This window comes from Cyprinus carpio, chromosome B15 (assembly GCF_018340385.1).
Source record: "Cyprinus carpio isolate SPL01 chromosome B15, ASM1834038v1, whole genome shotgun sequence".
NCBI classification, from domain to species: domain Eukaryota; kingdom Metazoa; phylum Chordata; class Actinopteri; order Cypriniformes; family Cyprinidae; genus Cyprinus; species Cyprinus carpio.
In genome coordinates, this window is record NC_056611.1 from 2,402,239 (window position 1) to 2,546,417 (window position 144,179).

The following is a 144,179-nucleotide window of genomic DNA, read 5'->3' on the forward strand; positions in this document are numbered from 1 at the left end:
CCATGAACAATTTCTTACTGTAAATATTTCAAACAAGAAAAGCAAAGTTGGCACACCACAGCTCCAAAAGTAGAAAATATTAATGTTCTCATGGCAGGTGATGTTTCGAGCCTGAAAACTCTTCATCAGACAATCATATTTTCTCATTTTGGAGCTGTGACGCAGCAACTTTTATGGTTTTTATGGATGAGCTTTTGGCCTGTTGAATGTGTGTGCTTTGATCTACCGTAAATATTTGAAAACTTAATTTCTGATTAGTAATATGTATTGCCAAGGACTTCATTTGAACAACTTCAAAGGCAATTTTCTCAGTATTTTGAATTATTATTATTATTTTTTTTTTTTTGCACCCTCAGATTCCACATTTTCAAATCTCGGCCAAATATTGTCCGATCCTAACAAACCATACATTAGTGGAAAGCTTATTTATTCAGCTTTCACATGATGTATGACTCTCAAGTTTTAAAAAAAAATTACCCTTACGACTGGTTTTGTGGTCACATATTATTAATATATTTTAGACATATACATTTATGTTGTATTTTATAGCCTGCATATTTTTTTCAAATAGTGGCGATACACTTTTAAATAATAATAATTCTTAGTTATTTTTTAATTACATTTAAAGTAGAAACTAAATGCTTTTCCAGCTACTTTTAATAAAGGCTAATTCTTCAGAAAACTAGTGATGCTCCACAATCCAATACGCTGATCTGAAGAACGGTGTAACGTCAAGACGTTCCTCTCGAAAGAACCATAAGGCAGCTCAAGAACTATAGATTTTTAATAGCACATGAAGAGGGAGGGTATAGCGCTCATCATCCCACTTGATGCCCAGGACAGAGTCCACAGAGCGCGCCTTCAATCACGGACACGGAGCGAAGGGGCGGGGGAATGAGAGAGAGAGAGAGAGAGCACAGGCTGATCTCTATCTATGTCCCTCAGACGTCTTTCTGTGTTGTAACACACAGAGCAGAGGACGTGCTGGTCGTTGGCGGTGGCACATCAACGCAGCATGAAAACGTCCAGCGGTAGGCTTTAACGCATCGCGTCTGTCAGTCTGTTTCAGTGTTTGCAGATGGAAAACTGCGGCTGCGAGTGGATGAAGGCTGGTTTTAACACTCGTTGCTCATGTGTGTTGCAGGCGCAGGGATGGCTTAGTCGCGTGCGGAGCGCCGATGCTGCACGATGAGTGTAGCGCTGCAAGATTTACGGAATAACGTGAGTCGCACTGATGCTTTCCATTACACCAAAAACATCTGCGAGCCGTCTCACGCGCAGAACACGGGCTGAACGGAGCCAAGCTGCTTTCAATTGATTCCTGGCACGGAATGAGGCGAATTCTGCACATTTGGACAGACTGTAGATCGCATCGGTGGTTATCGCGCGTCTGTTTTTAATGTTTAACGTTACTCTTCGATTGCGCAAGGACTGATGTAACGAAACTCACGACAAATCATTTCATCCTCGCGTACAACGCAGCTGTATTTATTTGAACAACTGCTTTAATTATATTCGGGTTTCCCACAGTCGTTTCCGCGTCATTTTTGGGAATGTATGTTTGTTACAAAAAAAAAACCTTTTTAACTAAATTAAACAGTCATAATGCTCTCGAACGAGGATGAGTCGTTAGTGCTGCTTTTTATTGTTTTTATTTATTGTAACGCTGTTCCTGACCGAATAGCACAGATTCTGTGGAGCTGTTTCCGACACAAGACCGACTGGTTTTTATTCGTTGACTCTTTGTCCGAGGTTTCGCTCGTTTGTTTACAGGGAGTGGCTACGAGAGCATCTCGAGTTGCACGACGCTTTACGGACTGGCGTACGTTACCATGGCAACTAGAGCTCTGGTGGGTCGCGCGAGGATATTGTTGTAATGTAACAGGTAGCCTATATTCCGTTTTCCCGCGAAATCTTACTTTTGCTTATGGTTACTTTTTAAAATATTAATATCATCTCATGAGTGTTTGTTGATTCTAGGTTTGAGATAAACCTGAACATTAGAAGGGTTATTCTTAAAATCGCGAGTAGTGTCAATGCAAAATACAATGTTTTGATAGATAACATATTTTATGTAGGCCAGGCCTATTATGAGTGGAAACATTTAATTTAATTGAACAAACAAAACAAACAAATGAAAATTACTACTTTGGGGTACACAAAAGAAATGTATCAGCTCAGGGTTTTTTGAAAAAAAAAAAAAAAAAAAAAAAAAAAAAAAACCAAACAAACAAAACAATGCAGTGTATAATTCAAAAATACAGGTGAAACATTTACATTTAGTCATTTAGCAGACGCTTTTATCCAAAGCAACTTACAAATGAGGACCAAAATTAACAAAGCAACCAAAAATTACAAAAGAGTAATAATATGTGCACTGTAAAAAGTGATACTCTATATTTACTCAATAAAATTGTGGCAACAGATTACAAGCAATATTATTAATTAAATTTAACACATTAGAATTAATTAGAATTAATCAAATGAGATGCTTACAAGCAATCATTCAAAATGAGTAAAATAACATGAAAAAAATAAGTAAAATGTATACAAAAATATTGGTTTTGTTGGACAAAAACGAGAAGCACCTGGCTGCAGCCTGCATATAGAGGCGGGGTTGCACATGTTAACCCGCCCCATACCTACTCTGATTGGTTCGATCGTCTTTCATAGGCATACATGATAGGAAATGTGTGTGTGTAGCTGGTGTACACTGTTAAAAATAATACACTATATTTACTTAATAAAATTGTGGCAACAGATTACAAGCAATATTATTAATTAAATTTAACACATAAGAATTCATTAGAATTAATCAAATGAGATGCTTAGAAATTAACCATTCAAAATGAGTCAAATAGCACAAAAAAAGTAAAGTTTAAACAAAACAAAACAAAACAAAAAACATTTCTTTGAGAAAGAAAAACAAAACACTATGCTAATGAATACTATGTTATGCATACCAGGCCAGTAGTTGGCGATTAAGAAACACAGCGCAAAAATGTAATTCACAAATTCAACAGGCGTTCTTTGGCTGTACAGTATAAGTTCTGGTATTTTCAGCATAAGCAGAGAGATTCTAAGAAGCATTTTTGATCAAAACATTTAAAAAAAAAATACTTTTTTTTCATTTAGGCAACAGACATCAAGAATCAGGCTGAGAACCTCAACAATGGTGACCATCAAAAAGCATGTTGCACTGCATTCTGGGTGCCACCAATCAAAACTCATTTATGGCTCCCATCATGCTTTGCGGCATGAATAAATTATGAGATTAATTGTCTTAGATTTATTCTTAATATTTTCTTTTATTTTTACTTTTTTATGCATTTTTTAGTAGCTTGTTTTGTGATGCTTACAGTTAACTTTTAGTATTCTTTTGTGTAAATTTTACTTAATTTTTTCATGTTCTTCTAATCATTTTGAATGGTTGCTTGTAAGCATCTAATTTGATTATTTCTAATTAATTCTAATGTGTTAAATTTAATTAATAATATTGGATATAAAATTTTAAACAATTTTATTGAGTAAATAAAGTGAATCATTTTTTACAGTGTGAGTGCGGTGACAAGTCTTGATTAGTCTAATGCAGTACGCAAGGGTTTTTATATAATAAAGTAAAAGTAAACAAGTACACAGAATAGAGAAAAAAAGAATAGGGAACGCTAGTGTAAGAGGATATTTTTTTTATAAATAAAAGAATAGAATAGAAAAAGAATAGGGAATGTTAGTGTTAGAGGGCCATTTTTTAATAATGAACAAAAATAAAACAAGTAGTTAGAAAAGAGGTAGAGCAGAGAGTGCAAGTGTTAGGGGTCAAGTGTTTTTTATTTATTATTTTTTTTTTTATATATATATATATAAATAAAACCAGAGGGTCAAATGAAGATGGAATAGTTGTCTTTAGCTGTTTGTTGTCTTTAGATGACTCCGATTGAGTTGGGAAGGTCATTCCACCAGGAGGGAACACTTAATGAAAAAGTGAAATACTTGAAAAAAAAAAAAAAATACATGGCCTATTTTTCAGATTTTTTTTAAGAGTGTATCTGCCAGATATCATGTCTGTATGAAACATAGCATAAGGGGGTTTTGAAGAACCCATCACCCAGCCTTAGCAATCACCACTAATAACTCAGACGTAATGTAGCCAGAGCGGATGTGCATGCACTCATGAACACACGCAGGGTTTCAGTCGTTTGGGAGGAGCGCTCAGAGGTCAGGAGCTGCTCTGATTAGCCGTCCAAGATGCTGTAAATCAATTACTGCTAGCTGAGCGAGAGCCATTTCCACAACTTTGTTATCTGGATCAGCAAGATCATTTATTTGCAGACTGATACATGTCATCATACACTGTGTTCCAGGGCGGTGTACTCATGTTATATGTTCACCATAAAAAATGATGAATGATCATCACAGTTCCTGCAAAGAGAAGACACTGCTTCAGTCTTACCACAACACACTCTCATAGAAATATATTTTACATTTTGCCAAATTGGTGGCAGATTTGTATGAATTCATATGACTTCATGAACTGCTTATGTCCCACTAGGGATTAGGTTTAGGGATGGGCCTTTTTTTTCTAAAACTTGAAGAACTGAAATCATACAAATTAATATGAAATCACTGCCCTTTCGCTATAAATAGCTATGTTTTTTTCATTAAATAGGGAGGGATAGTTCACCCCAAAATAAGAAATTCTGTCATCATTTCCTCACAGTCATGTAGTTTCAAACTCATTTGACTTTATTTCTTCTGTGGAACCCAAAATAAGTTATTTGGAAGCATGTTTCCACTGTGTTGTTTTTTTTTTTTTTTTTTTTGAGGACTTTGTTTGGAACTATTTTCATTGATGATAATAAAATAATAATAATAATAATATAATAATACCAGACAATATTGTGCCTAAAATCGAACTCACTTGATAATAACTATTTGTTTTTTTAAGGAGCTGTATATAAGTATTTCATTAGCACTAATTTTCAGGAAAATGGCACTCTTGCTTGTATCATAGTACTTAACTATATCATATCTGATATGACATAGTTAGAACCAAAACCCATACAGGGATATTTTTTGCCCTCATAATTCGTATTATAGGTGCATCTAATCATGCAGTGAACTCTCAAGATGTGTTTTTGTTTGTTTGTGAGTGAGTGACATACTCGATAAGATCTGCTCGCACACTGTTAAAACAACAATTACGACATTATCATAGATGATAAATATCTCACATCCCTAGATGACAGGCTTTTCGTTTTGGGTAAACAATCCCTTTAACTCTTTCCCCGACATTGACAGAATTTTCCGGCTTTCCATGTTTTCACTGGTAACAAGTAGGAGGTGCTATTATGCATCTTTTGAAAGAATATTGAATGACTGGATCGAACCACAGTGAAGAAGCAGCATTAACAAGCAATCGTGTATGTATGCATATGTAAAATAACACAATCATCAAACATTAATCATTAAATTTATCAAAACTGTGTGGTGTAACCCAATGAAATGATGACCCATGCAGTGGTTTAGGACTGTGCAAGCTTTGGATGTGTTGATGGAAGCGATCTGTTTTGAGCATTGTTCTGAATCTGATCTTTTGTTCAAAATGCTCTCTCTGACATTCAGATTGGGTGCTGCTACAGTACATTGGAGTCTGTTGCATCAAACTTTTTGCTACATTTGTTTCTCTGATTCAGAATGATCTCTAGTGCGTAAAGCCACTGACAGATCTTATCTTTTACTTCCTCTTTGTTTCTGCACTTTCTGCATCATGCAAACTGTACCAGTATTCATTTAGTGCAGGTTTTCACACATTTATATAGTGATGCTATTGTTTAGCAGTGTTTTTTCAGGGTCTTGCTGTAAACTTTCGGCCAGGCTTTGCTGATGTTTGCTTTGGCCAGAGACACACTGGCTTGTGTCTACAGTTACTGGATTATGTGGTCCTGAAGATAAAGATGTTATGTAACCAGCATCATCCTGTTTGCATAATTATCCTTCATGCGTACTATCTCAATCAATGTTTGCTCAAAATTAACCCATCATTTTCTGGAATAGTGTTGTCTTTAGCCCAGCGTTTTTAGGCATAGCAGTGCATACTGTGGTATGGAGGTAGTAATAACATGATTTTTGAGAAATCCTGATCCAAACCGTAACCATCGTTGGAGAGAGTGCAAAACTGGCTCCAGATCAGAAAGACAGGGAGACTCCAGGGTGTGGTTTGCTGTGGGAAAGGCTGGTCGTTAAGCTCTCTGGAGGTGGAGTGCACTCTCTAGTCATCCCCTGTGTGACCCCTGAAGCACTGCTAGGGCTCGGGAGCACTGGTACATCCTGCTGTTGGGTGTGTGAGAGCAGGGAGATGGCCACACTTTCCTGTCTACACCAAGACTCCATCTGTACCGGTGTGTGTGTAAGTGTGTGTGTTCAGAGTCCAAGTTAAGGTCAGTGATCTAGCAATCCACCTTCTCAGTCGCCAGCTGATGTGTCTTAGAGAAGGCCTTTTTGACTAATGTTTCATTGGACCAGAGTTTTTAGGGGCATTTAGTTTTTCTAGATATCTAGGCTTGTGGTTGATCAGTATGTGTTTTAAATAGCAGATACCTGAATAGCCAATGTACATTATAATAAAAACAGTATAATTTAATGCCACAGAATGAGACACACAGACACAAATTTGGAATTTATCTACTATACATCTCTGTAAAACTCCCCAAATGTACTTTTATATCCAATTCACTGCAGTTTTCAGCTGGAATTAATGGCAAACACCAACAACTTTCATTCCTCTTCACACAAATTATGATTACAGAAGCAGATTATCAATTAATAAAGACATATTTGTGTGCAGTTCCTTGTGCAGTACTATGGTATGATGTCAAAAAATTTTTTATCAGGATTTCTAAGCTAACTTTTTCATATTTGCTTTACTTTACCAGCTGCATGTATGGATTTTCTGACCTGGTAAACTTGCTTGGTAGCGCACCTGGTACAGCACTGCACTTGTGATGCGGAGCACTTGGGTACGAGGCCTGTGAAACATGAGTCATGATACTCGATAAATGAGCTCATGGTCTTGCAGAATGAAGCTAAAATGGCTAAAATTGTTTTCAAACCTTAGGTCCTCTCACTAAACATTTGTCTGGACATTTAACATTTAATTTCACGTGCTATCATTCTGATGAAATTTCACCGGGGGCACGTTTTTATAGTGAGTCTGGGTTCCATTTAACACAGTGTATTTGTGAAATTTACAGCGGGGGAAGGGGAAACCACTCAACAGGCAGGCACATTTAATGCTGGATGCTGATAAAAAAGACAAATAAATATAATTTATTTGCTATTGTGCGTTTTACTCATATTGAGCATTAACCAGCATTTACTTGAAATAGATCTTTAGAGATATTTCATGAAAAATCCTAGAAAATAATAATAATAATAATTCCTTACATTTATATAGCGCTTTTCTAGGCACTCAAAGCGCTTTACATTGTCAGGGGGTATCTCCTCATCCACCACCAGTGTGCAGCATCCACCTGGATGAAAAATTAGAACCTTTATTTTTAAGAATCTGGGGGATGTCAGTCAAAACTGGAAGCAGATTGTTCATTTCCTGAAATATTATTAAAACTTTTTTTTCTTATGAAAAACTGACAGATGAATCGGATAATAAGACCAGAAGTGTGCATTAACCTTCATGTTCTTTTAAGATTGACTTTCCTGTTGTTTTGCTTCCCAGAGGCTCTAGTGATGGATGTATGAAAATGATGAGAGTAATTTTGCAATTAACCTCTTATTTTCCCTTCGGATTCTTTTAATTTGTTCCTCTGACCTTATCAAAACCTGCTAGAGAGACATTACTGAAGCTTTAATCTTGTGTTGTTTCACAAAGTAGACAAACTTTTCATAAACGCAACTGTTATTTAATAAAAATAGTGAGGTCGCGTCTGCTTCTGTAGAGAAATAAATCAAAGTAAACTGTCAGGAGTGTCTCTTCAGTTTATATATCAGTCAGTCAGAGAGACTTCATTGCATTTATTTATGCTTATCTGCCGTCTCGGAGTCTCCAAACATAAGTAATGTAATATTTTTCATAGAGGATGTTTGAAGTGTGTTATCAAGTTGAAATTTTGTTTACAAACAGTTCTCATAAGATTATAAAAAATCATGAAATATTAACACCGATTCTTCAATGTTAATTATGTTTTTCAGCTATTAAAATGGATTTAAGGTTAAGGGAGTAAATGGGTCGATATGGATTTCTAGGGACCAGTCTGTCCTGTCTGTCATGTCATCCTTTCATCTTTTCAAGCCAGCTATACTTTATTCATCTGCCTCCGTCCTTCAGCACTGCACCCCGCTGTCTTTACCCTCCATGTACAATTTCATACCTTCCTTTGACTTTCTTTATTTCTCTGTGTTCCCATTATTCCTCCATGTTCCCATCATTTGCTTGTTTAACATTCTGCCAGCTCTGCACTGCAGTACCTGAGACCTGGCATAAAATTGACAGAAGAGAGAGAGAGAGAGAGAGAGCCCTGCAATCTCTCCTTCTTTTTGTTAGCAGCTTGGCGTCTGTGAAGAACTCAATTCCTCTTCATCTTAATCACATCCTCCCGCAGCAAAGTTACAGTTTAGATCACTTACAGATTGCTTATTAAGTCTGAACAATATTATTATGGTTTGTTCTCTTCATTTTAAGCTAATTATTTTACTCACAGACTGTAGTTTTTGTTTTGCAGTCTGTGTAAATTCAGGTTATTAATTACATTTTAAAATGTTTAAGAGCCTTAATCTAAACGAGATAAATTCACTTGAGAAGAAAAATTGCATAGGATATTAAGATTTGATTTCAGAAAATATATCTTTAGTTTATAATGTATAACTTCAGTAGTACTTTGAGCGGCATTTAATGTATGAAAGGTGCTATATGTATAAAAATCTATATTTTATTATTTACAATTTTACACATTTTTATCATTCTTTGAATGGAAGTTACTTCTTTCACATTATTTCTTCTCAAGTAAATTTTTCAGTTTTTTAGTGTGTTAAGTTATTTGTACTGGGCAACTGTACAAAATACTGATTAAGAAGATGCTTTTTGCAGTGTAAGGTTTCTGTGCACACACCTGTGTGAAAGCTTAGACAGCAGGAGGGAAGCTATTTGAAGTCTGTCATGGTGGCACAAGTGGAAATTCACAGGAAGACAGGAAGTAAGCAGTTCATAGATGACGATATGCTTTGAAGAACAGCTCTACAGTGTTTGGACGGCTCCTTACCATGATTCCTGTGGTGCATTTCCACTGTAGCTCTTATATGTGCACAGAGACCTAAATTTTCCTTTCAGATGTGTGTTGCTCAACAGTTTGTTTTTTTAAAAGAAAGAATAATGGTCTGGTGCTCAAGTTAAAGCGTATTTTAAACTGAATCTGTAGGTGATCTGATTTTTTTTAATCCTGTTTCATGCAAACCCATCAAAACTCTTTGCACTCTTCCCACTGTCTTTTCTCTTCCTTCCTTCCTTCTGTTTTTCCTCCGTTCCTCCCTTCTTCCTCTCGCGGTCTGCGTGTGGGGAGTGAGGTAACCTTGATGCCCAGATCGGTGACGTCATTCAGGCTCCCTGAGGAATATACTCTCTCTCTTTCTCAGAAACATACATACACACACACAGTGTTGTTCTGTTTAATCAATGACACACTCAAACCGAGGGTGGCATAACAAACGGAAAAGAGAATTTATATTCTCTAAGCAGATGCCTTTTTGTACCATTTTAACCTGAATGGCTACATTAACACTGCTGTTGAACATAGCTCAAATGCATTTTTTTTTCAGTGTAAACATTCAGACTGAAACTATAAACTGAAGATTTTGTATTAACTTCAGAATGTTTCGTTTAATTAGATATTTTAGTAAAACCTGCAGGAGATCCACACATTAATGCAATAATTTAGTCTTGAGGTCATGGATGCATGAATTTGTTTTTTTGCCATTTTCCATTGTAATTTAGATATATTTCTAATATGGAAAAACATTGTTTTACAAATGCTAGAAATGTGCCTTTTAAATGACAGATTTCTATCAAATAGTACACCCAGGTTCTTAACTGAAGACCATAACCTTAACCCTAACCATTCATCAAGAGACACATTGTATTCTTTGTTATTACATTTGGAGGTTTTTGGTCCAGTAATTAAGCAATAGTTAGTCATCTAGGTTTTAATATTATCTATGCAGTCCATAAGTTTAGAGAATTGGTAGGTTTGGTCTGACCTCAAGGATATATAGAGCTGATTGTATTGTTTAAAAAAAAAATGGTCCTAGTATTGAGCCTTGCAGCACACCATATCGAAATTGTGATTTATATGACACCTTTTCATTTCTTGCTACAAAGTGATAATGGTCAGATAAATAATTTGTAAACTATGCTAATGCATTCCATTAATGTTAACATCATTTTTTCAAGCTTATTTAAGACAATGTTGTGGTCAGTACTATAAGAATTACGCACCAGTAAGTCTAAGAAAGTGATGCAACCATGATCATGATACGAGCCCTCTGATGATTGCAGTAAGTGCAATGATATACTGTAGTCTTAATCCTGAATGAAATTCCTTAGAGATACTTCTCTCCAAATGTCTTAGTATTTGATTTTTCACAATTTCACTTGCAGCACTCGAGCTGCATGATTATGATAACAGGTTGTACAAAGGTGTTCACATGATCATTGTCACAAATGTGCTTAAATATTAAATACTAAATTATGCATTTGGCAGATGCTTTTATCTAAAACAGTTTAAATTACATTAAAGGTATGTGTTTTATCAGTTCATGCTTTCCCTAGAAATCAATCCAGTGACCTTGGTCTTTCCAGTGCTCTATTGTTTTAGCTACGGGAAATATAATCTACATCATTCCTTCACATTAAAAAAAAAAATAATAATAATTCAGTGTGGTCTTAGACTTTATGGACTAAATAAAAAATAAAAAACACTGGTGCATGTTATTTCAAAAATGTTTCAGTGCAATCAAAATGTAGTAACTTTCCTTATCAGTTGGTGTCACCAGTCTGCCTTAATTGTCTACACCTCCCTTCAACCACCTGCCTCCATTCTACTACAAAACACCAACTTTTCATGATCTAATCAGTTCCCTGCAAATAAAATCAAGTCCTGGAAGTCCTGCATTCTTCAACATTGACAGTTAGGTTACACTCACATTATGGAAGTAAAATGAGTTGCAGATGAAATTTTGCTTTAAATTTATTGCCAAAAACATAATTTCACAATGAGCAGCTATCAGCAGGTGTTCATACATTCTGCTTATTGGTTTTCAGGGAAAGGGGGGCTCGTGTGAAGTGCACTCAAGTGTCTAACTACATCAGGCCATGATGGGCCGCCGGCACAGAACAGAATGGCCTTTTCTTCCACAACAGTACGACTCTCTGTCCCTGTACCCTTTAACCGGCTACAATGGAAGCCCCTTCTAACATTGCAGAAGTGTTAGCATACTCTAAGCCGGCAGCCTGAATGAAGTCCCTATGAATGAGTGGCCAGAGGACTGTGGGAATAGGGGCTGGTGGGGCGATTTTGAATGGGAGTTTCTGTGGAGCGAATATTTACTGAGGAAAGGAAGGGTTGCGGTTTGTTTTTATCTAGTATGTCCCGGTGGATACTCTAAATAGCTTGACGTAAATGTACGTTATAAACTGTGAGATGGTCGAGCCCATGTTATTTCTGCTTGTATGTTCTGTTTTGCTTTACTCTTTTAAAACCTATATGACTCTCTTCTGTGAAATACAAATTAAGATGTTGAAACTAATGATTCAGAAATATAGTTTAAATTTAGATTTGGAATATATTGCATGAGTCATAGACTTTCGAGTGCATGCATTATGGTGTTATTTTTACCTTTTGGAGCTTGATAGCCACTAGTCACCATCCATTTAAAGGGGAAGCATGACAATTTTGATAAATATCTTATTTTGTGTTCCTCTTTAGAAAGGCTTTGAAATGACAATGTGAAATGTTAATGTTATGGAGAGTTTAGCTGATTTCTTTTTCTAAGCAGTCAGACCTGGGAAATGACCATTTTTGTGAGCAAGATTTGAATTTATGTTGCCCACATGATCACCATGTGTAAATAATTACAGAATTAACTTTTTGCCTAATTATCTCTATTTTGGGCAAACATCATTATTACTTTATCAAACTTGAGCAATTTGAACAAACCCCTAAGATTCCGCATTAAAGCGATAACAAAGCGATAAAGTAGTGGTCCTGCGAGAAACTATGCATTCTCTCGCAAAACATTTGTGTTCAATCACAAAAGTATTGCATTCCCCAGAAAAATTTTATGTTCACTCATAAAACAATGGCGTTCTCTCGCAAAACTATTGCGTTCCCACAATCACTTTTGTTTTTGTAGAACATCTGCATTTGCTTGCAGAACATTTGTGTTCAATTACAAGACCATCTCATATTATTTCCATCACAAACACAAAAGTTTCTCAGGTGAACTCAAATGTTTTGTGAGAGAATGTTAAATCAGTAAAATATATATTTTTACCATCTCCATGTCTTTTTACGGGCTCTGTAGACTTCATATCAGTAGATAAATTAATGTTGCGAGCAAGATTTGAACCTGCATTCCCCATATGAGCACCATGGATCAATGTGCCACTGATCAAACCACTTTTTAAAGCTCACTTTTTATCTTTCTCTGGTTGATACTTTAATTTATTAGGAACTGTCTTCTACTTTGTCATGATGCTGCACGAAGCAAGTAGCCGCCCCAGGCGTTTTTCTTTGGCGAAACTGTTTACTTTCCCGCTATCATCATCGCTTCAGAAAACTCCCCCGTTGAGTCTCTCTCATCCCTTTATTCGTGTCTCAAACTCCCTCCTACTCTCGCAGACCCTCCTGACTGTGGTTTTCAAACTCCCCTGCTTGTGTTGTTTTCTGTGCATTCATCTGCTCTCATTCGTCCCTCCCGCCTGTCTGAAAGCGTTCTGCTCGCTGTTTATGGTCTCTCTGTGACGGAGGCCACCACCACAGAGAGAGAAGAGAAAAGGAAATGAGAAGGGGAGGCAGTGTCTTTCTTGTCTTTGTGGCGTGTGAGGAACATACAGTACTTGTTCTCGGTTCTGTGTGGATGAGGGATTGATTTATTGTTTTGTTTTCCTGCTGTCCGGGTGCAAAAGCCGTTGCTGACTTAACAGACGGTGAGAATATATGCACAAGTATGTGTTTACTGCAGGCTATTTTAATTTGTTTATGGTGATGTTTCTGCCATTATTGCTCAGACAGTTTAGCTTTAGTACAGCATATTGCTTTCACGATGTGTGAATAGCATTTATCACTATTTGCAGTTAATGAAAACAAGATGCTATTTGTAGCTGTTTACATTTGGTGTAAACATTACTTATGCAGCATTTACATCCTATTATGTCTAGCCCCTAAAAATATCTAGTTTAAAAGAAAATATAGATTAAAACGGGTGGTAAGTTCTTAGAAACGTTATATCTGTCAATGTTTATGTAGTTATCTACTCTGGGGAAAAATGGTGTAGAAACAGTTTTCACTCAGAAATTATTTGGAAATATCGCAAATAATTAGAATAAACATCAAGCAACATTGAATTAAATTAGAATTTTTTAAGTAGAAAGACTGAAATAGTATTTTTTTTTTTTGTGGAACATACAGTACTCTAGTAATGTTTTATTTGCAACTTAGAAAAAATTATTTATTAAAGGATACCAACGTTTTGGTGTAATGACACTAAAATGTCAAGTGGTGTAACCATCAAATAAATACTTCTCAAACTTCTCAACTTCAAAAAGTATTCAAACATATATATTTTTTAAAAAATATATGTATTTTTAAATATCTCGACATATGGAGTCATGAATATAAAGAGATTTTCTTAGGGTTACTCCATTTGACCTGAACAAACAGCTAAAAATGTCTGAATATTTAATATTTATATCTTAAAACTTATTGATCAGGACTCATAAGGGTCTAAAGAGCATCTCTGTTTTATGATCTTCTCAAAATGGGTTCTTGCATGTTGGTTATACCACACTGACTTTGATTTAGTGGATATATATGATTGCAAACCACTTATGTCGTCATTTTGAATGAATTTCAGCATTGTATTAAGACTTTTTTTTACTTTATTACAGTCTAATATGAAAACATGTTTATCATAGAAGATGTGTTCAAGTAATTTTTTTGTATGAAGTGCTTTTTTAAATGTATTTTTAAACAACTTCATAGGTCCAGGCATGTCACTCAAGGTAGATGGGTGACATGTCTGGACCTATGAAGTTGTTTCTCAACTTCAGGAGTCTCAGTTTGCTCTCAATTTAATTTCCTTTTTAAGATATTAAAATAAGTTCTCATTTGTACGTTCTCTTTCCTAAGTGAAAGCTTGGTTTAGTGGTTTGAGCAGCTTTCTTTTCAGCCTAACAAGTCCCCCTTGTAGTTGTAGTCAATGCTTATGTTTGAGATTCATTCGAGACCTACAAAAGATTTTGGTCAGTCCAGCTAAGCAGAAACAGTCACTGTGTGGATGCAGTGCTGTGTGGATGTCTGAGAATATGTCTGAGAGATAATTAGTGGTTTGCTCCGTCTCCATGACAGGTGTGTGTTTGTGTGTGCATGTGCGAGTTATTGAGCGGGTCTCACTGTCGGAGTGTGGAGAGGTCATGAATTGAAGAAAAGAGGAAAAGGAGATTGCTGAACCCTGACTTCCGTTTTTTGTCACCACTGAGAGCTTGGGCCAGCAGTTTCTCTCTCACACCCTTGTTTCACTCGCTCACCCTTTTATATTCACTCTTTTTGTAGGATTACAGTCACTTTACCAAAAAGGAATGAACAAATCTAAATTAGGTGTAAGCTTAAAGCGTGCAATGTTTTTGTTAAAACTCTTTGGTTTATTTCAGTCTAATGCGTAGCGACTGAAAGCTGTTGGTAGCTTGACTTCCTGACAAGACTGTGACTCTCTGCTGCTTCCAAAACATGTCTCTGTTTTTTAGCAGTCTGACTGCCAATGGTGTGAGTTTGGGGCGGGAGCCAATCTGTTGATTGACTGAAGGGCTTTTTTTTAATTTATTTTTTTAAGATTTTAAATGTAATTTCACACATAGAGTCATACAGAATTGTTTTATTTTAGAGAATAACAACTGAATCACCACACCTTAAAATATCAAAAGATGAAGCAGAAAGTGCAGCGAACATATCAATGAAGAAAAAAAAAAACCCTTACTTTGCACTTCATTTAGATTAGTTTGAAATTTGATAAAAATGTAAAATTTGGTTTTTTATTTTATTACAGAGACAGTGAGAAAATAGAAATCAGGCATACATATTACAATAATGGCAACCAAAAATGAAAATTCTGTCCCTTACTGAATGAATGAATAAGAAATATGAAAAAGGAAATTATATTTACAGGTATAAATATACTTTAATATACCAAAATATATTTTCAGACTAAATGAGAATGTGGATGGAATAGTCAATTAGTGATCAAAACTAGATTCATAATGATTTATTAATGTTAATTTTTTTGTAATATATTGTAATTTTTTGGAATAATGTAAAGTATGTTCCTTACTAATTTTTTACTAAAATGTGTTATATGTGTTCTTTATATGCTCATGAATGGATTTAAATATATGGAGGGAAAATGTTTTTTAAAAGCCTTTAAAAATCTTCATTTTCATTTTTTTTTAAATATATACAGAAATGGCCAAAAATATATTAGTAGAAAATATATGTACGTAAATTTATTAACATATTTTAGCTAATTTTGTTGACTATTTTTAAACATTTTGAAATGTATCTTAAATATTTTTGAAAAAACAAAAAACAAAAACATAATAGAAATGAGATTTCTGTCTCTTCATTCTGTTTCTTTTCACCAAAAGTTTCAAAACATCCACAATGCACTTGATTCCATGATAATCCATACTGAGTGGTTTAATCCAAGTTTTCTGAATGAGATTTGTTTTTGTGCATTCAGAAAGTTAAGCTTCCATTTAACAAATTGAATGTGCTTTATGTATATGTGTTAATCTATGTTTTATATGTGAAAAAGACTCTCAGTTACACCTGTTCGTCATAAAAATAATTGTGTCTTTCTGAAGACTTTAACCAAGATTCATATGGATTATTTTTACAATGTCTTGAACTTTTTGAAGCTTAAAAGTTTTGGTGGATTGAATTTTCAGGGGAGGGACAGAAATCTCTAAGAGTTGATTCAGATAAACGTATGTGTTTCAAAGTTGAACGAAAGTCTTATGGGTTGTTTGTAATGACATGAAGGTGACTAAATGATGACATAGCATTCATTTTTGTTTTTAGTTAAAAGCTCTGGACTTCATGCAATTGATACAGAACCATAAAAGATTGCATGAAGTTAACGCTTGAGCAGAAAGACATTGGGTCGGTGATGTCGGTGAGTTGATGTCTCTGCAGAGCACTGGCCTAATTACAGATCTGGTGTCATCCAGTTTATCAGCGCTTTCCCAGCTGCTCAATATCCCCTTTCGGCGAGGCAATGTTTTTCCGTGCGTAAGTGTGTTTTGTTTGTGTAATCCACGCCCTGAGAGGAATTTCACTTCCTCAAATGATCAGGCAATGTCACTTAGGTCCTGACATTTGCTGTTAAGATTTTAAAGATTGTGTGTGTGTGTGTGGCCATACCTCAAAGCCTTGATCAAACTGGAAAATGCTCTCACTTCCTCTGAAATACAAGAGTGCAGTCAATGGGAGAATTTTTTATTTTTTTTTTATTACTGAGCCAACTGGCAAGTAGTTATTGCATGTTATCAGCATAAAACTCACTTTGTTAGATTCACGCTAAAATGTAAAAAAACAAAAACAAAAACAAGCACAAAGTTTCTCTGTAAACAAATTAAAATCTCATACAACATTTTTCCAGTAAATGTAAATCTTGATTTAAGGCTGTTTATATGTTTATATGTTACAGTTAAAATTAGACAAAAAATAATTATGTAATATTTAATAGATAAAAAAAGTATGATAAGATTTCTCCTTTCTAATGTTATTGATTATTGTGTAATGTCCTGTACTCTCAGGCTCTTCATTTTATTTTGTACAGTCTTATTATCTTTATCTTCATGTTTTTACTTTTTTTGTATTATACTTGTCTAAATTTTGCATATGGAGCAGACCCAGTGGTGGACGAAGTACACAAATCAAGTACTTGAGTAAAAGTACAGATAGGTACAATAAAATATTACTCCAGTAAAAGTAAAAGTACTTCTTTTTCAATTTTACTCGAGTGAAAGTACAAAAGTACTCAATTTTTTTATGTACTTAAGTAAAAAAGTACCGAAAGATAGATTTTGAAATTTTATATAGGCTACTTAATTTAATTTTATATTAGCACATATTTTTTTTATAATCCTATACTGCTCAAAATACCTTTTTTCCAAAATAACCACTATACGGAGACAAGATATATTTTTGTTGTTGATATGGACTACGTTGACTAGAGTAATGTTCACTGTGAAGTACCTGAAAGAAAACATCTGATTTTCACCAGTAAGAAAAAAGCGTTTTAAAGTTAGTTGTTTTGCAGAACATCACAGTTATATATGACATAAGAATAAGGCCTGAAGTTAGGAAGAACATTTTAAGGAAAATATAATTATATTTTCATAATGATTTTTTCCTTCTTAAACCTTGTCTGTGGTGTAAACACCCCTGGTCTAATACTCACAGAGGGCATCACTTCCCACTTTGATAATTACTGCAGTTACCATGTTCTGAACATCACAGCCTTTCTTTTTCGATGTAATCTATCTAGGTGGTTGAATAAAAATATTTGGACTTTATTTTTAAAAATGACCTCATCTTAGCACCAGCAAGCTTGGTAGCTCGACAGTAAGCATCAGCTAACAATATTTACTTTCTTCCAGTCTGGTTATGAATAAACATTCATATCTGTCTACTTGGCTAGTTAATCCAAACATTAAAACATTTATACTGTTGATAATCAATATAAAAACAGACGTCACATAGAATTTGAACATGCATGGGTTATTTTATTTAATCTGTGTTATTTTAATGTTTCGGTTTTTTGACCTAAAACAGAGAGACCTGATTGATGTGTCTGCATCGTCTGCATTCAAGCATTTCAGTGGGCTTAAATAGATCACTCTTTACAGCTGATTTAGTTCTCAAACAACTGACAATTTTGACCTAAATATGATTTTCAGCTAGAATAATTAATCCTAAATTTCGATATTAATAACTTACTTTTAACAGCATCAGACGCGCGTGCGCTCAATATCTCCCGGTTCTTACTTGTGAATTCAGTTCACTGGAGACTCGCACTAAATGGTTGATTTGATTCAGTGAGTTGTCGACTCGAGAACAGCTGCAATCGGATCATTATAATTCGTAAATGAATCGTTTGGTGCAATTTGCGATCCGATTTAAAAGGTTCATTGAAAAGAATCAGTTCGTTTATGAATCAGAAACCGCTTCTGCGTGTCCGAGCACATGATATATTATAAGGAGTAACAATATGTTTTATGAAATGTAGTGAAGTAAAAAGTACGATCTTATGCTTTGGAATGTAGTGAAGTAAAAGTAAAAGTTACTCAAAATAAAACTACTCCAGTAGAGTACAGATACTTGAAAAATGTACTTAAGTACAGCAACGAAGTAAAGCCACTCCGTTATTGACCACCACTGAGCAGACCTGACTTTTTTGCTGTGAAATATTACCACAGTAGTATTTCTTATTTAGTGCATATTGTTGCAAGTTTTAAATTTTTATTTAGTAGCAATAATAGTACTAATTCTAATAATAATTATTAGTATGATTATTTTGGAGCAATATTGGTACATAAAAACACCAAATTGTGCAGCCCTGCAAACAAGAACAGCTTAACCCCGCCCCCCCCACCCCAAATTAAACAGCACTATTGTTGCATGAAGAATATTTGTAGTAATCGCTCATCTGTAAATGCATATATATTTTAACAAGTCAGACAATGTAGATTGTGTAATTATGTACGTGTGTGTGATTATTTGTTCTCGGACCTCACCCACGTCTGCCGGCGACAGACTGTCTGAACCTTCGTTTGGGGGACTGCAGACCGATGACTCGCGGTGTTTCCCACCCTCTCTCTTCAGTATTCCTCTCGTGTGGATGGAGTAATGCTCATGCTGGCTGTGTAAAGCAGGCTTTGTTACCTCATCTTTCCCTCGGATGGTCTCTGAGGGTTGTGTAGCTCCCTCTCTCTCTCTTTCTCTCTCTCTCTCTTCAAGGTGGCTTTGGCTTTGGTGGGTTTCTCGGGCTGAAGTAAGAGGGTATTTCTAGCTCTCAGGGGCAGAGGTTGGACTATGCCAGCCTTACCCCAGAGAGCTGTTTCCTTTCAAAAACACTCGTCAGGAAACCACTTCAAACAAACACATTCCGCGCAGAGAAAGCGCCGCACCACTCCTGGAACTTGGGAGAACCTCTCCCTTCCCCTCGCAAGGCTGCTCTTTTTCTCCGTCTCGACATATGTTTCTCGTTGGCCTTTAACTGAAACACACGCGTGGCTGTTTGCTTTTAGAATTACATCAACCTTTATGGAACACTGTACCTTTAAGACTTCTGAATGTAAATGATAGGGGTTCAAATTCACGGATAACCTGCAAAATGTAACCTTCATACTGTAGATTTAAGGTCGGTCATTTGTATGTGCTTTGTCTTGCCAGTTTAAACAGTATTAGTATATTAGATCCGTGCATTAAAGGGATCCGGTTTTAAAGGGACAGCAGCCTTTAAATACCTGCTGCTGTCTGTCATTAATGTTAATCAAACAACAAAACACAGCTTTAACAAAGATTATTCTGTCTGATTTATACAGTGAACACTATACAGTGTTATTTTACACTCATTACATTTCTGTACCTGAATAATACTGTTAAACCTTAAAGGCTATTTAAATGTTACGTGATCTTTACCAAACATTCTAATATGTGAATGTTTAACTACATGAGCTGCTTAAAATGATTAAAGTTATCAACATTACTGATATTCAAAATGGTAAGCAAGCACTGCTTTGTTTACATTTCGTATATCTGCCTTTATCTCGTATATCTTTGTTTCGGTTTCTCCTTTTGAATGATGAATATATACTATCAATAGCTGCTGGTATGAACGGCTGTTCCTCTCACGCATGTGCAGAACGCACGTGTTAGTGTGTAGTTTCCAGCGCAGCTTTTTGGTCCGACGCTGCCAATGTGAGGCGACAACACCGTCGGCTTTCGTCGCCGCTAGTTCTTTGAAGTCGGCTTGGTGTGTCCCGGCCTTAAGTAATAAATGGAAAGCAAAGTAACACTAATGTAAAATATTTTTTTTTCTTGCTGATCTGAAAAATGATCCGATCCATGACTCAAAAATTGCAATATGATCTGGAACGTTAGTTTTGTGATCTGTTGAACCTCTAGTAAACGGCCTATGTTATGATTAGCTAACCTCCTTCACTTCATACAAAAAGAGTATTTTATGATTTTAATATTCACTGGCCATGGTTAGAACTTTTTTTAAAAAAAAATCAACTGCTTCAACAGTACGTTGGAAAAAAAAAATGCGTGGTCATGTTCCCTAAAATAAATTTACTGTCATCTAATGCTTACTTAAAATTAATATTTAAAAATGCTAATTAGTAGATTAATATTGATATTATTGTTATGTGTGTACAGATATACTGTATTATATCCACTTACATAAAGTATCCTCACGTAGGGTGATAGTATATAAATGACATAGTTACAAAACTGCTCGATTGGCCAGTATGTACATAAGCACTGGCACATCTGTATATTTCCCAAATTATCACTGTATTTTTTTTCATGATAGTTGTTTTAGTGGTATCTGAGCATATATGGAGATATTTTATGTGCAGTTTTTATGTTGGATTGAAATATTCAAGGACCTTGAAAATAAACAGCCTCTTTCCTAACGCTGGAATCGTACTCTTTGCTCCCTGTTTAGAGTATGTTTAGATAATAAATCATCTTTAAATATATCAAGGCTGATGGAGAGAGACCTTCCGTTTTTCTCCATTGCGTCAAGGCTTTTAAAAAGGCCTTCATAAATAACAATTATAGCTGCTTTCATAACCTCCATGTGCATGCTCTCTCTCTCTCTCTATTATTACCTCTATATTGCTGTTTATTTTTTGTGCGTCATTGTGTCGTGGTGCACTAAAGGTTGCTCGTGACCCCACACCACCTCACAGCTGTTCCTGCTGAGCGCTTCTGATTGGCCGCTTCTCTATCCAATCAAACAGCCTGTCAAAGGATACAGAACATATTGATTTAATTTGTGATAGTTCATTTGATGGAGGCTTGTTGCCATGGTGATGGGATGGGCAGTGAGAACGTGTATGATGGCCTGACCTTTAGCCATGGTTGTGTGTTTCACACATACACACACGGGCCGATGATTGGGCCTGCAAACTCAAGGCAGGATTTGGGTCCCTCAGTGGGATTTTGTTCACCCATGTATTTTTTTCTGAATCTGATAATTTATTAAAAAATGGATACAGTACACTTCATGTAAACACTGACTCCAGTACACCATTGTGACTAAAGATGCTAAAATACAAAAAAATATATATTTATTAATAAGAATGAAAATAAAGAAATAAAGTATTACAAATTGTTTTCTTTAATTTTAATAGATCTGAAATAAATTCAATATAAATATTAGATAAAAATCTTAAAATATGAAAAAAAGAAATAAAATAAGTACTAAAATGATTAAACCTAAAAAAATAAAAATCAGTTAAAGCTTAATAGAAATATTAAAAAGTAAAACTAATCAAAACGACAAAAGCACAAAAATGTGTTAAACAAAAACTGAAAACTTGAATTCAAAAAGAAAAAATAATAAAAATTATAATTTAAATTCTAAATATGAATGAATACTGTTATAGTATATAAAGAATACAAATTAATACTGATATATAATAAATTTTATATTTTTGGGAGAGGAAGCCAAAAACATGTCAGGGTGGTACAATTATTCTTCTTAAAAGCAAAACGTTTTATTTGTTAAAATATTATGTATATAAAAAAAAAACCATTACCACCAAATCACATTCATGTGGTGTGACCAAAAAAATCATGTAGTGTGACCCATATGCTAAAAACGTGTTATTATATAATAATGATATCATCCAGGTCAATACAGTATGTCTGTTAAAATATCTGGCAATTTGATATTTTTATTATGTGGTTGTAAAATGTCATGTGCTACAACTTCCCTAAAAACTTGTATGATATTATATTTATAAAGAAATAATTATTTATGATGAAAATACCTTTTAACCTTGCTATATATATATAATGATTAAAATCTATACACTAACATGTTTTCAAGGTGTAAGCAAAATATTACTTGATTGCAAAAATGCCTTTTCTGGTAAGCTTGTGAATTCAGTGGTTTTATAACCAATGTGAGGTCATGCTATGGTGAACTATGAATGCTTGAAAAGAAATATTTAATACGAGTATTTCAGAAATATTTACTAAACAGAAGCAGATTATTGAGTCATACAGACTGTTTCTCGAGAGGCTGGAATGAGGACGTTTATAGAAGATGCAGGATGATAAATGAACAAAAATGTAGAGAGGCAGCCTGGAGGTCTGTCGAGAGGGAGATGGAACATATGAAGATGAATATTTGGCAAGATTTTAACATTTCATTGTCAAAGCATAAATTCCGTTAATGAATGTGCATTATGCCATCTTCAAAACCTTCTGTAAAGTCGTAATTCTGATATGATGCGCATTCAAGTCATTTTGATTGGAATCAAATGGGATGTGTTGAGCACTTTTATTTTCGTCATGTCTTTTTAACTTTTTAGAAGTGCTAATACAGCAAAAATAATTGCAGAAGAGTGTTTGCCATGATCTGTTCCCGGTTTCACATGGTTAGCATCCCACATTATCCCATATCCCCAGACGTTCACCACTGGTTCAAGCCACAACGACTGTTTACTGTAACTTTAGTGACTTTTTTACAGCTTTCCCGTATGCATGTGTTTTTCTCTTACCCACGTAAGCGAGGTAGGAGTCTCCTTTTCAGAAGTGAGGTTTATCTGTTCTTCACTCCCAGCAACTTTCCCTCTCCCACAGTAGCGACCTGCCCTTTCTGGGTCATGTTAGCAAAGCATTGTCTGTCCTCCCCCTGTTCTCCAGTCGATGGTTTATTCCAGTCGCTCCACGGCAGTGGCAGCGTTTCACTTCTGCTTTTGGATTGCTGGTGTCTTACTGCACTGATGAATGGTGAGTCTCGGTCATCCGTCAATGGCTTTATCAGGTCTGCTGTGACCGTGGGTTAATGTGTTTGCTTGTTGAGCCGGACTGGAGTCTGTAATAACACTCTATATCTGTTATTATTTAAGACAATGGCTGTGTTCAAAATGCTGTGTGAAACTGCACACTGCATGCTGCATATGCTTTGCATTTTTAACGCCTCTTGCAGCCATGCATTTTGTGATTATTTTGCATTTTGACTCTAATTTTAACTTTTGTCAATCCAGTCAAAAGAGTTAAGGATGTAAAAATCATGGCTGATATCACGGATGAAAAAAGTCTGGTTTGTTGGCTGATTTTAGATGGATTTTATGCAGTTATCAGTTGGTCAAGATGGGAGACTAAACCGGCAAATTACCAGCTTGACCAAGCTGGCAGACCAAAATGTAACAAATTGAATAGTTTAAACTTGATGATCCATGTTACTCCAGCAAAACATAAGTAATCACAATTTTATTTTGTTATTATCATAAATAGTACAGAATCTTAAATATTCTGAAGCATTTTTTTCATAAAGTGGGCTTTAAACTTTCAAAAAAAGAAAAAAAAAAAGATTGTTTATTTTTCAGGTTTAAATAACAGATGTCTAATGTGACCCTACAGAAAGCCACAGTACAGTATGTATGTGTGAATGTTGTAGGGAGAAGCGATTAGTCAACAGAAGAGACGTTTTTTGCTTAATACTTGTTTGTAGATCTGTTATTTATATTAATACTTTTTCTACCTATTTCTACTTTGTTTTTTCACTGTTGTTTGTATTTTTGATTGCACTTACTGGTAATTATAATAATTGCCGTCGGCTAAGAAGAAGCCTTTATTATTTGTATTGCTCCCTTCCTGCACTTAAATGTGAACTGTAGTTTCAATTTGAGCAATTGTCCTGCTATAGGCTATTGGCTGTGCTAATTAGAAGGTGGCCACAACTGTTTTCACTTTAGTGTCTTAGACTGTGTATTTTTTTGATGTTTGAGTGTCTGCGTCAGCAGAAGCGTTCAGCCCTCGTGCTCAGCCTCCTCGGGTGAAGACTGACAAGTGTAAAGACCTGTGACTTTACCAGCACGACTTTAACTTGCAACGTTCACTTCTGCTTTTTCTTTACAATGTACACTCAGCATCTTGGGCTTGACTGAGACCTGGATTTGTCCCACCCCAGCTGCTCTAGCTAACAACTCCTCTTTCTCTCACACCCCTTATTAGGTTGGTAAGGGAGGGAGCACTGGTCTGCTCAATTCTGACAATTGGAAATACTCAACCCACTCTCCCCTATGCAATTATAACTCATTTGAATCTCATGTCATCACTGTAACAGCTCCTAAAAAACTCCTGGTAATTTATCGCCCTCACGGGCCAATTCTATCCACCTTCCTAGAGGAGCTGGATGGGCTGCTGTCCTCATTCCCGGAGCATGGCAGTCCACTTTTAGTCTTTGGTGATTTCAACATTCATCTGGACAAGCCTTATACTGCAGACTTCTATTCATTCCTTGCTTCATTTGATCCCAAATGCATTACCACTGCAAGCATGCACAAATCAGGCAACTGACTTGACTTAATTTACACACACAATTGTATTGCAGACAACATTTTCGTAGAACCCCTACATATCTCTGACCATATTTTCATTGCATTTAAACCACATCTTCCTACCTGTGTGCCACCAACCCCTCTACCTGTTACTTTTAGACGAAACCTGCGCTCCCTTTCACCCTCCTATCTTTCCTCTGTAGTATCCTTCTCAAGGCAGCAGAGAGAAATGGCGCAAATCAAAAGATCCGTCAGACCTGAGGATGTATCAGTCTTTGCTTTCATCTTTCTCTGCTGAAGTCCATACTGCCAAATCTTCATACTTCCAAAACAAGATCAACAGCGCCCCAGACACACATAATATCTTCAAAATACCCCATCCACCACCTCCTACCACTTCTATAACAGCTGATGATTTTGCCACATTCTTCACAGACAATCAGTAGTCAATTCTCAGCTCCACACACAGGACCTCAAACCAACCACACCCACTGCTAAACCATTTTCTCCTTTTGTCCCCTCACTGAGGCAGAAGTATCTTCTTCTGCTTCTCCTCTCCAGCCATCCTACTATACAGCCATCCTACAACATGCCTTCTAGACCAAATCCCCTCATCTCTCCTTCACTTTTACCAGCACTCACACACATTATCAACATGTCTCTCACAGGCACCTTCCCCACTCCATTCAAGCAGGCTCGGGTAACCCCACTGCTCAAAAAACCTACATTAAACACTTCACTTACAAATAGCATCAGACCTGTCTCTCTCCTTCCATTCATAGCAACAACACTCAAACTAGTTGTTTATAACCAGGTATCATTATTTATTACACAGAACAACCAACTGGATCCTAACCAGTCAGGCATCGGGAGTGGCAATTTAACTGAGACTGCGCTACTGTCAGTCACTGACGCCCTGCTGATTGGAAAAGCTGATTCTTAGTCATCAGTTCTTATTCTGCTGGATCTATCTGCTGCTTTTGACACTGTCAATCATCAGATCCTCCTGTCTGCCCTCTTATCACTGGGCATCACAGGGATTCCACTTCACTGGTTTGAATCCTATCTCACGGGTAGGTCTTTCAGGGTGGCCTGGACATCTCTGCATGGATGAAAGAACATCACCTACAGATCAGCCTGGCAAAGACTGAGCTTCTTGTCTTCCCTGCCACTCCAAATCTACAGCATGATTTCACCGTCCAGCTAGGTTCTTCTACAATTACCCCATCAACTTTGGTCTGAAATCTTGGTGTAATCTTTGATTACCAGCTGACCTTCAAAGACCACATTGCAAAGACTGCTCGATCTTGCAGGTTTGCATTGCATAACATCAGAAAGATCAGGCCCTTTCTAACGGAGCATGCGGCACAACTTCTTGTCCAGGCCCTTGTCATTTCTAGGCTGGACTACTGCAATGCTCTTGTTGTTGGACTTCCATCAAGCACAATCAAACCTCTACAAATGATTCAGTATGCAGCGGCACGACTGGTCTTCAACAAGCCCAAAAAAGCCCATGTTACACCTCTCTTTATCTCCTTGCACTGGCTACCGGTTACGGCATCAAGTTCAAGATACTGATGCTTGCATATAGAACAGTCACAGGCTCAGCACCTGCCTACTTCCACTCACTACTTGTACTTAACTCTAGCTTGTACTTATTTGAACTATACCTAAAACTTGGTATTATGAGCACTTCCTGTGTCTGTTTGCCTCTTTAAGAATAATTGCTTTATTTGTTCCCCAATTGTAAGTCGCTTTGGCTAAAAGCATCTGCAAAATGACTAAATGTAAATGTAGTTTGCACATCACCGTCATTGTGATTTGTGTGTGGAATCTGAAGAACCAATCTAAAAGACAAGTTGGAAAATCCAATATTAATAGTGGTATGTTCTTTTTTTCTGAAAGCTAAGAGCAACTAATAAAGCAGAACAAATTTTAAGTTGTTGTCACTTAAGTGAAGTGAAATGGAGAACGATGCTGCTGTCTTGATCTGTGTCGAGCTGTCAACGTTTCGTATGTGTAGCACTCATACAAATGTTTTATCAGAGTTGGTCACTCTTGTTAACTAGCGCAGAATAAAAGCACACACTTCAATGGTATTTATAGATCCAAACTTAACTTTCTAACTGTGTGATTATGCAAAATAACTACCTCTAATATATGTCGGTATGCAGATTTGAACGATTTCATTTAATACATACATTTCTCTCACTATCGCTCACATGATTCTCCATCTTGGCATAATTTGCTGACCCCTGTTCTGGGTTATTCATTACAATGGTCAAGAGTAATGTATTGCATTGTGGGATACAGTATATAGTAATACATTTTGGCAATTGTAGTAGATCATCTTAAGCATACATACAGTTTGTGTATTATGGACAGAAGAAATATTATATTCCAAAGAAGTGTTGAGCCATGATTTCACAATGGGAAATATGTACAGAATCATGGAATCTGGTCATAGAATTAGAATTTACAGTATATAATTTAATATATTTAATAATTTGATGTTAAATTCTATAAGGTTCATGATTTCAATTAATTAGATGCTTTCTTATGGCTAAAATTGCATTCAACCATTAAAGTGGAATCCATAATAATAATAATAATTATTATTAATAATAATAATAATAATAATAATAATAATAATAATAATAATAATAAAGAATCCAGAAGGATGGAAAAAAATGAAATAAATATATAAATAATTAAAAAATAATGAATAAATAAATCAGAATTTGGAGGGGGGGGTATGGGGGGGTGATTTCAGAGTATATTGTTTAGTAAGTGTAGTATGGTATGCTATTCCCAACATAAACTTTGAGACTAAAAATACTGAATTTCACATGATAGCATGTCATGAATGTGTCAGTTAGACATGAAAGAGGAACTTCAGTACTAGTAGTCATGTGTGGTTTTCACACCAAGTCATCCTACATTGTTTTTCCTTTTCCTGAGAAGCATCCATGACCTGCCACCCAGGAATCTGGTGAATCTTGTCCAGACCTCTGGAGGGAATTCTTGTGGCTCTGACCTCCTAAAACTACAGCCCCTTCTCAACCACGGCCATTGTATTGCAAAGACGCATGGGAAGCTATGACTAACAACTAAAGCGTTAACTGACTGCTTATGAGGAAACAATCAACTACAGGAAAATGTCAAGACAGTGATTAGCAATTGTTAAACTGCATGTTTGTGTGGGCTTAGCATGTGCATTTGTTTCACATCACCATGAGTCAGAGTTTTTGTCTTTGTAATCTCATTTACAGTTTCCTGTAAAAGCCCATTGAGGAATAGTGTACTGAAACTCCAAATCTGGCTGCAAAGATACAACATTTATTCAGCTGAGACACTAACAGCCGAGATGATTGAGTGTGGCGTTCCGCTTGAACTTTAAAGCATGTTGCAAAGGGCTCCCACCCAGTGCTTTCTTGTGTCTTGCTCTAAACAATATTGGCATGTGTGTGTGTGTGTGTGTGTGTGCGCGCGTGCAAAACCTTCAATAGAGTAATCTGTCTTTTATAGACGAGGGCTTAGATGAAAGTATTTAAAGTGTGTGTATTAAAACCCAACAAAAAATGTTTTCATTAGTAAGAAAGATTTTTTTCTCTCTCTCTGATTTCAGTTCTAATTCTGCTGACATCCTTAGATAAACATTTCATTTTTATATCGAATTTTGACTTAATATTGCATAAAATGCTCATTTATGCAAGTTTTGTGTATGTTTTTTGCAGTGAGTTTGTCATCTTGCTCTTTAGATATCTGCATTGTTATCGGTCACTTAAAAGGGGACATACTCACAGGAACAAAAAGTTACAAACAGGATCTCTTGAGTATCACCAATGAAACATAAAGAGATAAATAGAAAGCAAATGGAAACATTTTCCTCCTGAGAAAAACACTCTAGTCTCACATTGTTTCTTTTAAAGCTGACACATAAATGAAACAATTGAGATCTCCATTAAGTCTACAAAGATTTGAAAAAGCAAACTTTGAGCAGCAGAGTTCTCTTCTGGGTAGATATCTGTGTTTTATGTCTGTTGCATGTTTACTTTGGTAGAGTTTCTAGACAATTTGCCTTTAGAATTATGTAAATTTAACAAAACCTCCAGGGATGTTTTCAGTTGGAAAAACAACTGATAAAACAAACATTTTTGTTTTTTTATTTTAGGAATGGACAATATGTTAGTCAATACTATTTATGATTTTTTTTTTATATATATATATATATATATATATATATATATATATATATATATATATATATATATATATATACTATGGTCTCTGGGCTTTTCTGGACTCCTTTTTAATGGTTAAATTTGGTTTTATTAAAAATGTAAAAAAAAAAAAAAAAAAAAAAAAAGTCTAATTAATGAAATCAGGAAACCTAAACACTTTACATCAATTTATTAAAAGTTTGACACAAATGTGACCCTCTCTGTGAAAACCCAGCTAAAGTCTTTCTTTTTTTTTGTTGTTGTCGTTGTTATTTACTGTTTTATACATAAAATCATCTTTCATAAGGTAAAGAATATTCTGTGAAAATGTAACCTTTATATCTTTAATATTGACTAATGCAATGTCAAAGATTGAAGTTATAGTGAAACTTATGGTTGAAATCAAACTTTGATGCTTGTTATCTCATAATTCGATTTTTAGACTTTTTCACAGAGAGGGTCACAAACATGTTTAGGGCCCTATAGAATGTTTTATTTTTTCCAACCTTATGTTTTATTGTTACCAATTTCTGTGTTTTAGCACGTCTAATTATTTGAAAGCATAAAAACAAGTTTCATTTATTCTTACAATAGCCTTATGTTTTTTTCCCCTCAGAAATTGTTGTGTATTTAAATTAAGACATAACACATTAATTCAATGTATCTTTTAATTAATGAAAATTAAACACATTTTATTTATTTTTATATTTAATATTACAATTAAAACATTAAATAAATATTTTATAATATTTTAAATTTATGATTATGCCTTAAAAATAATGTTTTAATAATTTTAATAGTAGTAGTAGCCTATTACATACATACTTCAACAGTAATATATATCTGCTGCAATGTCTTCAAGTTAAACCGAACTTTTATTTTGACAAGTTGCAGTGAATACCTTACACTTCTGTGTGATATATGGATAGTTTTACTCAAATGAAACGGTCAAATACTCATGAAGTGACTCTCAGAGTTGTTCTGGAGATGTTGTTCATGTGTATATGTCCTCATTAGTGAGACGGCAGACGCTGAAATCACCAAAAGCATCAGAACGCTACACTGTATTAATATATTAAAGTCTATGGTTGCTCTAATTTAGATTTATTAAGTCATTGTGTGTGAGAGAATCTCTTTGGCTGTCCTGTTTAGTCTGCTCTTGTTAACCTGGGTGGGAGGTTTTACACAGCAAAGTACAGGGGTGATTTTACTGTTTTTGGGGCCCTCAGCAAGTGGTCCCGAAGGGTCCCCTCTTAGTGGATTTTGCGATCGATTCCAGGGTAGGGATGGGTATCATTTACATTTTATCAATACAGAAACTATACTGCTTATCGATACACTCAGTGTTTTTACAATGGGGCAAGTGTTGAGTGTGCTGTCTCTGGAGAGCGCACGAGTGCTGAATGGTTAAAATACTGGCTTATCGGTACCAGTCCAAAAAAATGGCGGTTCTCGACTCCCATCGGAAGAAATCACGTTCCACTGGGGGCCCTGGACCGCAGGGCCCCACGCAATTGTGTCGTGCCTAAACACGCTACTGGCAAAGTGCTGCCCTCGGATGTAGATTAGCCACCTCTTCAGTTGTGAACAGTGTGTGTGTGTGTGTGTGTGTGTAAATGTGTTTGTATAAATTCCTCTCTGACATCCAAGATGGAGGTGAGGAAACAAGGAATCCCCCACCCAACATTCATCTCCATTTTCACACTTGAAGTACTTCTTGTCCTCAGACTTTTAGCTCAGACTCTCACCTCAAGGCCTTCAAAATTGTTTTCTGTAGATTCTGTGGGAACTTAATATAAAAAAAAGTAAATAGGGTCTATTTTGATTTTATGGTGCATTTTTCTCAATTGACAGCTACTTTAAAGTGGCTGTGTGAAATATTTTTTTCACAAGCGACATATAAATCACAAATACTTCTTTAGTAGATGTTCTACCAGTGCCTGATTGTTTTGGAAGGTCACATAAAACAGCAAAATTGACTATTTTTCCCTGTCTGCTGCTGTTTTTATATTTCTAAAGGTTTTTTTTTTTTTTTTTTTGGCGTACACTGGCTTTCAGGTCTAACAAAAGTAATATTTTCACATATTTATACATAGTACTCTCTGTCTCTTTCAGATGTCTAGCTACAAGCGTGCAACATTTGAGGAGGAGGACGGGACAGACGTCCCTGCAGATGGAGCCATCTCTCCTGACAGTGTGGAGGTGGGTGTGGGTCAGGGCTCAGTGTGGATGTAAACATTTTATGTTTACATTCAGACATTTTATACAATGCCACATACAAATAAGGAAACCAATAATTTAAGCTGTTAGTTCACTGATAGTGAGAGGTATTGAAGGTACAGTACCTTCGAAAAGTACAGGGTGAAACAACAATTGCTGGGTAGTTGTGATAGTGAATTTTGCTCTGTGAATTTCAGCTGTTTCCTGTATGGTTGGATGCTCTTACTGCTTCTAGCTGACAGTTATGTTGTGTTGAATAGGTTCCATAAGGGGCTTTTCACAGTGATTCTATAGAAAAACCATTTTGGGTTCCCCAAATAATCTTTTAGTCTGTCAACATGTTCTTCACACTGGAATGCTTCCATGTATGCTAAAGGTTCTTAATGGAGCCTTTGATACCAAAAAATAACCTTAATTTTTAAGTGTGTTGGTCTCATGGTTTGTAAATATGTGGAGAAAAGGAAAGGGCCAAGCACCAAGCCTTGAGGCACACCAGTGTTTAACTGATATTACTTAGATACTGCTTCCCTCAAAGTCAGCTTGCAGAATCTACCCTTGTCCAGTGTCAAGAGGGTAGAGCATATGCTTTGTCACTGTGATTAAGGTCTAGCAAAATGAACATTTTTTGTGTGCAGTTAGCATTGAGTCTCTTTTAAAGCTGTAGAACACTTATGCTCTTTACATCGGATGTATCATGGAAAACATGATTTCTTCTTGTTCTTTTGAGGTATTACACAAAACTTCCTCTCCAGTGAATCAGACCAAATTAATCCATACTAAACTGGTAAAGCCAGCAAGGTGGAAATTATGTCTCAACAATTATAACATTAATGTATTGTCATCCACATTTCACTGTTCAGCAAATTGACTCCAAAGGCCAATTATAATAGAGTCATGAGAGGCTATAGAATTTTGTATTTATTTGTATTTATTTATTTATTTTTGTAGTGTGTCAAGATCATAATAATCTAAACAAGTTTTTCTAAAGAACCTTTTGTGCATTGCAAACTTCTGTGGATGTTAGATGTTCTTCATGGAACCATCAATACCAATAAAGAATCTTTATTATTTAGAGTGTAGGTCTCATGGTTGGCAATTATTTGGAGAACAGGAGGGTACCAAGCACTGCACCTTGAAGTACCCCAGTGGTTGTGATTATTGTTCTTGTTCTTTTACTCTCTTTCTCTACAGTGAAACAAACCAGATTATTCCTAACTAAATTAAGCTATTAAAGCCAGCCTAGCAGGAATTGTCACAGATATTATGTCACAACCATTAAAGCATTAATGTATCACCACGCACATTTATATATCAGCCTATTCAGTATTTATCAACTTGACCCCAATGAGCAACTGTATTTTGATATGTGAAGATTAGTCAATTATAATGGAGGTCATTAATATTAAAACTCATAAATGTACAGTAGAAAAACTATACCTAAATGGCTGAGTGTTTAATGACTAAATGGGCAAACATATTGTGGATCAGAAACTAATACATTTTTTATGTTATTAAAATGCAGAATGGATCTGAGCAATTATCCAGGTATGAGTAATGTTCTGAAAACACAGAAAACTGTATCACAACATTTTATTGTATGGTACTGTATGGTAATTGGAAAGAAAGCACAGCATGAGTTTAGAGAAACAGCATGAGAAATATTCAGCAGCTTTTCTTCCTGTATTATTTCTAATGTTGACATAATCTTATACCTTTTAGCAGGGGAATACAACAGGTCAGATTTCCAGGGAATTTCCTAGACTGAATTATGAATGACATTTGATATTAATTCATATCGATTCATGTAGCCCCTTTCATTTGTTGCTCACTTTTATGTCAAACAGGAAATGTGACACCTCTTCTGTTGGTTTGCCGTGCAAGCAACGATATAACGCATGAATTCAATACAATATCCCCCAGGCAACTTGTTCTTTGTTCTTTGGGTGTTGAATGACGTTAAGAGACATGCAGTATATTTTGACACAAAAGCCTTACGTGATGTTCCCATTGTTTCTACTCAAGAAGTCGTTGCTCTTTTTTTGAGGAGATCTTTATGAGAAGATTTTTTTTCCAGTCAATCGTTTAAACAGATTTTTTTATTTGAGAAAGAAAGGGAGAATGAAATCACTATTAGTCAGTGGCCAGACTCAAACTTGCACCATGTGAACATTTGAAGTCTTTAAACTGGAGTGCCATAATTTGTCAGCCATTTATTCTCACAAACATGTACTGTCGTGTTATATTGTTGGTTTTCAGATGTTAATGCCATGGTGTTCAGATATATATCATACATCATTCATATAGCATAGTATTTACATAACATGATCCAAGATATGCCAAAGAGAATTATACTACCATGCTATATATCCAAAAACATCCCAAACTTTTTCATACTTTTTTTGTCTACATAGTTTGGGATGTTTCCCAGCAAACAGTAACAACAGATGATCAATATTTGACTCTCTTTCAGGTGGGTTTCCGTAAGGGTGGTATTCAGTTATTTGGTCCACTGGGCAGGAGAACTCAACTGGAAGTAGTGTTGGCTGGTCTGCTTCTTGCTTCACTTCTAGCTCTGTTTGGCTGTGCGATTACACTGGGAGTCCGCTATAACAGAGGTAACAAACACACACACAGATGGAGTAAAATGTAACACATAATAACTTATTGATAAATAAGATTCTAAGCAACACTTATTAAGCAGACAAGACATCAGTGTAACGCAGTTCGTAGGTCGGGAAAACGGAGGCGGGAATCGTAGAACATTCAAATAAAACTTTATTAATAAAATAAACACAAACAGAAACAAAACACAAAATAAAATCCAGGCCTGGTCCTCTCTCATCTTAAAATACTTAAAATAAAATACTTTCTGATGTTTATTATGTTCATTTCATACTTTACATAAATATGAAAAGATGAGCAGTTGAACTGAGGCAATACAGTGATCTGTCACGACACATTGAAGAGTCACAAAATGGTCTTTATTGTTTGAATTTCTATACATGACAACATTTAAGAGTCCTAAGACCTTGTTTCATATCAGAATTAACCTGTTTTGTATTGTCTGTCGGCACGTTGTCAGTTTTCTTTTTGCTCAGCGATGCACTTTTTTGGCATGCAACTAGGTGGTTGTATTATGGAAATGCATTCTTGAAATTTTTTTAAACTTGCAATAGTATCGTACCTAGAAGCATTTGGGTTCACACACTTGCATAGACTATGTGCATCTTACTCTAAAGAAGAAAATATTTCAACAAAATATCTTTCAAGTCCAGTTCCAAAGTCCTGTAAAAATGTCCTGGTATGAAAATTAAACATTTTAATTTGAACGAACACCTGTTAATGTGTCTGTCCTGAAAGACAAATATTTGCATGCCTTCAATGTGACTAATATTATTTTTAATTATTTTTTTAATTTTTTTTACTAATCTCTTTTCCATCGCACTGCGAAGAAAACTGGCCAGTGGATATGATTCACACTTTTGGTCAAATACCAGACCCGCTGATTTTACATAAAACTACTTCTTGGTGGCGATTCGAGTGTGAAAATCAGACCAAATCAGACCACTGAAATTCATAAAATCAAGATAATCTGCATTTTTTTTTTTCAAGTTTAATGCATTGCAAATACCATGTCCTGTTGTCCTTAACAGATCCCACCCGTAGTATCTGTCTAACAGAGGCATGTGTAACCGTGGCCAGTAAGATTGTGGAAGCTCTGGACCGCTCTGCCGACCCATGTCAGGATTTTTACCAGTACGCCTGTGGAGGATGGGTCCGCAAAAACCCCCTGCCAGATGGCCGGTCCCGCTGGAGCACATTTAACAGCATCTGGGACCAGAACCAGGCTGTGCTCAAACACCTGCTGGGTAAGTGCCGGAAAACACACACACACACACAAACAGGATAGGATTTGCTTAGTAAATCTCACTCAGTGTTCACACAACAGTACATATTTAGAAAGACTCCTAAATAATTTGTGATTTTCCAGTAGAAAACTGCTGCCTTTACTGTATGCGTTTTGAAGAGTCTTACACTTCAGCTCACTGTGCTCGGGTTGTTTTTGTAGCTCTGCTCAGAAACTTTCATCGATTCTGCTCTGTGTCCTGATTACTTGTTTTCTCAGAGAGCATCCGTCCCTGTCTGTTTGTTCGATAAAGGACAATGACTTTTTGCACCCGTTCTCCATTTCTTTAACCGTAAAAGCCTCCATTAGTCAACCTCTCATTGATTTACAGTAGAGTGCTTGCAAGTCTTGTTTTATCAGTTACACTTTTTGAAGAAATGTAAGGTTAAAGTTTAAAACTTGGTCCCAGTTTATATTATCCACAGCCATATCACCCTGCAGCCCAAGACTGGTTGCCCACTGAAGCTAAGCAGGGCTGAGCTGGTCAGTAGCTGGATGGGAGACCTCCTGGGAAAACTAGGTTGCTGCTGAAAGAGGTGTTAGTGAGGCCAGCAGGGGGTGCTCACCTAGTGGTCTGTGTGGGTCCTAACGCCCCAGTATAGTGACACTGTCCTTCGGATGAGATGTTAAACTGAGGTCATGACTTTCTGTGGTCATTAAAAATCCAATGGAACTTATTGTATGTAAAACCTATGATTGCTAAGGTGTTGCTGAGTGGTTTCTAGGATATTCTAAGTGGATGACAGATTCAAGTAATTGTTAGGTTGTTCTGGGTGGTTGCCACAGAGTTTCTAGATGGTTGCTACAGCGTTCTGGGCAGTTACCCAAGGTGCTGCCATGTGGCTGCTATGGCAATAGTTCTTAATGATTGCCAGGGTGTTGCTGAATGGTTGCTAGGACATTTTGATTAGTTATCAGAGCACTCCAAGTGGCTTGTTGGTTGTTCCGGATGGTTGCCATGGCGTTTCTATATTGGTTGCTACAATGTTCTAGGTGGTTTCCAAGGCACTGCAAAAAACTTTTTTATTTGCTGCCTTGCAAGCTCTAGTGTTCTCTACATGAAATGCTAATGTAGTCTCTTTTGTGTTTGAATGCATTGCTTCATTCCTCTCTCTAATTGTTGCTCAATTTGACTTTGCCTGTTTTATTTAATAAGCTGTTGTAATGCGCTGGGTTTGATCAAACTCTCTCTCTCTGTCTAATGAATGCGCTCTCACGCTGGGGTCCCTGCGGCTTTTTTGCCCTGATGACACTCCATTTTTATTGACTCTGTGTGTTGCATCACCCCCACAGCCAGCTTCATCCAGTCACATGACACACTTCTGCACATTTAATAACACTCGCCTTACATATTTTTGATCTCATATTACTCTCAGATATATGATCCATCTTCTGTGGATTGGGGTTCTTGAGTGTGCGTGTGATTGGGTGAGTGTGTGCAGCATGAGGGGAACGCTGCGCTCCAGTGAACAGTAAATGAAGAGCATTCCCTAATGACCCGTGCCATAGAACAGAGAGAGAGAGAGAGAGAGAGAGAGAGAAACAGAAAGGAAGAAAATGTTGAGAATGAGTGAAGGGATAAAGTATATGCACACACTAGATTGTAAGCTTGTGAAATTATTTTGGCTCCATGGTGAATATGGACGACAAGACATGACATCACACTCCAACCAGGGATTCTATATCACAAAAAAGATCAAATGTAATTATGACATTTATAATATTTAAAGAGTCTCTTTTGGAGTTACCAGGGATGGTTTCTGGTTGTTTGCTAGGGAGTTCTGGGTGATTACCAGAGTGTTGCTAGGTTTTTACTGTAGTGTTCTTTGTGGTTGCCAGGGCATTGCTAGGTGGTTTCTAGGGTGTTGCTAGGTGGTTTCAAGGGTGTTGCAAGGGTATTCTGGTTGGTTGCCAGGGCATTAATAGGGTGCTATATATTGTAGTTGGTTGCTAGAACATAGCTAGGTTAGCATTGCTAGATAGTTTCAGTTGTTTTCTGGGTGGTTGCTTGCTGGTTGTTTGCTAGTGTTATGGTTGCCAGGTGTTCTAGGTGGTTGTGAGAGCATAGCTAGGTGTTTGCTGTAGTGTTCTACTGTAGGTGCTAGATGTTCTAGAAGTTTGCTATGGAGTTCTGGTTGGAGGTTACTAGGTTCTTTTAGGTGGTTGGTAGGGTGTTGCTAAGTAGTTGCTAGGGTGTTCGGGTTGCCAGCTGATTTCTAACGGTTGCCAGGGTATTCTGTGTGGTTGCCATAGTTTTATGGATGGTTTCTAGATCATTACTTGGTGATTTGCTAAGGTGTTTAGGGTGACAGGTAGGGTGTTACTAGTTTGTTATGATATAGTTACTAGTTTGTTATATCATAAAAGTCATAATAACCCACCACCACATTTATGATATTCTTGTATACTCTCCATGGCATTTGCATAAATTAATTTATTAAAAAATATAAAAATATATATCATACTTTACTGTCATGTTTATTACATTCCTATCGTTGCAGATGTTTTCTGTTTTAATATGGTGAAATAAATTCTGTACATATTAAAATATGGGCTGCGTGTGATGCTGTGTAATGAGAGAAATGTGTCAACCACTACTTTTTTAAACAGCCTAACAGACATATGAATAGTTCAGTGACTAAAATAGAAAGAATGAAAGGATTGATGACACACCGAATTGAGAGTGCATTATTCTTTAAACAAAAACAAAAGTGGAGAATCGTAAAGTCAGATTATGTGTTTGTAAGTGTATGCATTTGCAAAGCAGTACAGTGTGCTTTGCCCTCACACAGAGCACCTCTGAAAAAGACAAATGAGCACTTTGTGCCAGTGCACCAGGCTGACTGTCACCTTTTGCCCAGCAAACACAAACAAACACAAGCAAATTCTGGAAATGGAACGAGATCAGCTCTGAATTGTGCTTGATGAGCAGCGAGACGTGCCAAAGCTCATTTCTCTCTCACCGTGTGTCCTCTCTCTAGACCAGACCTGCTGACCGGTAATTGGACTGCCACTGTTCCCCTGAGAATTTATTACTTGAATATTCTTGCCTCCTGTTTCTTAATGTATTTGCACTGTTAGGAGGAGAAAATACTGCGAAAAAGACAAATGAGCAAGAAGAGAGGGGAATGAGAAACTAAGAGCTGGTTCAGGGATTTGCGACTTGTTTGCTTGAATGCTCATATTGTAGATTAACTATGCCATCTCTCTTTCACACAACACAGATGTGTGTAAAACACAAAGAGAAGAGTGAATTATTCCTTCTCCGAAGAAGTGTGAGGTGTATTGCCATGACAACAACTAAGAGCACCAATCAGAGGTCACAATGACAGGCATAATTGTGTGTTCAAGAGAGGGTTGGTGAGTGCATATTTGCGACTCATCATTTGTGTGCTATTATCTTTTTGTTCAAACCCTTGTGTGTTCCTCTTTTCTTGGTTGAGATGTTTAAAGATAAAGTGTATCTTTTCTGTTACACTATAAACACAACATTTACAATTATGCTTAAGGTAATTTAATTTGTTTTCTATGATGAAAAAGCAGTGAAGTAATTTTGTCAAAATATTATTAAGTTAAAAAAAATGGAAATGGTCTCTCTCTCTCTCTCTCTCTCTCTCTATCTCTATCTCTTTCTCTCTCTCTAACACACACACACACACATTTTCTAACAAAAGCAAATGTGAGAGGAGAATGCATTTGCTGAAGCGTCTGTGCCATTTTAGCTTGCTTCTATATGTCTTTGAGCTCTTTTATCGACTTGTGTTTCACGGGTCTCTTACACGAGTGCTCCAGATCACAAGTCCAATGCTATACCGGGTGCACTACATAGCAAGTTTACCATGTCAGAAAAGCCATACATACTGTATGCAGCTGATTAAGTGATCCAAACATTGAAATGTAATAACTTACAAATCCTGAACTATGGCTTTGATGATTCCTAGAACTAAACGGCGAAGTGGAGATCGAGCTTTTGTAGCGATCTGATACGCTGGAATGAATTACCGTTTTCTCTCAGACACACTTCTCTCCCACACTATCCCCCGATTTCACAGACAAGGTTTAAGCCTAATCCCAGACTAAAATCTAAGTCTGAGCTGTTTCAACTGAAAGAAACTTGCTTTGACTGATTTTAAAATATATCAGTGCCTTTTATTTTGTCTCAAAATGCACACCAGTAATGTTTTTTCTAAGGCACGTTTATAAAAAAATACTTAAATGTCCTAACTGAACTATGGCCTAATCCTGTCTTAGTCTAAGCCCTGTCTGTGAAACCAGGCCTAAGTGTTTGTTAAACACAAGCTTAAGGAATACTTCCTTGCATTAGCATTTAATGGAGTATAGACATTTCTCTGTATATTGAAATTGTGGAGTTTATTTCACTGTTACTAAGTGTTGTGTTTTGATGTTTTATTATGTGTTTACATATTCTACAGCACTTTGGTCAGTGATCAGTTGTGTGAAAGTGCTTAATAAATAAATAAAAGAAAGAAAAAGAAGAGATCATAATGTAGTATTGTGCAAGGAACTGCAAAAATAAGTCTTTATTAATCAATAATCTACCCCTGTAATCATAATTAAGTTGTTGGGGCCACTAGTGAATATTTCAGCTGTAAACGGCAGTGAATTGTATGTATAGGCACAGTTTTGGAGGTAGAGGCGTGTTTTTTTTCACAGTGTTTACACTCTTCAGAAGTCAACCTGCATGGAACACTTACAGGGTGGCCCTCACTGGTTGTTTCTCTGTTGACTCCAATTTGCACCCAGCACCGTCAGTCACCTGTTCTGGTCCCTTCCACTTAATTTTGTCATTTCTCATGTGAATAAAGTTAGTATGACAGTACCAGTGCCTTTCCCCTCTGCCTGTCGTCCTGCTGGCAGCTGTCACACAGTGTTTTGACTGCGACTGATGGAGAAGGTTATTGAGGATGAAAACCACCCTGCTCGTTTGGCTCGCCAATGGCGTCTGCATTTTGTCACGTTTTGTCGCGTGAAGCAGCTGTCATGGACATGACATTAAAAAGATGGATAGCAGGACCCTTTGTTGCAGTTCTTCCAGTTCGGGCTCCATTTACCTGCACTGCATTGCCTCTGTTTACATACCATAATTCTATGTGTTGTGATGGGAGCCAATCAGAGGGCACCATTGTGCAGCTGGAGAAACTCATTTGGCTGTTTCATGACCCTGTGTGTTGAACCAGTGCAAGTTGTTCTCCCTGCTGTCATGTTTGTTTACCCTAACGATGGTGCTCCAAGCTGTCCCCCTTAACTATGTGATGTTTTTGTTTCCTTCATGTCCCGTCTTTTATTACTGTGAGGGACAGTTTTGCTTTAGTATCCAAGCACCAAAAGAATATGAAAATTGTCATCTTTTACTCACCCCAAAGTAGTAATTTTGAAGAACATTTTGGTGAATGCATATAGTGGCCAAAGGAGCATTTTCTGGAAGCTTGTTTCCACCATGGGATAAAAAAAACAAACAAAAAAAAAAACCTAACAAATTAAAACAAAAAAAAAGGTATTTGTGGCTTTTTATTTCACAATTCTGATTTTTTATTATATAAAGTCAGAATTGCGAGACAAATTCAAAATCGCGAGATATAAACAGAATTGTAAATCTGAGAAAACTTATAATTTTAATAACATTTTGAATAAAAGTTGCAGTATCCTTTTTTATTTTGTGGAGAAAAAAAACAATTGTGAGATGTAAACTCGGAATTGCACAGAAGTCAAAATTCTGAGTTTATGTCTTGCAATTCTGAGTTTGTCCCACAATTTAAATTTTCACAATAGAGATGATAATCAAAAACAAACAGATGTGTGTTTGTTGTTGAGCTGTAAAAGCTCCGCCCTCTTCTGAAAGGGGGGGGGGGGCAGCAGCTTATTTGCATTTAAAGAGAGACACACTAAAACAGCATGCTTTTGCTTCCACCCAAGAAATGTGTATTTACAGCATAGAATAATAAACGATCTGTGGTGTATTTTGAGCTGAAACTTTACAGACACAGTCTGGGGACACCTGAGACTTATGTTACGTTTTGTAAGAAGGGCATAATAGGACCTCTCTGAAACTTACTTAGCAAATGTTACCATTTTGTGATGCAACTCAAATGCAATGTCCTATGTGTTCCTATAGAAAATGGCACCTTTAACTCAAGCAGTGAAGCAGAGAGGAAGACACAGTCCTACTACCTGTCCTGTCTTAATGAACAGCGAATAGAAGAGCTTGGAGCCCAACCACTCATCGACTTGATTGCAAAGGTGAGTGTTTCTGTGCCGCCCCCTCTGGTGTGGAGGATAGACAGTGCAAACTCAGTTTCAGTACATTTCTGTAAAATTTGAAACAATTTTTTTTCTGTGTATTCTTATTCATTTGCACTCATTTTACATATGTTAATGAGGGACACAAAAACAGCAATTTTGTCGCATGATCTTTGATTTAATTTGATGCTTGATTAAGTTTTTTGATTGCTTTTCTGTGCATCTCCTAAAAATAGACTCCTTTATTTGAACTGAGCACCGATACTATCAATTCCTCTCGGTTTAAAATCAGCGAGCCTTGAAATTATGTAGACATCGATCAGTGAGAGACGTTTTCATGCTCTTCTATCTCTCTGAATCAGCCATTTTGAAGAAGAAAGCTCTGAAACGAACCCTCGGTACAGACCTGAAAGATTAATCCATGTAACAGACACAAAGCAGTGATGTCAAACAGCACTTCATCTTGCTAATTTACAGCCTCCCCACACACAGCTGCCTCCTGCAAGGTTTAAAAGAGGTATGGTGAGGAAGATGGAGGACAAAAATCTACAGTGCCTCTGCCTTTTCAACACAAACGCAGCCCTTCTCTTCTGTCTTTCTCTCATTCTATCGCTCTTTCTGTCATCTCGTGTCATCGGGGATCACAGGGATAGAGTGAATAGTGTTGCAGAGAGCCAAGAATAGCTTTATTCTCAGAGGTGAGACAGATTTAATTGACTTTAATGAGGTGTTGGCCTGAACTCATCAGAGTCTTGTTCCTCAAGTTTTTGCCTTTTTTCACACTTGCATAACTAAATACTTTTGGTCTAGTCATTTGAAAATTAGAATGAAATGGCATTCGTACCACAGCTCATGTTACTTTCATAATTTAGCACATTTTAGCAAGAAAACCATTGTGAGTTGGAACTTTGGCTTTCCATATGAGAATGGAGAGAGAGACTTGAATGTGAATTAGCCATCAATAGTGGAGAGGTTTTTTATTTTATTTAATATATATATATATATATATATATATATATATATATATATATATATATATATATATATATATATATATATATATATATATATATATATATATGTTGGCATTCATCCATTCATTTACTCACCCTTTGACTTTTTTAACTCAAAATATAAAAATCTGAATGCAATCACTGTTTCAAATTTTTAAATCGTGTTTTCTTCACGTTCTGCACATTCACAATATGAAACATAAATGAAGTACTGTTTATAAGATAACATACCTATTGACAAAAAAGATGATTCACTGTATGTGGGCATTTGTAGCCCCCACATTTAAATACCTTGGACATTTTTGCTCCAAGCCTTGGTTTGACATTTACACATTTGGTGGACACATTTATCCCAAAATGATGAAGAATCATGCACAATATATCAAGAAACAGATATAAATACTGTAAATAGGGTCAATTTTTTATTTGATGTTAAGTCCACAACAAGTACCACCTTAGTCTTTTTGCCAAAACTGATGTTTTTCTTTGTGTGTGTCTATGTGTGTGTAGATAGGGGGCTGGAACATCACAGAGTCCTGGGACAAAGACAACTTTCTGGACATTTTAAAGATCGTTTCTGGACCCTACAGAGCTCAGCCTTTCTTCACTGTCGGTGTCAGCGTTGATCCCAAAAACTCCAACAGTAATGTCATTCAGGTACATTTACTCACTGTATTAAGTTTAATAAACTCTGCTGAAAGAGTTTGTTTGATTGTCTTTGTTGTATTTATCACGTCTCTGGTGTTTGCTCACCTGTGTAAACTTCCTGTTTCCTCAGGTTGACCAATCAGGACTCTTCCTCCCATCCCGAGATTATTACCTTAATAAATCCAATGAGAAGGTATGAAGCAGAACTTAACGTCTCAGTTTACACTGGAATATCAAGAGTCTTTTGAGCCTTTCCCAGCTTGCAGTGCGTGTCTAATAGCTGCTCTGTGCTGGTTGTGTGTGTTTAGGTGTTGAAGGCTTACCTGGATTACATGGTCGAGTTGGGATTGTTGTTGGGAGGAGACAAGAATTCCACCCGAGTTCAGATGCAGCAGATTTTGGACTTCGAGACGGTGCTGGCTAACATCACAGTGCCTCAGGACGAGCGGCGGGACGAGGAGAAGATCTACCACAAGATAACCATAGCTGATCTGCAGGTGTGTGTGCAGCCTTCTGAGGGGTTCACTGGGTTTGGAGAAGTACTGCGGTAAACACATGAAAGTGTGCTGATGAGGCTCAGAAGTTCTGAGCTGAAGGCTTGGGATCATTAGTTTGAATCATTAAATCATTATAATGAGTGTGTTTCACACATATTGCTTATTAAAGGGTTAGAGTTCACCCAAATATGAAAATTCTGTCATTAATTACCTACCCTTATGTCGTTTCAAACCCATAAGACCTTTGTTCCTCTACAGAACACAAATTAAGATATTTTTCGAAGGAATCTGGAGCTGTCTGACCCTCCATAGACAGCAATGCAACTGAAATGTTCCCAAGTCCAGAAACATAGCAAAGAGATCTGTGAATTTAATCCATGTGACATCAGTGGTTCAGCCGCAATTATATGAAGCTACAAAAATACTATAGAGAATACTAGCTGCGTCATACCGGAGCTGATTTGATCTGAACGGAAACAGCGTATCGGCGTGATGCAACTGAGATATTCTCAGGGTGTTGCAGAGGAGACAAATTGTTGAATAAAGTCTTTTTTTTGCGCACAGAAAGTATTCTCGTAGCTTTGTATAATTGCGGCTGAACCACTGATGTCACATGGATTCATTCACAGATCTCCTTGCTACGTTTCTGGACTTGGGAACATTTCAGTTGCATTGCTGTCTATGGAGGGTCAGACAGCTCCAGATTCCTTCGAAAAATATCTTAATTTGTGTTCCGAAGATGAATGAAGGTCTTATGGGTTTGAAACATTTTTGGGTGAACTATCCCTTTAAAAGTGTTTGTATGAGATATGAGAAGAGAGAGTTCATGAATAATATACAGTGCTGTGAGTCTGTGTTCACACTATCTATCTATCTATCTATCTATCTATCTATCTATCTATCTATCGTTCTATCGTTCTATCTATCTATCTATCTATCTATCTATCTATCTATCTATCTATCTATCTATCTATCTATCTATCTATCTATCTATCTATCTATCTATCTATCTATCTATCTATCTATCTATCTATCTATCTATCTATCTATCTATCTATCTATCTATCTATCTATCTATCTTTCTATCTATCGTTCTATCTATCTATCTATCTATCTATCTATCTATCTATCTATCTATCTATCTATCTATCTATCTATCTATCTATCTATCTATCTATCTATCTATCTATCTATCTTTCTATCTGTCGTTCTATCTATCTATCTGTCGTTATATCTATCTATCTATCTATCTATCTATCTATCTATCTATCTATCTATCTGTCGTTATATCTATCTATCTATCTATCTATCTATCTATCTATCTATCGTTCTATCTATCTATCTATCGTTCTATCTATCTATCTATCTATCTATCTATCTATCTATCTATCTATCTATCTATCTATCTATCTATCTATCTATCTATCGTTCTATCTATCTATCTATCTATCTATCTATCTATCTATCTATCTATCTATCTATCTATCTATCGTTTTATCTATCGTTCTATCTATCGTTCTATCTATCTATCTATCTATCTATCTATCTATCTATCTATCTATCTATCTATCTATCTATCTATCGTTCTATCGTTCTATCTATCTATCTATCTATCTATCTATCTATCTATCTATCTATCTATCTATCTATCTATCTATCTATATTTGTCTGTCTCATTCTCATCTCAATATGTCTCAACTCATTACTGTCTCAATAGAACACAACCGATCCTGTTTTTTCCTTCATCTTTCTCTGCATATGAATATTCATTATTTTTGTGTGTGTGTTTGTGTCTTCTGGCATTTTTCCATCATTTAATTATTAAGATTTTTGTTTTTCTTTGAGCACCTGCGTTCAGGAAACTTTTGTTTTGTGAAGGCTCCTGTGATTTCCGTGGCAACAGTTGCTGAGCAACAGTACAGTGAAGTAATGAAGTGGAGGGGTGGCTGTGACAGCTGATCACTCACTGATTAAATTATGTCTGCTGTCAGTATCAAGGGTACAAGGCCAATCTATATCCATCTTTTGAATAAGTCCATTGTTGTCTAGTTGTGTTACACAATTAAACAGACATCAGTAAATTATGTAAATATACAATTGTGGCATTTTTATATTTTCTTCATTTATAGGATATTATTTATAGTATAATTCAAAATGTTTAAATTGTTAAGAAAACCCATTTAACAGAATTGCTACAAAATTACCAGCAGTTCTTCATTCCAGTGCCTCCACGCTGAAGCCGATACATTAAACATTCATATCACTGTTCCCGTGTGTGTGATGAGCAAACGTCTCTGGCAGCCGTGCAGCTCAGATGTGCAGTGACACCCAGGAGGATTCTTACATTTGAGCTCTTATTTGAGAAAAGAAGACAAAATAACATGCATATGTCATTTTTAGGTTCTACCATTTGTGAATTTATAGCAGTACTCTTTACTCTTCTTGCTCTTAACAAAAAAACAACAGATTTTATTTCTTCAATTTTAGCGGAATGTGCTGGAACACAACAGTAATTCAATAATAAACACCTTTCGCCACACTTTATGGACTTAATCTCATATGCGTAACGATCCCTTTACACAAAGATTTATGTGAAAATGCATTGTTTCCAGCATTTACTGGTAAATGGAAGCTTTTCTAGGAACTAGTGTGTCCTGCGATCAATATCAGCCAGATCCGTAGCAGTTTGCGTTATTCATACAGAAGGATTGATGTAGAAAGTGAAATTAAATACATATTTAGCCACATGAAACATATTATCTCAGTTTTACAGCCCTTATTTTAACAGAAAAAAAAATTGCGCACTTTATCTTTAAAGGTGTTTGTTTGCATTATTTTTTTTTTTTTAAATAGATATAACTCTCATAGGCAAGACTTGCAGCAGTCAATTCTTATTTCGCACATCTTTATGCAGAGCATCCTCTAGGGTTCACTTGGTTTTGGAGTTTATTAAAAAACAACATAGCTTCTCATAACCATAAGAGAGAGAAAACAGTCCATTTTAGTCAGCTAATCTGTTTTCATCTACTATAAATCCACAGTGGAGATGAGGTCTGTGCTGTATTACACCCAAGGGCAGAGCAGCTAGAATTGCATCCAGGATTCAGGAATGCAAACATGTGGGTTATTGGCTCTAGCCTGCTGATTATTTGAGCATTTTGTGCGAGAGAGAATCCGAACACGCATTCTGTGTCCTTTTCATGGCTGAAAGAGAAATCATTTAAGGGAAAGTATCAAAACACAGCCAAGGTTATGGAAAAATTAAAATTGATCAAAATTAAAAGGAGCACTCCATTTATTGGTGGCTTACAAAAAGATTTATTGAAGTGCATTGCCCCTTCACAGCTACTACTCACTTGATTATCATAACACCCGTTCCTGAAGTTTCAACTGGAGAGTAAAATAATCATGAGTGATATAAAGTCACCTTGTGAGATATAAAGTTGCAGTTGTAAGATATAAAGTGACAATTACAACAAATTGTTAGCCACAAAGTGTGACACAATTTATAAACTCACTCTGTGTGTCAGGACTGTGAAATAAAAATTTGTTATTGTGAGATTTAACAATGTGAGATCACAATGTGAGTTATAAAGCCACATTTACAAAAACAAGGTCAGATTGTGAAATATCAAGTCATATTGGAAGATAAAATTATAATATAAAAGATAATATAAAGTTACCATTACTAGAAATAAAGTTTCAATTGGAAGATTAAAAAAAGTTTTTTTCAGACTTCACTATATGTTTAACAAGAAATTACTATTTAAATCTTTCAACTTAAAAACGTGAACAAAAAAAAAACATTTAAAGCAACACACAACACTTACGAGATTAACTGTCACACTGTAATTTATGAAGCCACATTTACAATAAATAAAGTTGCATAAGCCATGTTTCCATCATCTTGTTTTTACGTGCATTTTGAAGTACTGCATTAGAAACGTACGGTGGCCAAAAAGTGCAAAACAGATTACAATTCTGAAAACAAAATAACAAGTCAGAAAACACAATGACAAATCAGACAACCTGGAAGAGGTAGGTATAGTTTGAGACAGCACCATTGGTTTGGGATTACTCACCACTGACTGGACGAGACCGAAAAAGAGCCAGCCGAAAAACAGCAGAGTCGTGGTAGAAAGTTCAGAGATGGTCTTAAAATAGCTAGGTTTAAATGTATTGTATGAATTGCACTTACTATGGAATAAAACATACGGAGTGTCTATTTATACTTTTTCGATTTATATTGAATTATTGGTATTGTTTTTTTAATCTCCAGTGGTGCAGGTGATTAAGTGTGTGCCCTTGACTTTTTGATGCGATCGACCCGGGTTCGATCCCACCTTTTTCCAAACTTTTTTCCCCTCCCTTTTCAAATCTCGTATCACATCGTAAAGGCATTTATTTTCAATAAAAATTAAGGAAATAATCAAAAAGGTGAAAATAAAGTATAGGGTAGGGTTAGGGAGGGCTTTATTGTACCACTATTTGCAACAAGTAGTATACATAGCAAAAAATCCTGCTATTTTAAGTATTTGCCCTTAGTGTAAATAACATATCGCTAAATATACTGCTATTTTCACTTAGTGTAAATATAATCCATTTCTAATATGAGATTTGAAAAGGGAGAAAAAAAGTTCGGGAAAAGGTGGGATCGAAACAGGGTCGATCGCGTCAAAAAGCCAAGGGTACACACCTAACCACCTGCGCCACTGGAGATAACAGATTTTCAATGCCAAAATGCTAATAAGGCATGTTATTTGCACAAAGTATAAGTATACACTCTGCATGTTTTATTCCATAGTAAGTGCAATTCATACAATACATTTAAACCAAGCTACTTTAAGACCATCTCTGTACTTTCTACCACGACTCTGCTGTTTTTTGGCTGGTCCTTTCTGTATACTTTGATTGACAGATGTCTCATTCAGTCAGTGGTGAGTAATCCCAAACCAATGGCGCTGTCTCAAACTATACCAAATTTAAAATAAAATCCCTTAATTTATTAAATAGCTTTTACGCTTGCTTGAGGTTGTTTTTGACTTGTGTGAAAAAGGGTTAATGTGAAAAATGGGAGATAAAAATGCATTTTCCCGATGAATTCCTCAATGTGCATCAAAAAAGTCATGTGACTTTGCGCTATGGGACGGCAAAACCTGACTTACTCTCGTTGCAGAGCATCTGAAATGTTACGGTGTTTCTGAAATGCCTGAGCAAAGTCCCTCGTCAAAGTATATCTAATTGCCTTCCAGAACTTCTTGCATGACTGCGTTCTTAAACAGCAGGCATCCACATCCGAAATCAATGACTGCATTTTTTATGTTTCGTCTGCTTGCTCTGAGGCATAAATAGTTTATTATATATGAAAATGATTATATTCAGTGGCTTCTTCTACTTTTCTTAGTGGATTTAGCACCAGTTTATCAGGAAGTGACAATTTTGCCTGGAGCAGTTGGACCATTCTCTGGAGGACCACACCAAGGACTTTCTCGATGGCGTGTACTACCCACTTCCCAGACCTCTCACTCTGTATTTTTTATTTATTTATTTATTTATTTTTATTACACCAGCCTGAGTGAGTAGTGTAAGGCACACCTACCAGCGAACAGTCCCAAGGAGGATTTTGCTGCTTTCGTGGAGTGGGTGCTGGTGAATTGTGGAACTCTATTCACCGTCTGCCCCACTGAGGAGGATATCTCAAGCCCCACTCCCAAACCAAAGACTAGCCAGCTGACATCCCGCTGCACGAAGCAAATGCCAGAGCCCGCCACAGAGCCTGAAGTGGCCGTGATTAAAGAGCCAGTGCCATTCTACGTGACAGAGCCAATCATCACCCCGGAGCTAGGACTTGAGAATGTGACTGACCAGGTTTGTGAGCCGACAACATTGTGCGCTGTGGGAATACAGGTGGAGATTGAGCTGCAACTGGTCACTGGACTATACTATGAGGAACTTACAGACATTTTACAGATGGATTTAATAGATTGGTTTGGGGAGGCATCACCCAGCTCTCCTGTGTCTCCGCTGGTTCTGCCCAGCCCTGAATCTCCTGCGTCTCTGCTGGTTCCGCCCAGCTCCTGTTCTCCTGTGTTCCCTCCCAGCCTCCCTCTCCTGCCTCCTCTTAAACCAGCCAGTTCCTCGGCCCTATTACCACTGGTGCCTGTCAGTCCCTCAGCTCACCTTTAGTCAGTGCCATCTGGATGCTCTGATCCACCTCGGGACTTCCAGTTTCAATCTCCACCTTGGCGTGAGGATCCCCTGTCTCCGCATCTAGCCTCTGATCCCTGGACTCCACCTTGGTCCTTCGACCCATTGGCTACGCCTTGGCTCCTAGCTCCCTCATCTCCACCGTGGCCCATCATCCCACCAGCTCCACCGGGCTCCCTCGTCCCTCCGGCTCCTCCTTGGTCAGTCGTCGACCATCCGCTGCCTCAGGACTCCACTCCTCTGGCTTCCCCTCTTCACTCCATCCCTCTGGCTCTGTCAGGCTCCTCCTTCCCTCCGGCTCTGCCTCCATCCTGAGTCGTTCCGGCTCCTCCGCGGTCTTCCAGAACACCGCTGCCACCTCGGTCGCCTGAGCTTTCTGCTCCGCCTTGGCACTCTGGATCCTCAGTGTCACCCTGGCTCCGCAGCTGCTCTGCTCCATCCTGGGCTTCACCCATTGGCTCAGTCTCCGTCAGTCGGCTCCCTGGTGTTGTCAGCTCCTTCTCCACCATGGCTCCTCCTGCCGTTGACTCCACCGTTGGCCGCTATCCTGGCTGGCCTCTGGAGTTACATCTGGCTCCAGTCTCCTCCTATCCATGCCGCCCTGGCCGTATGGACTATGCTCCCGTTCCATTGCCTGCTCCACGCCCCCCTCCTGAACCCCCACCCTCCATCCTCAGTTGGACTGTTTTTGTCATTGTGAGGATGCACCATTCGGGGAGGGGGTGAACTGTCACATGTATGATCTGTTTTGGTTTAGTTTTCTGTGTTTCCGTTAAGCCGAGTTCAGACTTCACGATTTAAGCCCAGTTTTTGGCTCACCGACAGGTTTTGAGAAATCGCCGACAAATGGCCGAAATCACAAATCGGTGCTCGTTCACGCGAGTGACAATCACACAGTGTGAATGAGCAAAGACGCGATTTGAAAGAATCGCCGATGAGTCGCCGATGCCCGTGAGATATTTGGCATGCTAAATATCTGGACTTGTCGGCGATTCAAAATCATGCTGTGTGAAAATTGTTCTGACTGAAAACTACGTCGGTGATGACCGACAGCCAATGAGAGAGCAAGATACAGAGCAGCGGGGAGTTCGGGGAGGAGTTATAGACCACAATATCAGCAAGCATGGCTTATTTTCTTTTTCTTGTTTTCGCTGCAAATCAGCGCACAGGCAATTCGTATTGCAAGCTTCTTGCTGGCTACCATTTTTAATAATAATCCCAGTCTCACGTGAGAACTCCGGTTTTGCACGCGTGATATCGCGTTGTTTCCTTGTCACATCTCGCGTGTGTTTGGTTCTGAAACGTGTAGTTTGCGTGCCAGGCAGAGTTGTCGGCAATTCTTCCTATTGTAAAGTCATGCAGTGTGAAACCTTCTGTCGCCGATCCATCGTGCAGTGTGAACACAGCAGCAACTGAATGCTGGCCAAGATAGTCATGCAGTGTGAAAAGAACAGTGACCCGACTACTTCGTGCAGTCTGAACTCGGCTTTATCCTGTCTAGTTAGTTTTTTGATTAATTAGCTCCACACCTGTTTCTGTTCTTCTTGATTACATTCACGGTTTAAGTCCTGTGTTCTCCACTGATTCCTTTATCTGCTATTGATGTTTAATTTCTCCTGTGGATTATTAAAATCTATTGATATCTCCTTTGTGCGCTTTGCTTTATACACCTCAACACGTAACAGACACCCAGCTATTGTGAGATAAAAATACAATTGTGAGAAATAAAGTGAATATTTTCAGAAATTATTGCAACATTTAAAGTTGTAATTCTAAGATATTAAGTTTGGGATTCCATAATTTTGGCGCATTGAAAACTTTACTGAAAAACTTAACGGCAATCTTTTGCTGTTGTGTAACGCTGCATCCACACCAGCAGGTGTCAGTAGTGATCAAGGGCGGTTCTTGCTGTTTTGTTTTCAGGTGCCAAAATGGCCCAAAATCGTTCCTAACTTAATGGACCCTGTTCACAAGAATGATGACGCGTTTATGGTCATCAGCATCAAAAATCCTCAAACGTTTTTTTATTTTTATTTTTTAAATGTTCATTTATAACACTATACTTTGTATTATATAATTTTAGCATTAAATTTCAAAAACCGCTAATGTGAGGGTGTTTCTAATATAGCGTCTATGGGAGGGATGGTAAATTAATTTTTTTTTTTTTTTGAAAGTAATGAAAACACTATCGTAGAGTTTTTCTTTTGCTATTTGAGCAAATGGGAATGCAAAAAAATATATTTGTGGTACTCTCCCATTCACTGCTCTTGAAGTGAACCCAACTATGATGAATGTGAAAATGGTCCATTTGACCTTTGGAAATATACAGCTGACATTATGCCGTTTGTTTCGGTCATAGGTGCTGGCTCCAGCAGTTGAATGGCTGGATTATCTGAACTTCGTTCTGTCACCGCTGGAGCTGAACGACACTGAGCCTGTGGTGGTCTACGCTAAAGAATACCTGCAGCAGGTTTCGGATCTCATCAACAAGACCGACCACAGGTACAGCTGTCTCCATGGTTACAGCTAATCAGAGTTCAGGAAAAGGACGTCCCCACCGAGACGTCTGTTTAGATTGTGTATCAGAACATTCAGTGCTAATAACAGCCTGTCTCTCTCTCTCTCGCTGTCCCTGTTTCTGCCTTCCTGTCTGAGAATATTAATACATTTATTTTTACTGCTTCTTTTACACTGTCTCTCTCTTTACCTGTATAAATAAATGAATGCACATATGTAGAAATGATCCCGTTTTTCGATATGTGGATGCATTCTCTCTCTTTCTTCCCCAGTCTTTTGAATAATTACATGATCTGGAATCTGGTGCAGAAAGGAGCGTCCAGTCTGGACCAACGCTTTGAGAATGCTCAGGATAAGCTGCTGGAGAGCCTCTACGGCACTAAGAAGGTGTGTGTCGTTGGATTGTGTGTTAAAGAAATGGTTCATGCCAAAGTGATAATTCTGTTGTCATTTATTTGCTCACCTTCATGTTGTTCCAAACCTGAATGTTTCATGGAACACATTTTTTCCCATATAATAGAACTGAATGGGGGCTAGAATTGTCAAGCTTAAAAAAAAAAAAAAAAAAAAAATTTTAGTCATTATTCACTGAAAGTCTTTTTCACACCTCTCTAATTCTTATTTGCATTAATGCATATTCAAACTTGATGAGTCAAACCTTCAGTGTGGTTCTAATGCTAAGCAATCATATGGCTTCAAAAGACTTGAAATATAGCGTCAGAGTTGTATGGACTAATTTTATATAAAAAAATATGTATATAGTTTTTAAGATTTGAAGTACACAACAAGTGCAAAGTTAATACAATTAGGCACACTTTTTCATAGGGACATGAGGGTTGAGCCAATTTTGACAGAAAAAAAGGGGCCATTAAAGAAAGAGTCTGGAATGTCTTTTTGTTGTTGTTGTTGTTCAGTTGGAAGATGTTTCAAATTGACTTAACCACAGTAAAAATCTGGTGCCCATTTTGTGTTTTCATGATTGCTTGTTTCAGGATCGTCAGTTAAGTTCATCTGCATGTCATTTGTCAATATGTCTGTTTCATATTCAGTCCTGCACTCCACGCTGGCAGACGTGCATTGGGAACACAGATGACACTCTTGGTTTTGCATTGGGTGCTCTTTTCGTCAAAGCCACTTTCGACAAACAGAGCAAAGAAATAGTGAGTCACGTAAAACCATATGTCATGTTTAGACTAAAAACTACTGTACTGTATTTGAAAATGTTGAAATACTGTTATGAATGTTGAACAGCAATTTCTGTTCTCATGTTTAATTTAAACTCTCATTGGTGGCATGTGTTTGCCCCCATGTGGCAGCAAAGTAAATTACACAGTTCTTAACTCAATCTTTCTGTCATAACGCAGGCGGAGGGGATGATCAATGAAATCCGCACAGCTTTCAAAGACGCGCTGGATGATTTGAACTGGATGGATGAACAGACCCGACAAGCTGCCAAGGACAAGGTGAGCGAGAGTAAGAATTACAGAGACAGCAGCATGACTGGATAACCCAAACTTGCGGATTTGTCTGGGATTCAAGACTGCAAAAACAGCTTAACTGTAAACACTTTGCATTGCGTGCCAAAAAATCAGGATAAAGTGTCTTTTCTGGCTCTAGGCGGATGCCATCTACGACATGATTGGATTTCCAGACTTCATTCTGGACTCTAAAGAGCTTGATGATGTGTATGACGGGGTGAGTCAGCAAATGGCTTTTGTTTCAATGTTTAGCATCACAAAACTTTTTTCCAGTTTTAAATGATTTTCAGCATGATTTAATGAAGCTGAAATTGTTGAAATATTAAAAATAATAAGAATTCTGCTTTAGTAATTAGATTAAATTAAATTTATGTAACAGTAGCCTACCATTCAAAGGTTTGGAGCCCGTGCATTTTTTTCCCTTCCTGAAAGAAATAATACAAAAATAATACATAGATCAAAACCAAACATTCAAGACTTCTACACTGTTCCAAAAATATCTTTCAAATAAATGCTTTTTTTTTTTCTTCAGAGAATCTTGAAAAAAAGTATAAGTATCACACAGTTTCCACAAATGTTTTGATAATCAGAAATATTTATTAAGCAGCAAATCAGCATATTAGAATTATTTCTGAAAAATAATGTGACACTAAAGACTGGAGTAATGATGCTGAAAATTCAGCTTTGATCACAGGAATAAATTAAATTTTACAATATATTCAAATAGAAAACTGTTATTTAAAATTGTAATATTATTTCACAATTTTACATTTTTTACTGTATTAAACAAATTATTAAATAAATGCAGCCTGGGTGAGTAGAAGACTCAAACAAACAAATATACAAACTAATAAAATTCATTAAAAAATATACCAGGATGTTTATTATATTATATTATATTATATTATATTATATTATATTATATTATATTATATTATATTATAAACAAATATATTATATTATATTATAAACTGATTAAGTAAATAATTTTTGCCAAATTTCATTAATATTACAAATATACCAGCTAACAGGTCACATGTTTTTCTTGTAGTATGAGGTTACAGAAGACAACTTCTTCCAGAATATGATCAACTTCTATAACTTCTCAGCACGAGTGATGGCAGACCAGCTGCGCAAGCCCCCCAACAGAGACCAGTGAGTGTAAGAGTGTGTGTTAAGAGCGAAGCATGTGAGACGTACTGTAAGCTGACGGCTGATTTCTGACTGCTGTAGATGGAGCATGACTCCACCCACGGTGAACGCATACTACATGCCCACCAAGAACGGGATCGTCTTCCCCGCCGGCATCTTACAGGCCCCCTTCTACGCCCAGCATCACCCCAAGTGAGCAGACATGCCTGCAGCAGTTAGGATGTCACTAACAGACCTGTCTTTCCTCCTGAGGATGTAATAACACTGATGATTTGTGTCTCACAGAGCTTTAAACTTTGGTGGCATTGGAGTGGTGATGGGACATGAGTTAACTCATGCCTTTGATGACCAAGGTTAGTACACCTTCATACATGTTTGTCTTCCACTGATGCCCAATAATATTGTTAGTCAAGATTTCTTCCAACAAAAAGTCAACATCTAGCTTCAGTTAATATCTTCCACCCTCTTTCTGACCCTTAGAATAAAACTTTCCACCTTTAATAATACACTGCACTACTGTAATACATTTGGAAAATAAATACTGTAAAAGAGTCGAGACTGAAGGTAATGTTTTCTGACACTTAATGGCAATTAATTTCAAATATTTTAAAATATAAATGTATATTAAGTGTGATTACTGTAACTCAACTTTAGAGTACTTTCTTCACACACTTTAAAGGCACAGTTCACACAAAAATTAAAATTCTGTCATTTATTCAACCTCAAGTTGTTCCAAACCTGTATGAGTTTCTTTCTTCTTTTCATCACAAAAGAAGATATTTAGAAGAATGTTGGTAACCAAACAGTTTTTGGTAGCCATTGACTTCCATGGTAAGGGGGGAAAAATACTGATGTCTACCAGTAACTCTTTTTTTTTTTTTTTTACCAACATTCTTTAAAGCGATAGTTTACCCAAAAATGAAAATGTGATGTTTATCTGCTTACCCCCAGGGCATCCAAGATGTAGGTGACTTTGTTTCTTCAGTAGAACACAAACCAAGAACCAAGTCAAAAAAACACTTTGTACACAAACAAAACCAAATGAAAGCCTGCGGCTCGTGATGATAAAATTTAATCCTGCAGCTCGTGATGATGATTTGTTTTTTAAATAAACTGAACAGTATTTATATTGTTTTTTACCTCTGATTCACACAATGTCTGAACTGTCCTGATCGCAGACTTACTGTATAAGTGCATTACTGCCACCTATCTCTCAAATGGACCATTAACACTCTATCTACAATCTCAATTAGGAGTGTCAATGGTCCATTTCTCAGAGATAGAAATGCACTTATAAGTCTGCGATCCGCCGTAAAGCAAGAAGAAGACGCGTCACATGCCGACTGTTGAGAACGCACTCAGGACAGTCCGGAAACTGCGGTGAATCAGAGGTAAAAAACTATATAAATACTGTTCAGTTTCTTGCACAGACAATGTATGTAGACATCAATGTATTGTCACAAGCCGTAAGGTTTAATTTGGTTTTGTTTGTGTATGTTTTATGACTCTCAAAGCCATGATTCCCATTCACTTCCATTATATGACTGACAGACTGCAACGGTTTGAGTTAAAAATCTTTGTCTGTGTTCTACTGAAGAAACAAAGTCACCTACATCTTGGATGCCCTGGGGGTAAGCAGATAACATAATTTTTTCATTTTTGGGTGAACTATCCCTTTAAAATAAATTTGAGTAAATAATGACAGAATTCTAATTTTTTGTGTGAACTATCCCTTTAAGTACTTCATCCTTGTGTAATTTCATAAATCTGTTATCTCTGAAATAAAGTGGAAGAAGCATTCATGGTAAACTAAAATATACTTTAATATCATTACAATTGAAACTTGTATTTTATAGATTTAAACTAGCACTGTCAAACAATTATTTTAGATTAATCGCATCCAAAATAAAAGATTTTGCTTGCATAATATACTATATGTGTGTTGTTCTGTGTATATATATATATTATGTATATATAAATACACACACATACGGTATATATTTTGAAATTATTTACATGTATATTTACATGTCTATATTTATATTCATATCATTTATATTATAAATAAATACATTTAATATATAAAAATAAAATATTTCTCTGAAATATATACATGCATGTGTGTATATTTATTTCTACATAATAAATATACACAGTACGCATACATATATTATGTAAATGATATATTTTTGTTTGGATGGGTTTATTAATGTTTGTTAGTTTGAAATTTTTAATTTAAACATATTTGCAGTAACACGTTTGTGATAATATAAATCTATTAATTTTAAATGTAAAATTGAATAACACAGTACAGTTTTAAAACATCAAAATAAGCATTTTTGTTTTTAGAAACAATGAAAATGTCTCTATTTAAGTTCACTTAAGTGCCCTCAGATTTCTTCAGCATGAATCCTTTAATATTTAAAGTACACTCAATATAATTAAGTGCACTTCTTTTTCACAAATAGTTTAACAGCTTCTTTGCAAAACCTTTGCATTATCTTGCATCAGGTTAACAGAACAAATCCATACCTGTTTACAGAGGCATTTTTGTTGAAGGTGTTTGAGTTCTGAAAGTTGGTAGACTGAGGACAATTCAATATTTCATCATATAATGCTTTAATTCTGTTCCACAGGCAGAGAGTATGACAAAGATGGAAACCTTCGGCCGTGGTGGCAGAACTCCTCGGTGGACGAGTTTAAGAACCGCACCGAGTGCATGATCGATCAGTACACTCAGTACACCATCAACGGAGAGCACATCAACGGCAAACAGACGCTGGGAGAAAACATCGCAGACAATGGCGGCCTGAAAGCTGCCTATCATGTAGGTTATGCTTCAGGTTTTGTATTGTTTAGAAAAAACAAACGTACATATTCAACAAGAGGTGCAGCCTAAATCTGAGGAAATGAAGCAGACATCAAGCTCCAGTCGTGTTCTAATCTGGACTGTTTGCCAGCCTTATAAACTCTTTCTCAGTACTTTTAGAGGCTCAAGTTATTTATTCATAATGTTTTAATAATTCAGATGACAGGCCTGAGAGTGGATGTCCACCATAGGAGTGGATGGTCATTTAAAGCCATTAGAGAAGGAAGTTACATTTTACAAAACCATCCCATAGGAAATTTCTTATTGAATATTCTGTGGTTCACAGATATAAATCAGCGTACATTTTTTTATTTTCAAGCTAAAGCAAGCATTGCAGTTCAGTTTAGTAAAGATACTACAGATTAATTTGGAGATCTGTTTGTTTTGCAGGCGTATCGCTCATGGGTGAAGCAGAACGGCGAAGAGAAGAGACTCCCAGCTGTCAATCTGACAAACGACCAGCTCTTCTTCGTAGGTTTTGCACAGGTATGAAAAGACACACATAAAAAAGAAATCAGTTTGCTATAATAGTAACAAGTATTATGTGATACACCCACTGTGTAACTGCAAAAAAGACACTGTGAGACCAAATACTAACCTTAGTTTACATATCAGACAAAATATGTAATGCATTTGCTAAATACGTATATTTTAATAATAATAATAAAACAAAACTTACTACAACAAGGTTCTGTACATTAACATACACATTAACATACATGAACATGCTTTAGGTATTATGTACTAAGAACATTTTTAAATTGTTGTTCATGTTAATAGATTTCAATTATAATAGAAAGTATCAGTTATAATTCAGATTTTTGTGCACCAAAGCTGCATTTATTTAATCAAGAACTCAGTAAAAACAGTAACATTGTGAAACATTTTTTAAAACAATAAATCCTATTAGAATGATTTTTAAAGGATCACGTGACACTGAAATACTATTTCACAATATTGCTGTTTTGACTGGATTCTTTATCAAATAAACTGAGAATAAGAGACTTTTCTAAATCGTTAAAAATCTTTCTTAATCTTGGTAAATGTTAACATACAATAATTATAGAACACATTAGAAGTTATTTGTATAATTTATAAACGATTGTTATGTTAATATATTAATGTTATACAACTTACAATGTTAATATATTAAGATATGTAGAAATTAATGTTGATTATTACTTAATATGTACCGTATTTTTAGGACTATAAGTCACACCTAAGTATAAGTCGCATCAGTCCAAAAATACGTCATGACGAGGAAAAAACATATATAAGTCGCACTGGACTATAAGTCGCATTTATTTAGAACCAAGAACCAAGAGAAAACATTACCGTCTACAGCCGCGAGAGGGTAATGTTTTCTCTTGGTTCATTTCTCTTGGTTCATGTCAAATGAATTTTGATAAATAAGTCGCACCTGACTATAAGTCGCAGGACCAGCCAAACTATGAAAAAAAGTGCGACTTATAGTCCGGAAAATAGAGTAATAATTATTAACTTTATTGCAGAAATACATTTTGTTTAATGTTCAAATATATAAAAATTATGTATATAATTCAATTAAGAAATAAAATACAAATGAATATTATTAAATATAGTTTTATTGTATTTCTGTAATCAAATATCGATACTAAAATCTTCCGAATGCATTGCGATTCTCTCTGGAATCGATTCTGAGCATAGATTTTAACAGCAGATGGCGCTCTACTCTAGTTTTTATCCACACTCTCACTTTTGCATTCAGCTGAGTCTGTAATTTTACCTTGGCTCAGAATGCTTTTATGACGCGAGATTAATGTAAACACAGCTCACTGTGAACACGCTTGTAATTCACTTCAACCTTTTCAAATTTAATGAATGAATATTTTAGGTTCAAGTGTGTGTAAGGATTTGGAAACAAGCAGAGTAAGGCTTTTTCTAAAGCGTGCAGCGCCATCTGCGGTTAAAAACTACGCTCAGAATCGACTCGAGAAAGAAACGCGATGAATTCGGAAAATCTCAGAATCGATGCGGATTCATTTCTCGATTCGCGATGCATCAATTTCTTTTCCCAGCCCTAGTGTATACCAATATAATTTTATTGATATTATTAAATTAATAACAATTAATATTAACTAACATATGATGTAAGTCATATACAACCTTATTGTAATGTGTCACGGATATTTTAACAGACAATATTTTTGAAGCAAATAAGGCAGTTGCTATAAGGTATTATTGTACTTTAGCTATATTAGCATGGCCTACTCTACCATACAGCAGTAATAAAAAAAAATGTTTAAAAAACGACACAATGCAGAGCTCTGCCTGTAAAAACATGGCTTCCTCTGGCTCTCCTCCATAGGTGTGGTGTTCGGTCCGAACACCAGAAAGCGCTCACGAGGGCCTGATGACGGACCCTCACAGCCCTCCCAAATACCGTGTAATCGGCACTCTGTCCAACTCGCCCGACTTCGCAGAGCACTTCCAGTGTCCACTGGGCTCGCCCATGAACTCAGGCCACCGCTGCGAGGTGTGGTGAACTGTCACCCGCCAGACACCAGCACGCTTGCACAGACCAGCCCGGCCAAAAAGCACTCCACGGACAGCTCTGGCTCTTTGTCAAGCGCTGTTTTTTATTTATGTGCTCCGAGTTATTTGAGGAGTTGGGCTGAAAGCAGGAGGATGAAGCGAGCGCCTGCCAACGTTGATGTTCGACCCGTATCAAATTCTCCACCATATCAGACTGGCTTTATTTATTTGTTTGCTGGACTTGGGGGGCGCTGAGATGCCCCAACCCACGCTTACATGTGTGTCTGTGTGCTTCTTACCTTGATTCACAACAAACCTGATTCCTCGTCTTCTGATCTGGAAGATGCGAGCACCGCGATGCCGCTGGGAATGCCTCACAGGAAAGGTTTGGCTCTATCCATTATGACTTTACAGGAAGTTTCACATTCACGCGGTGACCTCACAGGAAGTTCTGAACTGCATCTTTGACCCCCTACAGGATGAAAGCCCATTTCCCAATAGTGATTTCAAAGAAACGCTATCAAACCACAGGGAAAGCCACTGTTTGTTCGTCCGATTCTGTGTGTCATGTATTGATCTTGACAAAGTTGAAATGAAATGTTCATTTTAAACTGCTTTTTGCCAAAGAACAATTTTAGGTTTGTTCCTTGTGTAAGTGAAAGTTTGCACTGCTTTGCCTTCAGTAACTCCATTCCAGTGTAATTCCACTGTTTGCCTACAGACGGTGACTTGTGTGTGAAGGATATATTTCCATCTCCATGTCGTGCTGAACTTTGTTGTCTTGCCATGTTATGTTCTGAAAACCACTAAAAGGGTGAATCTCACCATATTTCACTCCAAAATTTAAAGATGATGATGATTATTATTATTATTATTATTTGCTTAAAAATGTTTTTGGAACTATTAGGATTTTTTTTTTTTTTTTTTTTTTTTTTTAGAATGATTGGAGTAATGATGCTGAAAATTCAGCTTTACATCACAGAAATAAATTACATTTTACAATACATCCAAATAGAAAACAGTTATTTTAAATTGTAATAATGTTTTACAATATTACTGTTTTACTGTATTTTTGATCAAATAAATGCAGCCTTTGTGAGCTTAAGTGAATTTTCAAAAACATTAAAAACATCTGATTTTCTATTGTTGGACTGAAATATGAGAAATTCTTGGCATTTCTTGAGATTCACCCAAAACCGTTCTGTTAACGTCTGCTAAACTTCCCAGCATGCCCGGTGTGTTTCAGGGAGTTGCATCAGACGTCACTGTATTTTTTGAAATCGCTTGTTTCAGGTTGGATTGCATGCATATGCGATTCCATCTCCAGCTTTTCAGTTGCTGTAAATTGACCTTGCAAGTACATTTTAATCTGAATGTTTGTGCTGTTGGAGTGTGTGATGGACCAGTTTTTCTTCTGCTTCCCTACACAGGCCGGTTTCGTCGTTTGATGTATTTTGAATGCTGCTGACTTTTTGTTTATTTGAAGCCAGAGTTGAATTGCACCATTGTAAAAGCTCAAGCTGTACGTGTTTGGCGTCTTATTCCCACAGCTGGCATATAAACATCCACATTTCAACTCTATTTTCTGCATAGCTAGAGGCTGAGAGTGCTAATTAGCTAAGATTGAGGTTAACTGCTAAATGTTACGTCCCAAATATTCACAGATTCTAGCTGTTAACAAACACTGTACATACTGTGATGTGCACATTTGGTAAAGGTTTTCAAGGAATAGTTAACCCAAAAATGAACATTTTATGTGCTTCACTGTATGCTGTAGTTGAATGGAAAAGAGCAGCATTAACATTTCTTGAAATATCGTATGCCCATTTTGTGGCGGAAATAATCTTCCATAGGTTTGGACTGACATGAGGTAAATGATGGCCGAATTTTATTTTTGGGTGAATTATTGCTTTGACCGCTTAGTCAGTCTTTCTTCATGTTGTCCATCAACACAAGTTTTACTCCATGTCGAGTTTGTTTAATGATTTGTTTGTTTGAATGATGATCTGACTGAACGCCTCCTGGCTTCTGCTTTGTATATTTATCAAATATCATGAATATGTTTTCAGTGGCGTTACCGTTGATGGGCTCCACGAGGACTGTGGGGCAGATGCCAGTCTGAAGTTTTGCAATGAAGAGGCATTTGGCTTTGGCCTTAATTATGAACTGTAGACTTACAGAGTACAACGTATATCTATAGACTTAAATATATTTCAAAGCCTTTAAATAGCCAGTAAATACCATGTAAGTGTGTTGTACACCTGCTTTATTTGCGACTTGAGTCTCAAAAAACCGCAGAATTCCCTTAAGAGAAAGGAGGTTTTTGACTGATTATCTAAATGTTTTTGCTGGATGAAAGCCATTTATTGCGCTTTGGCTTAAGTGGAATGGAGGTATCTATCATATTCTGACATTCACACTTCACTTTCAGTGTTTCAGAGAAGCTCAACATAAAGAAATGGTAGATGTGAATCATAATTTTCTAGAATGTCATTAAATGTGCCACACACCGCATTCCGTTGAGAATTATGGGACAGTACACAGGGTGATAATGTCCACCCTCTCACCGTTAAATACTGAAACTCCCCATCTTTATGAAGATGTTGCCTTATTTAATTTATAGAGTGTACATTTACCATTTATTCAACTCTAGTTTGTTGTCATTTCTTTTGTACCGCTGGCATTGATGTTTGAGAGGTTACTCTGTCTTAGAATTATGTTTTTTTTTCTTCTTCCTCTTCTTTTTTTTTTTTAATGAGACGTTCCCTGAAATATTAGATGACAAGGGAAAATGCTCTGCCCAGCGTGTAGTGCAACATTCCACCTAGAGGACTGTCAATGAACATGAAATAAAGGATATATATTATAAAAAGGACAGTTTCAATTGGTTTATTTTCAAAATATTCACTTTGTTACTGCTGAAATATATGTGACCCTGGACCACAAAACCCTTAAGTGTAATTTTTTCAAAACTGGGATTTATACATCATCTGAAAGCTAAATAAATAAGCTTTCCATTGATGTATGGTTTGTTAGGATAGGACAATATTGGGCTGAGATACAACTATTTGAAAATCTGGAATCTGAGGGTGCAAAAAAAAGGGGGGGGGGGTCATATGATGTTGCTAAAAAGAACTTTATTTTGTGTATTTGGTGTAATGAAATGTGTTTATGTGGTTTAAGGTTCAAAAAACATTCTTTTCCATATAATGTACATTATAGTTTCTCCTCTATGCTTCGCATTTCTGAAACGCATTGATTATTACAAAGCTCATCGGTGTAAAAAGCGAGGTGTGCTCTGATTGGCCAGCTATCCAGTGCTTTGTGATTGGCCGAATGCCTCAAGCGTGCGACAGAAATGTTACGTCCCTTACCATACTGTGATGCGTGTCACGGTCAGAATACCAGCGTGACAAGACAAAAACAATAAAACTCATTACAAACAAGCCCTTTGCATCCAGTGGGGACATAATTACGGATTATAATGACTTATACTGTACTTATACTTTACGCATTGTGTATTGCGCCATGTAAACATAAAATCATGTCTGTATTTGTGATCGGAGAAACAACAAGCTCTACTCTACACCAGCGGTTCTCAACTCCAGTCCTCGTGCCCCCAGCTCTGCATATTTTGTATGTCTCTCTTTGTTAACACATCTGATTCAGATCATCATCTCGTTAGAAGTGGGCTCCGTGCATGAACTGTGTTCCCATTGACATTCTCCCTAAACAGTGTTCATTGCTCCCTACTCCCTGAGCAGGGGAAATCTGTTGAAGTTTACCTCACTTCGGAACATTCATTCATGGATTTGCACTGCGCAATGTCTTCACACACAGACAAGTGTGATATCATATGCCTCTGTAAATAAATACAATTTAAACTCACATCTCGCACACTTCAGTGCACTTTGAATGGAACATGTACGTTCGCTTCGAAATGGAATCGTGGCGGAGTATCCTGTGATGTCCACTTCGCAGCGCACTTCGAATTGAACAAACGTCTGAAGCAATAAGAGAAAGATACAAAATGTGCAGAGCAAACAGTCCTCCATAAAATGTGCTGCACACATCTGAATATTTGTGTTGAACTGTTCTGGAACAGTGTTGTAAATACAACTTAACCACTGATTTGTAGTTGTGTCCTCTTTTGGAAGACCAAACAAAGTATTTTCGCTTTCACAACGAAACAGCGTCTCCATAACATGGCACTGGCGGCAACAGCAAGAATCAGTTGGTATGCCTTCTTTCTTTGCGTGAACATTTGGGCAGCATTATGCAAATCTTCCCACATTGTGACGTACATGTGTTAGAATGAAGTGATTTAGGAGGGCGTGGATGAGTCTTAACTTTTATAAAGAATATATCTTTGGGTTTGAGACTTTAGTCTTTGCAACTTAAGGGATCTTATCTATTCACAAACAGCTTGTAACACTCCAAAGAGTAAGGAAAACTTGAAATTGCATCATATGACCCCTTTAAAGTTGTCCAAATTAAGTTCTTAACAATGCATATTACTAATCAAAAATTAAGTTTTTATATATTTACGGTAGGAAATGTACAAAATATCTTCATGGAACATGATCCTTAGTTAATATCTTAATGATTTTTGGCATAAAAGAAAAATCTATAATTTTGACCCATCCAATGTACAGTATGTTTGGCTATTGCTACAAATATACCTGTGCTACTTATGACTACTTTTGTTCTCCAGGGTCACATATTTGGTGTAATTGATGGAGTTAAAAAATTGCACTTTAATTAAAAAAAAGGTGCATAATATCTTTCACTGGGCGGTACTAATACTGTAAGTACTTTTAAAGTACAAATATGTACTTTTACAGTACCTAATATGTACCATTTAAGGGTAAATAATGTACAAAGATAAAATAATAAAATAATAAAAATAAATAAATATTAATTTTACATAATATATATGTGTGTACTGTGTATATTTATTATGTATATATAAATACACACACATAGAGTAGTGTGTTTCTATGTAAGTTAAAGACTGTGGTATCAAATGTTCACACATTATAATCTGTTACAGTTTAATATTTTAAGATGTTATAATATTCAGTTCCATTACTGTGATGTTCATTTAATTATTATTATTGTTATATTATTATTATTATTTTTTTATTATTATTTTTGTATATGTATAGTAAGCTTTGGCAATATTTTATCATTTACATTCATGCCAATAAAGCAATTTGAATTGAATTGAATTGAGTACATATTAAGAAAATATTTACATGTATATATTTATATTCATATAATTTATATTATATATAAATATTTCATATATATAAACATAACATTTTTCTTTAATATACATGCATGTGTGTGTATTAACATACAGTATACACAACACAGTACACACATATATATTGTGTAAACGAAATCTTTTATTTTGGATGTGATTAATGATTAATTTTAATGGTTATGCTTCAGTAAAAATGTTTAGTTTATTTATTTTAATCAAAATGAAACATTACAGGAATTATATCAAGATTAATTTGTTTTGTCAGCTTTACCTGTTACTCCCTTTAAAAACAGAACTATTTAGTTAAGTCACGACAAAATACAATCATAATATTACATTCCAAAGGCTTCTTATTAAAGGTGTCATATGATGCTGCTAAAAAGAACATTATTATTGGTGTAATGCAATGTGTTTATGAGGTTTAAGGTTAAAAAACATTATTTTCCACATACTGTACATTATTGTTTTTCCTCTATGCCCCACATTTCTAAAACGCAGTGATTTTTACAAAAAACATCATTCTGAGAGCGAGGTATACGCTGATTGGCCAGCTATCAAGTGCGTTGTGATTGGCCGAATGCCTCAAGCGTGTGATGGAAAGTTACACCCCTTAACACTGTGATGCCGTGTGTCCCGGCGTGATGAGACAAAACCAATAAAACCCATTACAAATTATGTGGGGACATAATTACTAATTATAATGACTTATACTGTCTTTTTACATGTTGCGTTGTGTATCGCACTGCATAAACATAAAACCATATCGGAGAAATGTCAAACAACAAGCTCTACTCTACTCAAAACTCAAGTTTGAATTATCAGTGGCAAATCCTTTACGTATTAAAAAGTACTTACAGTACTTACAATCAAGAGCTTGTAACATTCCAACGAGAAAGGAAAAATTTAAATCGCATCATATGACCCCTTTAAATAAACTACCGCTTTCATTTTACCTTTGCATATATTTATACTAACACAATTTAATTAATTCTATTTTAACTGCAAAACACTTGGAAATCCCTTAGGCTGTCAAGCAATAATTCTTATTTATTTATTTTTATTATATGATGTGTCAATTAATTAGATTTAATCAAATTTTGAAATAAATATTTTGATTCAACACTGCATAAATAATGACAGTATATAAAAAAACTGTTTTAATGCTTTATTTTCTTTACACATTATCGCACCAAATGAACGTGTTAAATCAGCCCTAGAAATAACGCTAGAGAAATATATAATTCAGTCATGAAACTCTTCGGAGCAGCTGATTGGCTTACTTAAAGCCGATTGCTTCATCCAATCATTTGTTTGCTTCTATCTACGTAACCTATTCATCCCTGACTGTATCGAATCAGTTCATTGCAGCGGGCCATGGGATTTCGCTAGCCCTCCACCTCCCCCAGCACCACCTGTCTAGATCTGCTCGGGGGGTTCTCCCTATTTTCCTTGCAGCAGTCTAAATTCAAATCACTGTTTCATGTGCATTTCAGTATCCTTACCAGTATTCCTGTATCCTTATTCCTTCAGCAGCAGTAGCAGTGGCAGTGTAGCAGATCAAGTCTGCAAAGACCAAGTTTATGTACATTCCATGCTTACTAATAAATGCTGGTAAAATTCATTCCGGGTGTTGTCATGATAGAACTAAAACTAACACTGATAACTAAAGCATCTGATAAGATTGACACACTGATATTGTATTTCAATCATTTATTACTGTTTGGTTTCAGTGTGTGTCCATGTGTCCATATTTGCAAATGTGTGTAGCTGAAGTTTAGGGAAACTCCTCCCTTACAGCAAACATGAGCAGACTCTACTCCTCCTTTTCCTCTTCACTTGCACTCTATTCCTCCTTTCTGACGGAGAGTTTTATCCTGCATCTGCTCTGGAGTCTTGGAAGGAGCCACTTGAAATCCTTTGGGAAAGGTTTTAGATAGAATGTCACCATCTCTGTTCTGAGGAGAACTGGGGCTGCAACGGTCAGCCAATGCAGAGAGGAGGAGAGAGAGATCCAGGAAGGAAACTACAGGTGAGCAGAGAGAAAGAGAAAGATGAGATGCCAGATAACCCAGAAAACATAGTCAACATTAGGCATGAATTAATTAATTTATGTGATTTTTTAATTAATAACTGAAATAATGTTTACGCTGCACTGACAAAGCTTTCTTGAGAAAGAAAACATGCTGTTTCATAAACTGACACCAACATTTTGAACTGTAACTTAAGCTTTATTCACTAAAATTATCCTGCAGCAGAAAATCCCCAAATCCCATATGCTTACATTGTCCTTTTCTGATGATAATTCCTTCATCTTTTCTAACTGTATAATAGTTTTTATGTAGTGGATCCCCTCAGACTTTCCTTGATGTTTGTCAGTAAAGCTTATATAATCCTCAGACTTTAAAGATTTTTAAACTTTCTGACAAGGCTTCGTCAATCCAACATTCACAGTTTGTATCTGAGTTATATAAACTGCTTCTGTATATTATTTTTAAGTAGTTTTGATCAAAGTGTATGATGAATAAATACAAATATGGGGAAACTACAGAGCTTTTAATCTCTTGTTTGACTTAAGGGTTTGAATTTCACAGACTTGTGTGAAGTCACACACACCTGACACTTATGCGTTTCCACCGAAATTACCCGGAACAATTGTACCAGGAACTTTTTTCCCCAAAAAACTATTTTCCCCCCAGACCTGTTGCTTTCTGTGTTTCCACCGCGGTCTAAAGTACCGTGAAGATTAGGCAAATAGTCTGGTGACGTAGCAGCAGAAATGTTCTTAGTTCAGGGAAATGTGTATATATACAGCCATTACAATGAAACTAAATATTATATCAATTGCTTCTTTTTATTTTCATTATAAAATATAGATAAATTGAATACAGACCAAAGATTACCTGATTTACCCAAAACTAATTATATTTTATGTTTAACCACTAAGGAGACATCAGAGCCAGCGGCACATATCAGAAGGACTAGCCGAGGTGAGGCTGCTCTTTGCGGATACATGATCACTGAGCTCCCGCTGATTGCGTGGAGCTGACCGTCTCCGAAATTGGCGAAACACATTTTTAAATAGGTGCTGTCTTTATAAATAAACCGCAGATTTGAGTTTTAAACAACTACATTCTCACCTGAAATACTTCTGAAATTATATTTGATGACACAATAATCCGAATAAATGGTGTTTTTTTATTTTTTATTAAGCGCAAAAGTTCAGCATGGTAAGTTAAGTAACTTTGAGAAAGTTCTGGATCTTTGGAAGGGTATTTCTGAGGGGCATTTTTTTACCCGGAACTTTATTTAGATCCTGGTTCCTGCGGTGGAAACACACCAAGTACCAGCCCAAAGTCCCTATTCCTGGGTAAAGTTCCAACGGTGGAAAGGCAGCTTTAATTTGCCTACACATCAAGTGTTGTGGTAGAGCACTGTAATTCAGAAACTTTCTTTTTTTTATTATTTTCATTTTTTTGTTTTATTTTATTTTATTTTATTTTATTTTATTTTATTTTATTTTATTTGTAAGCATTGATTCCAAAACACAATGGTGTTCAGAAATCACACTGATATGATTGAAATCCTGATTTAGACCAAGTTTTAGGTTGTAAACAATTAAAAGATAAAGATTATAAAGAACTTTTATGATGTACAATGAATAATAATAATAATAGTGAGTTGGCAAATCCACATTTTTCATTTACATATTTTAATGTTTGTTAATTTTAGTAAATATATATATATATATATATATATATATATATATATATATACACACACACACACACACACACACACTACATTTGATTTACACATCAGACTCACTATTACTGTAAGGACACTGTAATGCCATGTGATTTGATATTTTGTTGAAATGCAGTAACATTCATAGATTTTGTATTTCTTATTCTCCCAGTTATATGGAATATATTACTTTTTATGAAAGTGTTTGTGCTGTTGTGTAAAATGGTTCTCTCAGGGACTCCAGGCTGTTTAGGGAGCTTTTCTAACTACAGTGCACATGTTTAATTGGGTCATTTTATGCTCAGTGTTTCCTCTTCTGTATTCATTAATTAGTCATCTCAATTTATCTACATAATGATGTTCAGATTTATGTACACATTTATTGTGAGAACTATTTGACCCTCATGCTCTATTTGACCCAAGACCATTGACGTACCTCAAAACGATACTGAAATTACCAAACAGGGGTGCGTTTCCCAAAACCATATTTGCTAACTTAGTTAGCAACTTTGTTGGTTGCAATGCAATTTCCCATTGCCAACTAACTAAGCTGCTAACAGGTTAGCAACTATGGTTTTGGGAAATTTACCCCAGATCGATACTTACCGTATGTAAACTGCCAGTCAAAAGTTTGGAATAATTAAGATTTGTAATGTTTTTAAAAAGTTTATTCTGCTCACCAGGGCTGCATTTGATCAAAGATACAGTAAAAACAATTGGGGAAAAAATTAATAATAATATTATTACAGTTTAGAATAACTGCTATTTTATATGTGAATGCTTTGTAAAATACAATTTATTTCTGTGATCAAAGCTGAATTTTCAGCAGTCTCCAGTGTCACATGGTACTTCAGAAATCATTCTAATATGCTGATAAAGGAGATAGTCTATTGGTATTTTTATTCAGCAGTGATGTTAAAAAGAGACACTAAAACATTTATAATGTTACAAAAGATTTCTATTTCAAATAAATGTTGTTCTTTTGAACTTTCTATTCATCAAAGCATCATTGAAAAAAAGGTTTTTACAAAAAATATTCATCAGCACAACAGATAATCAGCATATCATTATAAGCAAATTAGAAAGACTTCTGAAGATCATGTCACACTGAAGACTGGTGTAATGATGCTGACAGTTCAGCTTTACATCACAGAAATAAATTACATTTTAAAATATATTCACATGGAAAGACTTTTTTTAAAACTGTAATAATATTTCACAATTTTGCTTTATTTACTATCATTTACACTACACATTTTTTTAATCACATAAATGCAGCAGAAGAGACTTCTTTCTAAAACATTGAAAAAATTTGATTATTTTAAACTTTTGACCAATATAGTGTACTGTACATGCCAGATTTTCTGTTTTTGATTCTTTATTACAAAATAATAACTGAATAATTGCACCATGTTTTAAAGAGGGGCAGAGGATTCTCAGATTGACGGTCAGAAAGCACAAAGGTTAACTGGCTGTTTTGGGGTCATAATGAAAAGGAAGAAGAATTCAGTGGAGGACAGCACCACGCTTATCGCCCTCTCGGACCATCCTGAACAAATCTACGGGAGCATGGAGGTATCACTGTAAAAAATTGTGCTGTAAAATAATGTTAATCTACCGGCAGTTGTGGTTGCCAACATTGTACTGTTAATTTACAACTTTCTATCATAAATTTACAGATCTTCATTTTTACAGTATGTTACCGTTATTATACCTTTTCATTTTGGAAATCGATTGCTTCAAACAATTTGAGTTAAAAAAGCTAGTGTTTATATGGTGTTAATACAGTGAACTTATTTCATTTGAGTCCACTAAGAATAGTTCTTAACATAAAATCGCAAACACTTAAAGTGTAATAATAAAGCAACCAAAACATGACTTTTTATTCAAATCTTTGTAGAGACCTTGCATAATTTTTTTATTTTTTTTTTACAGTATATTGCTGTATTTTCCTTGAATTAATGGTAATCTACTGACAGTTCTGGTTGCCAGAATGTACTGTTTTTTTTTTTTTTTTAAAGTGTGTTGCCGTAAATTAGTAACAGTTTATTACTGTTAAATTATGTTTCATGCTGTTTTTTCTTCATCTTACATCTTTAATCCTTTAAACTCCACAACAAATCCTTAGTTTTAAATAAAAACGTATAATGTGTGCACACTACAGAGTGTTAGAGTGATACTGAATAAGTGAAGTTAATGAGATAATTCTGTGATTGATTAAGTGATTAGTGATGAACAGCTGCTGTTAACAAGCAGAATCACTGAAGGAAAGAGAAACACAAGAACTACAACTGACTTCAGCCACAGCCTTAGATGAAATCAACTGAAATGAAGAAAACATTAAATCTCTCAAAATCTGATTAAACAACCCCTAAAACAGCATTACCAGCTTCACGCATTACTAACCAGATTGATACAATTTCTGTCAGACATTCACAGAAATGCAAGGGTTTTTTGTTTGTTTGTTTGTTTGTTTTTTGGTTAGTTTTTTTTTTTTTTTTTTTTTTTTTTTTAACTACCATGATGGAGATCAGTGTTTGCTTTAGTTGGGATCTTGAACCTTCATTTTTTTTAACATTAACTTTTCTTTAGCTGCTGTAAACATGTGTTTTAAAACATGTTTGTTATGGCAAAAAAGAACTAAGGTAAACTAAAATCTGTAATATTATACAGATATAGAAATGCTGTTACTACAAGGACTGCAGAAGGCTACTTTCTTGAAAACAACAAATTTTAACCAGAATGCATAGTTTTTTTTTACTGTTGTAATGAAAAAACAGGATGTTACTGTCAGAATATGGTCGTTTTTGAACGTGAGTGTACACAACTGCCTGTGTTTTTTTATATAAGTAAGTGCAGGTTGTTTACCAAACTCATCAGCGGTCACAAAGAGAGGAAGCTAGTTAGCCGTTAACAATGCAAGACAAACATAGCAAATGTCCTCACGTCTCTCACCCTCCACTGCTCCACCCTAATATCCCAGAAAAGACACATTACAGGCTTTTCATAGGAATTTTCTTGTAAAGATTTTCTTGTACGCATGAATGTCAATTCTTGTGCATACTGATAATGGAGATGTCTGCATGTTATTCACAGACGTGTGCAGCAGCTCAGGAAAACAAGAACGTGTTCAGTGATGGGGTCACCCGGATCGGTGAGTATGGGGAGACCAGCACTTCAACGAAAAGACTTCTGCGTCTATTAAAAAAAAAAAAGAGATTTGCTTAAACACAGAATTCTGAAATCTTAATTTAGTCATTTAGAGAAAGGATTGGTCAAAAAATGTCTTTTAGAGATTTTTTTCTAACATGTGTTTCCTGTAGTAGATTCATCTGTATGCCAAACTATCAATGTTTAATAAATTGATATTACATAAAAAGTGAATGCATTTGATAAATATGAAGACATCATTGTGAATGTGTTGACAGATTTTGTCTTGGTTTGGGAGGAATCTGTGAACCCCCTGAAGTCGGCAGAATCAGATGAAGTATCGTCCGGTTCCTCGCGTGACACTCACAGGAAGTGGAGGACAGAGTTTCTGTCCAGACTCCGGACCGCTGGTCTTCATCAGGAGATGGTATGTAACTCTGACTACATTTTCAAGGATATCAAATTCTGTTTAAGTTGCTTATTCAGCCTTGTGAAAAAGAAGTACACTTAGCATACTTTAAAAAGTACTGTATGTTAAGTGTACCTATTTTGGAAATAATATATACATACTTTAAAAACATATAATTAAGCACGAACTGTATGTACGGTGTTTGGAAACTTAATTGCAAGTTTAATTGGAAATGTGTCTTAGTTTACATTTATATTAAAGACAAATAGTTAAGCAGTGCTGAAGTCAGACTTAAGTCCATCTTTATATGTAATAATTTCATAATTTCTTCTATTGTCTTATGGCATGGCTAAAGTGTTTTGCTGAATGACCTGACAAACATTAATGGTAAACTAAAATATACTTTACAGTCATTTCTGTTGAAACTTGTATGGTATGTATTTAAGTATATTTGTTATTACACATTTGAAGGTGAGGAGACTAAGATGCAATTTATTACATTTAAAATTTTACCTTTAATAATGTAATATCAAATAACACACTACAGTCAAAATTACTAAAATTACTTTACATGTGCTTTAATATACTAGTCAACAGATGAAAATAAATGTACAAAATAAGTTATGATGTTTAAAAATGTACTTTAAAGTCAAAATTTCAGTTAGAATTTTATTACAATGTGCACTTTTTAAAGTTGTACTTAAGTGTGTTAAGAAACTGTCATGAAGTAATTTTACTTCATTAATATTATCTGCAGGTTTATTTATTTATTTATTTATTTAAGATATATACAACTACTAGTGCACATTCAATACGTTTAAGTGCACTTCTTTTTCCATAAGGAAAGATATTGGAGTATTCCTGTAAACATGGCTGTTGTAAGTTTACAGTATTATTTTCTGGGAGATTCAAGATGTTACCGTTGGTTACACAGTATGTTCAGTTATTAGTTGTATTACTACTTTTCCACAATCATTGTTTTTTAGGACTTTAACACTTCAAAACTGTCTGACAACACATGAATGTGTCCGTTTAGCCTGAGCTGCCATTCCTAAATACTAAACAACTAAAACAAATGAAAGATTATTACTAATTAATACTAATCAATCCTTACCTCAATACATTCTGATGAATATGTAAATGTAGTCTGAATTAGAATTAACTAAATGTACAGTAGGAATTACCGCTTTGAGTTTTCTGAATATTGTCTTAAAACATTTTTTTAAGGATGCTTTAAGATATTTAAAGAAGCATCAACACTTAAATGCCCCTTTAAAGAACCGAAATCAGATCTTTTAAGGTGCCCCGAACCAAACTGTCTGAAAGAACACTGTCTAATGCAGATCGAGGCTGGAGCTAAACTCTGCAGGAAAATGGACCTCGGGGGCCATAGTTGAGAGCCCCTGATCTAATGTTATGTCTTTCTCCTGCTGTGAATGTGTCTCAGAAAGAGGTTGTGCAGGGAAAAACAAAGACTACTTATGTCCTTCTGAGTGCACCCTGGAATGTTCTGTGTTATTATGCAGAGGAGATCAGTGTTCGAGTGCCATTACAGGTAAATCACACCTGATCTTTTGTATCATAAAGTAAATGATATACTCAATATCTTACTGTCCTCCTCTATTGGGTGTTTTCAGGCTGTGACAACTCCAATATCAATCTGGTCTGAGAAGATCCTAGAAAAACTGCACATCCCAAACATAATGGCACAAGATGTTCCCAACCTTCCACCGGACTACTACACCTGCCAGTTCCGCAGCAATAAACTAGAGAGGTACTGTTCCAAAAACAAAAAAAGGACAACATCTTTCTCTTTTAGGGCTCTACTGGTCATCAAATTAGCATTAGTCATGTTTCCATCCAAATTTTACGAATGAAACTTGTAGTGAATGTGATCCCATCGTAGTTTATGTGCATGTGTTCTTACTGAAAAAACAAACAAACAAACAAAACAAAACAAAACAAAAAATAAAAAAATATCCACCTCAGCTGAGCATATACATTTTTATATGTATTTTTTATTTTTTTATTTTTTATGCAGTACCCCAAAATTTTCAGAAACATATGCGGAGGGAAACTATTGACAGACCCACTTCAAGAAAGGTTGTGGGTTTGATTCCCAGGGAACACGTGTTAGGTAAAAATGTTAGCCTGAATGCACTTTAAGTCGCTTTGGATAAAAGCGTTTGCTAAATCCATAAATGTAAACAAGTTGGCATTTGGTGAACAAAGGAAGTGAGCTTAAAAAAACAGTAAAACATGTATCCAAACCCTGTGTGCTTGACAAAGAGGATGTGAGCCTGTGCAGTTCATACCCTTTAGTGTTTGCAGAGAGTCAGCACCTCCTTAAAGACAAACACTTCACACACTCCCAACACACACTTATGCAAAGTGCTTGCTTGCTGTGTCAAGTGACCCATATATTTACTCACACACACCTACAAACAATTTTGTATATTTCTGTGGCCCGGGGGTTAATTATATTAAAAGTTTTTTTTTTTTTTTTTTTTTTTTTTTTTTATAAAAAGTAATATTATTGGTTAAAATATAACTAATATAATGTAGCAACTTTTTCAACACAACCAGCAAGTTTGCCCTAATAAAGTTTTTGTTGTTGTTGTTGTTGTTTTCACAAGTTAGTGTTATTGTTTTGTGAAGAGCTCACGTTACTGTAGATGTGAGGTCTCATGTGTAAATATCTTTTTTACTGTGCATTTTTACTGTGCATTTCGAATCAAGCTTTTGCATGTATATACACTGTTATAAAGAGTGTGCAAAGAGAGTGTTTAATAGAAAACATTATCTTGTTTAATGCTGCTTTTAGGTTTCTTGGTCATGAAAACAAGGATACTTTTTTCAAGACCACACAGAGGCACCAGATAGTGAGTTTTGAGCAGTTATTTTTTTTCTTTTGCTAAGTGATACGACAAGTCTTGAGCTTTATACTGACATCTGTTGCTGTGGATGCAGCATTGCGTGAAAGTTAGCACTAACAAATCCAATGTAGAAAGATTCACAAGCATATTTGCATAATTGTCACTCGTGATTCATTTATTTCACACATTGGTAGTATTTCACAAATACCATGATGCATAGCATAGATCAGCTTTGTAGGCACTGACATGAAATAATAAGCACTATTCGTTTTCTTACATGTAATGCTTAGTGTACTTTTAATGTCTGTACAATGGACAAAATTATTTTTCTTTCTCTGTTAAGCTGTTCACACTGATCTGTCAGTTTTCTGTATTTTTCTCGTTGTAAAGCTGTATGAGATATTAGCCAGGACTCCGTACGGATCGTTGAAGAGAGGGGAGGTTGGCATTGGCCGGCTGGTTAGTGAGCATGTTCTCACTGCTGCTTTTCCTTTACATGAGGTACTGTAAGAGTCTTCTACATAATATCTGAACATTACCTTAACAAACACACCAATTATGTATGTTTCTCTCTGTTTACATATGTATGCCGCACTACTTTAAGCCAGTATGAAATCAAACTCACCTCTCTTTATGCATGTTGCTTCATTCTTAATGCATTTTCTGCGCCATTTCACAAAAAAAGTAATAATCTTACTTATACTTTAATTTGTATAATCTATGCAAGCACTGTTTAATGTAGATGTTGAACAGCTGATGATTTGTGTATTCCTCATTAGGGTCCATTTGAGATGCCAAAGACTCCAGTAGATCCACAGTCTCTCAACATGAGACAGATCCTGCATCACTACTGGGCTCGCTGGGCTTGCTGGAGGAAGTACCAACCTCTGGATCACATTCGTGAATACTTTGGCGAGAAGATAGCACTTTACTTTGCATGGTTGGGTAAGACAGAACATACATTTAATTTATACCAGGACATAAAACATGTAAACATGTTTAATCTTGTATCTATTATATTTTTTTGTTATTATATTATTTTATAATGTTATTTATCTATTATTACTATTATTAATTATTTTTTTTATAATACATAGTTCATCATAAGTACATTTTATAATAGTGTTACATTAGTTAGTTACATTAATTACATTGAACTAAGAATGGAAATACTTAAGCATTTTTTATTCTTAGTAAATGTTATTTAGACATTACTAATACATAATTAAAATGAAAAGTTCTATATGTTAATATTATTTAATGGGCCTGAGCTAACATGGAACAACAATGAACAGTTGTGTTTTCAACTTTTATTAACATTAGCAAAGAAAAATAAATGCTGTAACAAATGTGTTGCTCTTTATTAGTTCATGTTAGTTGATTTGTTAATTGATGCAACGTGTTACTATTAATAGTAATAAGTAGACGATTAAATAATTACTGAGTAGGAAGAATTCATACAAAGTTAAATAAAATAAATAAAACATAAAAAAAATGTAAAGTAAAAATTTAACAAAAAGTTTTTTAACTAAATAACTCTACAGTTTTCATCTAACAGGCTATGACTAACTTTCTGTCCTTATTTCTCTTGTCTGTAGGTTTCTACACAGGCTGGTTATTACCAGCAGCAGTAGTGGGCTTTATAATATTTCTGTTTGGTATCTGGCTGATGGTCACTGATGTGGCAGCGTGAGTATTATCACAGAATTGTTAATAACATTAATAATATTGCTGACCTAGCACTGATCCTGTCCCTTGACCCCACAGAGAAGAACTGTGCACCAGTGGAGACACCTTTGTCATGTGTCCGCTATGCAACATCTGCCGCTACTGGAACCTCTCCAGCATCTGCTATACTTATAAGGTGACATTCCTACAAGTTTTTAAATTATGTATAGCATTTTAAATAAGCTAAAAAAATAACTTTCTCTGCAAAATCACATTTTGTTCTTAAAATACTTGTTCATAAATTTGCAATAGGCAGGCTTGCTATTTGACAATGGAGGAACTGTGTTCTTCAGTATATTCATGTCTCTGTGGGCCGTCACCTTCCTGGAGTACTGGAAACGCACAAGCTCCATACTCTCCCACCGATGGGACTGCTCCGAATTTGAGGAAATAGAGGTGATTAAATTGGTTACAAAGTGTCTTAAACTTTAATATTTACTAATCCTCAAACTTGTTGAGTGATTTTTTATCTCTTTTTTTTTATATTATTTCCATTCTGATGTTAGGAGAGGCCAAGACCAGAATTCACAGCACTAGCGCCTATGACGGTTCGTAATCCTGTCACTGGGGCTGAAGAGCCCTATTTCCCAGAGACTCAACGACTGAGTCGTACTCTAACTGGTAACATGGTCATCATTCTAATGGTTAGTCAATGGATTTCCATCTCACAATTGTTAAGAAAACATCAGTTATCCCAAAAATTTCAAAATCAATTTTTTTCAGCGTGATTCAATTTTATTCCTTGTGCTTGCAGATTGCCATTGTTTTAATATTCCTAATAGCCATTATCCTGTATCGAACCATCCTAAGCATCATTATCTACAGATCACAAAATGGCTTCTTTATATTTTCAGTAAGTTTCTTTCTATTTCTTGTGATACCTGACCAAATTATCTAGATAGCGAATACAGTTTATGAAGTGACTGTTGCTCAGGCATCTTTTAAGATTTGATAATTTGCATTTACATGTATATGGGCATTTACATTAGCTAACACTTCTATTCAAAGTAACTTGAAAACCCTTGTGAAAAAGAAGTACACTTTTAATAAGAGTACTCATTATGAAAACAATATACTTAAATGAAAAACTTGACTTAAAAGTGCTTTTTTACTTCCGTAAGTAGGGCTTACTGTAAGTACATCTTTATATATAAATTCACATTTTTTTTAAAAATATGGTTAAAGTATACTGAACTATAAACTAAAATATACTTTAAAGTCATTGCTATTGAAATTTGTGTGCCGTGTTAACAGGGCCGGTGCTAGCCATTTGGGTGCCCTAAGCACAAATGCTTGGCGGTGCCCCCCCCCCTCCCTCTCCCCAAACCAACCACCCACCCACCCCCACCCACAACCAAAGAAATAACTACCATTCAGAATTTCTTAGTTAGGTTCTCTTTACTTCCAAAATAAATGCTGCAAATGAATAATTGGAACTGAACAATGTAAACACAGAAAGTTAAAAGTTCAAAAAAAGTTTTAGTGCAAATAACAGTATAAGTGTATGAATTTTATGAAGTATGAATTTTAAAGTGCACATTTTAAACTGCAAATAATCATGCATAACTGCACAGTAGAAATTACTCAAAGAGGGAATACATCTCTATAAAGAGACCATTCTGCTATTCTATAGAACTATATTAAACATTTTCACTACCATCAGTTGTCAGAGGCCCTGCAGAGGCACACGCCTACCATTTCCTAGCTGCAAAATCAGCTATCAGGTCATCATAGTGACAGTTTCTGAGCCACGTCCGTCCCCATTGATGTTGATGACAGCCAGACCACTTAAACGTTCCTGCCCCACTGATGAACGCAGGTACGTTTTGATGAGTTTGAGCTTTGAAATATATATAATTTATTATTATACAAAATAATTATACACAGTACACACACATATATCATGTAGACACAAACTTTTATTTTGGATGCGATTAATCGAGATTAATCTTTTCCCAGCCCTAATAATTTGAGCAACTCTGTGAATATGAAAATATACAAACACTGAGATTGTGGGGGTTTTTTTTTTCTAATTGCATTTTCACCACACAGATGTCGCCCTTGGCCGAACCTCTTGAAAATGACCGCATTCCATAGTACAACAACGAAAAATCTTTACTCTAAGCGTTCTAATTTGTCAAAATCACATCACGTTCAGTTGCAGGGTTTTTCTAAAGGTCAGACTGAGGAGATAGACATTGTATTGAAGCGAAGAAATTACAATAGGGAACGTTCTGCACTAATAGCTATATGCACACGTGACACATCTGTACGTACGGGGAAAAATTAGCTTTATTTGTCATTCAAATATGACGATGAGGACCCTAACGATTGGCCTTCCTTTCCTGCTCAAAAAAAACTGCATCTTTAACAGCCCAAGTTTCACAATTTCCCGGACCCCGTTTAAATAAAAGACACAGTTGGGGTATTTTTTAGATCTTAAAAAGCATTACTGTTAACCATGATATCCTACTAGAGAAACTGAAAAAAATATGGTGTAAGAGGAGTAGCTCATTCTTGGATAAGTAGTTCTTAGAAAAAAGGTATCCATATGTCCAAATAGATAATTGCAAGTCACAATTGTTGCAAGTGACATGTGGGGTTCCCCAAGGCTCTGTCTGGGCCCAGTGCTTTTTCTGTTGTACATCAACGACATATGTGAGGCTTCCAAAGTATTTAAAACTGATATTATTTGCGGATGATACAAATTATTTTGTTCTGGTGACAATCTGAAACAACTTTTGGATACAATGGAAAAAAGAAATGGTACTGGTAAAAAATTGGTTTGATTTGAATAAACTAACATTAAATATAAGTAAAACAAAATTTATTGTGTTTGGTAATCGTTTACCGAACACAATAAGTAAATTAATGATTAATGAAATTGAAATAGAAAGGGTGTCGGCAATTAAATTTCTTGGGGTGATAATTGACAATGACTTAAATTGGAAGCCCCATATATCCTATACTAAGAACAAGATTTCAAAGTCAATGTCAATATTATATAAAGTTAAAGACTTATTAAATTAAAAATCATTATATACCTTGTATTGCTCCCTAGTGCTTCCATACATTACTTATTGTGTGGAAGTATGGGGGAAATACATACAAAACAATACCAATTCAATATTTATGCTACAAAAGAGAGAGCCATACGAATAGTAAAGAAAACCAACTATAGGGAGCCAACAAACTCCCTATTTATTGAACTAAAGGCCCTAAAGTTTAAAAGAATTAGTAGAACTAAAAACATTACAAATTATGTACAAAGCAAACAATCATCAATTGCCAGAAAGTATCCAAGGGTTGTTTACAGAAAGAGAATGTCAACATGATTTAAGGGGAACTTGTATGTTTAAAAAGAACCAAGTGAGGACCAATGCAAAATACTATTGTATTTCAGTTAAAGGTGTAATTCTATGGAACAGCTGTCAAGAGGAATTAAAAATATGTGGGTCACTTAGCAAATTAAAGAAGCTATTTAAGAATAAAACACTGAAAACTATATGAAACTATTTAAAGAGTGATAAATGAAAGCGGCTTTTTGTTGTATTTTGGATTGTGGAACTGTATTGATTGGCAAAAATAATGTTATTGTAGTCTAGTTATACTAGTTTGTCAACAGTATATTGATGTAAAACAACAGTTTTTTTTTCTTTATTTTTATTTGTTTATTTATTAAAAGATGAGATGTTTTAAAAAGGGTAGGCATTATAAGCAAGAGCTTCAGCCTACACCTGTTCAGACTAATGTAAATATGTTGTTGTACATTAGCTCAGTTGTGTTGAACCTAAGTTGTCCGTCTGAAATAAACTAAACTAAACATTCAAACTCAACAACATGCAGGGCTAAAAGCCCCGGATCTTTTGCACTACTAGCGACGCGGACGCGCCGACGCCCCTGGACATGCATACTACACGCAAGGGCTACAAAACTAACATTTTTATTTAAAACATTGTCTTACCTGCAAGCGACGCGCGAGCATCATCCCGCTGTCTCTTCTTTTTTCTTTTTCCGCCCCCCGACTCTTGGTGCCTTTTCGAGGCCATGTCTGAGGTCGGTGTCTGCCAAATTTGACATTGATTGAGGCATAATCGAACAGACCACTGGGAGGTGGGGGAAGGGGGGGCACCAGAGGGAGACTGGCACAGAGATTCACCTTTTTTTCTCGACTAATTTGGTCTAGGCCTATATTACTTTTGTATTGCTTTTGTATATTAACATGCTTTTAGAAATATTTTATTTGTTATTTATACTAGTAGCCTATTGTGATGATTTTTTTCACGACCCAGATTTTTTGGTGCCCCCCCCAAGCACTTGGTGCCCTACGCGCAGTGCGTGATGTGCGTGTGCGGAGCGCCGGCCCTGCGTGTTAAATACATTTGATACACACATTTATATTAAAGAAGCTGAAATTTAGTACGTATAAAATGCATTAAGTTTAAATGTAATATCAAATGACACACTACAATTAAAATAATAATAAAGTACTTTACATAAACTTTAGTATGTTAATCAACACATCAAAATAAGTGTTTCTTTAAAGAATGACAAAATATTTTTACAATGTGAACAAATAAATTAAAACATATTTTGATAATAAATTTGACATTATTATTATAAATTGCATTTTTAAAAGTGAACTTCAATTTGTTCGATTTTTGACACACATCTTACTGGTGCACTCTAGATGCCATAATCAATGATGTAACCTGGGATAATCTGATGTTTCGGGTCTTTCAACATCATACACCCTCACCCAGGTGACCCAGCCAATGGTGAACAGTCCCCTACTTGTGTCTAGGTAGCTTGTGTGGTCCATGGATTGCCTTTTGATCCACAGCCATCTAGATGCATTCTCAGCGGCATCCATGAGGTTCCTGAAGACTTTCTTCTTGTGTGGTCCCCTGATTCCCAAGAGCTTGAGGTCCCTGCAGAGCAACTAGCCGGCAAACCTTTGGCAGCCAACTTTGATAGGCAGGCAACTGGTATTCCATCTTCTGCTATGGCATTCACCTGCCAACTTGTCATACTTGGCCCTTTTTCATTCAAACACCTCTTCCATCTGGTCTTTCCAGTCAATTCGAGTAGAACCACCTGCCTTGATGCTTCTGAAAAGAGGACCATGTCAGGCCTAAGCGTGGTTGTGGTGATGGTTTCTGGGGATTTTAGCTGCCTTGCCAGGTCATCCTTTCGCTGCCAGTCTCGAGCTGTTGCCAGAAGTGCCCTCGCTGAATTCCTGCTCAATTGTGGTTTCTCTCCAGGCTTGACAAATGCAATTGAGTGCTGTGCTGGCTGCTGGTGCTTGCTGAGAGAGATACCTGTGCTGAGGGTTCCTGCGATGACCCTTAGCAGCTAGTCGTGGTACCACCGATAACATCTCTTGTCATATTGGGCCTTGTCATATCGAGGTTTATGGTTACAGCAAAGCCCTGCATGTCCATGTTGTCACTGTCCCCACCAGCACACTGTGCCACAACCGTGCTTCAGCCTTGTCGACTGCCTCCTAGGTCCTCCAGTTCCTACCTGTCCTCAAGTCTACACCAACTGAAGAAGCTAATATGTTAGTGGATTCTCTGCACAGCATCACCTCTTCTGCTTGAGAAACCATGAACTCCTCCACCAGGCTTCTGAAGGGCAGTTGTAGCTTGTTCTTACTCCCGTACAAAGCTATGCTGCTGATGCTGCCAGGGAGACCCATGTCTGTCTGGCAACCTCCCCCTGCTATCTTATCTTATTCACCACCAGGTGTTGATCAGTTGACAGCTCCGCACCTCTCTTTACCTGAGTGTCCAGAACATACGCCCACAGGTTCAATGATACTGTATGGATCCACCCGCCGTCCCAAAAAGCGGAATCCAGCAGCCTGGTCAAAGGTTTAATGCGTATTCGGTCTTTTATTTGCGCTTCTGAATTTATCAGGATTTAGTTTGAATTTTAGTCTAGCTCCGTGTTCAATCTGACTCCAATTTCACATGATCATTAAATTTGGGCAATATTTCTATCAAAAGCTGATCACAGATATCGATTGTTTATTAATTTAGATATTTGAGTATTCTGGAAATCCCATACTTTCAATTATTCGTTCACTGCAGACCCGGTATCGCTTTAGAAGAGTCATTTCAGCCGATTGAACGCTCTTCCCGAACACAAACTCTTCAGTTCTGATCTTAAACACTGGATGCAGGGTAAATATCTACCTTTAAGTCGGTCACACTCTGCTTACTCGTAACAAAAAGCATAGTTTTTATATATTTACGAAAAATGCAACTTAAGGCAACAATAGTCAGAAATCGAAATGGACTCAATTGATGTGCCCTATGCTCAATCTATTAAACCTTTCGTATGAAAAATCCGGAACACAGATTTGAGGTAATACCTTCGCTTTAATCTACTAGAAATAATGAATTAAGAATAATGCAGAATAAATCAAATATAACAATTTATTATCAGTCAGGTAAAATTGTATCATGTCAATTACATAATGAAAACAATTAGAAGCCAATTTAGAAAGGATAGTGTAATTGTAAATCACATTGTAGTTGTGTTGCAACTTTGCTCCTGCACAAAGACACTGTAGCCATATGGGGAACGGCCAAGTGATCCACGCAGGAGGCACACAAATTTAACATAGTCACACATGTAACAGTTATCCTAATTTAAGACACATGATCTAAAATGCATAGCAAAGCACTCAGGTGTTTTAGAGAAAAAACTTAACTAGCCAATGTGTACATGTAGTAGCACAAACAACTATACAGTGTGCTCTATAGGCACAATGTGTTTAACACAATTACATTTTTAAATAAATAATAGTATACCTGACTTCAAGAAGATACATAGTATGGAGCATATGAAATACACTCCACACTACGGGCTTTCTGGCTACAGAATCGCCCAGTAGTGTTATGTCACTTCCCTTAAATACTCAGACCAGACAACAAAGAAATCTTCAAATCAGTTGTAAAAACATAAAAGTCCTTTTGGTTCTTTAGGTTCCCGTGATCACATCAGGGTCACACCTGGTTGGAGATAATCATTCTCAAAGACCTCTAAAGGGGGACACACCTCCTTCTCAGCAGAACACAATTCTACAAAAGTTTTCAATCTTTCTTATAATACAAGTGACTACTGTGAAATTGAGACCATTTTACCAATCGCACAGAGACCTTTAAAATGATACCCAACATGAAAAGTTTACGATCATGAATCCTGAAGATATAGTAAATGTTTTATGTGAGCGTAAAAACTTTTAGTTGCCTGGACCATGTGCCCAGGGGGGAAGGATGGGTGAAGGTACCAAAGAGCAAATGGTCTTTCTTCCAGATCTTCCTATCTGTTGTCTTGTGACATGGCATTTGCATTGCAAGAGTTTCTGAGTGTTTGGCTCCACGAGGAGATCAAAGCCCATTGTCTTGTTGCATTTGCATTTGCATTGCGAGAGTTCCTGAATGTTTGTCTTCACAAAGAATTCATTTCATAAGGAAATAATTTCACTCATTACAATACCAATACAAAGTTGATCAAACACCTTTGGCCTAAAGTGGTCTGGTGTCCAGTATACTTAAGAACAAACATGGTGTTTGTTTTGGCCAATCCATGCTAAGCACAGAAATCCAATAACAAATCACCAATTGGGTTCATGTTAGGCAGGTCGTTTCTTCCAGTCACCCCCTGCCAGGATTTTCCATCATCCACAACTTTATCCAGCAAAACTATGGATTCCCCAGGTGGTATGCCTTCCAGGGCCCCACTCAGGACCTCCAAGAAGGACAGACACTCTGAGTTGTGGTTCTGTGTATAAAGGCAAAAAGTCACAGCCGTCCCCTCCAATGACACAAAGTTGTTGTTAGTGGACCCTCTCATCTACCGGGCAAAACTCCAACACAGTGAAGCTGAATTGGGGACTTGTGAGTATTCCCAACCCTGCTTGGTAGCTCCCACCCTAAGTGACTCCAAAAAAGGAGAGAGCACAACTTCTATCCTGGGGTTTGGTTCCAGAGCCAGAGCTGTGCATAGAAGTGAGGCCAACTATATCTAGCTGGTAACTCTCAACCTTCAGCTTCTTCCCCACCAGAGTTCAAATTCCATATTACTCAACCAAGGTACTTATGGCAACCTGCCAGCTCCTCTCCCAGGCCTGGTTCCAGGAGAGGGCCATGGTCTCACTGTTCTGACTCATTTGTGTCATAGGGGATTGTGGGGGGTATCACTCTTTGTTTGGCCTCTCATCTGGGACCAGTTTGCCCAGGGAGACCTTACCAAGAGTCACGGAGGCACTGAAATCCCTCCAAGGGTGGGTCATTACAATGAAGTTAATTGGTTAACAGATATTCAGGAGCAGGGGCACGCCCCAAACAATCACCTGACTTCCTGAAACCTCCATATATAATGGGTCACCTTATACCGTGACCTATAACCTTGACGGCGCTCTGTTCGATTCAATATTACTGGCGACACTTCAGGATCACCTCTCATCATCCCGATAACAGTCTATTTCCGAGCGGTCGTGTTCGGTCGCACACATTCCGGGCCACAAGTGCCTACTCCCAGGCTCATCTAGGGAGGTCTCTGAGCTATTCCCAGTCTCCACCCTCTCCGTCGGTGGGATACATTGGGGGAGATAGGTGTCTTCTTTTGGGTTGTTGTAGGGGGGTTGGAATTCTCGCTCCCCTTGTGAGCCGCTTCTCTGACGCTTCCTCAGCGTTCCCAATGCACATCTTTTAGAATCCAGAGCTGAGGACAACTGAACCATGGATCGCCTTCAACACGCACTTAAATCCAAGGTATCCAATTCAATCGTGCAGATAACAAACAGTTATTTCAACTATATTCAGTATCAATAAAACTTCTGTCATGACAAACTTTGAGCCCTCAGCACTTCTGGCAACTCCTAGGGAGTCACTCTCCGTCACACGTGACGTCATGAGAATTCTCCTCCAAAGCATCAGACAGCAGCTCCCTCTAGTGGCAGGCAAGACGTAATTCCATCTGCACTCGCTCAATCTGATCTCTCCCAAAATTCTTCTCTTCTCTATGCTCACAGTTTGCTCATAAAACTCCACTCACAAACATCCTTTCATCCCAACATCCATTCCTATACCCTTCCCTTCCGCTGATTACAGTAATACGGCTCACAGCCCAAAGACATGCAGTCTGGTTAAATTGAACATTCTAAATTGTTCCCCCTTGACTCGTATGTATTACAGACTTGTGTACGGATCGATTTATGTATTAACTGATTTTCGCCATGAAATATAGCCACATATGCTGGTATGGCTTAATAAGTAAATAAACAAATAATCAGCAATACGGCTCCATGTATTATAATAATTATCTATAGCTACTTCTAAATTCCAGATGCCCATTCACTGTCTCTCATGCCAAAGTCCTTTTAAGACAAGTCATGTCACTCGGCGGCCATCTTTGAAACGCCTCTTAGGCATGCAAGAGCAACTCCTATCTCTTTGTATGGGAAACATCAAATTCTCCAAAACTGTTCACTAAGCTTATGATTAAATTTCATATTTGAAATCACCAAAGAAATCTGACAACAACTGTGTCATAAATGTTGTTATTTTTGCTCAAATAGCGTTATTATAAGCTTATTATAAGCGGACATCTTTGAAACGCCTCTTAGGCATGCAAGAGCAACTCCTATCTCTTTGTATGGGAAACATCAAATTCTCCAAAACTGTTCACTAAGCTTATGATTAAATTTCATATTTGAAATCACCAAAGAAATCTGACAACAACTGTGTCATAAATGTTGTTATTTTTGCTCAAATAGCGTTATTAAAAGCTTAATTATTCAGGCTAGATCAGTCAGTGCGCATGCACAGTCCTAAGTGCATGTCTCAGACCATTGACTGTTTCTATAGCAACTGGGACGCTTCTAACAGCAGCTGCAGTGACGCGCTTACTTTTCAGAGTAGCGATTAGCTCTTTCATTGAGAAGGCGGGGCTTCCTGCGATTGAGCGGCCATATTGAGCGTTGCATTTTTTCCCCATTCAAAACGAAAGGAATGACACGTCTTGGGTATTCTTTAGTCTTTGCTCACGCAGACCAGCCAATTCTATTTCCAAATCTTCTATTCATTCTCCCCCTCCCACCCTCTCTCCCTGCATCTTGCAACACACCCCACTCACAAACATCCTTTCATCGCAACATCCATTCTTCCCCTCCCTCCCTCCCTCCCTCTCATCCTGCCATCTTGCAACACATTCCACTCAAAAACATCCTTTCATCCTAACATTCATTTTTTCCACCCTGACTTCAGCTGTTTACAGGAATATGGCCCTGTGTCTCTAATAATCTCTAACCTCTACTTAGAAAGTTTAGGATTTTATGAAGCTTTATTGTATTTTAATTGTTTGCATGAAAATAGCGTAAGATGCTGACCTGGCATTAAATTAAAATATACTACTAATTAATAGCTTCTTATTTCCCCCTCTTTCTATACCTCCGAATCTCACTCTCTCCCTCCCTCCCTCCCTCTTTCCCTCCCTTATTCTACCTCCTACCCCCACCAATATCCTCTCATCCTCAATACCCCCCCACTTAAAGACATCCTTTCATCCTAGCATCCATTCTTCCACCCTTCCTTCAGCCATTTTTTTTCAGCAATATGGCTCTCATGCATCCTAAAAATTCTCAATAGCTACCCTTACAGTCCTGAAGCCTCGTCCAGCACCACTACCTCATGAGGTGCAGTCTGGACTCCTTCAACCTCCAATTCTATTCCAAATGGTCTATCCATTTCTCCCTCATCAATACCCTCTGATCCTGCCATCTATCAACAAGTTGGCTTAAAACCCACTCACAAACATCCTTTCATCCCAACATCCATTCTTCCAACCTTCCTTCAGCTGTTTACAGCATACGGCTCACAGTTTTCTAATGATTCAAACAGCTACTTCTGCAGTCCAGGTGCCTCATCCAGTGCCCAAGGGACCCTACCTCACATGGGCCAGCCAGGACTCCTCCAACCTCCAATTCCATTTCCTCTGGTCTAACTTTTCTCCTTTCCTCCCTCCATCAATACCTGCACATCCTGCCATCTAGCAACAGGTACATACTTAGCCATAGCGACACCACCTACTCAGCCAGCTTCAGCAGTCCATCACCTTCTGTCTCAGTAGCTCTACGCTCACAAATAATTCAGCAGCAGGTCGTCTACAGCATTCCAACCAAGGGTCATTCAGGAGCCCTCTTAACCCTGAACTCTACTGCTGGATATTCAAATTTTAAACATCTCTTTACGTGAACTTGTGGAGCTCCCTCACATACAGCTTCAGCATGCTCAATTACAGCCCCCTCCCCCCCTTAAACCCCAACACTTCTTCATGCAAACTACAGCTCTGCTGCAGCTCCATCCCCTCCAGTTATTCCAATGCTAATAGAAATGCCCCTCAGTAAACATTAACCTTTCCTTAAATCATTCCTTAAACTCATAGAGGCCGGCCAATCCTGCAACAGAGGCAGGATGGCACGCAACAACCTCAATCATCTGGGCTGCCACTTGTCTAACTGCAGGCTCCTTCACACCTGTGTGTTCTGTGACAGAGCCCATGCGAGAAACTCCTGCCCTCATAACCCTACAACACCAGCAGACTGACTTGCAAAGCACCTCCACACTCCTATCAAGAACCTGATATAGTTGACAGGCCACTAGCTGAAGAGGCTGAATTAAATCAACTTATCTTCTCTCCACGACACTCGCATTCCAACCATTAACAGTATCATCACAACCCCAGAATACTTATTCACTTAGCAAGCCACGGAGCTTGGCTCGCCAAAGCCGATACCACTAATGCCAAGTCTTGCCTATTCATCAAGAATCCAGTGAGGCTTCTGGTAAGGTGCCATTAATTCACCGTGAGCCACATTCGATTGCAGAAGCAGCCCTAGGATGTTAGACTCTCTTTCCAAAGCTACGAAGGATTCTTTCTAACAACCACAGACTCCTTTATGTTCTTCACCTCCTCGAAGACTTCAAATCATTGCACCTTCATCTGCACCACCATAATTAGGATATCCACACCAATCTACATTTTCACTGAACTCTGCCTTCCATTATCAGAGTAGAATCCTCAAAGCCTCACACTTCATCTGAGCTAGACAGATGTATTAAGCGCCAGCTACCAGGACTTCTAGGCCACCTTAACAATGCCATCCAGATAATACCTCAAGGGAAATCCTTCGCGACAGACATTCTGTCAAAAGCAGCAACCATCGCAATGGAAATGTGCCTCCGGCAACAACACCTCTCATCATGGAACAACATTTTGTTACATAATATCTATATCTCTCATCCCGACTGCATCCAACTGTACACTGATGCATCACCCTAAATAGACTTAAGCAGTTAATATGGTGGCTGCTGGGTTGATTCCGAACAGCCTCCAGAATTCAGTTCCCACAATCCACAGTCAAGAGCAGTCTCCACAGCATTATGAAATATATCCCATAGTCATAACAGCCATCCTTTGGGGTCCGAATCTACTCATCCACTCAGACTATGCAGCAGAAGTCGAAACTATAAACAAGGGATGATTATGTTTGGCAGTTATGCAATTCATGCATAGGCCCACTTAATCTCTACTCAACAACAATTCCTCCTCCGAGCAACTCATATACCAGGACTCCTCAATCTCGTAGCAGACTGTTCGTCTCATTTCCCATTTCCAGAAGTTAGACTTGGCTACAGAATAAACATGCATCCCTCCCTGGTCATACCACAGATCAGACACCAAGAGGCCATTCTTAATTGCCTTGCTCCAAGCATGATCTCCAGAATACCTCTCCAGCTGGAACAGTCTCAAAGCTTCCTTTCCCATCAACTGACCCGCCATCCATTCACAACTTAATATCTTACGCTCATTCCTTCCTTAGATCCACACGTGCGTTTCTAAACCTACTTGTCAGGGATCAACTACTCCTATGAATAACCACTGGCTATGATTGCCCAGCTTTCTCTCATTCTCACACATTAGTACTAACAAAGGCTTATGAAAACAAGAACTTGCGTTAACCATTGAATGCCTGAACTATTTAGCCTCCGCATCCTCTCCGTATGATCAGGCATTCCAAGCTCACGCTTAAATCAGCTCTTCCCAACTTTGGGGGTCCTAATTGTCCGGTCTAAATATATGCTAGAGACGGTACCCCCACCCTGAGTCTCGCTGAGCCATCAATTCTAGATGCCCTGATCAACCTGACCATCATCCCATTCCCTCGACCCCTTCATCCTCTTTCTACTCTTCCCCAACTCTCTGTTCAACTAACAGTTTCATAGCATGTTTGTGGCGTGGTCCTAGCTAGTGAAATGGAATAAATTGGTTAACAGATGTTCAGGAGCAGGGGCACGCCCCAAACAATCACCTGACTTCCTGAAACCTCCATATATATCAGGTCACCTTATACCATACTGCTAGTCTTGTTCTCTCAAACCCACCCTTCCCTCTCTTTCTCATCCATTCAGCCAACCTTATCCCACATTATCTTTCTTTCAGGTTGTATCGGGGGGTCCTAATTGTCCGGTCTAAATATATGCTAGAGATGGTACCCCCACCCTGAGTGTCTCTGAGCCATCAATTCTAGATGCCCTGATCAACCTGACCATCATCCCATTCCCTCGACCCCTTCATCCTCTTTCTACTCTTCCCCAACTCTCTGTTCAGCTAACAGTTTCATAGCTTGTTTGTGGCATGGTCCTAGTTAGTGAAATGATGTTATCTGTAACTACAGTTTTTAAAATATATATATATTTAAGATTTGAAGTACTCTACAATTCAATAATTTAGTGTTTGTCAAGTTTTTTTTTTAGGTTTTCCTAGGTTTTTATCTCTGCCCAAACTTGATAAACAGCTTTTAAGTTTTGAAGGACGCAAGAGGACCACTCATCTTTAGTGTTTTTATTTTTCTTCTGCTTGCAAAGGCTTAGCAAACCGATAGTAGAAGCAGCACAGAAGCTGTAATTGCAATTGGAATGGAAGGTTGATAACCTTTAAAAATAGATACAAACACAAAATATGCATTAATATAAATAAAGATATTTAAACTAATATTTCACATTCCATTGAATTCAACATTAACATTAACTATAGTCAATTAAAGCAGATCGAATAAATGGGTTTCATTTATAACATTATAAATAAACTATAATGTTAACAAACTTAAACCTTTCAAAACGTAATTGCTCTCAAATTTCAACATAAATCAAATAGTGCTGTCAAACGATTAATCGCGATTAATCGCATCCAAAATAAAAGTTTATATGTACATAATATATCTGTCTACTGTGTATATTTATTATGCATATATAAACACACGCATATACAATATAGATTTAGAAAATATTTACATGTATTTACATGTATATATTTATATTAATGTAATTTATATTATATATAAATATATTTAATATATAAACATAACATGTTTTTCTTAAATATATACATGCATGGGTGTGTATTTATACATACATAATAAATATACACAGTACACACACATATACTATGTGAACAAAAACTTTTATTTTCGATGCAATTAATCGCGATTAATCGTTTGACAGCACTAAAATCAAACAACATCAAACTTAGCATCAAGCATTGTAACAAACTCCATCAAACAAAATCCACATAATTTAAACACAATACCGACATTTCACAACTTCAAAGTTGATACTTAACATCAACACAGATAAAAATGTTAACAATGTTCATGCCGGTTTCAGGGTTGAATTTCAACTGAATGGGTGAAAGCCCTTCGTTTGTCAATGAAGACCTTCTCCAAACTTTTCACCTCCATGTGCTCTTAGAGGTGCACCATTTTATCATTCCCCCCTGGAAACACACCCTTATAGCTTCCATCTCAGCAACCACACTGCACTGCCCTCTGCAGGAATTTCTTGTTCTTCTTTTTCACAAGCAATGTTCCACAATGCAAAAGTTCCAAACCTGCCTAGATGTAGCAGGCAAACCTGCCTAGGAGCAGCATAAAATTTGCTAAAAATTTAAACTGAGTCTTGGAATATAGTAAATTTGGTAGGTTTCTCATTCAAGATTAGCCATATTAGCCAACTAACTTGGATAAGCTAGAATTGACCTACTATAATTGAAAAGTTGTTGCTAACATGTTATTTGCTAACATTTAAAGTTGATGTAAAATAATTATTGATTAGATCAGATATTGCAGCACAATTTTTACATAATAATTTGCTTACTAAGAGAGCTTTTTCACCCCATAGGCTGGAAGGATAGCTAGCCTTACTGGTTCTATGCTAAATTTGCTGGTTATTCTGTTGTTGTCACGGCTCTACACTTACCTGGCCCAAATTCTGACACGATGGGGTAAGCTATTTTATATTTGCACATAGTATTTAGGTGTTTCTTAACGCAACAACAAAGTATTATCCACTTCCGTCTATTAGAAATGCATCGCACCCAGACCAAATATGAGGACGCGTTTATCCTCAAGGTCTTCATCTTCCAGTTTGTCAACTTCTACTCATCTCCTGTTTACATTGCGTTTTTCAAGGGCAGGTGGGTAGCTATGCAGTATAAAGAATGAATATGTATGAAGATTCAATATTCATCTAATATTTAATCTGTTCTACAGGTTTGTTGGATACCCTGGAAAATATAACACACTCCTAGGAATCCGAAATGAGGATGTGAGTGTTTACATTGTTGGAAAGCAACACTTTACACCGTCAGCCATATCTAAATACTCAATTTTGCAATATTTCCCCCACAACAATAAATGTCACAAAATATACAGATTCTCTTAAATCTCTTAATTTTTAAGTTATTAATAACTTAATAACTTGGTTTCGTTCTTGTTTTATGCAGTGTGGTGCCTCTGGATGTCTCATTGAACTAGCTCAAGAGCTGTTAGTCATCATGGTAGGCAAACAGGTCATCAGCAACATCCAGGAATTTGTCTTGCCGTAGGTCTTTATGTTCAATGCCTCTTCTTAAAGCTTGTTTACTCATTGTTATATATAAAGAATTAGGCCCAAGATTTACCCCTCTCTTTCAAACAGTAAATTAAAGGCATGGTGGCACAGGAGGAAGCTGAAGCCAGCTCCAAGTCAGGAGGTGATTGATGAACCAGACAGCGAGCCAGGGCTCAGCCCATGGGAAGCAAACTATCAGCTGCTGGTGTGTGAGGGGCTGTTCGATGAGTATCTGGAAATGGGTGAGTCCTTATGCATCTTGCATATAAGTCCTAATAAATTAGTAAATAATTTATAATGTCCCAGTTTCATGTTTAAAATCCCAAGTTGTATTATGTTTTATTCTAATTGTAGCTTCTTATTTTTGATTACACATATAGTATGCTTTTTTTCTCTAATTTGAAACACAATATATATTACCATCATATCAAAAAAAATATAATTTTTTTGGTTTTTTTATTGTTTGATGTTGTTGTTGTTCTGGTATGATAGGATGATGATTCTGAAACTCTTTATGTTGTCAGTTTTGCAGTTTGGCTTCATCACCATCTTTGTAGCAGCCTGTCCCTTGGCTCCATTGTTTGCATTGATAAATAACTGGGTGGAGGTGCGTCTCGATGCCCAGAAGTTTGTGTGTGAGTACCGCAGGCCCGTTGTGGAAAGAGCACAAGACATTGGCATCTGGCTGACAATCCTAAAGTTCATCTCCTACCTGGCTGTCATCACTAATGTAAGTGTCTTTGTCATTTATAGCGATCATTCGGGAGAATATTCTATATTCTGTATACTCATTACTTTCACAGATTTACCTTTAGCTAAAAATGTTTAAACCACTGGTCAAGAAATAAAAGAGCCGGTGGGATTAGTACTGCCCTTCAGAGGCTACAGAAGACAGTTACTTGTTTCCCAGAAGACAAAATAAGTTAAATTAAGAGCCCCCCACTGGCTCTTAATGCATGTTTTTTCCTTCTGGAGCATTACTGAGCGTTTGAATCTTCTGTAAAAGTTGCATATGAGTCCCTCAGTTGTCCTCAGTGTGAAAAGATGGATCTCAAAATCATACAGTCATTGTTGGAAAGGGTTCATATACACAAAAATGCTGCAAAACCAAATAATTTGTGGGACCTGAAGGATTTTTCTGAAGAACAGCATGCAGTTTAACTTTTCAAGACAAACAAGAGACTCATCAACAACTATCACTAAACAAACAACACAGCTGTGGATCATTCAGCTAACAACACAGTATTAAGAGTCAAGGGGATGTAAACTTTTGAACGATGTCATTTTTATAAGTTCAACTATTATTTTCTCTTGTGGACTATATGTAAGCATCTTTTATGTGAAATATCTTATTCAGGCCATTATTAAATAAACAATAACATGCATTTGATCCCTCTTATTTTGGTCAAATAATTAACATTTTGCAGATTTTGAAAGGGGGATGTACACTTTTGACCTCAACTGTATTAACAATTTAGATGGTGATGATGCAATATAGAAAATAAGGCTGTAGTTTCACAACACTTTGACTTGAAAATGTATTCCACTACAGATTACAGAACACATGCTGTGATCTGTAACATATTTCCTTAGATTACTCAAGGTGAGTTATGTAATCTAAATACTTTGAAATACTTTTATATGTTACTACAAAACTGGTGGATTTTTTGTTAACAAGTATAACAGGGTTTCAGTGGGTCTTAAAAAGGCTTAAAAGACTTAAAAGTCTTAATTCCCCCTTCTACAAATAAAGGCCTTATAAAGGTCTTAAATCAGAGCGGTCTCAATTGCAGAAAGTCTCAATTTCATGAAGTCATGACATTAAATGCACTGCAAAAAATCCAAAAAAACAAATAATAGTAATAATAATAATGCATTATTTATTTGTGTGTTATTTTCCAGTACACATTTCTAAACATCATTAAATCAAGATTCATTTACTTTTGATGCAAATTCAAGTTTTTTTTTTCTGAGAAATCCAACAAAATTAGCTGAGTTTATGCTTAAAATAAAAACAAATATCTTTCACTGGGGTATGAAAACTTATTTTCTCTTTGAATTAAGATGATTTTTTTATTTTTATTTTTTTTATTATTTTTTTTATGATGAGATATTTTTCAGTTGTTTGTTATTGTTTTTTTTCTCCTTTTTTTTTTTTTTGCAGTTTCTCAGAAAACAAGACTTCTTGAGTAAATGTATCTTGATTTGAAGAATCTTTAGACATTTGTACTAGAAAACAAGACAAAAATACTGAGAAAGAAAATTACTTTAAAAGTTAATTTTATATTGTAGTTATTGGGAATATGAGGTATTCAATGCATAAGCTTTTTATTATTATTATTATTATTATTATTATTATTATTATTATTATTATTATTATTAATGATTTAATGAACTAAAAAGCACTGTTGGAAGTTGTATTTTAAAACTCTGAAGTGTTGCTAATGCAACCCACTTTCAGCTCCAATGTGTTCTATTCAATTTATTCCTAAAATTTTGATTTTAAAAAGGTCTTTAAAAAGTCGTTCGTTTCATAAACCCAGCAGAAACCCTGTATACATAGCTGAAGAAAATTAGACAGTGTTGCATCTCAAGGAAGTTTATCTTTTTGTCAAATGTCTTAATGTTTCTAATGACTAGACATTAATTTTACAAAACCATCAGTGTCCTTTTAATAATGGCTCATACTGAGATCAGTACAAAATCACTTATGTGCATCACTGACATAGAATGATGCGCTTCAGTAATCTAATATTGTATGATATACAGTATTATATTAAATGAAAGAAATGACAGTAGAATTCAAAGTAATCCATTCAATAATTAAAACCGAACAATTTTAACTGTACTCCTCAACCCTGCTGTGCATATTTGGCACATTTCCTGGATCAGTCTTACAGTGTGTGTGCTATTGTTCTGCTTGGCCCTGCTATCACTGTTAGTCTGATCAACACTGAATTGTTAGCTCATTTACAGCGCTTGATGTCCACAAATTACAGTCCAAAATCAAGTTAATTAGACAGGCCGCATATCTTGACTGATGCCTTGTTCTTTTGCCAGGCTTTCCTGATTGCCTTCACGTCTGATTTCCTTCCGCGGCTCTTTTATCGCTACACTACAGGCGGCATGAGAGGATACGTCAACTTCACCCTCTCAGTGGCTCCTGCAAACTACACCCAAAGCCACATGACATGCAGGTGAAGATCAATCTGTTTCCTTAATGCGCTACTGTTCCAGTAAGATTGTTTCATATTTTGAAAGAAGTCTCTTTTGCTTACCAAAACTGCATTTATTTAATAAAAATACAGTTACTGTAATATACGTTTAAAACAAATGTTTTCAAGTTGCGTATATGTTAAAATGTAATTTATTGCTATGATCAAAGCATCATTACTCCAGTCTTCAGAAATGAGTATAATATGTTGATTTGCTGCACAAAACTTTTCTGATTATTATCAACGTTGAAAACAATTGTGCTGATTTTTTTGTGGACAACATCATACATTATTTTCAGAATTATTTGATGGATAGAAAGTTTGAAAGAACAGCATTTATTTGAAATAGAATAGAGATTGAAATAGAGATTTTTGTAACAATAGTACGTTTTTTTCCTGTCATCTTTGATCAATTTAATGCCAAACAAAAGTATTAATTTCTTTACAAAAGCGGGAAAAAAAATCTTAGTTAGCCCAAACCTCTGAATCATAATGTATATTTGTTGTAGTATTTTATAAAATGAAATGTGCATACACTCTATAAAACACCATTAAATAGCAGAAGTAGTTCCTAATGCTGAGATATGTGCGGTTAGTAAAGACAAAGAGGCTGATTAAGAGTATGTCATTTTTTTTTTTTTTTCAGATATCGTGGCCTCAAAGATGATAAAGGACAGCCCACACAAGATTACTATCATTTGCTGGCCATTCGACTGAGTTTCGTCATTATATTTGAGGTGCGCATTCTAGTATTATTTTGAACAAATATTTTTTTTGCACATACATTTGTTCTGAAAATGGGCCCATGATGTTAATTTCTACTAAAAACATTTAGTACAGTAATTAAAATGTATTTTATTTAATTATGAAATTACTACTAAAAGTAATATACATGTTATGTACTGTAAATGTTTTTCATTTTTTAGTATAAAGTGGCTTACGATTTGATATAGATGATTATAAAAATGAAGACAGAACACAATTTTAAACATTTATGATGTTATTGTCCCCCCAGCATGTTGTTCTCCTGATTGGGCGAATTATTGACTGGATGGTGCCAGATATTCCCGAGGAGGTGGAAATTAAGGTCAAGCGAGAGCATTACATGGCCAAAGAGGCACTGGCTGAGAATCAGGCAAGTTTTCTAGAGACTATAATAAATGGATGCAATTGTTATAAAAAATATATTAGAATTAATAATAAAAATAACCAATTCTAATCTAATAATTTAAGCATTTTGCACTTTTAAAGCAAGTGTTTTCTCTGTTTATTACATGTTTTCCCTCTTGTCGTTCCTCAGTCTTTGAGTAGAACCGTCCTGGAGGAGATGGAGAGGCAAATCTCTGAGCTGCGACACAGAGGAAGAACACAGAGTGCTATGAACGATATCTCATCTCCTGAACAGGAAGACAAACCTACCGTCTGACACTCTGACATCTGACGCTTTCTATATACTAAGCTGGCGATTCTCTATATGCATAGATGTTTTGTAAACCGAACTCTAAAGGCATTATTAAAGGCATGGTTCCCTGCATCCTAATTTGAATGCTGTCTTAAATTACACAAGCATCAACCACTGTGTCTCACTTTATAATATGTTGAAAACAGTATGTGGAACATACTTGAGTTATATACGTATATAATATTTCAAAAGTGACCAGATAGAAACGTCCCATCCAAATGTCTTCTTCTAGTGCATCGTGTAAGTGAACTGAGATAAAGTCGTTCATATTTCACTGATGAATGTAACAGTAGTTCACTCTGATGGTCAAAGGATCATACGTGATTAAAGAAGGCTGAATTATGACATTATTGATGATGTACAGTTTGGAGAAAAAAGAATGGTTTAACAGGTCAGCTTAAGTTATAATTCAACGGACTGTAGCCCATTGCAAATACCGCTCCATGTATTCTTAAAAGATGTTAATAGAATGACCACAGAAAGACAGATCAGATCAGTCAACTTTCCTGCGTATTGTTTATTTAAACTTTAATAGTTTCCCGCGTTCAGTGTATGAATGATCAACTGTAACAAGACTAGACTAGAGCTCATTTTCTTTCATCTCAAATACTGTATGTACCACTAAAAATTATGCTGAAATATCTACATATGGTAAAGCATATCTACAGCAGTAAACCTGTTTTTCAGTGTTGGATCTGCTGTAAGCAGGACACACCCTGGAAACACCAATAAAATCTGAAAAAATGTGTGCAGCTGTGTTGGCAGCAATGCTGTGTTATCTGGTGAATAACTGCTGGTTTTGTGTGATCATTCAACTAATCCCTGATGAACCCCCCTCCACACACACACACACACACACACACACACACACACACACACACACACACACAAAATGTGTAATGGTTTTACTGGTTATAATGGGACTTGTATTGGTTTTAATGGAAACTGTAATGAACCTTGTTGGTTTCTATTGGTGGCTTGTTAAAACCAATAAATCCTAATGGAATATGTCCCAAAAACACACTACAGAAAACCATTTTGTAATTTTGTAATGGTATTTGTAGTGGAAAACATTCCCGTTTCTGTGATGGTTTCTATTGTGCTATCATTGTCTGGTTTTCAAATCACAGTAAAGGCCAAGCACCACAGAACTTTTAGTAAACTAGGTTTCTAATAATAAACATCATGCTGGCATTTTCTAGAACATATACAGTGTCACTGCATCAGATTTATTAAACAGACACATTCATCTCTGACACGTTTTGAAAAGACATTCATATAAAAGACAAAAATAAGGTGTCTTGTGGCCAAAAGCTTATAGCTCCATGGGGCAATGATCTATGAACAATCATTTCTTTCTTTCTTTCTTTCTTTCTTTCTTTCTTTCTTTCTTTCTTTCTTTCTTTCTTTCTTTCTTTCTTTCTTTCTTTCTTTCTTTCTGCCTTCCAGCCTATGAAACATTTGACTATTAAGCTTTTAAAACTTATTTTTAACTCTTTAATGTGCGTTCTACTATAGCTTGATCTGGCAAAAAACTATCAGTCCACAGTAAAACCGAGTGACTTTTATTTTGAAGTCAGGTATGTCTTTGGCGCTCATGGCTTCACATGCGCGAGTAGGAGGGCGCACAATTTCCCGGGATATTTTGGGGCCTAGAAATAAACAAGTAAGTGTTAATTTGTAATACAGTTTTAATTCGAACAACCAAGGCGTTAACCGCTTTGAATAATGAAAGGTTCACATCAATGTCACCCATACTCTCACTTCCACAAAGTTGCTAGTTCGCTAGCCTCCGGATGTGAGTTAGCATAAGAACTTGTATCAAATAATCAGTTCATCTGGACGCAACCTGAATGTATTTGAATTGAAAAGGCTTAGAAAATACGCAATTTTGGACGTCTTCTGGTATAATTCGCACAGGTTAATAGCATATATAATTTGTGCATGAGAACTGATGTTTAGACCATGTAAACAAAACTCTCAAAATCCTTTTTACTTAATAATTCGTTGTTGTGGATGTTTTAACGTCGTAAACATATCATCTATGGCTTTTTTAGTTTTAGTAATAGCTAGTTAACTATTTGATGTGCAGGATTGCAGACGTGTGATAGTTACTGAGGTATTGATTTGTTGATATGAATAAGCAGTTCGTTTAATTTGAATGAAGGGAGTCTCGTGAAAGCTCTGTGTGTTGTGTGTATTTTCCCCTAAAATCCTGCTGTGCTTTGATCAGGGAAACCCTGAATCTAATGTAGTGCATTTCTAGGCCGTACCCTTGTTGTGGGTAATAACTGTTGTTGTGTTGTCTTTCAGCTGACTGTCATATGCTGCTCTTGAACCCGAGAGAGAGAAACCTCCCACACTGACGTATAGAGACGGGTCCCAGGATGCCGCCTGTGTCTGGTCTGGACTCGAGTCCGGTTGAAGAGAGCTCCGGGGGTCTTAAACGTTCAGACTGCCTTTGTCCGGTCTGTCTGGACATATTCCTGGAGCCGGTCACTTTGCCCTGCATGCACACCTTCTGCAAACCCTGCTTTCTGGAAACCGTGGACAAGTCCAACATATGCTGCCCGCTTTGCCGAAAGCGCGTGTCCACTTGGGCACGACTCAACAGTCGCAACAAGACCTTGGTGAACACGGAGCTGTGGAGACGCGTACAGGATGCTTTTCCCACTCAGTGTGAGCGGAGAATGCAGGGAATCGAGGACGACGATGATGCTGGTACCAAGCATAGCTTGATTGAAGCAATATTTGCCTATTTTAGGTTTTGCATTGATTTTAATTACTTATGCAATCTTTTTTTTTTTTTTTTTTTCAGTAACGATTCCGAGACCTCGTGTGTGTCAGCCGGGAGAGCTGAGGAAAGAGTATGAGGATCAGATCAGTAAGGTGAGAGATTCAGGGCGGTTCAAATGCATTGGATCTTTAGTTGCACCTAACTGAATGTAGACTATTACAGAGTGCAGCACCATGCTTACACTGGCCGTATTCTTGTAACACAATAGTTTTTGTTTGTGTGTCCGGTCCTGCATAATGCTGCATGCATTACAAACTGTGCTGCAGTGGACGTTTTGAAAGATCTGAAATAAGTTTTAAATCGTAAATCATTTTTGAGTCTTTGGTTAATTTTGATCTTTTCCACACATTTAATATTTATAGATACATAGGCAGGTAATTGCAGTTAAACACTTTTATTAATTAATTTACTATTATTATTATACGTTTTTTTTTGTTTTATTATATATCCTAAATAAACATTTCAATTATAGAAACTTTATTTCAGTACTCGGTCTTTTGAGATTAGAAAGAAAATTTGAGTTGCAGAATAAAAAATTGCAGAATTGTTTTATAGTAATCATACCATTTAAAGGTTTAGTGTCTGTAAGATTTTTTTTTTATGCTTTTGAAAGAAGTCTCTTATGCAAGGATGCATTTATTTGATTTAAAAATACTGTGAAACAGTAATATTGTGAAATATTATTACAGTTTTAAATACTTTCAGTTTTTAGTTTGAATAATTTTAAAATGCAATTGATTGTTGTGATCGAAGCTGAATTTTCCGCATCTTTGCTCCAGTGTCACATGATCCTTCAGAAATCATTCTCATATGCTGATTTGCTGCTTCAAGAAATATTTCAGATTATTATCAATGTAAAAAAACAAAACAAAACAAAACAAAACAAAACAAAAAGAGCAGCAGTTGTGCTGCTTCATATTTTTGTGGAAACTGTGATACTTTTTATTTTTCAGGATTCTTTAATGAACAGAAAATTCCAAAGAACAGCATTTATTTAAAATAGAAATCTTTTGCAAGATTGTAATACATGTCTTCACTCTGACTTTTGATCAATTTAATGTATATTCTTCTAAATAAAGTAGCCTGTTAATTTCTGGTCTGAAACTAAAACTGACACCAAACCTTTGAACAGACTTCAAAAATCGAATTACTCCTTTAGATTTTTTTTTTTTTTTAATTGTATGCACATTGTCACTCAGAGCAAATAAAATCCTAACTTGCGATTCATGTTGTGTTGTTGTAAGGGGTCATGATCTCATTTCCTGTTTTGAACAGCTGGTGGAGGAGAAGCGAGCTCTAGAGGAAGCGGAGAGGAGGGCCAGTGAGGAGTACATCCAGCGGCTCCTGGCTGAGGAGGAGGAGCGTATGGCGGAGGAGAGGAGGAGACAGGAGGAGCAGCAGCTGGAGAATGATGAGAAACTGGCCAGACTGCTGAGCCAAGAGCTGGTGAGCTCACACTTCATCATCATTATCTGTCATAACATGTCAAAACACCAATAAAATCTGGCAACAGATATTGGGACTGTCTGAACACAAGTAAATAATCATTTCTCATTCCATGATCTCAGTGTTTACAAACACTGACTGTATTTGACAAGCTCAACCTTCAAACTAAATAGTTTGCTGTGTTTTATGCTAATGAGATGATCAGTAAGTTATTGTGACTTTATCTAACAATTCTGACTTTTTTTCTCACAACTGCATGATATAAACTCACAATTGTGAGTTATAAAGTCAGAATTGCGAGATAAAAAAATCTTATTTTTTTGTTTCTCAGAATTGTTAGATATAATTGTGGGGGGTGTAAGGACTGATATGTTCTTAGAATTGCGAGTTTATATCTTGCAGTTCTGACTTTATTTCTCAGAATTGCAACTTCATGTCTCGCAATTGCGAGTTTATATCATGCTGACTTTATAACTCACAATTTTGAGAAAAAAGAATTGTGAGTTTATATCACACAGTTCTGAGAAATAAAGTCAGAATTGTGAGATATAAACTCAAATTTGTTTTTTCTTTGACTGGAGTGGCTTTGACTGATATGTTCTCAGAATTATGACTTTTTAGCTCGCAATTGAGAGTTTATATCACATAATTCTGAGAAAAAAAAGTCAGAATTGTGGGAGAAAAAGTTGCAATTACCTTTTTTATTTGTTATTCAGTGGCGGAAAAGTCTTAATTTGCTGTTTTGTGTTTGTGCAGAATTCAGGACCAGTCTCTGAAACATCATGGACCGCCAAACCTGCTGATAAAACACCAGCGAAGAAGACAAAACCAAACATGGGCGACATTGAGAAGTGAGTAGCTGCTGTCGAGCCCCAGTATATACGTGACTCGTCTTCCTTTCGTACCTAGCTGTTGTTGAATGTACTGAAATAGTTTTTTTTAATGCGCTTCATTCTCTTATATGTCAGGTTTTTGCGTCCAGCGCCTCATAAACAGCCAAGCAGTTCTGACAGCAGCCCAGACTCCTCTCTGACGGCTAATAAGGTGATCTCTTTATGCTTTCGTGGTTCTTACAAGGTGCTTAAAGGGCTTGAAGTACTTGAATTTGACTTTTTGAAAAACCCTTGAAAAGAGCCATATTTGTGAACAGGTACTTGAAAAGTACTTGAATGTTTAAAAGGCAGTATATATAAAATTAGTGTTAATTTATTATTATTTTTTCGATAAAAACAGTCTTGTTTTCTCGCAAAATTATCGATGCAGCGCGTCTGATATAAATACAAAGCCGTTTCTCCTAGCTTTTAGCAGCACACAAGATCTTGCGATATTCTTGAGTTGAAAAGTGGTCTCGCAATATCAGTAAAAAGTTGATTTTGCGGTAAAAACCATTGATAGTGCTTGCATTATAATGTTTGGTCTTTTATTGCATGTGCTGTTTGTTTGGGTTTCATTTAGGCGCTTTGTGTCGCATCCGTTAAATGCATGCAGCTCAGTCCACTAACTCTTCTTCTGCATATGCTGTGAGTTTGTGTTGCTTAAAGGCACAATATGTAATTTTTCGCTGCTGGAGGGTGCATATTCAAAACAAAGAAAAAAAGGTGTAGTTTGATGACGCTGTGACTGAGTGTGGAATCATTGGAGTTGTCGTCTTCATCCCCACAGTCGATGCAATCCGTGGGACTCGGGGAGAAATCATGTTCATGGATGAGCTAATGATTTATTAATGTAGTAGAATAAAACAGGGTGAGGCTGAAAGCCGTCGAAGCTAAAGAGGCCGCTGAACAAGTGTGACAAACGGTTCCAAAGCAGCAGAGCTTTTATTATGCCACAGTCGACCGCTTCCGCTCCTTCCCGTTGTGTGTATGTGTGGAAAAAAAAGCAGTGTTTCGTTTTATCTTACTAGATACAGTTCTGTTATAATGCTACTCTGTGCAGTCTTCACCAGTCCATTAAAATGCACAACATATTAAAGCGTCTTTGGTGTTTCCATGTTTTCTACAAAACAAAACTGGTAATCGAGGGGTTATGACGTCATTGGCAGGCGACACAATGACACTACTGACCATGTCACTAGTTAAAATTGCTTATTTCTCTGGATTCTTCAAAACATTTGGGATAATGTAAGTACACAAGTCAGCAAAATATAACACTGATCTAGTGGTTTTTGGATAATTTATTAAAAAAAATGTTACATGTTGTGCCTTTAACGTTCATTTGGGAAAACATTGTGTCTTATCTCAAGTAAATCATCTATAAAACTATGCAAACACAGGAGAATACATTAACATATTTCTGTTAAGCCTATGTGATTTGTTGTAGTGATGTCCGGTTTGCAAATGAATTTTTCTTTTTAGTGAACTGGTCAAACCGTATTCACCAAATCAGACTGAATCGTACAAAATCGTGCATCTCGAGTCGGCACTGATCCACAATTTTCTAAAGTTTCTCATTTTCAGACAAGCCTTAAAATCCTTACGATTTGAAATAAACCGATCAAAGAATTTGTTACTTCTGTAACTTTAACAGCACTGAAACATGCTGTGCAGACTGAGAGAACCGATGAGCACGAGCAGCTGATATACTGAGCATGCGTGTAGTACTGAACGAACGGTACTGCTACAGCGGTTCTCCAGTCAACAGTTCTCGAATCACCAGTACATTGAACTGAGAACGGTTTCTTTCGGACACGTTTAACATACTGAGAACCGATGAGCTAGAGATACTGAGCATGCGTGAAGCTAAAACTGATGCTGTGTTTATATTATGAGCCCGAGTGAACCTTGAATGAGGGGGCAAATTTGAGGGAATTAAGTGTATTTAACAGATAAAACTTACTGGAAAGTGCAAATGCAACTATATTAAACAACATTTTAACATGATGAACATGTTAACTGTTAACTGTTCAGTCAAAACATGTAAATCAGTATTACTATTTACTATTGTGTGTGCACGTTATATTTTAAGCTTTATCAGCTGGATTTCTGTAAGGTTATCTTAAGTTATGATTACAAATTACTTTATTAGAATGTGTTTGAATGTATTTTCATTTGCCGGGATGATAGAATTGATGTCATAATGTGATGACGTAAAAGAACCGGTGAACTGTTTTTTTTTAACAGTTTTACAAAAATAAATTACATGTCTATTTTAAATTGTAATAAATATTTCACAATATTATTGTTTTTACTGTACAAAACCAAAAATGAAAATTAGCCCCTAAATTACTCACCCTCAAGTCATCTTAGGTGTATATGATTTTCTTCTTTTAGATGAATCCAGTCGGAGTTGTATTAAAAATTGTCTTTGATCTTTCAAGCGGTTTCATGGCACTCAGCGGGTGTGGCAGTGCATCAGTCCAAAAGAAGTTAAATAAAAAGCGCCCATCCATAAAAATAAAAAATAAAGTTTCTCACATGGCTCCTGGGGATGAACAAAGGCCTCCTGTAGTGTATTGATGCGTTTTTGTAAGAAAAATATCCATATTCAAAACGTAATAATCACTTTAATGTAGCTTGGGCTCACTGCGAGGCTGATTCTCGTGAAAACCAACATTTGTTAACAGGAGCAAAGGAAGCAAAGTTTCCTTACTTTAGCAAAGGAAAACCAGTCTACTCTTGACTTATATCGAAAACTTCTGACATTCTTCTTTACAAATCCTCATTTTGTACTTCTAATTCGTTGTTTTGTTTTGATCTCTCCGCTGTGTTTCTGCATGCGTCACTTCTGAGCAGCGCATGCGCAAAGCTGGCCTCATACGTAATTCCCCCGGAACAACAGGGAGCGCAAGCTAGATTCAAGTGATTTTTACGTTTGGAATATGGTTATTTTTCTTACAAAAATATATAAATCGATAAGTCGATATAAAGTCTGTTTTTCTCTTAGGTCTATTTTATTATTAAAGATATCAGATTACTCGGTTGTCAAAAATAATCAGTAGATTTAGATTAGTTATGGCTCTAGATTATTTAAATGTTTTAAAATACAACCACATTGCTTTGATTTTGTGATTAAAAGACAAATATTTGTCATTGAAAATTTCTTTAAAATAGTATTAAAATGTTATCTCATTCTAGTGAACCAAGTATCTGGATTTTGTCTCATCTTGTGAGCTAATTGTACTGTCACACCCTTAGTGTCTACGAGCATGATATAGCTCATAATTTTCCAAGTGTATGATGAAGCTTTTACTCTTCAGGTCAATCATATATTAATTTAAAAAATCCCTTTGAATAAGGAAAGCGATAACCTTGCCATAATACCTTTTCAAGTTGCCACAGCCATGTGCTGCATTTTATTTGTACCATTTTGTTTTATTAATGTATTTATTAGAATTTGAAAGATAATATAGATAGTGATCTCTGATTTTAGTCCTTGAAAACCAAAAAAAAGTAGTGCTTAAAGTCCTTAATAGTACTGTAATTTCATTTTGCAGTTTCTGTGTGAACCGGGTGCTTTGATTCTCATTTTAAATTAAAATTAAATTAAATTAAATTTATGCATTAAGCAGACGCTTTTATCCAAAGTGACTTACAGTGCATTCAAGGCTATCAATTTTTACCTATCATGTGTTCCCGGGGAATCAAACCCCCAACCTTGCGCTTGTTAACGCAATGCTCTACCACTTGAGCTATGGGAGCACGTAAGGAGCATTTTATAAATGAAATGATTACAAATGAATTCAACTAAAATAATATGATAATAAAAATAAAACAAATGAAAAGAATGGAAGAATCAATCAGTTCTAAAAGAAAAAAATACTTAAATCCACAACTAAATGTCTTTTAGACCATACATGCTACATGAGGAACAGTAGCTTTGTTTTATTTTAATATACGTATTTCTTGTTTGTTTGTAAATAAATATCTAATTTAAACTGAGTGTTTTTTTTTTTTTTTTTTTGTAAGGAAGACATTGATTTTATATTGTTCTTATTGTTCTGAACAGATTGTTGTTCCTTTTTTTTTCTTTGAATTACATCTCTTGTTTACCAAGGCAGCATTCATTTGAATCAAAAATAAAGTAAAAACAACAATATTGTGAAATATTTATTACAATTTTAAAACAGCCATTTCCTCAAGTCATTTATTTTTGTAAAGCTGTGATCATTTCCTTTAAATATTTCTTTGATGAATAGAAAGTTCAAAAGAACAGCGTTTATTTGAAACAAATAATTTATAACATTATCTTTGTCACTTTTTATCAACTCGATGCATCCTTGCCAAATAAAAATTTACTAAAAAAAAAAAAAAAATGGTCACACACTTTTGAATGAATAGTGTATGTGCAAAGTTCATGCATGTTCAATTGAAGATAAAATACTTTCTGGACAATTTCCAGTTTCAAAACAAGTCTTCCTGTTTTTCAGGAGAACATTCTGAGCCCTCCAAAAGCCCTCTCAGCACGATCTGTGGAGGACACAAGCAAACAGAGCACACCTGTGCTGGACTACAGCGGGAAACCCTCCACCTCCAGCTCCAGCTGCTCACAACATACTTTTGTATTTAACAGTCCGAACAGCAGTTCACTGAAAAGGAAGAATTCAGAGGTGGAGTTTCAGACTCTGCTCACTAAGAGGCCCTGTGAGTCTCCTTCAGCTGACAGCTCGTTCCTGTCTGAAGTAGTGCTGTACGAGGAGGCCTTACGGAGCCGCTGGCAGCAGGAGGAGGAGGACCGCAGACTGGCCATGCGACTCCAGAAGGAGCTGGACCGTGAAAACTCTTTGGACCGCAGGAAGGGTTCAGCTGACGGCTATCCGCTCCGGCAAAAACCCACTCAGCCTTCCACAAGCACAAACCCAGACGAGGAAAACACGAGAAAGAGCATCAGTGCACGGGCGACTGCGAGGAACAGTGAGAAAACTGAAAAGAGACTGTCTGGAACAGTTGGAACGACCCCTGGGAAGAGCCCTGCGTCTTCTCCTTCTACAACCGTCCCGCCTGCTTTGAAGAAGGGGGCGAAGCAGACCACCCTTACTGAGATGTTCCCCAACCTGAGCAGCTGAATGTTGCTCTGCTGCTTTTATCTGGTTTCTTATTCAGCCTTCAGACTTGAAGCTCTTGTTATGTGCTGCGCTGCTACTAAAGGATGTCCTGCAGCCGATTTCCGTTGTCTTTTTTCGGTTTCTGCTCATGTATTGCTAACACTCCTTCAGTGCCTTTCCAGGGAGGGTCATACTGTAAAGTCGTGATGAAAAAGTTTAGTTTTCTAGAGCGTTTTTATAGTTATGACTAGTTTAGAGTTTGAAATGGTGTTAATGCTGCAGAAAAAAAAATCGGTTTGTAAGCGTTTGCAGGCATTTCACTTTGGTTAAATAAAAGGAAAGTTCAGTTTACCAAAAAAATTAAAATTCATATGTGTTGTGTGGTTATTTGACAAGTGAATAAAAAGCAACATTCTCCTAATAGCTCTTTCATAGATGTTGGCATAAAAGATAAATGCTTACATAATGTTTATTATTATTATTATTTAATAAAAGATCTTAAAAACAAAAAAAACTTTATTAACACTGTAAGTAAACCCTATAACACTATAAATAAAGGAACATATTAACCCTGAAAATGGCAAGACCAAAAAGAGACATCAGAAAATGTATTTGCTATTTTCCATCCTATTGGGACACAAATAAAACATCTTGATATTTTTTTTCAAAACATGACTTTTAGTATTGATTTTAATGTTTGTATCCCACAGGATACGTTGCCAGTTTGGGCAAGACCTAAGCTTGGTCTCTTTTTAAAGAAGTCACAGCAGATTATTGCTGAATTGAAAGCATTTAAAAAAAGAAAAAAGTATAAAATAGTTACAGAAGTTTGCAGTAAAGATAATGCAGTATATATACATGTGTGTGTGTATATATATATATATATATATATTTAAATATAATATACTATGTTGCACTTCAAATTGCTATAAAATCCAAGCCATATGTCTAACCAAGTTATCTTCCAAATTTGAAGTTGATCACCAAAATTGTGGTTCCTGTGAGATTTTGTTTGGGCACTATACCAGAAATAACCACTGGGTGACACTCAAACTCTTGAATTCTTTTGATGCAGTTTTCTGTCACATCAATAATTTTCTGTCACAATATCACTAATATTATAAAACAGTCACCAAATATGGAACTTTGACTGTCAGACCTTTCCAACAATATCTGTTTTGTCAATATTACAAAAAGATTAGATTTTATAAAACGCAAGCCACAAAATCACAGAGTATACAGTGCCACTGTATTGTGAACCTCTTGGAGAATCTGTGAAAATGTGAATAATTTTAACAAAATAAGAGAGATCATACAAAATGCATGTTATTTTTTATTTAGTATTGTCCTGAGTAAGATATTTTAAATAAAAGATGTTTACATTAAGTCAAGACAAAAAAAAATAAAATAAAAAAAAGTGAAATTATTAAAATAATCCCATTCAAAAGTTCGTGAACCCTTGGTTCTTAATACTATGTGTGGTCACCTGAATGATCTACGACTGTTTTTTTGTTTTGTGATGTTGGTTCATGAGTCCCTTGTTTATTCTGAACAGTTAAACTGAGGTCTGTTCTTCAGAAAAATCCTCCAGCTCCTGCAGATTTTTCAGTTTTCCAGCATGTTTGAACCCTTTCCAGCAGTGACTGTATGATTTTGAGATCCATCTTTTCACACCGAGGACAACTGAGGGACTTAAACACAACTATTAAAAAAGGTTCAAACATTCACTGATGCTCCAGAAGAAAACACGATGCATTGGGAGCTTTTGAACAGGATGAAGATGAAATTTTTCTTATTTTGTGTGTGTGTATATATATATATATATATATATACATATATATATAATATATATATATACATATATATATATATATATATATACATATATATATATATATATATATATATATACATATATATATATATATATATATATATATATATATATATTCCATTTAGTACGGAAGCAACAGAAGATACTTGCATGTTTCCCGGAAAACAAAATAAGTACAATTTACCTTGAACTTCAAATTCAAAAAGTTTCACCCCCGGCTCTTAATGCATCGTGCATTTATTTTTTGTCTTGTGGGCTAAATGTAAACATCTTTTATGTAAAATATCTTACTCAGGACAATACTAAATAAAAAATAACATGCATTTTGTATGATTTATTTATTATGTTTAAATTACTCACATTTTCACTGATTCTGCAAGGGGTTCACAAACTTTCAAGTGCCACTGTATATATATATATATATATATATATATATATATATATATATATATATATATATATATATATATATATATATATATATATATATATATCTTGATTTATATCCCTAAAAGAAGTGTTTAATTAATAAAATTTCAGTGTAAGCCTAATGAGCTAATGCTGAACAACAGCTTTTTAAACATGAAAGTCCTAAACAAAGCTAAACAAAGAATTTATCAACAAAGTCAATAAATCTAAATATTCACAACAAACTCCCTTTCAACATGAAACCAAGAAATGAGACTTACACTTTCCCTGCCACTCCCCACAGCCTCTCAAATGTTTGTATCCCACAGGATATGTTGCCAGTTTTAGGGTAAAAAATAAAATAAAAAATTCAGTCATGAACCCTTTTAAGATTTTTGTTTGTTTGTTTGTTTTTGCATGTAATATTTCCATCCATTTGGATTAGTTTTAATCTCATACATGTTAACTAACTGAATATTTTCTGTTCTATAAATAATCATATTTTAACTTTTTTTATTTTTTTTTACTGAATCAATTTAATTGTTTTCACAACGAACAGATGAGGCTGATTCTAAACATTTAAATAAAATGCATTTTGAAAATAGATACATAGATTGCAGAAATTCTACCTGTTTCATTTATGTATGGCAGACAAATATGCATCACATTATGATTATTAATTTCAAAACCATGTAATCCAAATGAATGGAATTTTATGTGCAATTTAAATACGTGGATCTTAAATGTATGCCTAATTATTTTATAAATGCACTGTTTATTTTACAAGCAAATGAAGTTTTTCTTAAATTTCATGTTAAATTCAAAGTGAAAATTGCTTTGCTACTAAATATTTAGTATAATAATATGAACAATGAAACTCTCAAATCCTGTCCTGCATCACTGATGATATGCATTATCATGGCCATCCTTGGGATTTTTCTATATAAGGACCGCAAAAACACTGTATTTTGAGAAGTGTTATCCTCTGAGCTGTCATGTGAAGCCTGGGAAACAGTCTGTCAGATGATCGGTGAAGCAGCCTGTGGATGTTCACTCTAGTCTTGCCTCATCACATTCCACTCTGTTAGGTTTAGAATAACTCAAACAACAGTTCCTTCATTCTGGCTTTGCTTATAGCCTGTTATGGTCTTCTTTTAGCATTTCCTATTTTTTTTGGGTTGAAGTTGGTTGCAGTACTTCCTGCTTGAGTCTCGTGTGTCTTTATACAACATGAGTAATATTCCTCATTTCTAGTGGCAAAAAATCCCCCAATGCTTCACAGAAAACTGAAATCCAAAATGAAAACTATATATGGTGTTGAAATGGTTTCTGTTTAAAGTGTGCAATGATAATTGCTTATTAAATGTGAGATCGGCATATTAGAAATGATTTCTGAAGGATCATTTGACACTGAAGACTGGAGTAATGATGCTGAGAATTCAGCTTTGGTCACAGCAATAAATTACATTTTAATATATATATATATATATATATATATATAAATGTATTTCATATGTATATATATATATATATATATATATATTTAACATTACTATGTTTAACAATATTAAAAAACGCTGTTTTAGTGAGCATAAGTAGCTTCTTTCAAAAACATATTGTCCCAAACCTTTTGAATGGTAGACTGTAAGCATTGATGAATTATTTTACACCAATTAAAGGGGTCATATGACGTTGCTAAAAAGAACATTATTTTGTGTATTTGGTGTAATACAATGCGTTTATGTGGTTTAAGGTTAAAAAAATCACATTATTTTCCACATACTGTACATCATTTTTTCTCCTCTATGCCCCGCCTTCTGAAACACTTAGATTTTAAAGCGAGGTGTGAGCTGATTGGCCAGCTATCCAGTGCGTTGTGATTGGCCAATTATCTCAAGTGTGTGACAGAAATGTTACGCTCCTTAACACTGTGATGCCGTATGTCCCGACGGGATGAGACAAAACCAATAAAACCCATTACAAACGAGGCATTTGTTGCATCCAGTGGGGACATAAGTGCTGATTATAATGAGTTGCGTTGTGTATCGCGCCATGTAAACATAAAACCATGTCTGTATTTGTGATCTGAGAAACAACAAACAACAAGTGCTACTCTACACTGCTCAAAACTCACGTTTGAATCATCAGTGGCAAATTATTTAAATATGAAAACATACTTACAGGCTGTGAGTCAGAAATGCCAGACTGTCCTTGCAAAGTTGGAACTGCCCCACTTTATAGAAACATACACCGGCATTGTAGGCTACTCTCACAGGAAACAGTCCTCATCCTCCACAAGATGCGCTGCACACATCTGAATATTTGGGTTGAAATGTTCTGAAACAGTGTTATAATACAACTTAACCACTGATTTCTAGTTGTGTTCTCTTTTGGGAGACCAAACAAAGTAGTTTAGCTTTCACTACGAAATACACAGCATCTCCACAACATGGCAGCAGCAGCAACAATACTTCAGAGAGAATAAAGGTCACATCTTCTTTCTTTGCGTGAACATTTGGGTGGCATTATGCAAATCCTACCACATCGTGATGTAGACATGTGGGGCGTGTTAGAATGAGCCGTTTTAGGTAGGAGTGGTTGACTCAACTTTTATAAAGAATATCTCTTTGGATTTGAGACTTTAGTCTTTGTAACTTGGCAGATCTTCTTCATGCACCAAGAGCTTGTAACACTCCAAAGAGAAAGAAAAAATTGAAATCACATCATATGACCCCTTTAAGAAAGTAAATAGGGTCCATTATGATCTCATGCTTGATTTGAAGTAACAGCCACATATTTTTTAATGTAATATTGAATGTGAACATTCTATTGTGGCAACCTAAAGTTGTGTTTACTGAGTTGGAAGGTTGTGATTTCTTGCAAGTTCATTGCTAACATTTTTAAATAAAATGTGTAAAAATTAATGCTGTCAAACGATTAGTCGCGATTAATTGCACTCAAAATAAAAGTTTTTGTTTGCATAATGTATGTGCATGTACTGTGTATATTTATTATGCATATATAAATGCACATGCATACATATATATATTTAAGAAAAATGTGTATGTATTAAATATATATGAATATAAATATTTACATATAAATACATGTAAATGTTTTTAAAATTTTGTACTGTATGTGTGCGTATTTATATATACATAATAAATATACACAATGCACACATACATTATGTAAACAAAACTTTTATTTTGGATGCAATTAATTGCGATTAATCATTTGACAGCACTAGTAAAAATATAAATAATTCTGAAGTTGCTGCTTTGACAGACCGACACAAAAAGCCCCCTAGAGCGGCCTGATTCAGAAGCTGTCTTGTGAGCTCGCTGACTGATGGAGCTCTGGTCATTTGACTGCTGCTTTACATGCAACAGAGCTGCATCATAGTTTGCTCATACAGTATGCTTCCGGCTATTGCATGCAGCCATAGTGGCAGATATCTAATCATCTTAAAGAACTAGCACAAAATAAGAAAAGTTTAAATATGGCATCCTCAGAAAGCAATGTAAAATTTGTGCTGTAGTCTATGATGCAAATATGATTGTGCATAATGTGACAAACTTCACACTCGAACCAAAGAACATTGCAGAAGTAGGATCAGTGCATCACAATGAATCAGTGCAGAACACTGTTGCAATACTCTATTGCGTATCCTAATAGTTGCCTCAAAAATGAAACTTCTGCCATTGTTTGTTCACCCGATACCGGTATGACTTACTTTCTTCCATGGAAAACAAAATGAGACATTTTCAAGAGTTGAACTAGTCACGCTTTTCTGTGCAATTATAACCTTTCACGCTCCAAAGCAGACCATAAAAATAGCTCTGTTGTACAAATCATGTACACTATCAATAATTTTCTGAAGCCTGACTTGTATGTCATGTTTACATGGGCTTTAATATATAGTCAGTACATAAAATAAGTGTGCTTTAAAGCACAACAAATATTAAAACGAATGTAATTAAAATATGCCTATAAGTAAGCCTGCTGGGATTTCTCTGTTTGTACATTTAGTATACTGTAATTTTGCAGACTGGTGCACATTTATGTCATGATTAAAGTGGTTTGATATTTCTTATTTGCTGTCGTTTGACCGCCAGTGGTTAGTATGGTGTGAGTTTTTCATGAGTGCAGTGTGACTCTTTTAGTTTCACCATCCTCAGCTGTTTGTGTGTGTCACAGAATCGTGGGTAGGAAACACTCAGCTGTATTTAAGCAGGCAAAGTTCCTCATCTTGGAATAATCAAAGGCTCACGGCTGAAGACTCTACTTAGCTTTCCTCACAACACACCTGCTTTCTCTGCTGGCAGATTTTCATCCTAAAACTATATTCTACAGTCACAGAACAGGTAGGATTTTTTCATTATTTCCATACACATTGAGTCCAACATTTGGACACTTTTTATGTAGCTTTTAAATATACTTATAACTTCATTTATTTTTGTTATCTAATGGTTAAATTAAATTCTAATGAAATTCATATAGTAACATAGTTTGTTTTGTTACTCTGATTGAACACTAGGACAACATTGCATACTGTATACTCACAAACAAACAACAATAAAACACTAGTGAACTGCAGTGTAGATCCAGCAGTGATGCAGTGAGTTCACCTGCTCTCTCTGGTGGTGTTTTGATGCAGGATCGCTGGGCGGCTGAGATGTGTACCGGTCACTGCTCCAGGTCTGTGGGAATGGCTCTGATCCCTATAGCCATCGTCTGCATGCTGGCAAATGCACTGCTGCTGTTTCCTGATCTGAAGTATCAGTACCTGACAGAGAATCATGTGACCAGAGAGGCCATGTGGTGCTCTGGGATCTGGGCATCAGGGCTTCTGGTGAGCTCATCTGTTCTTTTCTTTTGTTTGGTTTGTAGGAGATCTGATACTATTCTATAATATTTTGATATTAAAACAATTATATAATTATTACTGGAATATAGTAAATGTAGTATTCAATAATGTATTTATATATACTCAGTATGAATAAGAATATTGTTATTAAATTATTATATTAGATATTTACTGAATAATAATAATAACATTAAGTAATCAAAATGTATTATAAGTATGTGTTCTATGTAATTGAATAAAACATTGTATAATTATGCATATTATATAGAAGTAAGAGATAATGCACAGCCTATGCATTAAACGGTTTTAATGCACATCTGCCAGCCAATCAGAATCTAATATACAATCAGACCATGGTATATAATAGAATATACAACAGAACAAAGATAGCCTATTTTACATGTCATGTGACATCTGTTGTGTATTTTACATCAGACCGTCCAGTATTGCGCTGATGGCTGTTGTGTGTTTTGTCAGGTGCTTGTGGCTGCGCGAGGATTTACAACACACTACGAAAAGAAAGGATGCTGTTATTTTACTACTGAGGTAAGAGAACTGTATTGCGTGGATTTGTTGTATTGCATCATCATTTGAACAATAATTGATTAACATGATACTTTGAACAAATATTATTTCCTAATGATGCCACATCACTGAACAGTGTTTTGGGGATTTGTATTTTTTTTTTTTTTTTTTATAGGTTTTGCGTAAGTTGGGCTACACATGTTTGGCTATTCTGGCAGCTGGCTTGTGTTTCGTGGTGAGCGGGACAGGGCTGGTGCTGGGACCCCTCTGTTTACACAACAGCACTGATGGCCTAAAGTGGGGACGGCCATTAAAACAAGTCAAAACTGGGTGAGTCAGACCTCAGATTGCTAGATTCTTTCACTATTTTTACAAAAAGCTAATTTACTGTTATTCATTCAGTAGGCAAAAGTGTCAACATTAGTATTGTTTTGTTTCACTGAGAAACAAATCAGACATTAAACCTGATGTGTCCATTATGTGTGCATTAAAGTGTGATTTTAACTCCACATGAAGTTAGCTTTTATTGTTCAGTGTTTGAAAGGTTACTTTGTTACAGATTACAAGTTACCCTATCTAAAATGTAACAAGTAGTGTAACTATTTCAATTACTTCAATAAAGTAATGTAACTGATTACATTTGGTTAGTTTTTGATTCCTTTTCCAAATTTCTAATGTTTTTAACCGTATTCATTTTCAAACATGTACAGTAAAGCAGGCAGTTTCAAAATCACTTGAAATACGATTATAATTTAATTTTAAAGCATAGCCACCACAAAATCAGAGATCAAATGAGATTAAATACAGATTTAAAACCATAACAAGGAATAGTTTAGTAGCTATGATACTGTTTTTGAAATCAAATCTTTGCGTAGTTATGAGAGGAAACACTGGCATCTAACAGTTAATCTTAAAAAAATACAAATAAAAAATAAAGCATACACATAAACCCAAATAGGAAATAAAACAGTTATTGAATAAGCATGTGTCCTGTTCTATTTTTGTACTAAAGTCTAGAAACATCGGTGTCTCATATTTTAGAGCAGTCACTGCAATTTATGAAAGAAGTCAATTAAATTTGTATGTGCGTGAAAAAAACAAACAAATTGTTAACATTTTCATAAGTAACTGCAATTTATTTACTTTTTTTTTTTCAAAGTAACTGTAACTGATTACATATATTTTGTAATTAAATGACATTAATTTAGTTACACGTGACTAGTTACTTCCCAAGACTGGTAGTGCTAATATGTGCTGTTCTTTTTGTTTTGTGTCCAGTGCTCTCAAGCATTATGATAGTACATGTAAATAACTCAAGCACATGTTCACGCAGAGAGCAGCTTTACCTCTATGCTCCGGAGCGGTGGCCATCTGCCTGTGTGGAGCCTCGACGTGTTGTGGTCTGGAATATGGCTCTTTTCTCTGTCCTCATGGCAGCGAGTGGCCTTCAGCTCATTTTCTGCATTCTTCATCTCCTCATCGCCTTACTGGAGTTCATGTGCAGACCCAGCTTCTGCAAGAATAAGGTACAGATGTTCACAAAGAGCCTTGTGAAGAAGACTTCAGTGAATTCACTGTGCACTTGTAGCGTACTTCAAATCTACTCTAAGATAATGTAATATTAATGAAATAAAAGTACACTTGAAGAGAGTACAACTTCATGACTGTGCTTCTTAAGTGAACTTTGTAATATTGTCAAATTAAAAGTTTTACTTTAAAGGATTTTAAATCATTATTTTTATTAATTTTGCCAAGTTTTATAGAAGTACACTTACAGTATTTTTGTATTACAGTGTACAGTTACAGTGTTGACTAGCATACTAAAGCACATGTAATGTACTTGATTGTAGTGTTTTAACTTCTATTAAGGGTAATACTGTATATTTTAAATATACTATACTTTATAATTTCATTTTTTTTAATACATGCATTAGAAGTTTTAATAAAAGTTATATATTTAAATTGCTTGTAATATACATAAATGCTTATAAGAACATTTGGCAGAATGCTTTAACTGTAAATAAAAGTAATAATGAATTTATATGCAAGTATCCCTTAAATGGGTCAAAATCCACTCTAAAGTTCAGAAAATTGCATTTTTACATTTATACCACAACTGAAAAATATCTACTTTTCTCTTTTTTAGGTTGTTCCTGCTTGAAATGACTAGAGGTTCTATTTATTTCCTCTCCATGTGAGAATGAGAAGGACTTTTTTGGGGTTAAAAAGCCAGCTATGACTGCTTAACTTACTTTAAACAGAGAGAGAGAGAGAGAGAGAGAGAGAGAGAGAGAAAATAGAAATGGGAAGTGGATTGCGAAAGCCAGTTTTCACATCCATTAAGTGTTTTACTGCACTATCATCACACACGTCCAGTCTTAAGAGTGATTTTAGTGACAGTAAACTTTGAATCCCAGAAACACTTGAACAGATAAAATACCTTGAATAATCCACTAAAAGCATAGAGACAATAAGCTGTTTCAAATAGTCTTTATAGTAATATATATTCAGAATGCACTTTAATATTTATGCACTGTATAGTAATGTAATTTCATGTATATGTATGTGTTGATACTGAAATGCTTAGTGTTAGAAGATGTTATTTTTAATATTTGATTTCTACAAGATTAAAAACTAACTGTATGAACACCTCATTGTGTAAAGGTATTGTTGAGGAAGTAACTGAATTACACTAAACTGCATTGATTTTAATTGAATATGCAAGCAGCACACTTGTCAAGAAAAACACATTTCGGAATGACTGTTCATAATACAGAAGTATTGTGAAAAGTGTCAGAAAAACAAAACAAACTAACACTTAATTAACACATGCATCTGACACAACATCACAATCATGACCTCAGGTTATTTCAAGCTGCAACTTTTTCAGAGAAAACGGCATTTATCCTAATGGCAACAAGAGGAAGAAAATTCCCACAGTCCTTCACTCTACTAACCATATGTTTGTTAGGAGAAAATAGTATGTACTGTAGTGTTTTATTGATATATATGTCACAAAATGCCTGCAGGTTATTGGTTTGGTCATCATCAACATTTGTATGAAGCTAATTAAATTGTGAAATTTAGTGAAAATTATTTCTTAAAATAATAAATAGCATATAAGATTATAATCATATATATATATATATATATATATATATATATATATATATATATATATATATATATATACATACACACACACACACACAATTTTTTAAAACTTTTTATTATAAATAAAAAATTTATACTTTTATTCAGCAAGGATACATCAAATTAATGAGAAATAGTGATTTACAAATGACAAGAAGTCATTTACATAGTTACAAATATTTATATTTCAAATAAATGCTGTTCCTTTGAACGGTTAAGGCTAGATGGTATACAGATCTGGGCATGCGCACATCAATGTAGTGTCATTTTTTTCACACTGCACAACAATAATCACAGTTTTTGCATTATTGTAAGGGGTAGGTTTAGGGCTGGGGTGTAGACGTTAATAAAACATATTCTACTAGGTGTAATATTCAAGTAGTTGAATATAGATTTGTAATTCTGATGTGTTATGCAGTTCCTGCATATAGGCACTAGGGGGCAATGGGTGAATAGGATGTGATGCAGTGTATGCAAAGAGATAATAGAATAAAAAGAGAACCTCACATGTTGAAGCTGATCCAGGACTGTAGTCATCTTTTTCCCAAATAATACACTTGGTAGAAAATTTTATTTGTTGTTAGCTCCCGGTTTTAGTTGTATCCCATCTAGCCACAATACTTTTGAACATATTATTCTTCAAAGAATCCTGGAAAAAAAATATTACAGTCTCCAAAATATGGTAATAATTCAACACTGATAATAATAATAAATTATGTTTTTGAGCAAATCAGCATCAGAAAGATTTCTGAAGGATCATGTGCCACTAAAGACTGGAGTAATGATGCTGAAAATTCAGCTTTGATCACAGCAATAAAGTACATTTTAACATATATTTACATAGAAATCAGCTATTTTAAATTCTAATAATATTTCACTAAATTAAATGAGCAAATTAGCAGATAAAATAGCAGATAAATGCTGACTTTGTGAGCATAAAAAACTTCATAAAAAAAAGCACGCGGTTACTAACGTAACCTGACGGGGCAGAGCAAATTCAGCTATTGCTCCAAAGGAGGACTTTAGGTACATAACCATGCCTCGGCTTCAGGATGACCTTGAAGTAATTGGGCCCAAATTTGAGGCAGGTGGGGCTTGAGAGGGCCTGCAGATCTCCCATACACTTTACCGATGCTAACACCAGTAGCAGAATGGTTTTTAGCGTCAGGGGATGAAGGTCAACAGACTGTAGTGGCTCAAAGGGAGGGCTTTTCAGAGCCCTCAACACTGGGTGCAGGTCCAATATAGGGATGGTGATAGGGTGAGGCGGGTTGAGCCTCCTAGATGCCTTCAAAAAACGAACAACTAGGTTGTTCCTGCCCACCGACTGGCCAGCTATAGGAGCGTGTGAGGCTGCTATGGCTGATACATAGACCTTGAGTGTGGAGGGAAAACAAGCCTTATCCAACAGTTCTTGCAGGAAGGATAATATCAGAGATATGTTGCAGGTGTGGGATGGAACTCATGGTTTCAGCCAGTACTGAAGGGCCCACATACGAAGCAGGCCCAGCTGAAGTACCGGAGATGCAGAGACCATGAGGCCTAGCATCTTCTGAAATGGCTTTAGAGGGCGAGGGGCTCCAACTTTGAATGAGGCTGTGAGCTGCTGAATGGCCAGTGCACATTCTGGCGTGACTATGAGAACTGTTCCCAGGAACAATATTTACAGGCTCCAAATTCGCCAGCAAATTCACCACCTGGCACACAGGACGTGTGCGTCCTAGCTCTGAACCGAGGTGGAGACCACGTTGCTGAACTGTGGGGGGTCTTCGAACGAATTAAAGTCAATAGCCTCGTTTTATTATCCCCAAAACCCTGTCTGGCGGAGCGGCAGCAATGTCGTGGCTCAGGCTTAGAGGCCGGAGGTGCAGCCGACGATGTGGGTTTTGTGGGCTGCTGAGTTGGCGCTGTCTTGGGGTGACTGGAAGCAGCTGTAGAAGGCACGTAGGTGGGCTGAATAGGGGGCACGCCAAGATCTGGTGATCTCATCATGGACCTCTGGGAAAAATGGTGAAGCTCATTATGAGGTGGCCTGACTGAGCAAGAACCATTCATCCAGGCGGCTGTGAGTGGGTTCCTCCAGCGGAGACCAATTCAAACCGAGCTCTTGCACAGCTCTAGATGGGACACGGAACAATTCGGCATCCATGCCTGTGCTGGCAGCACTGGGCTCTACAGATGGCAGGGGGGCGGTGTCGAAAGATGAACCTAATGCTGTGTTCGAACTAAAACCAAACGCGAATTGTGGGTCTGGTGATTTCAATGTTAAGTCAATGTAAAGACGCGTTTACGCGCGTCTGGAGGTCTCGCGGGGCGAGAATGAGGCGTTTAGCGCGGCGCGGTAGACGCAGATTGGTATATTTCGCGCGTCTAGTTTGCGCGAATGACGCGAATTGAGCGTCTGGCGAGTTACGCGCGAATGTGCTTTTTGTCCATTTATGTGTTTGACGCGAATTCGCGTCTGCCGCCCGAGTTGAAAAATTTGAACTTTGGCGTCAATTCGAAGCCTGCTCAGGAGTCACTCATTCAACATGGAGGAACGAATGATATTGTCAGTGAGCAGTCACCCGGAGCTATATGACAAACGTTCATATTTCTATAGACAGGAATAAAAAGAAACTCGCTTGGAAGAGTGTGTTGTAAATACACATTTAACTTTTGAGTCACTTACATGTTTATCGACCCGCGGCCTTCCCACCGTTTTTTACAAGTATTTTCCCCCTACTTTTCGCTAACAAGATAATGTGTTTATTCAGAGGATGTGTGCAGGAAAAAGTGGAAAAGCCTCGAATGCTCGATCAACATCAGCCATCATACACACAAACAAACCGCCTAGCACTTGCCCCTCCCACAAGAAGCGGATTTCGCCTCGGACGCGCGTCAATTTCGCTTCAACTTTTGCTTTCTACGCGCGTCTACTTCGCTCTAGACGCGTGAATGCATTCAAAATGTTCAACCGGCAAACTAGACGCGGTAGACGCGAATTTGACGCTCTATTCGCGTTTGGTGTGAACGCAGCATAATAGCTCATTTGCATCTGAAGCAGCCAGAGACATGCTGTCGTCCATGGCATCATACTCGAACGAGACTAGATCACTTGCAGCCACAGAGGGATGCTGGTTCCATTGAGAGAAGAGGACGGGGAATGCCTCTCTATGTTGAGAGAGTGAGGCACGCTGGGACTCAGCTGGCGTGGGCTCACTCGTCACCAAGCGCCGAGATCTTCTGCCCCGGTGCTTTTTCCTCACAGGCTCCTGGTAGGAAGAAAGTGGGAGGGTGCGAGGGGTGGAGTCACTTTCCGAAAAGAAAGCTATCTGTGAGCGCAGAGAGGTGAGACTCATATCCTCGCAATGAGGACTTTCCATCTTGGTGAGTCAGCGGCATGCAGGGGAGTCCTGCATGAGTGACAGTAACGGCTCAGCTTTTGAAACAACGCTGGAAATTAACTCAGAAATTTGCTCTTATAGAAATCATCGGATAGCAGCAGGGGACCGGGAAGACCCCAGTTGCTGCAGATGCTGAAGGCGGCTGAAGAGTAGCAAAATCAGCCGAGCAGGAAGAGGTCTTAATCCGCTATAAGGCTTGTTCACGGCTAAAGCTTTGAGTCTCGTAGAGCGAAGTTCTTGCAGTTGTTGCTGAAGGAGAAGAAATCTGAGGATCCTATGGTGAAGTGTCCGCTTATATAGCCAGATGCCCTGCACGTTCTGGCGGGCTCTGGTGGGCTTCATCACCATTGGCCCGTGCAGCTTGGCCAATGGCCGTGCAGTTACACTACATTATTGAAAATGCTTTAATAGGCCTTTATCGCAGTCTGCGTGTCATCACATCCAGCTCCAATTAGTAGCGTAAAGGAATTTCCACCTGCTTTATTGTCAGCAGACAGACGGCAGTTTTGTGAAGAAAATTCAACTAATTTAGTTTAGTTGAACATTGACGCAATAAACGTCAATGTTAAAACTATGTATTTATACCAATTCCATACCATGTATCATGTCATCCTTCATTTTAATGTGTAACATTAGCTTATCTGAGTAACGTGACTGTCAGCACTCCCAGTGTTGCCAGTCAGAATAATGAAGAGTACGCAGCTCAAATAACTGCCAGAGGAATACTCAGACTGATTCCATTTTATTTTTAATATTATTTTGTTTTTGCATTATATTTATTGCGATTAACCTCCCGTTCTTTTTCACAGTATAATGGCATTCAATCGTTGCACGCAATCAAGGAGAACTGAGAGAATGCGCAACGCTGACCCCATACGTCATGCTCCCAGAGCTGCTTCTGTGTACAACTGTTGGCGCAAGCTAGATTAAAGTGATTATTACATTTTGAATATGGATATTTTTCTTACAAAAACACATTGATTTGCTACAGAAGGCCTTTGTTCACCCCCCGGAGCCATGTGAGACACTTTTTTTATTTCATTTCTTTTGAACTGAAGCAATGCAACACCCGCTGACTGAAATGATAGCGCTTGTAAGATCAAAGACAATTTTTAATATAACTCCGACTGGATTCATCTGAAAGAAGAAAGTCATATAAACATAGGATGCCTAGGCGGTGAGTAAAACGCAGCCTAATTTTCATTTTTGGGTGAACTAACCCTTTAAGTAGATGCAGTACGAGTGAAGCATCGATAGGGAACTTACCAACCCCAAACATTTGAACATGTATTTTTGTGTACAATATTTTTGTTGTTGTTGTATGGTGACCGCACGTGAAAATATTTTTTTATTATTCTTATTACAAATAATACAATTGGCAGCACCTGTAATTACGAACCATGGGCAAAAAAGTATTCATTATCATTGTACCTGTTTACAAACTGTGTATTGCAGTATTTTATGGTGTGATCACAGCTATAAAAGACAACTTTACACAAAAACATAACATTTGAAATCTTGAAGTCTTGACTACAAAAAGGAAGTGAACATCTCCACTGTTATTTTGCCTAAATTTCAAACAGAATTTGCACTGCGGTTTTCCGGAAACAGCGGACTTAAAATAGCTTTGAGTTGAGGGAACCCCTGCTATGGACTCTCAGGATATAATTCATAAATTTAGTCTATTTTATTTGTCTTCTCTACTTCCTCTTTTCCCTCGTATTGTTTCTCCCTGCTGGCGTCTCCTCTGGCACAGCTCGCCACTTTTCCTCTTGATCTTTCAACCTGCTCTATTTGGACGCCCAAATATTTACACAATGACTCAGAGTGGATTATGTTTTTAAAGAAAAAAAAAAAAAAAAAAAAAAAAACAGGAACGGTAAACTTGCAGCCTCTCATGTGCATCAGAGAGCTTCAACATTTTGATTGTGCTAAATAGTAGCTCAGTCAGAGTGAGATACTAAAAGAAAAGTATTGTGATGTTTTTATTTATCTCATTCTGATGGCACCCAATTCACTGCAGAGTATCAACTCCAAATCTGTTCCAGTAAAGAAAAAATATATATTAATTTACCCTCATGTCATTACAAGCCCATGTGACTTTGTCTTCCATGAAATACAAAAAAAAAGAAAAGAATTATAAGCAAGTTACTTATTTTGCGTTGCAGAAAATAAACTTTCAGTGACTGAAAAGAAGTTTACTTAAGTGGGCAGAGGTTCATTTATTTTGATCTTTTACATACTTCCTAAAACATGAACACAAAGCAGGCACCATTATCAGCAGACTTTGATGCTGTAGAGATAGAGAAGTGACAAAAAGGAAACAGAAAGAGGAAGTTAAAAACAGACATACACTCACTAAATCATTCATTTGAGATGGTACTTTACATGCCATTGCATTTTTGGGCTTTTTCTTGGAAGGTGCAATAGCGAGAGAGAGAGAGAGAGAGAGAGAGAGAGAGAGAGAGAGAGAGAGAGAAGAATCTAATGCAGTTAAAGGGCGGTCAGGCTTGGGAAATGGCGTGAGCCTGACTTTACCTCATGTTATCCACATGAATGGCATAGTCTAATAGGTCAGATCATGCGCACTAACCACTGGGTCATATTTCTGACCGTACTTATCCCATATGATTTAAACTAGTGATGTTGCACTGATAATTTAATAAGCAACTTCAGATCCTGTATAAAATACTGCATATAAATACACAATATCAAAAATATAATTAATCATTTTCGTTGTAGTTAGTAAGGTCACACTTTATTTTGGGTGGGTGCAATTCCCACCATGAACAAACCATTAATTATTAGTTTTGCCTCAATAAACTCCCAATTAGCTGCTTATTAATAGTTAATGCGGTAGTAAGTTTAGGTATTGGGTAGGATTAGGGATGTAGAATATGGTCATGCAGAATATGTGCTTTAATAAACAGCCAATATTAATAATAGGCATGTTAGTAAGCAACTATATAGAGAGATTTGGTCCCTGTACTAAAGTCTTTCTGTTAGTAAATATCCAAGACTTTTTAAAAATTTAGTTTATGTGCTGTATTTTCCCATGCTTGTAATCACTTTTGAGAATGTTTTCTTATTATTGTGGTTTACATCAAAATATACAGTATAATGTGCATAACCCCGAAAAGCATGCAATTTTACTATGACTAAATAGCACTTTTGCACTTATCGCACTAGTTTCTTTGTCCATTATTGACTCATTATAAAACATGAGTGTACACATGATCATTTATCATATTTACGTTTAGTCATTTAGCAGACGCGTTTATCCAAAGCGAATTACAAATGAGGACAATGGAAGCAATCAAAATCAACAGAAGAGCAATGATATACAAGTGCTTTTACAAGTGTCAGTTAGCTTAACGTAGTACACATCAAGTTTTTTTTTTATTATATAATAAATAAAAAGAAAACAAATAGAATACAAAAAAGATAGAGAAGCTAGTGTTATTATTATTATTTTAAGAAAACAAGCAGTTACTATATTAATAAAGTGCAAGTCTAAAAGGGGCATTTTTAAGAATACAGTTAGAAAAGAGAGTGATAGAGTTAGAGGGTCAAAGATGGAAGAGGTGTGTTTTTTTTAACCGATTCTTGAAGATGGGTAAGGACAGGCTGTTTGGACTGAGTTTGGCAGGCCATTCCACCAGAAGGGGACCTTTCATTTAAAAGTCAGTGATTTTGTGCCTCTTTGGGATGGCACAATAAAGCAACATTCACTTACAGAATGCAAGCTAGAGGGCACATAACTCTGAAGTAATGAATTTAGGTAAAGAGGTGCAGAGCCAGTGGAGACAGTAGTAGAGAAGGAAGAAATGAGTGACTGATATACATTAAGGTCAGGTGGATTTTTTGATTTGCGCCATACCCTTTCAGCAGCCCTTAGCTTAGAACGATGCTCGCAGAGAACATCAGACAGCCAAAGGGCAGAAGGGGTGTGGCCTGGCCTGGAAGACAAGGGGCAGACAGTGTCTAAACAAAATGTAAGAGTGCCGGGAGGGTGAGAGTGAACGTAGGTTACGTCGAAAGATGACATGGGGAGGGGTATGTTCTGTGTCAGGAGCCATGTTGAGGTTAAGAGTGAGGAGGAAGTGATCCGAGGTGTACAGCTGAGTAACCAGCACATGATCAGTCAAGCAGTGTCATGTGTAAATAAGGTCCAGTTGGTTGCCTGATTTGTGAGTAGCAGTAGTTAACACTCGGTTGAGATCAAAAGAGACAAGCAGAGTGTGGAAGTCTGCAGTCTGAGGTTCATCTAGGTGGATGCTGAAGTCTCCAAGCATGTCGACACTCATTGACTGTGTTTTAAATCACACTCTACACCCTCATTCACTATTCCCTACATGAATTTACTAATACAGTCCTGACAGAGAGAATGAAAACTAATGAGTGAATTCAGACACTGATGAACAGCTGCTGTTAACGAGCAGAATCACTGATGGAAAGAGAAACAAGACACACACAAGAACTACAACTGACTTCAGCCAAAGCCTTACTTTAGTTGGGCTCCTGGCCCTTGAGTTTTGAACATTAGATGTTGTTTGATTGCTGTAACAGTGTCTTTAAAAGGTATCTGTTACAGCAAAACTGTTGTGGTTGTTACTTCTAATATCCATAATCTACTAGACAGACTTAGACTGTTGCTGATTCATTTGGAGTCTACTTATATGAGAATACGTCACTTCCTGCCGTATGCCTCTAGTTTTAGCTCCGTCACGTTATTTCTCTGTCGTCTATTTTTTATTATTGAAATCTATTTTATACACCATCATTTTCATTTCTATAACGTGTGAATATATCCTCTATTGTATTCTTCAACAAAAACAATCAGAGCGCCTTGTTATCACTAGTTTTATTTTGATTTCCCGAGTCCACTAGTAGCTTATAGCCCATTAGCTTCGCCAGCGTGGTTGTCGCTAAACCCGCGTGCATTGTTAATACTCTATTCACACACATTACAATTGCTTTACTCACTGTTACTTGATTTAATGGTGGATGTATGTCTACCTTTGAGTGCAGGTGACGACACGTTCGAGCTGCATTCGGTGAAGCAGATTCGGGTCCTGGAGCAGAGGCAGGCCCAGCTGAGAGGGCGGACAGCCGCGCTGGAAACCTCCTGGGCTGACGCTCACAAGTCCAGGGTAAGTATACAGTGCGCTACTAACAGTCCCACCACCTCCTGCCCATGTGTTTCTCTGCACAGGCCCGGTGCACCCAGGACACGATCTGCCCAGATGTCCTTCACTCCGCTTCTCTCCCTTCCGCGTGACGGAACGTGACACTGTGATCGTCGGAGACTCCATCGTCCGACACGTCCATGCTACGTTAGCCAAAGGTAAAGTGCACACTCACTGTTTCCCTGGTGCTCGTGTTCTCGATGTTTCTGCGCAGATACCAGCGAACCTTGAAGGCTGACGAGAGCCCCAGAGCGGTGTCGTGCGACACCACGCAGCGGCAGACGGAGACACTGAAGAGGGACTTCAGGAGCCTGATCGAGACGGTTCGCAGCACTGCGCTCGGGGCGACGATCATCGTGTCAGGACCACTGCCCACATATCGACGAGGACACGAAAGGTTCAGTAGACTTTTTGCTCTAAATGAATGGTTATTGTCATGGTGTAAAGAACAGAAACTGCTCTTTGTTAATAATTGGAATCTTTTCTGGGAGCGTCCTAGGCTTTTTCGCGCTAAAGGCCTGCACCCCAGCAGAGTCTGAGTGGATCTCCTCTCGGACAACATCTCCAGGACTCTACGCTCCATTTGACTAGTAAGCCAATTCTCAAATAACTGCTATGATGTCTTTTGTTCTACCCGCTTAAATGTTAGAAGTACTTGCGCTGTCCAATCTATTAAGACTGTGTCTGTTCCCCGAATAGTGAGGTCAAAATATAAATTTAATGTAGGATCTAGAAAAAATCTTATCGTGATTAAACCAGAAAAATGTAAAATAAATGAACAAAAAAAATTCTAAAGTTTGGGCTCATAAACATTAGATCACTAACAGCCAAAGCAGTTATTGTAAATGAAATGATCACAGATAATAGTTTTGATGTACTCTGCTTGACTGAAATCTGTTTAAAACCAAATGATTATATTGGTCTAAATGAGTCTACTCCACCAAACTACTGTTATAAACATGATCCCCGTCAGACTGGTCATGGGGGAGGTGTTGCAACAATATACAGTGATATTCTCAATGTTACCCAGAAAACAGGATACAGGTGTAAATCATTCAAAATACTTCTACTTAATGTTACACTGTCAGATATGCAAAAGAAATCTATTGTATCCCTTTCTCTAGCTACTGTGTATAGACCACCAGGGCCGTATACAGAATTCCTAAAGAATTTGGAGATTCCTCTCAGACCTGTTGGTTACAGCTGATAAAGAGCTAATTTTCGGAGATTTTAACATTCACGTTGATAATACAAATGATGCATTAGGACTTGCGTTTACTGACTTATTAAACTGTTTTGGAGTAAAGCAAAATGTCACAGGGCCCACTCATCATTTTAATCATATGCTAGATCTAATTATATCGCATGGAATCGATCTTACTGACATAGATATCTTACCTCAAAGTAATGATGTTATTGACCATTTCCTTGTATCGTGCATTCTGCCTATTGATGATAATAACTATATAGCTTCGCGTTATCGTCCAGGCAGAACTATTGTATCAGCCACCAAAGACAGATTCACAAATAACCTGCCTGATTATCTCAACTGCTCTGTGTACCCATAAATACACATGAACTAGACAAAATGACTGGCAACATGGCCACTATCTTCTCTAATACATTAGAAGCTGTTGCCCCCATCAAATTGAAAAAGGTTAGAGAAAAACGTACTGTGCCATGGTACAACAGTAATACCCACTCTCTTAAGAAAGAAACTCGTAGTCTTGAGCACAAATGGAGAAAAACTAACTTGGAAGTTTTTAGAATTGCGTGGAAAAACAGTATGTCCAGCTATTGACAGGCTCTAAAAACTGCCAGGGCCGAGCATATCCACAAACCAGACGCCACCCGATCTAAATATTCCCTCACAGTTAAATAGTAAAGACTTTATGAATTTCTTCACTGATAAAATAGATAACATCAGAAATACAATAACAAATGTAGATTCTACAGCATCTAATACTTTAGTTTTATCCATCGGTGCGGTGCTTATCATTTAAGCAAAGATAAACTGCAGTGCTTTACAACTATAGGACAGGAAGAGCTAAATAAACTTATCACTGCATCTAATCCAACAACATGTTTATTAGATCCTATACCCACAAAATTACTGAAAGAGTTGTTACCTGTAGCAGAAAAAACGCTTCTCAATATTATTAACTCGTCGTTATCTTTAGGTCACATCCCAAAACCATTCAAGCTCTTATTAAGAAACCACAACTAGATCCTAGTGAACTGGCAAATTACAGACCCATTTCAAATCTTCCATTTATGTCTAAAATTTTTGAAAAAGTTGTGTCTGCTCAATTGTGCTCCTTCCTGCAAAAAAAAAAAAAAAGATCTCTATGAAGAATTTCAGTCGGGTTTCAGACCCCATCATAGCACAGAAACTGCACTTGTTAAAATTACAAATGACTTGCTTCTTGCATCAGACCAAGGCTCATTGCTAGTTTTACTTGATCTTAGTGCTGCGTTTGACACCATAGATCACGACATACTCCTAGATCGATTACAAAACTATACAGGTATCCAAGGGCAGGCTTTAAGATGGTTTAAATCCTACCTGTCCGATTGCTACCACTTTGTTTATTTAAATGGGGTGTCATCTCATTTATCACCAGTAAAATATGGAGTGCCCACAAGGATCTGTCCTAGGTCCTCTGCTATTTTCAATATACATGTTGCCCCTTGGTAATATCATTAGAAAATACGGGATTAGTTTCCACTGTTATGCTGATGATACTCAACTATATATTTCAACAAGACTAGGTGAAACTTCTAAATTATCTAAGCTAACAGAGTGTGTTAAAAATGTAAAAGATTGGATGACCAATAATTTTCTCCTATTAAATTCAGATAAGACAGAGATATGACTTATTGGACCAGAAAACATTACACAGAATCTCGTAGATTACAATTTGCGATTAGACGGATGTACTGTTACTTCCTCTACTGTCAAAAATCTGGGTGTTATATTAGACAGTAATTTGTCTTTTGAAAATCATATTTCCCATGTTACAAAAACAGCATTCTTCCATCTTAGAAACATTGCCAAGCTACGAAACATGTTACTTGTTTCTAATGCAGAAAAGCTAGTTCATTTATTCATGACCTCAAAACTGGACTATTGAAATGCACTGCTAGGTGGTTGTCCTGCATCCTCAATAAACAAGCTACAGGTAGTCCAAAATGTAGCGGCTAGAGTCCTTACCAGGTCAAGAAAATATGATTATATTACCCCAATTTTACAGTCTTTGCACTGGCTACCCATTAAGTTTCGTATCAGTTACAAAATATTATTACTTACTTATAAGGCCCTTAATGGCTTAGCTCCTGCGTACCTTACTAGTCTTCTACCACACTACAATCCATCACGCTCCCTAAAGGTCACAAAACGCTGGACTTTTGATAGTACCTAGGATAGCAAAGTCCACTAAAGGAGGTAGAGCTTTTTCGCATTTGGCTCCCAAACTCTGGAATAGCCTTCCTGATAATGTTCGGGGTTCAGACACACTTCCTCTGTTTAAATCTAGATTAAAAACACCTCTTTGGCTAAGCATTCAAATAATGCATCTCATAATTTTGGACTGCAGTTATATCTGATCAAATGCGCATTATTATTCTTTAGCTTGGGTTAAACTAATTAATTTTACTTGGCTGGAACAGCAGCTATGCTAATTATGTCTCTATTTGGCAAGAGATGATGCCAACCCCTCAGAGGACCTCAGATGATGCTAACCCAGAGACAACATACAGAACTACCACATTTTGCTATAAGTTTGATTGCATAATTGCTGTTAATAGTGTTAATCGTCTATTTGTTTACGTCTTTTATTGATTTTTCTGAACGCACTATACAAATAAACTTGAATTAAATTGAATTGAATATTAAAACCTGACAAGTAACTTAACTCAAACCGTTTGAGTAAACAGATATCCTTAAAAACCTGACAAGTTAGGTTTACTCAAACCGTTTGAGGAAACCGATTGCCTTAAACCATTTAAGTTTTAAAACTAATAGTTGTGAGTACTCTGAACTTAATTCAGGTGAGTTCACTGAAAGAAGATATACATTGCAATTAAATAAGTAAGTGATTAAATGAGTGATAATTGAGCATTAGTGATGAACACCTGCTGTTAACAAACAGAATTACTGAAGAAAAGAGAGAAAGGAACTCCAACTGACTTCAGACACAGCCTTAGATGAAATCAACTGAAATAAAATACATTAAATCTCTCAAGATCTGATTAAACAACCCCACAAACAGCATCACCAGCCCCACTTATTAATAACCAGACTGACTTTATTTCTGTCAGATGTCTACAGAAGATCTTATTGAGAATTAACTAAGGTTTAGATGTTGATTTATTGTTTCATTTGAAGTAACCATGTTGGAGATCAGTGTTTGCTTTAGTTGGGCTCTTGACCCTTGATTTAAATCTTTTATTTTTTCTGACTGTTGTAACCGTATGTTTTTAAAACATATTTGTTGTAACTCAAAATCCCAGAAAAAATATCATCAGGTGTTATATATATATGTACATACACACTCACACTCTTTTACAAGCTGCTTTTATCCAAAACAATTTACAGTGCCTTCAGATTAATACTTTTTTACCTAACCTGTACGAAGGTGTTGGCTGTTATACTGTATATTGGTGATGAAAATCATCAATTATTGAGCTGTTCGGAGTCTAATCTCAAATGAAATAGATGTTGTGTAATTACTTGGATTGATTACAGTATAAGTGATTCCAAAAGTCAGTGGTTTTGTGACAATCAGTTAATATAAAGGACTATTTAAACAGTTTGGTCTTCTATGGTGTCAATTAGTCACACACAGACATCAATAATCAGCATATGAACCTCAACAATGGTGACCATAAAAAAAATGCAGCAGAGCATGCTGGGAGCCATGGATGAGTTTTGTACTACAATAGTACCCAGCATGCATTGCAGCATGTTTTTTTTCGTCACCATTGTTGAGGTTCATATTCTGATTTTTGATGTCTGTGTGTGACTAGTTACTGCCATAGAAGAAATATATCTGTTCACAAAGTGTTTATTGTGATAAAACCACTTGCTCTTTGAATGGCTTTCATTGTAATTGACTGAACTAATTATGTAACACCTATTTAGTTAGATTTCGGTCGGACTCTGAACAGCTCCATGACTGATGATTGGTGTCATCACCAATATGCTATATAACAACCAATAGCTGATAATATTTTCTTCCAGGTTTTTGAGTAATAACAAACATGTTTCAAAAACACATGGTTACAACAAGTAGAAAAAAATAAACTAAGGCAGAAGTCAAGGGTCAAGAGCCCAACTAAAGCAAACACTGATCTCTAACATGGTTATTTCAAATGAAACAATAAATCGACCTCTAAACCTTAGTTAATTCTCAATCAGATCTTCTGTAGACGTCTGACAGAAATAAAGTCAGTCTGGTTATTAATAAGTGGAGCTGGTGATGCTGTTTGTGGGGTTGTTTAATCAGATCTTGAGAGATTTAACATCTTTTATTTCAGTTTATTTTATCTAAGGCTGTGTCTGAAGTCAGTTGTAGTAGTTCTTGTGTTTCTCTTTTCTTCAGTGATTGTTTGTTAACAGCAGCTGTTCATCACTAATGCTCAATCAGCACTTAGTTAATCACTTAATTACTTAATTCCAAAGTTTTAAAACTTACATGGTTTAAATCAAGGCAATCTGTTTACTCAAACGGTTTGAGTTACATTACTTGTCGGGTTTTACAGTGTAACATATATCATATACTAAGGAACTCTTAGGAAAGAATATTATTGCATTCCTAGAAACATGTTATCATGTCAAGGCAAAGGACTGTTCCGCTTGGGGAAAACAGCTAAACCAACCTTTGTTTCAGTTTCTACTGACTTCCCTACATTCAGCATTCAGCCTGAGTCCGGCTGGCACACCTGATGTGGTTCAGCACCAAGGACAGAGACCAGACTAAAACACATGCTTTAGACTGCAAAACACCACAATCAGCCAACAAATCAAACTCGTTTGACTCATTTTTCTGTTTATCAAAACTTCAAATAGACAGTGACACAATTTCCAGTAAACAAGTTTTTTTACTTTGTTTGCACAAGCACAAACACAGTCCTTTTCAAATGGCAGGGTTCGACTAAATTACAAATTGATGTTAAAAGCATTGTATATGCATAATATCAGCATAAATATGCTGATTTGCTGCTCAAGAAACATTTCTGATTATTATCAATGTTGAGCTGCATTGCAATGTTGAGTTACAGTTCTGCTGCCTTTCAGGATTCTTTGACAAAAATATTTTTTTTTTTTTAACATTATACATGTCTTTACTTTCACTTTTGATCAGTTTATGAAAATTCAAAGAAAAAAAAAGTATATTATATTTTTAGTTGTGTGTGTTGTAGTTGTCTTTTTGTTTTTGGTTTTTTATGCTTGCTAGTCCTTACAAACTGTCTGAATAATTTGATATTTGTCATTTGACCTGCATGTTTCATGCTTTGTAAATGATGCGTGCAATATTATCTTTTCTTTTATACAATATTTATGTCTTGTTTTTCTGTCTATGGAACACCAAAGGCAGAGATTTCCTGACCTCCACAGTGACCAACAGAAAAAAAAGTAAATTTTCCCAGTAAAGAGGTAAGTTGAGAAAGACAAACGATGTCTTGATTCCAGGGGACTAAGAGGGTCAGAATCCAGCAGAGCTGGAGGTCAACGCTGTCCTGAGAAAACACGCAAGAACTAATGCGGAGGTGGACTGCAAACAAGCTGAAGTAAATACTGAGCTGAGAGGTCATCTGGCTTTATTTAGATGAATGCTATATAGTGAGGAGTATAACAATGTGAGCAAAATAAAAAAATAAAATATATCTTTATACTCTCTACAGATTCTTCTAACCAGACTGTTAACCCTTATGCGTTGTTGGGAATGTTTTTGTCCACTATGGGGTAAATTTGAGTCTTATTTTGGCCACAACTTTCCCTGTGTTTCAGCAAATGGAATGATTTTTGGTGACAAATATTATTTCTACACATATTTTTGGAAAATGCTTTGAAAATTTTCAAAAACTCAAAAATACACTGTGGGCAAATTCACTACCCTTTCGTTATGTTCATGGATGAAAACATCCACTAAAACTGCTGTAAAAATGTATCAGATAAATATTTTTTTCTATTTTTTTTTTTTTTTTTTTTGCATAAAGCTATTAATCAACCTCAGTCCTGAGCAAAACTACCAAATGTTTAAATTAAAATAAAAAATCCAAGATTTTAACTCTTTAATTGTTAATTAATGATGTCACTGATTTGGGGAAAAAAAAAAACACACAAAATGAATTATTTTCAATATAAAAAGTGATTGTGGACTGGATTTTTTTTTTTTTTTTTTTTTTTTTACCTTTTATCACAGTCTTGGGCATGTCAAAGATTAGTAACAACATTGGCTTTGATGCATTGTTTGTTTTTGTGCGGCTCCCTCATTTATTATTCGTGGCTGTTTTTGCCCCGTTGACTTCCATTATAACGACATTTTTTAATTGCAAAGCCATGACACCATATAATCATGCATTCTTGATTGTTGGTGGTTTTCCCTGTTGGGAAGAGGTAATTTTTTTTTATTTTTTACAGTTGATCACTAGGTGGGACCATTAACCCTATGGGGAGGCTGCAGACCTGGAGCCGGTAGATATAGGCCCCAAGCAGTTTTACGCCCCAAGCAGTTTTACGCCCCTGTTGTTCCTCATGCGTCCAGTAGGGGGAGGCTGTATATTAGTACATGAGCCTAGTCATCAAAACAGCAGACCATATCTGTATGATAGCGGCAGACATTTTTTGAAGCGATACGAAATGAGGTATGTAAATAAGTTATTGTTGTTGATTGTATTGTAATGATGCAACATTTATTATTTATAAACGATTGATGCGATATCAATTTAAAAGATGGGTCAATAATTTATTTCGAGAGGCAAAAGTACTTGATTGAGCCAGTCTGTCTGACTCAAACTTAGCTAACCACGTGTAGGTTAATCTGGCCCTAGTCTTCTCTTTACCCGCTCTGTCTCACTCACTTTTAAAATTAATTACATTTTTATTTTTATCTTGTTGTCTGTCTTTAGCTTGCGTGACATGGCTTCTTCTGGTAAGACCCTGTTTACTCCTTGCATTTAAACATACTCCACATGGTTTCTGGAGCACATTAGAGTGGATAATCACAAATGTGTGATTTTTTTTTTTTTTTTTTGACAGTCTATGATGTGAACACACAAAATACACATTTATAGGCATGTATGTATGCAAATTTCTAAGTCTCTGCACAAGTTGAACTGCACACTCACTCAAGTATTTTGTCAAATAATACAAACATATGTCATGCATGATAAAAACCTACATTAAAAACTTTGGTCTCATATGGTTTAAATGTAGATTTTGATTTGAGTTGTTTCTTATAAATGAAATGATCTAATTCTCTAATGTATATCTTAATATACAGTTTTTCTTAAAATAGCTTACTTATCTGGACAAATGTATGTGCATTTAATGTGTGTTTTATCATACTCTGTCTTTAGTTCTTTAACTTGTATCTCATAATGTTGTGTTTTTTCTTTAGCTACTTAAGAAAATTAAAATCTCTCTTTCTAAACAAGTATAAACTAAAAAACACCCATCTCTTTCTCTCTTCAGGGGAAGAAATAATATCCATACAGAGAGGTTGCAACTTACCTGCGCTTAACAGATGCACCTCCTGCTGTTCCCTATTTCACTGTCCTTTCTGTATTTCTGATTTTTTCAAGCCCTCAAAGAAAAGTAAAGTACAAACTCATCTTAAGCTTCACTTTTCTAGGGCAGTCGTCCATGAAGGTAGCATCATTTTGTTGTAAAAAAAAAAAAACAACAACAACAAAAAACTAAACATGCAAAATGATGCTTGGCTTATTTGGGCAGTGATAAATCTCAATTCTTTCTCTGGTAGTCCATCATCTGTGCTCTTGCTGTTGTGGAACATGTGTCCATCATGGAGGCTGAGGAGAAATTCCTGCGAGGACCTGTCATTGACGCAAGGTACTGTAAGGATCCTATAAAGGAAATATTTATAATTAACCATTGTTTCTACCACTATGCAACTTTTGCTGTTTTATTTATTTTTATCAGTGAGCGGGAGCACTTTGACAGCAGGATAAAAAAAAAACAATTAAAGAAGAGTAGCAAGCCATAGGAGAGTCTACAGGAGTCATGCAGAATCTACAGGAAGAAATAAGTCATGGTGTTAATAAATATTTTTGTGAACAACAATATTGTCTCTTTCTTTTAAATGACCCTTGGAATTTTAGAAAAGGGTTACATTGTGTTTGTCTTCATAAAATGCTATGTAGGACATGTTTTGTAGCTGTATGATGACCAATTGTGAATTGTACAGCAGATATTTCATTTAGGATGCAAATGATTACACAGTACTGCACTGTAAAACCTGACAAGTCACAGTAACTCAAACCGTTTGAGTAAACAGATTGCCTTTACTTAAACCATGTAAGTTTTAAAACTTTGCAATTATGTAATCAAGTGATTAATTAAGTGCTGATTGAGCTTTAGTGATGAACAGCTGCTGTTAACAAACAGCATCACCAGCTCCACTTATTAATAACCAGACTGACTTTATTTCTGTCAGACGTCTACAGAAGATCTTATTGAGAATTAACTAAGGTTTAGATGTTGATTTATTGTTTCATTTGAAGTAACCATGTTAGAGATCAGTGTTTGCTTTAGTTGGGTTCTTGACCCTTGATTTCTGTCTTAGTTTATTTTATTTTTTGGGCGTTGTAACCATGTGTTTTTGAAACATGTTTGTTATAACACAAAAAACCCAGAGAAAATATGATCAGGTATTGGTTGTTATACAGCATATTGGTGATGATAATCATCAATTTTGGAGCTGTTCAAAATCTTACTAAATAGGTGTTCTATAGTTACTTCAGTTGATTACAATGAAAGCCATTCAAAAAGTTAGTGGTTCTTTCATAATCAGTTAATATAAAAGACTTTCCAAACAGTTTTGTTTTCTATGGTGTTAATTAGTCACACACAGACATCAATAATCAGAATATGAACCTCAACAATGGTTACGAAAAAAAAAGAAAAAACATGCTGCAATGCATGCTGGTTACTATTGTGGTACAAAACCCATCCATGGCTCCCAGCATGCTCTGCTGCATTTTTTTTTTTTTTTTTTTATGGTCACCATTGTTGAGGTTCATATGCTGATTATTGATGTCTGTGTGTGACTAAGTGACACCACAGAAAACCAAACTGTTTGGAAAGTTCTTTATATTAACTGATTATCACAGAACCACTGGCTCTTAGAATCACTTTTGCTGTAATCAATCCAGCTAGTTACACAACACCTATTTCATCAAAGATTAAACTCCAAACAGTTCAATAATCAATGATTATCATCACTAATATACAGTATAACAACCAACATCTAGGTAAAAGTTAGGTAAAAAAAAAAATGCTAACCTGAATGCACTGTAAGTTGCTTTGGATAAAAGCAGCTTCTAAGAGTGTGTGTATAACACCTGATGATATTTTCTCTGGGCTTTTGAGTTACAACAAATGGTTACAACAGCCAGAGAAAAAACTAAGACAGAAATCAAGGGTCAAGAGCGCCCAACTAAAGCAAACACTGATCTCTAACATGGTTACTTCAAATGAAACAATAAATCCAACATCTAAACCTTAGTTAATTCTCAATCAGATCTTCTGTAGACGTCTGACAGAAATAAAGTCAGTCTGGTTATTAATAAGTGGAGCTGGTGATGCTGTTTGTGGGGTTGTTTAATCAGATCTTGAGAGATTTAATGTATTTTATTTCAGTTTATTTTATCTAAGGGCTGTGTCTGAAGTCAGTTGTAGTTCTTGTGTTATCTCTTTTCTTCAGTAATTCTGTTTGTTAACAGCAGGTGTTCATCACTAATTCACAATTATCACTCAATTAATCACTTAATTATTTAATTGCAATGTATATCTTCTTTCAGTGAACTCAACTGAATTAAGTTCAGAGTACTCATAACAATTAGTTTTAAAACTTAAATGGTTTAAGGCAATCGGTTTCCTCAAACGGTTTGAGTTAACATAACTTGTCAGGTTTTAGTGAGGCTGTGTCTGAAGTCAGTTGTAGTTCCTTTCTCTCTTTTCTTCAGTAATTCTGTTTGTTAACAGCAGGTGTTCATCACTAATGCTCAATTATCACTCAATTAATCACTTAATTACTTAATTGCAATGTATATCTTCTTTCAGTGAACTCAACTGAATTAAGTTCAGAGTACTCATAACTGTTAATTTTTAAAACTTAAATGGTTTAAGGCAATCGGTTTCCTCAAACGGTTTGAGTAAACCCAACTTGTCATGTTTTTAAGGATATTTGTTTACACAAAAGGTTTGAGTTAAGTTACTTGTCGGGTTTTACAGTGTGTTAGTTTTAAAACTTAAATGGTTTAAGGCAATCAATTTGCCTCAAACGGTTTGAGTAAACCTAACTTGTCAGGTTTTTAAGGATATCTGTTTACTCAAACGGTTTGAGTTACTGTGACTTGTCAGGTTTTACAGTGTGTATGTCTAATGGCCTAAATATGGTTAATATCTAAATATAGCTTAATATAAATTCACAACATCATATATCAGTCAGTCTCCTGTATATAAAAACAGTTTATAAATAAATATAAATAATACATTTTAATGTAGGTCATAGGTCTGCAGCCCATATAGTGTTATTCGCCGTATTTCCTTATAGCCATACTCCCCCTATGAGGAACAACAGGGGCGTAAAACTGCTTGGGGCGTAAAACTGCTTGGGGCCTATATCTACCGGCTCCAGGTCTGCAGCCTCCCCCTACTCTGTTTTTAAGGAACTTGGCAGACAGTGTTCATCTATAGAGTCTCGAGTAGAGTGCTACGGTAAGTCTTGATTTTTTAAAGTAATGTGAAACTAGAAGTATCCTAAAATTAGTTATAAAGAAGAAATGAGAGTAAAAAGTAAATTAATCCAGCTCAAACTGAGTTCAGTCATGATTTGCATTATTTTTAAAACAGCAAACCAGAATGAGACGTGTTTTTGCTCTTAGGTTTCAGAACAGCATGCAACAAATCTTTTGAGCAACTGACCATAGAGAAAAATAATATAAAACAGGAGTAATAGTAATGGAAATAATAATAATAAATAAATAAATAAATAAATAAATAATGAATAAACGTTAGCATAAATGATCACTTGTGTGTCTACGAGGTGAGAAATAATTTTTCATAGTGTCTGTGTGGTGAACTGTGGCCCTTATTGAGGTTAACAGTATAGCAAACAGGAAACTAAAATATGTGTACTAAGACATGCATTATTTCTGGTGAGACTTTCAAAGTATGAGAATATTATATATATGTGTGTGTGTGTGTATAGATCTACGAACTGTTCCATTCCTTCAAAACTGACATCAAAGTAAACAATGATGGTATTTCCTTTATTTTGAGTATATTTTCTAATTTGAACTGTGAGGATGTCTGCATTTTCCCATACAGCAAACAAACAAAAAACAACAGAAATAATGAGAAATAATTTTTCATAGTGTCTGTGTGGTGAACTGTGGCCCTTATTGAGGTTAACGGTATAGCAAACAGGAAACTAAAATATGTGTACTAAGATATGCATTATTCTGGTGAGACTTTCAAAGTATGAGAATATTATATATGTATGTATGTATGTGCATATATATATATATATATCTATATATATATATATATATATATATATATATATATATATATATATATGCACATACATACATACATATATATATACATATATGTATAGATCTACGAACTGTTCCATTCCTTCAAAATTGACATCAAAGTAAACAATGATGGTATTTCCTTTATTTTGAGTATATTTTCCAATTTGAACTGTGAGGATGTCTGCATTTTCCCATACAGCAAACAAACAAAAAACAACAACAAAAGTTTTTTAAAAAGTAACCAAAATGTATTATAAATATATGTTGGAAACAGTAAAGCTCTATTAAATATATTTTTGAAATAGAAAATATATTTAGTTTCAATTCTCATATACCAAAATAAATTTCAAAATGTATTTCCAGGCAGGCAAATACATGTCTAATTTTACAGTAGCCTACATTAGGCTGAATGCAAATACTGATCCAATAGCCAAGAGATCAAAACTACATTAATAATGTTTTATTTTATAAGATCATTTTATAATTGAATTTTATCCAAAAATGTTCATTCGTGTTACAGACAACAAATAAAGTTTTTATTCAAATATGACACATGTACAGTAAATGTATTTTCTTAGATTAAAATATTTAGCACAAAATATATTTTTCAATGTTTTATATATATATATATATATATATATATATATATATATATATATATATATATATATATATATATATATATATATATAGCATATCTCTTATATTATATCTCTCTTGCAGTAGGTACCAATCTATCCCATTTCTGGTTCACTGTCCAGCAGGTGACCATCATGGACCAAAACGCAACCAATTCAACTGAAGGACCTTGTGGCTTGTCTGAAATGCCAGCTCGTCCATTCTTCCTATGTTTATACACAGTGATTTTTCTGGCAAGCCTGGTGCTTAATAGCATTACAGTTTATGTGTACTTTTGCAAAGCTACAAAACAATCCAGCATCACAATCTATCTGAAGAATCTGGCTATAGCCGACTTGTTTGTGTGCCTGTGTTTGATATTACGCATCGCTAAATATGCTAGAACTTCAGTGGAAATTCAGCGTATCTACTGTAACTTTGGCGCTCCAGCTTCCTACCTCAACATGTACTCCAGTATTCTCTTCATGGGCTACATCGCTGCAAACAGGTAAAAATTTACTTGATTTTCAATGAAATCATGACAGCTTAATGTAACATTTTTGACAAGCTTAATATGTCAGTCTCTGAGTGATGTAAATATTTATGCCATGAAATAATGTTCATTCTATAAAATAATTATAATGAACTGTGCAAAAATAATTTCAAATGTCTTCAGCACATTTTATAATACCCAAAAATAAGTTCATCCCTCATGTATGCTATCACATTTGTCAAAAACTATTACAACTAAAAACATTAATACGACACATGTGCATCAGTCACTTCACTGAATATTTGCTGGCTAAAAAATAAATAATTATTAACTTACGATCCATCTGTTTTCAAATTCACATCATTTGAATAACTAGTCCCCTTATTTGGGGAAGTTGTGGTCTAGTGGTTAGAGAGTTTAACTCCTAACCCTAAGGTTGTGGGTTTGAGTCTCGGGCCGGCAATACCACGACTGAGGTGCCCTTGAGAAAGGCACCCAACCCCAAACTGCCGCCCACTGCTCCGGGTGTGTGTTCACAGGCTGTGTGTGTGCGCACTTTGGATGGGTTAAATACAGAGCACGAATTCTGAGTATGGGTCACCATACTTGGCTGTATGTCACTTTTTTCTTCTTCTTCTTATCACAACACTGATTTCTGTCAAAAAATAACAATCTTTAATCTATAGCGTTTTTTTTTTTTTTACTATAAAAATCGTTGCAAAGTTCCTTTACAGAAAATTTCATTTCTACAATATTTAGTAGTAGAAGTATTTAGTAGTTATCAGTGGTGACTCAGTTTATGTACATATGACAGAAATGTATGGAAAAATCAATTAAAGACATTATCAAACAGAAGATACACAAACATTATTAATAGCAATTATCATATGATGCAATCAAACTTATAGCAACATTTGGTAGTTCTGTATGTTGTTTCAGGGTTGGCATTATCTGAGGTCCTCTGAGGGGTTGGCATCATCTCTTCAGGTGTTCTGGATCCAGACTGAAGCTTGTGTAAATCCCTATGGCAAAAACAGAGAAACAAATAGAGACATGATTAGCATAGCTGCTGTTCCAACCAAGTAAAATTAATTAGTTTAACCCAAGGTAAAGAATAATAATGCGCATTTGATCAGATATAACTGCAGTCCAAGATTATGAGATGCATTATTTGAATGCTTGGCCAAAGAGATGTGTATTTAATCTAGATTTAATCAGAGAGAGTGTCTCTAAACCCCGAACATTATCAGGAAGGCTATTCCAGAGTTTGGGAGCCAAATGCGAAAAAGCTGTACCTCCTTTAGTGGACTTTGCTATCGTTGGTACTACCAAAAGTCCAGAGTTTTGTGACCTCAGGGAGCGTGATGGATTGTAGCGTGGTAGAAGACTAGTTGTGTACGCAGGAGCTAAACCATTAAGGGCCATATAGGTGAGTAATAATATTTTGTAACTGATACAGAACTTAATAGGTAGCCAGTGCAGAGACTGTAGTATTGGGATAAAATGATCATATTTTCTTGACCTGGTAAGGACTCTAGCCACTGCATTTTGGACTACCTGTAGCTTGTTTACTGAAGATGCAGGACAACCAGCTAGCAGTGCGTTACAATAGTCCAGTCTAGAGGTCATGAATCCATGCATCAAAAACAGGTAACATATTTCGTAGCTTGACAATGTTTCTAAGATGGAAGAATGATGATTTTGTAACATGGGAAATATGGTTTTTCGAAACACAAGTTGCTGTCTAATATAACACCCAGATTTTTGACTGTAGAGGAAGTAACATTACATCCGTCTAGTTGCAAATTGTAATCTACAAGATTCTGTGTACTGATTTTTGGCCCAATAATAATATTCTCTGTCTTATCCGAATTTAATAGGAGAAAATTATTATTACTTTTACATTTTTAACACACTCTGTTAGCTTAGATTATTTGGAAGTTTCATCTGGTCTCCTTGAGGTATATAAATTTAAATTTATTTTTTTAGCATGCTGTTTTATTTAATTAAATTTAAATTTATTTATTTATATCAATTTTTACCTATCATGTGCTCCCGGGGAATTGAACCCCCAACCTTGCACTTGTTAACGCAATGCGCTACCACTTGAGCTACAGGAACACTATAGCTCAAGTTGTATATAGTTGAGTATCATCACCATAACAGTGGAAAGCCTGCCCTCCCCGTCTTAAAGCCTGCCCTTGAATACCTGTATAATTTTGTAATCGATCTATGAGTATGTCATGATCTATGGTGTTGAATGCAGCACTAAGATCAAATAAAACTAGCAGTGAGATGCAGCCTTGTTCTGACACAAGAAGCAAGTCATTTGTAATTTTAACAAGTGCAGTTTCTGTGCTATGGTGGATCCTGAAACCTGACTGAAAATCTTCATAGAAATATTTGTATTTTTTAATTAATTAATTTATTTATTTATTTTGCAGGAAGGAGCACAATTGAGCAGACATAACTTTTTCTAAAATTTTAGACATAAATGGAAGA

General features: G+C 36.3%; 5 protein-coding genes and 1 long non-coding RNA gene across 13 annotated transcripts in view; all 6 read left to right on the forward strand.

The window, feature by feature from the left end:
• The first annotated feature begins 808 nt into the window (after nt 1-808).
• Nucleotides 809-61,318, forward strand: LOC109078802 (endothelin-converting enzyme 2-like). Of its 4 annotated transcripts, XM_042738903.1 has the most exons (20): nt 809-1,031; nt 1,145-1,221; nt 31,210-31,296; nt 33,785-33,929; nt 34,968-35,183; nt 41,355-41,479; nt 43,003-43,149; nt 43,271-43,333; nt 43,449-43,637; nt 52,204-52,346; nt 52,634-52,748; nt 53,411-53,521; nt 53,726-53,824; nt 53,979-54,056; nt 54,891-54,994; nt 55,073-55,183; nt 55,277-55,344; nt 57,628-57,818; nt 58,251-58,346; nt 60,208-61,318. In XM_042738903.1, exons 2-20 carry the CDS (start codon nt 1,189-1,191, stop codon nt 60,382-60,384), a joined length of 2,298 nt encoding a protein of 765 aa, XP_042594837.1. In that variant the 5' UTR covers nt 809-1,031; nt 1,145-1,188; the 3' UTR covers nt 60,385-61,318. The 4 variants fall into 4 exon arrangements, with proteins under 4 accessions (XP_042594837.1, XP_042594839.1, XP_042594840.1 ...); XM_042738905.1 differs by lacking the exons at nt 809-1,031; nt 1,145-1,221 and adding an exon at nt 12,675-13,231; XM_042738906.1 differs by lacking the exons at nt 809-1,031; nt 1,145-1,221 and adding an exon at nt 12,676-13,213.
• Nucleotides 61,319-67,427: 6,109 nt separating this feature from the next.
• On the forward strand, nt 67,428-98,937 carry LOC109081359 (anoctamin-7-like). The gene is made up of 24 exons (XM_042738907.1): nt 67,428-67,672; nt 70,809-70,962; nt 72,484-72,541; nt 72,816-72,964; nt 74,394-74,501; nt 74,584-74,720; nt 75,771-75,828; nt 76,213-76,323; nt 76,602-76,767; nt 77,421-77,511; nt 77,590-77,686; nt 77,803-77,946; nt 78,057-78,194; nt 78,305-78,403; nt 92,802-92,904; nt 92,985-93,096; nt 93,173-93,227; nt 93,406-93,503; nt 93,600-93,754; nt 94,037-94,242; nt 96,573-96,709; nt 97,374-97,464; nt 97,743-97,862; nt 98,028-98,937. The coding sequence occupies exons 2-24, from the start codon at nt 70,876-70,878 to the stop codon at nt 98,151-98,153; spliced, it is 2,646 nt and encodes an 881-aa protein (XP_042594841.1). The 5' UTR covers nt 67,428-67,672; nt 70,809-70,875; the 3' UTR covers nt 98,154-98,937.
• Nucleotides 98,938-99,720: 783 nt separating this feature from the next.
• Nucleotides 99,721-108,781, forward strand: LOC109081361 (E3 ubiquitin-protein ligase rnf168-like). 4 transcript variants are annotated; one of them, XM_042738909.1, is made up of 7 exons: nt 99,721-99,855; nt 100,503-100,910; nt 101,008-101,078; nt 102,262-102,432; nt 103,189-103,283; nt 103,401-103,476; nt 107,798-108,781. In XM_042738909.1, the coding sequence occupies exons 2-7, from the start codon at nt 100,577-100,579 to the stop codon at nt 108,431-108,433; spliced, it is 1,383 nt and encodes a 460-aa protein (XP_042594843.1). In that variant the 5' UTR covers nt 99,721-99,855; nt 100,503-100,576; the 3' UTR covers nt 108,434-108,781. The 4 variants fall into 4 exon arrangements, with proteins under 4 accessions (XP_042594843.1, XP_042594845.1, XP_042594844.1 ...); XM_042738911.1 differs by having other exon boundaries at nt 99,748-99,855; nt 100,506-100,910; XM_042738910.1 differs by lacking the exon at nt 99,721-99,855 and adding an exon at nt 99,979-100,109.
• Nucleotides 108,782-114,634: 5,853 nt separating this feature from the next.
• On the forward strand, nt 114,635-118,698 carry LOC109081360 (transmembrane 4 L6 family member 5-like). Of its 2 annotated transcripts, XM_042738914.1 has the most exons (6): nt 114,646-115,021; nt 115,315-115,509; nt 116,002-116,070; nt 116,225-116,379; nt 117,383-117,575; nt 118,196-118,698. In XM_042738914.1, the coding sequence occupies exons 2-6, from the start codon at nt 115,333-115,335 to the stop codon at nt 118,208-118,210; spliced, it is 609 nt and encodes a 202-aa protein (XP_042594848.1). In that variant the 5' UTR covers nt 114,646-115,021; nt 115,315-115,332; the 3' UTR covers nt 118,211-118,698. The 2 variants fall into 2 exon arrangements, with proteins under 2 accessions (XP_042594847.1, XP_042594848.1); XM_042738913.1 differs by lacking the exon at nt 118,196-118,698 and having other exon boundaries at nt 114,635-115,021; nt 117,383-117,702.
• Nucleotides 118,699-135,455: 16,757 nt separating this feature from the next.
• Nucleotides 135,456-137,175, forward strand: LOC109105534. The gene is made up of 4 exons (XR_006156640.1): nt 135,456-135,646; nt 135,911-135,933; nt 136,476-136,853; nt 136,944-137,175. It is a non-coding gene; the product is annotated as an uncharacterized LOC109105534 (long non-coding RNA).
• Nucleotides 137,176-141,298: 4,123 nt separating this feature from the next.
• LOC109066500 (P2Y purinoceptor 14-like) overlaps nt 141,299-144,179 on the forward strand; it is a 9,349-nt gene continuing 6,468 nt past the window's right edge. Inside the window, exon 1 of the mRNA XM_042738915.1 lies at nt 141,299-141,692. Within this exon, the coding sequence (XP_042594849.1) occupies nt 141,340-141,692 (353 nt within the window). The 5' untranslated portion in view covers nt 141,299-141,339. The remainder of the gene's footprint in view (nt 141,693-144,179) is intronic.

Bases quoted from the DNA above. Each gene is read 5' to 3' on its own strand.
- LOC109081361 (XM_042738909.1), top strand. From the start codon at position 100,577: ATGCCGCCTGTGTCTGGTCTGGACTCGAGTCCGGTTGAAGAGAGCTCC. The intron at 100,911-101,007 runs GTACCAAGCATA...TTTTTTTTTCAG, and splicing joins CGAGGACGACGATGATGCTG to TAACGATTCCGAGACCTCGT. The intron at 103,284-103,400 runs GTGAGTAGCTGC...CTTATATGTCAG, and splicing joins AACATGGGCGACATTGAGAA to GTTTTTGCGTCCAGCGCCTC.
- LOC109081360 (XM_042738913.1), top strand. From the start codon at position 115,333: ATGTGTACCGGTCACTGCTCCAGGTCTGTGGGAATGGCTCTGATCCCT. The intron at 115,510-116,001 runs GTGAGCTCATCT...GTGTTTTGTCAG, and splicing joins TCTGGGCATCAGGGCTTCTG to GTGCTTGTGGCTGCGCGAGG. The intron at 116,380-117,382 runs GTGAGTCAGACC...ATGTTCACGCAG, and splicing joins TTAAAACAAGTCAAAACTGG to AGAGCAGCTTTACCTCTATG.
- LOC109078802 (XM_042738903.1), top strand. From the start codon at position 1,189: ATGAGTGTAGCGCTGCAAGATTTACGGAATAAC. The intron at 31,297-33,784 runs GTGGGTGTGGGT...ACTCTCTTTCAG, and splicing joins TCTCTCCTGACAGTGTGGAG to GTGGGTTTCCGTAAGGGTGG. The intron at 55,345-57,627 runs GTTAGTACACCT...TCTGTTCCACAG, and splicing joins TCATGCCTTTGATGACCAAG to GCAGAGAGTATGACAAAGAT.
- LOC109081359 (XM_042738907.1), top strand. From the start codon at position 70,876: ATGAAAAGGAAGAAGAATTCAGTGGAGGACAGCACCACGCTTATCGCC. The intron at 70,963-72,483 runs GTATCACTGTAA...TGTTATTCACAG, and splicing joins AAATCTACGGGAGCATGGAG to ACGTGTGCAGCAGCTCAGGA. The intron at 78,195-78,304 runs GTTAGTCAATGG...TTGTGCTTGCAG, and splicing joins ACATGGTCATCATTCTAATG to ATTGCCATTGTTTTAATATT.